This window comes from Lithobates pipiens, unplaced genomic scaffold (assembly GCF_037356315.1).
Source record: "Lithobates pipiens isolate NorthernLeopardFrog02 unplaced genomic scaffold, aLitPip1_a1.2 Scaffold_3, whole genome shotgun sequence".
NCBI classification, from domain to species: Eukaryota; Metazoa; Chordata; class Amphibia; order Anura; family Ranidae; genus Lithobates; species Lithobates pipiens.
This window is the reverse complement of record NW_027507790.1, coordinates 41,502,263-41,646,441: the sequence shown is the minus strand read 5'-3', so window position 1 is coordinate 41,646,441 and position 144,179 is coordinate 41,502,263. Positions and strand designations below refer to the sequence as shown.

General features: G+C 44.6%; 3 protein-coding genes across 5 annotated transcripts; 1 reads left to right on the top strand and 2 right to left on the bottom strand.

The window, feature by feature from the left end:
• Positions 1-10,982: 10,982 nt before the first annotated feature.
• SNRPD3 (small nuclear ribonucleoprotein D3 polypeptide) lies at positions 10,983-25,903 on the bottom strand. Of its 2 annotated transcripts, none has more exons than XM_077461547.1 (4): positions 25,762-25,903; positions 23,675-23,822; positions 14,121-14,313; positions 10,983-11,177 (listed from the first exon to the last, which is right to left on the bottom strand). In XM_077461547.1, the coding sequence occupies exons 2-4, from the start codon at positions 23,798-23,800 to the stop codon at positions 11,116-11,118; spliced, it is 381 nt and encodes a 126-aa protein (XP_077317673.1). In that variant the 5' UTR covers positions 23,801-23,822; positions 25,762-25,903; the 3' UTR covers positions 10,983-11,115. The 2 variants fall into 2 exon arrangements, with proteins under 2 accessions (XP_077317673.1, XP_077317674.1); XM_077461548.1 differs by having other exon boundaries at positions 25,706-25,892.
• A 28,978-nt stretch (positions 25,904-54,881) lies between these two features.
• On the top strand, positions 54,882-80,175 carry GUCD1 (guanylyl cyclase domain containing 1). 2 transcript variants are annotated; one of them, XM_077461545.1, is made up of 6 exons: positions 54,882-55,123; positions 58,688-58,772; positions 62,379-62,544; positions 78,533-78,624; positions 78,721-78,962; positions 79,047-80,175. In XM_077461545.1, exons 1-6 carry the CDS (start codon positions 55,042-55,044, stop codon positions 79,136-79,138), a joined length of 759 nt encoding a protein of 252 aa, XP_077317671.1. In that variant the 5' UTR covers positions 54,882-55,041; the 3' UTR covers positions 79,139-80,175. The 2 variants fall into 2 exon arrangements, with proteins under 2 accessions (XP_077317671.1, XP_077317672.1); XM_077461546.1 differs by having other exon boundaries at positions 54,885-55,134.
• Positions 80,176-87,740: 7,565 nt separating this feature from the next.
• Positions 87,741-138,968, bottom strand: UPB1 (beta-ureidopropionase 1). Its single transcript, XM_077461544.1, has 10 exons — positions 138,803-138,968; positions 135,150-135,321; positions 121,830-121,917; positions 116,933-117,027; positions 114,313-114,474; positions 109,042-109,211; positions 97,861-97,942; positions 97,695-97,737; positions 97,294-97,448; positions 87,741-87,947 (listed from the first exon to the last, which is right to left on the bottom strand). Exons 1-10 carry the CDS (start codon positions 138,913-138,915, stop codon positions 87,864-87,866), a joined length of 1,164 nt encoding a protein of 387 aa, XP_077317670.1. The 5' UTR covers positions 138,916-138,968; the 3' UTR covers positions 87,741-87,863.
• Positions 138,969-144,179: the final 5,211 nt, after the last annotated feature.

The following is a 144,179-nucleotide window of genomic DNA, read 5'->3' as shown; positions in this document are numbered from 1 at the left end:
CGAAGGGGGGAGGGAGGGAAGATAGGGACAGGGGGGAGAAGATAGGGAGGTCAGGGGGCCCCCGAATCGACCTCCCAGGGAATGCCCAGCTGCTCAGCCCCATCAGAACAGGGAGAGATGTACTTACCAGTCCTGAAGAGCTGGGAGACCTTCCACTGTAGACTAGTGATGGACGAACTTCCTACGGGACATTTCGCGAACGCGGCCAAAAGTTTGCGGCGGACCCCATTGACTTTAATGGGAAGCGAACCTTAAAAACCTCCAGGTCATATTTTCAGCCACAAAATACTAGCTGTGCACACATAGTCCCACAACATGGACACTGACATAACAAAAGTGAATCTGGGATCGACAACGACAAGCATTCTTTTTTTTATCTGTGAAATTTTGACAATTCAGGAGCGCATGAAGGCCATGGAGGAGAGGCAAGGTCAGGGCAGGCTATGAAGAGGGTGCAGCAGATGATCAGTGCCACAGTCAGGGCAGCGCAGTCCTGTGCCAGTGTCCCAGTGTGCCAACCTGTGCTTGAGCCCCTACCTCTGCCCGGCCCTTACCACCACCTATGCAGGGCTCCACTGCGAGGTGCCAGTCCAGTGCTGATCCTCAGCCATGGTGCTGGCACTGCCTGCTGATTGGCTTCTCCGCTGCTATCTCCCTCACTGACACCAGCACTGAGATAGAACACTGATACCAGCACTGCGATAGAGACTGAGCACTGACACCAGCACCGAGATAGAGAGCACTGACACCAGCACCGTGATAGAGAGCACTGACACCAGGACCGAGGTAGAGAGCACTGATACCACACCAGCACAGTGATAGAGAGCACTGACACCAGCACCGAGATAGAGAGCACTGACACCATACCAGCACCGAGATAGAGAGAGAGAACTGACACCAGCACCAAAAGAGAGAGAGAGAGAGAGAGAGCACTGACACCAGCACCGAGATAGAGAGAGAGCACTGACACCAGCACTCAGATAGAGAGCACTGACAGCAGCACTGAGACCAGCAACTCGCTGCGGGACCCAAAAATATGACACTGCTCAACCTCTTCAAACGGGAGGGTACGGGCATATAGTACAGTGTGCTTTTTTTGTACAAGGAAGTGAGTCAAAGGTAGAAAAAAGGTCCGTGTTCTCGATTAAATAAATTGTTATGCATATACATGGTCTACTGGTCACATGTGTTGAATTCCTCCGAGATCCATGCCTCATTCATTTTTATAAATGTAAAGTAGTCAACACTGTCGTGAGCTAGGCGAGTGCGCTTATCAGTCACAATCCCCCCTACTGCGCTGACCGTCCTTTCGGACAGGACACTGGATGAGGGGCAAGCCTGCCCATCCAGTAGTCCAGGGGTTCATCACTTCTGAGAGTGTCCACATCGGCCGTTAATCCGATGTAGTCAGACACCTGTAGGCGTTCCTTGATGCTGGATCCAAATGAGATCTGTCGATGGGACAGCTGAAAGAATGACCTCATATCAGAAGTCACCAACACATCTTCAAACCGCCCTCTTCTTGCAGGCGCTGTTGGATTGGTACCCGCAACTCTTTCTCTGGGAGTGGGAATTCCTCCTCTGCCAGCTCACGCAAAAGCAGAATGCAGCATTTCTCAAAGCAAGGCCTGTAAAAGTGCTCCATTCTGTGAAGGTGGTAACATTTCTGCCATTTTGTGTTTGTACCGGGGGTCTAAGTACGTTGCCACCCAGTACTGGTCCTTGACCTTTATGCTTTTTATACGGGGGTCCCTGTTAAAACACTGGAGCATGAAGGCCCCCATTTGCACTAAACTGGAAGCGGTGTGGTGGCCTGGCTCCTGCTCATCATCCAGGATAATGTTGTCCTCCTCGTTCTCCTCTCCCCATCCACGCACAACAGGGATCCCAGAAAGGTTTAAAGCATGCTCTTCCTCTTCCGCCCCGGCACCATCCTCCTCTGACTCCTCTTCAGACTCCTGTTGTTGACTTGTCTCAGATAGAGTAGCCCCCCTGGGAATTCATCCAGCATTGCAACTTCATCTTCCTGCTCCTCCAAGGCTTTATCAATGACACAATGCAATGCACACTCCATAAAGAAGGCATAAGGTACGATGTCACTGATGGTGCCATGGCTGCGACTGACCAGTTTGGTGATCTCATCAAATGGCCGCAGAAGTCTGCATGCGTTGCGCATGAGCAGCCACTGGTGCAGTGAAAAAAAATCCAAGCTCCCCAGAACCTGTTCTGCCGCAGAGTTCGTACAGGTAGTCGTTAACTGCATGTTTTTGCTGGAGCAGCCTATCAAGAATATAGAAGGTTGAGTTCCATCGCGTCGGGCAATCGCAAATAAGACGTCTGACCGGCAGATTGTGTCGCCGCTGAATTTCAGCAAGGAGAGCCATGGCCGTGTAAGATCTTCTGAAATGGTCCGAGATTTTCCTTGCCTGCCGCAAGATGTCCTGAACCCCAGGGTATTTGACAATGAATTGCTGCACAACCAAGTTTAAGACGTGTGCCATGCATGGCACCTGTGTAATTTTGCCCTGTTTCAATGCTCTAAGCAGATTGGCACCGTTGTCACACACCACTTTACCAACTGTCAAATTAAGCGGTGTTAGCCACTGATCTGCCTGTAAACGCAAAGCTCAAAGGAGTGCAGGGCCAGTGTGGCTCTTGGCTTCCAGGCACAACAGACGCAGCACAGCATGGTAATGTCTCACCTGGCATGTCAAATAGGTTCTGGGGATCTTGTGCGGCGCAGCGGAAGAGACGCTAGCAGCGGAAAAGGAGGAGTCAGCCGAGGAGGAGATGGAGGAGGATGGAGTAGGAGGAGGAGAAGAAGAGGCAGGCCTGCATGCAATCCGTGGCAGTAAAACCAAAACTACATGGGTGCCACGGGTTACAAGCTTGACGGCCGTCAGAAGGTTCACCCAGTGGGCAGTAAAAGTTATATACCTTCCCTGCCCGTGTTTGCTAGACCACGTGTCTGTGGTCAGATGTATCTTGGCAGCAACAATGTGTGCCAGAGATGCATTCACTTGCCGCTGAACATGGCCATATAGCTCTGGGATGCCCTTCTGTGAAAAATACTTCCTTCCTGGGACCTTCCATTGTGGTGTTCCAATGGCCACAAATTTTCGAAAGGCCTCCGAGTCCACCAGTTTATATGGCAGTAGTTGGCGGGCTATCAGTTCTGACAAGCCAGCCGTCAATCGTTGGGCAAGAGGATTATCCGGCGTCATCATTTTTTTACGCTCAAACATTTGGCCCACGGAAGCCTGCCTTTTTTCCAGAAAAACGTGAGGACCGCATGATGGAAGGTGGGGTGGAGGACAATTGTGAGGAGAGAGGAGAAGTAGAAGACGAGGCTGGACGGTGAGAGCCTGGAGTGTGGCTTTGTGGGTTCCGTTGCTCCCACTGGGCTCGGTGATGGCAGCTCATGGGCCTTCTTAAGGCGGCCATCCCTAGGTGAGTGTTGGGCTTACTGCGACTTATGTGTTGACTGCAAAGATTGCAGATGGCAACACTATTGTCAGCAGTGGACACGTTAAAAAAAAAAAAAAAAAAAGCCCACACTGCGGAGCCATGTGCCGGCGTCCTGGGAGCGCCAGATGTGACCGTACATGGTTGATGCCTCGCTCCTGATACATTAGCAGTCTGCTTTGTCCCTCCTGTGCAATCTAAATTCCGCCTGCTTCTCCTCCCTATCTGCTGGTCCATATCTCCCTCTGAACTCCCCTCCTCTTCCTCTCTTGTGGGCACCCACGTGACATCACTAGACACGTCACCATCAACGTCACCTTCCCCACCGCTATAATTAGAGATCTCGGAGTAGGCAGCAACAGAGGGGACCTCTGGAACCTCCTTGGGCTGATCTGGGTACTGTCGTCAGACTGCTGAGTGGTGGTTGTTGCTACCTCCTCTTCCTGATCCAATGCCAAGAATGGCTGCGCATCGGAAATGTCTTGTGATGGATCAGAAAATAATTCCTGTGACTCAAGCGGAGGGTATATGGTGGTGTTGGTGGTAGTGTCTTTGGGGGTGCCCACAGCAGAGAGTGAAGAGGGTGCAGATCGAGAGGATGAGGAGGGTGCAGAAGAGTAAGGCTGAGTGAGCCACTCAACCAAGTCTGGTGCGTCCTTTGACGTAATCGCACACACCTTCTGCAATTTGCTACTTTGGCTCAAGCCTGTTGCTCCTGCCCTACCCCTACCACCCCTGCGGAAGGGCCTGCCTCTTCCTCTGCCTGTCATTTTTTAAATAACCCTGTGACAAAAGTCTCCAGAGAAGTCAAGTATGTATGTGGAAGAAGGTATATAACACCCCGCATCAATCTGTCGTTTTTGGGGGCCACTGGTCTATCACACCAGTTAGAATACTTTTTTTTTAAATGCATTTGTCACTCTTTGTAGCATCGCTGCAGAACCGCTTAGCAGTCACAATGCTGCACAGTGGAAATGCACTATACTATGCTTTCTATATGTGCAAGTATTTTAAACGTGTATTACACCCCTATATACTGCACACCAAATAGTACACCTATACCAGTCCTTAAAAGGACCTTTGTGGACCTAATAGTAGCTAGTGAATTGCAGACTGTCCCTGCTCCAAACACCAAACTGTCTCTCAGTCCCTACACTGATAAAAGACAGCTGCAGAATCGGGCAGCAATCAGCTCAGCAGTCAAGTCAAGTATAATATACTTTCTATATTTGAAAGAAAGTATATTATACATGTACAACCCTATATACTGTACACCTATACCAGTCCTCAAAAGAACCTTTGTGGACCTAGTAGCTAGTGAGTTGCAGACTGTCCCTGCTCCAAACACCAAACTATCCCTCCCTACACTGATAAAAGACAGCTGCAGAATCTGTCAGCAAGCACTCAGCAGTGCACCATAATATACTTGAAAGAAAGTATATTCTAAGTGTATTACAACCCTATATACTGTACACCTATACCAGTCCTTAAAAGGACCTTTGTGGACCTAATAGTAATAGCTAGTGATTAAACTGACTGTCCCTGCTCCACACAGCGTCCTGTCCCTACACTGACAAAAGACAGCTGCAGAATCGGTCAGCTCAGCAGTACACTCAGCAGCACAGCAGTGCAACAGAATATACTTTGTATCTTTGAAAGAAAGTATATTTTAAGTGTATTACAACCCTATATACTGTACACCTAAAGCAGTCCTTAAAAGGACTTTTGTGGACCTAATAGTAATAGCTAGTGATAGACTGACTGTCCCTGCTCCACACAGGGTCCTGTCCCTACACTGACAAAAGACAGAATGTAAAATGGTCGCCAGATCAGGTCTATTTATAAGGTAGGGGGTATGTACAATTGTCCATGTGCTGAAATATCTCAATTGGCTGTCCTGTACCCCATGATGGATGTGTCATCATGGGTCAAAGTTCTTTCACAATGTAAACGCATATGTCCGCCACGCGAACAGCGTCAGAAGTCCGCCGGTTTGGCAAATCACGAACGAGCAAAGTTCGCCGCGAACCAACCGCCGGGCAAACCGCAAGGCCATCCCTACTGTAGACCTACTCCTGATCAGTACAGGAGGCAAGGCTACTGGCCTCGGCATACTGTGACGCAGACATCAGTAGCCTGGTCATATGTACGCCCTGGAGCATAAAGCTCACGACCACCTCTGGAGCTGAGGTATGTCGTGGCATGCCGAGCCGTAGCTGCGACCTGCACACGCTCGATGGCCAGACTGGGGAGCCTACAAGGATAAGTGAACCAGCGTGTCACCCAGCCGGCTGTTGATAGAAGATCACAGGATCATTCATCTTGCGCAAAAAGCGAAGCATCTGCATAAGAAACACGGACCTATGGGCCCGCAGGGTTCCTAGGTCTTTCTCCTTCACTGGGCAAAATAAAACTGAGGTCTGCTAGCAGGCAGGAGGGTTGATACCTAAGGGACCGCCCCATGGGTGGAACTGAAAGTGTTGTATTACAACTTTGCCTAGTATTTCTCCTAGAGGTAAGGTATACAACCCAATGGCTAAGAGAGGAGCTGTGTCGGTCAGTGAATTACAGAGAAAAAAAAAAACACTGACAAGGCCAGCTTAATTTCAGATCCCATATGCAGGAAATTAGGCATCCTGCCTATGACATACTTCCTGGGGTGCCAACCCCTGGAGCCACACCAAGAAACATATGCCTTCCAGACTCTATAGTAAAATGATTCTGGAAGCCGGATTCCTGGCATTAATCAAAGTAGACCCCAACGAAGGAGATCACCCACAATCTTTTATAAAGTGGGATTCAACAGTCAAACCTGTTAAATTTTTTGTCCATGAGATAGGATGAAATACCGGACCTTGTGCACAGGACTCCTACTGCCACCTTTATGATCTCGGTAAATCGAGATCTTCTGGGGCCACCAGAATCACCTCCTTCCGTTTCTGCTTAATCCCGCTAAGAAGGCGCGGAAGTAGAACTGGAGGAAATGCATAGATCAGTGAAAACTGATCCCATGGGAAGACTAATGCATCTGTTCCACCTGCTAGTGAATCCCTTGTTCCAGACAAAGTTGTCGACTTTGTTGTTGAATCTGGACACGAATAGGTCCATGTCTGGAAAACCCAATTTCTGACATATCGCTAGGAAGATGTCGGGGTGAGGAGATCATTCTGCCGGAAATAATTGTTGGCGACTCAAGTAGCCCACCTGCCAATTCTCTATTCCTGAAATGAAAAATTGCCGATAGACAAGGAATGTTGTGTTCTGCCCAAGCTAGAACATTATTCACTTCTTTTTGGGCTGCACAACCTCTCGTGCCCCCCTGGTGATTGACGTAAGCCACCGCCGTGGCCTTGTCAGACTGAATCCTGACAGGACAGTACCATAGTCTGACCGTCCCAAGCGTACTGCCCGAATCTTCCAAATCGTCCTCTAACCTGGACCATCTCCTCTGGACAGAATCTTCTTCCAGGGCTGCTCCCAGCCTAGAAGGCTGGCATCTGTTGTTAACACCTTCCAGGATACAGGTAGAAAAGATTTTCCCTTTTGCTGGATAATAACCACCAATTTAGGCTCTGACTTACGTCAGGAGCCAAGTGTATTGGAAACAAGGCCTGAATCTTTTTATTTCGGACCGACAGGATGGTGTTTTGAAGCAGTTTGAGTAAAAAACTGCACGTAAGGGACAGCCTCAAAGGAGGCCATCATTTCCCCTAACAATCTCATGCACAGCCAAATGGGAGGATTTTCTTTGTTTTGATAAGTTGAATTAGTCCTACAATGGAACCGATTCTTGTCTGGGGAAACAATACCTTCTTCTGTATGATATCTATAACCAGCCCCAAGTACTGTAATCTCCTTGATGGTCTTAAGGAGGATCTTCCTAGGTTGAGTATCCAACCCAGAGATTTCAGGTAGTCACAGCTGTGATCAGACTCTGGTTTAGACCCAAGACTGAATGATCTATTAAAAGTAGATCTTCTAAATAGGCTAGTTATGGCTTGAACCCTTAATCTGGCTAAAGGAGGTGCCAGAATCTTTCAGAACACCCGTGGTGCTGTGGCTAAACCGAATGGCAGGGCCACAACTGAAATTATAATTTTATGTTTCAAAACACAGAAATTTCTGGTGAGTGGGAAAATTTGGCACATGGGAGATATGCATTTTTGATATTGATTAAAGCCAAAAAAACTCCCCTCCTTGCAAGATGGACACAACCAATCGGATTATGAAAGGATCGGATGTTTAAGTGCCGATTCAGATCTGAAAGATCTAGAATGGGTCTTACCTCTCCGTTTGGTTCTGGAACCGTAAAAGGTTTGAGCCACACCCTGTGTCCTATTCCACTAATGCCACGTACACACAATCAGACTATCCGGTGGACAAACCACGGTAAAGTCCGCCGGACTGTCCAAACGAGTGGACCTGCCCACAAACTGGACTTTTCCGCCGTACTTTTGAGATGAACAGACTTGCCCACACACGGAGGAAAGTCGGTTCATTTTGAGCGCGGCTCCAGGTAGCCGGGACTAGCGAAGGAAGTCAATGTCGGCGCCGAGATTGACACCTCGCTAGCCCCGTCACTTGGTATGGACTTAAAGGGGAAGCCCTATGCCAAAAAACCGGCGTGGGGGTCCCCCCCAGGTCCATATCAGACCCTTATCCGAGCACACAACCCGGCCAGTCAGGAAAGGGGGTGGGAGCGAGCACGCCCCCCAGCCATACCAGGCCGCATGCCTTTAACATGAGGGGGTGCTTTGGGGAAAGGAGGGCCGCACAGCCACCCCACCCCCAAAGCACCTTGTCCCCATGTTGATGAGGACAAGGGCCTCTTCCTGACAACCCTTGCCATTGGTTGTAGGGGTCTGCGGGCGGGGGGCTTATCTGAATCCAGGAGCCCCTTTAATAAGGGGGCCCGGATACCAGCACCCCACCCTATGTGAATGAGTATGGGGTACAATGTACCCCTACCCATTCACCTGTGAAAAAAAAAAATGTAAATAAAACACACAAGGGTTAAAAATAGTTTATTGCACAGTTCCGGGGGTCTTCTCGCCGGATTCCTCCGCTATCTTCTGCTAGCTCTTTTACTAGCGGAGGAGCACGGCTTTCTTCTTCTTCTGACTTCGGGGGTCTTGCCCCCCTCTTCGGTTCTTCTTACCGGGCCTCCGCGTCTTCTTCCAGCTTTTACAAGCGGTGGCCCGGTCTTCTATCACCGCCTTCTCTTCTTGAGATGTTGCCTCGTCGCTGGCCGCAATGACAGGGCCCCGGCCTGTGGCGACTTATATAGGGACATCGCCGGGTGATGCCCCCGCCCATTATATCACAGGCCCAGCACCCACCCGACGATGTCCCTATATAAGTCACCGCACGCCGAGTTCCTGTCATTGCGACCAGAGACTAGGCAACATCCCAAGAAGAGAAGAACAGAAGGTGGCGGCGATAGAAGACCGGGCCACCGCTTGTCCCGGATTCCGATAAGGGCCCCACCCATAGACCCCGACAACCAACGGCCAGGGTTGTCGGGAAGAGGCCCTTGTCCTCATGAACATGGGGACAAGGTGCTTTGGGGTGGGGGCCCCCCTTCCCCAAAGCACCCACCATGTTGAGGGCACGCTACCTGGTACAGCTCGGGCGGGGTTGGGTCGTCCCCGGCCCCTTTCCTGACCGGCCGGGTTAGGTGCTCGGATAAGGGTGTGATGTGGACCTGGGGGGGGGGGGGACCCCCACGCCGTTTGTTTTTTTCGACGTAGGGCTTCCCCTTTAAGTCCATACCAGGTGACAGGGCAAGCGATGTGTCAATCTCACCACCAGAGACGGCGACATTGACTTCCTTCGCTAGTCCCGGTTACCTGGAGGCACGCTCAAAATGAACAGACTTTTCTCTGTGCGGGAAAAGTCCATTCATTTCAAAAGTACGGCGGACTAGCGCACACACGGCCGTATTGTCTGCCGGACCGCGAGTCTGGCGGACAAATTTTGATGCAAAACTATTCTAAGTCCACCGGACTTTTGGGTTAAAAGAAAGTCCACCGGAGACCACACGAGTCCGCCAGTCTTTTCCGCCGGATTGTTTGATCGTGTGTACGCGGCATTAGGGAACCATCTTTATCTTGCGCAAAAAGCAAAGCTTCAGCAGGAATAAAAAAATAAATAAAAACACCCCACACGGACCGTTGGGCCTGCAGGGTTCCTAGGTCCTTCACTAGGCAGGGAAAAAAAAGGACACCTGAAGCTGCAATGCAGGCTGTGGGGTTGTAACCTAAGGGACTGCCCACTGGGCGGAAGTAGAAAGTTCTAGTTTTATTATTACATGTTATGCCTAGTCCTCTCCTGAAGGTGGCGTAACACAATGGTCTAAGAGAGGAGCTGTGTCAGTCAGTGAACGTAAGAGAAAACCAATTTTGGGGGCACAGGAAGAGAAACAGACCCCCCTTCTTACCGGAGGATCTGTTGTGGCCGGAGAAGAGGAGAAAATGACAGGCTTCTGTGCCGTTTCCAGCGTCAGGTTGGGGAGTGCTCAATACAGCCCCCCAGTGGCGACACATAGGCATGACAACATTATACATAGAAGGAGAAATTCCTGAGAAAATCTCCCTTACCTTTTCCTTGCAGCAGGGTTTTATCAGAAATAAAGACCCAATCTTCACGGTGGGCTCTAAGACCTTTTAGGAAACCTTCAGGAACCTCAGATTACCCACAATCCTGGACCTGCAATAGCACCCTGCCAGTAAAAAAAAAAAAAAATGTATGGCCTTACTACCAAAAAGTACTGGATCCCAGCTCTCTAAAGAGAAACTTTTGCAAACAAAACCTTGTTTCTTCAGACACGAGGCCCGGGTACCATTCATTTAGCCCATAAAAAGACATCAGAACGATCCAGTCAGCATGGCTAGCCCCAGCAAGGATTGCTTCCAGTGGAGCTCAGCACAGCTTTACTCATGACCAACAGCTTAGAAACTGGCGAAAAAACTGAGGACTCACAGTAGTGGGAGGGGTTATATAGGGAGTACACTTGTCTTAGGTGATGGACATTGGCACACCCCATCAGTGGCCCTATAACCCACATAGTAACTACTATGGCTCTGTGTCCCCTGATGTAAGAAAATAAAATAATTTTATTTGGGTACAGTGTTGTATGACCGTGCATTTGTCAAAGTGCATCAGCGCTGAAAATTGGCCTGGACAGGAGGGGGGTTAAAGTGCCCAATAAGCAAGTGGTTAAGTGGCAGCACAAACAGGATTTGTTCATTAGCGCAGTGCACACACATTTACACCGCATGCTTTTTTTTTTTGGGTTTATGCAAAAGGAACTGAAGTCAGGCAAACTGCATTTTCAAGAGCCTGAGAGCAATTATCAGCTTGAGAATATGCCAGTGCTTCAGATTGGGATAGTAAAGACTGTTTCATATAGAATTATCAATTCCTTGAAGAGTGCCTTTTATCAAGCATAGCTGTCACTTTGTGCTCACCTTGTAAAGCTTTGCCTCAAAAAATAAATAAATAAAGGGAACAGTTGGTCACAATTAGAAACAGGTTTATTAAACAAATTAAAAATAAAAAACCAAAAGCGGACATTTGAGCAGTTACATAACCTGGAACAAAATAAAAAAAAAAAAAAAAAAAAAAAAGATTTATACAAAAACAAAACAGTTATCGCCGTTTTTGAAAGATATTTCCTCGTCCCATTCCACGTCCCCTTCCTCTTGCAGCCACTGAAAAATGTAAAACACCAACAATCAATGTATGAAAATGGCAACATCTAATTAAAGTGACCCTGATGTTGAAAAGTTAACAGGAAAATATGAAGGTGTATGCATAATGGGATCTATGATATATGCATAGTGTGCTCAGGGACACAAAAGAAAGTGCGTAAGCATTGATATTAAACAGTTATATTTTTGACTCTGCCGTAGAGATTCTTTGATGTAAAATTGCAAGCAACCCATCAATTTATAACCAGCGATTGATGCAAAAACACAATATGCTCCAGTAGTTGGGCCTGCCAGCTAGCAGAGTTTAGTTTAAAAATTTGCTTCTAAACCAAAGGCACCAATTCCATTTTTACTTCGGATTTTCCCCAGAATCCTCTTATGTTACTGCCTTTTCTGCCTGACACAAAAGTGTGCAAATACCTAGTGATCTTTTGCAAAAAAAAAAAACCCACAATCACACACAAAACCTATAGCCTACCCAACAGTTACATTACAGTGCCTTGCGAAAGTATTCGGCCCCCTTGAACTTTTCAACCTTTTGCCACATTTCAGGCTTCAAAACAAAGATATAAAATTTTTATTTTTTTGTGAAGAATCACCAACAAGTGGGACACAATTGTGAAGTGGAACGAAATCTATTGGATATTTTAAACTTTTTTTAGCAAATAAAAAACAGAAAAGAGGTGCGTGCAAAATTATTCAGCCCCTTTACTTTCAGTGCAGCAAACTCACTACAGAAGTTCAGCGAGGATCTCTGAATGATCCAATGTTGTCCTAAATGACTGATGGTGATAAATAGAATCCACCTGTGTGTAATCAAGTCTCTGTATAAATGCACCTGCTCTGTGATAGTCTCAGGGTTCTGTTGAAAGCGCAGAGAGCATCATGAAGACCAAGGAACACACCAGGCAGGTCCGTAATACTGTTGTGGAGAAGTTTAAAGCCGAATTTGGATATAAAAAGATTTCCCAAGCTTTAAACATTCCAAGGAGCACTGTGCAAGCGATCATTTTGAAATGGGAGTATCAGACCACTGCAAATCTACCAAGATCTGGCCGTCCCTCTAAACTTTCAGCTCAGACAAGGAGAAGACTGATCAGAGATGCAGCCAAGAGGCCCATGATCACTCTGGATGAACTGCAGAGAACTACAGCTGAGGTGGGAGAGTCTGTCCATAGGACAACAATCAGTCGTACACTGCACAAATCTGGAAGAGTGGCAAGAAGAAAGCCATTTCTCAAAGATATCCATAAAAAGTCTCGTCTAAAGTTTGCCACAAGCCACCTGGGAGACACACCAAACATGTGGAAGAAGGTGCTCTGGTCAGATGAAACCAAAATTGAACTTTTTGCCCACAATGCAAAACTATATGTTTGGTGTAAAAGCAACACAGCTCATCACCCTCAACACACCATCCCCACTGTCAAACATGGTGGTGGCAGCATCATGGTTTGGGCCTGCTTTTCTTCAGCAGGGACAGGGAAGATGGTTAAAATTGAGGGGAAGATGGATGCAGCCAAATACAGGACCATTCTGGATGAAAACCTGTTGGAGTCTGCAAAAGACCTGAAACTGGGACGGAGATTTATCTTCCAACAAGACAATGATCCCAAACATACAGCAAAATCTACAAAGGAATGGTTCACAAATAAACGTATCCAGGTGTTAGAATGGCCAAGTCAAAGTCCAGACCTGAAACCAATCGAGAATCTGTGGAGAGAGCTGAAAACTGCTGTTCACAAACGCTCTCCATCCAACCTCACTGAGCTCGAGCTGTTTTGCAAGGAAGAATGGGCAAGAATTTCAGTCTCTCAATGTGCAAAACTGATAGAGACATACCCCAAGCGACTTGCAGCTGTAATCGCAGCAAAAGGTGGCGCTACAAAGTATTAACGCAAGGGGGCCGAATAATTTTGCACGCCCCACTTTTCATTTTTTTTATTAGTTAAAAAAAAAGTTTCAAAAATCCAATATATTTCGTTCCACTTCACAATCGTGTCCCACTTGTTGGTGATTCTTCACAAAAAATAAAAAATGTATATCTTTATGTTTGAAGCCTGAAATGTGGCAAAAGGTTGAAAAGTTCAAGGGGGCCGAATACTTTCGCAAGGCACTGTATTTACACCAGGGGTGCTCAAACCAGGTAAGAATATGCCCATGCTCTGAGATGGTGGGTCAGCAAGCCCAGATGGCAGTCAGCAGGTTGCCGACCCGGAGTCGGCCGCAGAGGAAGTAGGTGGCTTCATTAGCTGATGCTTCCTCTGCAGCGCCAGCTCATGTCCAAGGCAGAATAATACAAAGTGCACTTTGCCTGGGACCTTTCAAGCAGCTTGAAGAGCAATGCCAGCAGAAGCGGAAAGGACAGTGCTTTAACCACTTAGAGACCGCCCACCTTAGATATACTGTGTGGCAGGATGGCTGCGCTGGATCACATACCTAGTACGTGATACTCGCGCTGGGTTAGAGTGTGCGCCCAGGCTGTACTGCAATTTGTTGCAGCACCAACCAATCAGCGGATAGCAGCCGCCGGCACCTGCAGATCGGCTCCAGACATTACTAAAGAAAGGCCTGTGTAGGTAAACACAGGGCTCTCGACAGCAGCAACATGCTGTTTTTTTCTTCCTGCAACGCAGTAACACGTTGGCCACACTTAACCCTTTGATCACCCTAGATGTTAACCTCTTCCCTGCCAGCATCATTAGTACAGTGACCATGTATTTTATTTTTAGCGCTGATCACTTTTTTTTTTTACCAAAAATACATAGCAGATGCTCTCCTCTGACACTATGCCCACGTCAATGTGGGCTTGGCCTTCTCCCCATTTCTGAGGGGGCAAAGTACCTGACGATCTTTCTACAGGAAACGGTCCATTGCTAGGATGCAGATAGCCCTGCTCTTGCTCATTCCATACACATTTTTAATAACGCTGGAGGCTATGCTTACCTTGAGCTTTGAGAATTGCAGCTTTCCCCCTTCCAGCACCTGAACCCTGATTTTTATTCTTCATGCTCTTTAACATGGGGGCATTTTTTAACATGTCTGGAAGTATCAGGAAACGGATTTTACTTCCTCTAATGTAGACCTGTTCAAGCTGTGCAACTCTGCCGTCCCTGTAGGTTACAGTGATGTTTGACATCTGAAACAAAGCATTTGGTAAGTTATGGTTAATGTGATTGAGACAACACAATACTTAAAACAACATCAAAACAATATCCTTATTCTCCAAAGAATACTCCATATACATCCACTAATAGCACTGCAATATTTTTCATTACATTTTTTTTTACTGTCTGCCTCCTTGTAAACATCCTCAATGAGCGCTCAACCCTCTCCTGTTCCCTCTCACTTCTGTTTGTTTGGAACAAGCAGTGCATGCAAGTTGCAGTCACGTGTATTGCTCTATGCACACTACAAATCCCATACTGCCAAACATGTGCCCCGTGGGCTGTATTGTATAGAAAGCAGTGTCAGTGGGATGCCAGAGAGCGTTCTTGCGCCAATACTGAATAAGCGTTACCGTAACACAACCAAAAGTAATTGGACAATTGAATCAAAAGCTGTTTTATGGCCAGGTGTGGGCTACTATTTTTTTTTATTTATTCAATTAAAGCAAGTAAAAAGGCCTGGAGTAGAGTCTAATGCCCCGTACACATGGTTGGATTTTCTGAGGGAAAATGTTCGATGGGAGCTCGTCAGAAATTCCAACCGTGTGTAGGCACCAACTGACATTTTCCATAGGAATTTCCAACACAAAATTTGAGCTCTGGCTCTCAAATTTGCCAACAAAATCCATTCTACTATTGAACTTAAAGTTTTTCTCAGCTTGTTGTAAGTGTTGCATGTCACCACATTCTTGACATTTGGAATTTCCGACAAGATGTGTGTGACCATGTGTATGCAAGATAAGTTTGAACCAACATCCGTCTGAAAAAAATAAATAAAAATCCATGGATTTTGTTGGAATGTAAGGCTTCAAAAACTAAACAAATCCACCATAGAGATAGCAGTAACATTTAGGAGTGGCCAAATCAACAGTTTGGTACATTCTAAAAGGAAAGAACGCACCGGTGAGCTCAGCAACATAAAAAGGCCTGGACGTTCACGGAAGACAACAGTGGTGGATGATCACAGGATCATTTCTATGGTAAAGAAAAACCCATTCACAACATCCAGACAAGCAAAGACACTCTCCAGGAGGTGGGGGTATTATTGTCAAAGTCTACAATCAAGAGAAGACTTCACGAGAGCAAATACAGAGGGTTCAACAGGACGAGGAGGCTTGGAACATGATCCAAAGCACACGTCATCTGTAAAACATGGTGAAGGCAGTGCAATGCCATGGGCATACATGGCTTCCAGTGGCACTGGGTCACTGGTGTTTATTGATGATGTAACAGAAGCAGCCAGATAAATTCTGCAGTGTTTAGAGATATACTGTCAGCCCAGATTCAGGCAAATGCAAAGTTAATTGGATGGCTCTTCACAGTACAGATGGACAATGATCCAAAACACACTGCAAAAGCAACCCAGGAGCTTTTGAAGGAAAAGTGGCATATTCTGCAATGGCCAAGTCAATCACCTGATCACAACCCAATTTCACTTGCTGAAAGCAAAACTAAAAAGGCAGAAAGACCCACAAAACAACTGAAGACAGCTGCAGTTAGAGCCTGGCAAAGCATCAGAAAGGAGGAAACCCAGTTTTCGGTAACGTCCATGGGTTTCAGACTTTGGGTAGGCAGTCATTGCCAGTAAAGGATTCTCAGCAAAATATTAAACTTCAAATTTGGATTCTTTTGCTTTAATTTTATTCTGGTGGCATAGAGAGCCAAAAAGTATGAAAACTGTGCCTGTGTCCAAATATATATGGACCTAACTGGACTTTAAATAGAAATTTGAGAAGAGCTGAAGATCGGTGAGAATAAAAACTGTGTTCAAATTTACAATAAATAAATGCGATGCAATTCCTGTCCAAAACGCATGCGATTTCCCCCACCGTGTGTGAGTGTAGAAGGGGAAAAGTGCCATCTAGTAGGCAGTTTTGGAGATGTATAGGCAGTCCCCCACGTTGACATCTCTTCCAGCCCTGTGAAAACCTCCAGAAGCCGTAATTTTCCATCATCGGCGGGACTCCTATGCAGATTTTGCATTTGACCAGATATATGTATTAATGGGAGTTCTAACATTTTTTAATAAACTGCCCACTAGATGGCGCTTTTCCCTTTCTATACACACACACACACACACACACACACACGAGCAGTAAGGAAAATCGCATTCTATTTGGACAGGAATCGCGCCACAATCCTACATTTTTTGCAGTGGGATTTGCACCCATTTATTTTGCATTGACGCAAAGCACACTGCAAAGTATTAGTACTCGGTATCGGTGAGTATTTGACTAAAAGTACTCTTATTTTTTTTTTATCAAGTAAGAGGAAAAAAATAAATAAAAAAATAAAAAAGGAGGGCAACGGTGCAACCCCAATAGTAATAATTTTCTGATATAGGCAGCACAAGCGACAAGAGCTAAGGAAACCCTACTGCAGCCCATGCCCTGGACAGCAGGTGTTTAGAGACCATTTTGGGGGGGGGGGGGTTGTAATTGTACTGGAGCATTTACAGTAATGCCATAAATGCATTAAGGTAAAAAACGCAGAGCCTTTGGTGCTACTTTAAATCCCACAGATGTTCAAACAGAAATCCATTCTGTGTACAGCTCCTCCTCATAATTGGTCCTTTTGTTTGGTTTAGGAGGCAAAATAACTTGATTTGGAAAAGGAGCATCACATGAATATCATATGCAAGCTCGGTTCAGGCACTGGAAGCCAAGAAATATACAATATATTAAAACGAAAGTCAAAAATCTACTCCAAATGCTTTATATTTGCACTAAACACAATGGCATTGCGCCACCTAGTGGTTAACATTCAGTTTGTACTCTCTAAACCAGGGATCCTCAAACTATGGCCCTCCAGCTGTTGCGGAACTACACATCCCATGAGGCATTGTAAAACTCAAAGCAAAATTACCATTTCCTCCATATAAATCAGCTTATTGTGGACTCCACACATCTAAAACAATATTGTAATTAAACACACAACAAAAACTATTTTATACAAGGGTAACAACTGCATACAAGTCCATAATAATCATAAAGAACAGATTTCATTTTTAAAATGGCTTTTTTTTTTACCAACAAACATGGCTGCACTAAGCCAACTCTGTAGCACAATTCATTTTTTCCCCGTTTTTATCAAATTTTACATATATTTTTCACAGCTCACTGAGACTACACTCAGATACTGATAGAGGTTTTACAATCTCATTAGTCCATAGGATCGTATATTTATACACACGTTTAGAGTGTTGCATGGCTCACTGAGGCAGCGAGACCGAGCATAGCTTTAATTTTATATCCCACAATTGCTTAATTTCACCTTGGACACCAAAATCATCCCTCCAATTGTCTCCAGCAATATGGCTGTCGGTAGTTCTTCATTTACTACATGGTCTTTGGGCTGTATAGCCCTTGATCATATGAAGCCACTCTGGGTACCAAAAATATGGCCGCTGGAGATGATTAATTCCTCTCAAAGCCAGCGGTCTCCAATAAAATGGTCTCCAGCCATTTGGTAGCCGCCCCCTTAACATTAAAGGGGAAAATGGCTGTGGCAGGCCACAACCAAATGGTGGTCGCAATACACAATTTCATTTTGGGCTATAAATACACATACGACACCATCAGACCATCACCTCGAGAAAGTCACAGCGCACCGGGGGCAGAGCCTATGACATCATGTATCACCAGGAAGCAACTGGTGTTTTCAGAGCCAAGTACTTGCGGATAGCCCAGTGACTTAAAGAGGAAGTAAACCCCGATGAGTTTACTTCCTCCTGCAAAGGCAAAGCATAATGGACTACTATGCATCACAGACCATGGCACGGAGCTCTGAAGGGACAGCATGGGTATACCGCCCCTTCAGAGCGCATGTGCTGCCGACATCACCAGCTGCATGAAGTGTGAATATCTCCTAAACTGTGAAGGTTTAGAAGATATTCATAGTACCTACAGGTAAGTATTACAGGATCAACTGTAGGTACAAGCCTGCAGAGGGGGTTTACATCCTCTTTAAAGATTAGCTTTTTATACAGTATGTCAGGTTTTTCCTATCCATGTGCAACACGTGTATGACGTATAACGCATAAGGGGAATAAGAGTCCCAGGATCAACAGGGAAGCTACCAACAACTCGAGTCACTCATAAGGGGAAGGTGCACATAGAGCCTTGCAGGGTCTCCCTGGGGAGGTCAGCGCATGGTTTGACTGGTGGAAGGCACTTGATATTTACGTGTGAAGAACACAATACTCACGGAAGTGTGATATTTGGTTCATGACTACTATGACGGAGTGCTCTAGCATGCACACTAATTGAATAATTTGATGCATTATATACATATAAAGGGGGGGGGGGGTTAATTATACTGGTGTAGCTGTGCATAGGAACTAGTCAGCTCCCAGGTCGAGGCTGGGTTCACACTGGAACGACATGACTGTTGTACGACTGGATCAGACTTTGATCACGACAATACCAGGCACTTTGAGTTTGGTATGAATCTTAAGGGGAAAATCTACATCAAATTTAAAAAAAAAAAAAAAAAAAACTAAAAAAAATGTATAGAGTTCCCTCTCCAAGAACCTTCGGTATGGATTTTAAGTGTTACCACCACGCCACCCCCCCCCCCCCCCCAAAAAAAGTGTCAAAAATAAAGAGTACACAGTCTTTTGACAAAGTAATTTATTAAACCAGCTTTGGCATCATTCTCCTTCCGATTTCTTCTACCTCCGGTGAGGTCTTTTTTTCTGCCGGTCCTTTTCGCCCTCTGTTCTTCCCTCAATGCTTGCTCCCGCTGTAATGCTAGGGCCGCGGCGTGCCATTACTTTTATAGCCATGTCTCGAGTTGTGATGTCACAAGGGAGTGGGGCCTCAGGATGTCGTCACCAGATGGCCGCGCCCCATTGCTATATAAGTGATGGCACAAAGCAACCCTAGCATTACAGTGGGAGTGAGCGTCAGAAGATTGGAGGAAGAACAGAGGGAGAATGCAAAGGCTAGAAGACATCAGCGAAAGGAGAACAGGAGGATGAAGAAATCGGAAGAAGAGACGCCGGAGTTGCTTTAACCACTTGTTTACTGGCCACTTAAACCCTCCTCCTGTCCAGACCAATTTTCAGCGCTGATGCAATTTGAATGACAATTGCACGATCGTACAACACTGTACCCAAATGAAATTTTTATCTTTTTTCACACAGGTGGCATTTAATCACAGCTGGGATTTTTATTTTTTGCTAAAACAAAAAAAATAAGAAAAAAATCATAGTTTGTTATAAAATTTTGCAAACAGGTAAGTTTTCTCCTTCATTGATATGCACTGATAGGCACAGATAAGGCGACACTGGTGGGCACCACTGATAGGCAGCACTGGTGTCTACTGCTAGGTGGCAAAGGTGGGCACTGAGCAGCTGTCGGCAGCTCTCCGTGATCAGGACTGCTGTCTCTCTCAAAGTCGCCAATCTTCTTTTTTCCCCTCTCCCCACGCTGTTAACGTGAGGATAAAAAATAAAAAATAGCCGATTGCTGGCTCCGTTTACATCACGTGATCAGCTGTCATTGGCTGACAGCTGATCACGTGGTAAGGGGTCTGGATTAAACCCTTAATCCGATCCAGCAAGTCTCAAACTCGCCAATCACAAAGCGCTCCCCACGCGCGCCCTGCAGAAGGTGCACAGGCCACGGGAGAATGTCAATAGATGTACTCCCGGCAAAGCAGGTCCACGCTGTAGCCATCATTTGGCTATAGCACGGATCCGAACCAGTTAATAAAATTACTTTGTAAAAAAACTGCGTACCGTTTTTATTTTTGACACTTTTTGGGGTGAATGGGTAGGAATACAATGTACCCCATACTCATTAACATAGGGTGAGGGGCCGGGACCTGTGGACCTCCAGATTCCAACCACCTCCCAGAAGAAGAGAAGAGACCCTTGTCCCCATCAACATGGGGACAAGGTGCTTTGAGGTGGGGGGGAGGGGCCCCAGGGGTACTTTAGCCCATTGAATATCATTAAAGTCAAATCCTTGTCCCAACCATCTGACATGGTGATTAGAGCAGCAAAAAGGAATTCATCTCAAACTGGTATTGTTTTGATTGGTCAAAGGACATGTCAGACTATCTTAAAATCAGAGCAAAATCTCATCTTGTTCCTTCAAGTTGGATGGAAGAAAGACCGATGTGGCAGGGCAGTAAGATGACAGTGTCGTACTAGTGCGAACCCGGGTTATTGTCAATGCTTAACCACTTAAGGGCCGCCGCATGGCAATGTACGTCGGCACAATGGCACAGACAGGCACAAGCACGTACATGTACGTGCTTGCCTTCCAGCGGGTGGGGGGTCCGATCGGACCCCCTCCCGCTGGATGCGGCGGTCCGTTTCACTTCAGGAGCGATCCGGGATGAGGGGATGGCCGTTGGTTTCTGGCAATCCCCTCTCAATCGCTCCTGGCGAATGAGAAGCTTCCCCCGCTGTGTATTGTAAACACAGGCAGGGAGGAAGTGATGTCATTCTCCTTGCAGTCCGGTCAAAAAGACCACCCCGAGGAGAACACAGAAAGTAAGTGCACCAAACACTACACTGACATGTAGGTACACATAGGCACACAAATCCCCCCCCCCCCCCCTCCCAGTCACAGTGTCACTGATTGCAGTGATCATTTATTTACTGATCACTGCATTTAGTGTCAGTTGTGACAGTAAAAACTGTCAGGGCAGTTAGTGTTAGGTCCAGGGTAGCCCCCTACACCCCCCCCCATAAAGGTTTAACCCCGATTGCCCCTAGAGTTAACCCTTTCACCCCCTTTTGCCAGTATCACTAAGCAATCGTTTTTCTGATCTCTGCATTAGTGTCACTGGTGCCGCTAGGTAGCTAGTTATTTTTTTTAAGGTTCACCGCCAGGTTTTTATAGCGCTAGGTACCCCCATATACTACCCAATAATGGTTTTAACCCCGATTGCCCCTAGTTAACCCTTTCACCAGCGATCACCGTATAAGTGCCACTGGTGACGCTGGTTAGCCAGTTAGTTATTTAGGTTCCCCGTCAGGATTTTTATATAGCGCCAGGGACCCCCGTATACTACCTAATAAAGATTTTAACCCCCCGATTGCCCCTAGTTAACCCTTTCACCAGTGATCACCGTATAAGTGTTTACGGGTGACTCTGGTTAGTTAGCTTTTTATAGCATCAGGGCACCCACCATTTATTACCCAATAAAGGTTTAACCCCCTGATCAACCGGTGGGTGTTATCAACTAGGTTTTAGGGTCAGGGTCTGCATCGCCCCAGGCAGCGCTAGGTTAGTGCCAGTACCGCTAACACCCACAAGCAAAGCATAAACCTCCCGTAGTGGTATAGAATATGAACAGATCAATATCTGATCAGATCTATACTAGCGTCCCCAGCAGTTTAGGGTTCCAAAAAAACGCATTGTTAGCGGGATCAGCCCGGATACCTGCTGGCACCTGCGTTTTGCCCCTCCGCCCAGCCCACCCAAGTGCAGTATCGATCGATCACTGTCACTTACAAAACACTAAACACATAACTGCAGCATTCGCAGAGTCAGGCCTGATCCCTGTGATCGCTAACAGTTTTTTTTGGTAGCGTTTTATATTTAAATCCTGAAGGCAGTGCTTGGTTTTCAGGGTCCCGTACGTGGTTAGGCACCCAAAAAGTCCCCCACATGTGGTATTCCCGTACTCGGGAGAAGCAGCAGAATTTATTTTGGGGTGTAATTTCACTTATGCCCATAGCATGTGTGAGCAATATATCATTTAGTGACAACTTTGTGCAAAAAAAAAAAAAAAAAAAAGTAATATTCCTGCAACTTGTGGCAAAATATAAAAATATTTCATGGACTCAACATGCCTCTCAGTAAATAGCTTGGGGTGTCTACTTTCCAAAATGGGGTCATTGGGGGGGGGGGGGGGGGGTTGTGCTATTTTGGCATTTTATGGCCTTCGAAACTGATAGGTAGTGAGGGGTGAAATCAAAAATTTGCACCCTTAGAAATCCTGAAGGCAGTGATTGGTTTTCGGGGTCTCGTACGCGGCGAGACTCCCAAACAGTCCCACATATGTGGTATCCCCGTACTCGGGAGAAGCAGCAGAATATATTTTGGGGTGCAATTCCACATATAACTATGGCATGTGTGAGCAATATATCATTTAGTGACAACTTTTTGTAAACTTTTTTTGTGTCATTATTCAATCACTTGGGACAAAAAAAAAAATTCAATGGGTTCATCAACATGCCCCTCAGCAATTTCCTTGGGGTGTCTACTTTCCAAAATGGGGTCATTTGGGGGGGGGGGGGGGTTTGTACTGCCCTGCCATTTTAGCACCTCAAGAAATGAGATAGGCAGTCATAAATTAAAAGCTGTGTAAATTCCAGAAAATGTACTCTAGTTTGTAGACGCTATAACTTTTGCGCAAACCAATAAATATATACGCTTATTGACTTTTTCAGTCTTTTTCCATTTATATCGCAAAAAATAAAAAATCGCAGAGGCAATCAAATACCACCAAAAGAAAGCTCTATTTGTGGGAAGAAAAGGACGCAAATTTCGTTTGGGTACAACATTGCATGACCGCGCAATTACCAGTTAAAGCAGTGCGAAATTGTAAAAAGACCTCTGGTCCTTAGGCTGACAATTGGTCCGGGGCTGAAGTGGTTAATCGAACAAGCTAAAGTTAAAAGCGGATTGGTTACCATGCATAGCTACAGCAGGGGGTAGGGAACAGCATAAACTTATCACATGGCTGCTGTTGCTGCAAAACATCTCACCTCAGTTTTTATTGGTACACCCAATATTGTGTAATTTGCATAGCAAGAGGCATGTTCCCCACCCTCCCTGTAACAAAGCCTGGACCTGCTGATAGGTAAGGACTTGTATTGTTGGATGGGAAAACACCTAAACAATGCTGCAAAAAGTGAAGAAACTGCAGGAGGTTCCCAAAAAGAAGTTCTTCAATAAATATGAAGAAGGGCAAAGTGCACATGGATCTAACCCATGAAAACAAAATAATTTACCGTAGATGGCTGCCAGCAGACAAGTGCAAGATGAATACTGAAGGACTGCAGTAGTTTACTATATGCTCCACATAGTGGGATATTTATGCAGCAAATTACCAAGAAATACAGATGCAAATCAGATTACCCGTCAGCAGTTTGAGTGTTCATGACCACTGAGCCTAATTCTGGGCAGCAAACTGATTTACCACTGGGTAAGGAGAAATGTTAATTCATGACGCTTGAGTTTAGCATTGCTTGGTCATGCAACATATTTGATAAACGACCCCCCCCCCCCCCCCCCCCCGCATTATGGATAACAACCAATAGAAGCTATATAACTGAGATTCTCCTCCTACACATGATATAGTATTCACCTGGCAGTTCATGTTATCCTCCGCCTCAATGAGCTTCCCCCTGTACACCTCGCCTGTATTCGTTTCACAGGTCACAATATGCCCTTCTGCTTCATGGAGAACCTTGATGGGAACACCGATAGACATCTTGGCTATAGAGGCTTAAAATCTAAGACACAAAGAAAAGTTAATGAGATACTTAAACCATTTTCTAATGCCCCCAACCCTACAATATGAAACCAACCATCTCATAACTACACCCAAGTATTGCCATGTGCAGTACACAAAAGCTCTCCTAAAGGCTATAGGATTTTTGTACTATCAGGCTACAAAAACAGCAGCAAAACAATATAGTGTAGCACCAGTAGCTAAGATCGTTATTCTCCACATGGAGACTTAGTCCCCTTTCACACTGATTCAGTATAAAATTGCTGCAAATTCTGTGGGGATTCTGCACCACATCCAAATAGCACCTCATTCATGGGAACCACTATGGATGTGTATGAAAAAAAAAAAAAAAAAAAAAAAAAAAAAAAAAAAAAACGGTTTACAAAACAGTGCAGCAAAAAATAAATGCACGTTTTTGGTGCAGATTCGTTTTTTCCTGCACGCTTTTTGGTGCAGATTCAGTACGATTTGAGCCACACATAATAACGGCTCATATCTCACTGCTGAAGAATCGCATGTGCTTTGAACAGGAATGCAGTGCAGTTTATTAAAACTTGCATGAGTTTCCTGTAGTATGAATTGCCACTTCTAAACAGGAAATATGCCCATGCCTTAAACTATCCATAGGTGGTGTGATTTTATTGCAACAACGGTTAGCAAGAAAGAATATTGCTCGATTCCCCCATCACCACAACAGTCAGCATTAATGAGGGAATCCCTTCCTGCAACGCTATTATGTTCTCCTGGCAGGGGGAGCTGTCCATGCTGGGAGAGCACAGTAATTATTGATGGCAAATATATTATAATTAATCGATGGAAATCTCATGAAAGATCCAACAGGCAGGTTGAACCCAAGTTGATCGATCAGCTTGGGTCCAATCAGCCAGCCCATACATAGTTTGAACCTAGGCCGGTCCCTGGCCAGCTTAACAAAAATTCTACACAACAGGAACAGTCAAATCTGAGAGCAAACATGTTTCTTTGCATTATGCCAGTAACTCATTTGCTAGAAATAAATGGAGCAGATACAGGAAAGGAGCCCAAGGCAGTAAACATGTCCCTATTTACCATCAAACCAGACAATATTCATAGACCTCCCCTGCTGCCCTATCCCAATGGTAGGCAACCCAGGGCCCTCCAGCTGTTGTACAACTACATTTCCCATGAGGCATTGCAAGGCTGGAAGTTACAATTACTCCCAGTGGCATGATGGGACTTGTAGTTCTGAAACAGCAGCAGGGCCCCAGGTTACCTAGCCTGTATGAAGAAAGAATCAGCCAGGGTGGATTTTCTCAGCTGATCACTATAGCATTCCCTGTCACAGGTTTCCCTCTGGAAAGGCACAAACATTCAATGGCTGGACTGTGGATGTACATCCATCTGTAGACACATGCCGATCACCACCCACACACTATACAATATAATTATACGATCAACTTTGGAATTACCAACAACTATGTAATGTTTGGTTGCGATAGAAATCTATAGGATTGTATGGGTTTGTCCTCACAGGCTTGATTTACACTGGTGTAATTCAGGAGCACACGTTACCTTGCGTTGCAGTAGGGCTGCCTATTTGAATGGGCTACTTACTGCAATTAAACAACAAAGTGTGTAACCTAGCCAAAACGTTTTTGGCAAACTTAAATCAGATTGTATAATTAGACTGTGGGCACCCTTGGGCAGAGCAACAAAAGACCTGCACCCACCGGTCCCATGATTTCAGCCCAATCCTAGAAGTACGTGGAACCCACCAAAACACAGGCCGGCCTGCTTCCTATTACCCCAACCCATTCATAGCGGGATGTTCCGCTACCCCTTTGTGTCTTCAGACATTTGGGAGCTCCAGCAGCTCTGAACCCCCCCAGGAGCGAACATACACACCCTACTTGCGGGGTCCCCGGTACCCAACACCGGCTACCAACCGTCCCAATACTCACTTCCTCGCGTGGCTTCTGTTCTACGATCTAATGGCGTCCCGCCTGCCCCACAATGCACCGCGAACAGGAAACAGAATGCCGCCAACCACTCTGATTTCCTTGTTTGTCCTAATAGGCGCCGATAGAAACAATAGCAGAAATTGAAGGTTCCGCCCCATCAATAGTTCCGCCTTTGTTAGAGGAAAGGGGGTGGGGGGAATTGTTACCTGCCAAGGTGGAGCTATTGGACAATGTACAGAGCGTTTCATGTTCTCAGATATTATATTATCAGAGGGAGAATAATAATATTTGTTTCTGCTGTAATTGAAGACCAGACATTTTCTGCCACTTTTTGTTTCCATGTGAATTATTTTTTTGCTAGAGAATAATTGAAACCCCCAAACATTATATATTATTTATATTATTATTATTATATTATTTATATTATTATATTAAAGTGGAGTTGCCCCCCAAAAAATAAAACCACTTAAAAATCTTAAAAAAAATCAAAAAAAAATAATTGGCAAAAAAAAAAAATTTTTACTCACCTCTAAATACCGGTTGCTAGGGGGTCCCTCGTAGTCTGCCTTCTTCATTGCCCGGGCTGGTGACATCACTTCCCCTCGCGCCGCACATTCACCTGGGACCTGTCACGTGTCCCAGGTGACTGTACGGCGTATCACGGCGCCCTGCGCCGCTCGCGCATGCGCAGTGGGTGCCCGGCTGTGAAGCCACAGCCGGGTGCCCACAGTATGCATGACGGCGCCGCGAGCGGAGCGGGGAGCGAGGGGGGGGCTTCGTTCCCCCGCATCGCTGGAACCCGGGACAGGTAAGTGTCCGATTATTAAAAGCCAGCAGCTGCAGTATTTGTAGCTGCTGACTTTTAATTTTTTTTTTTTAGGGGGTACCCCACTTTAAAGAGGAAGTAAACCCTGATGGGTTTACTTCCTCTTTTTTTCCCTGCAAAGGTAAAGCATAATGGACTACTATGCATCGCATAGTAGCTCATTATGTGTCACTTACCTGACACAGGAGCCAGCGAAGTCGCCGCTGTCCCCTGTAGTCCGCCGCATCCATGTTGCTTGTGGCGTCTCGCAGCTCCGACGAATCACAGCGGCGCAACCGCGATGACGTCACTCCCGCGCATGCGCACGGGAGTTGCGTCTCGCAGCTCCGCCGCTGCCATACGGCGAAGCCGCGATGACATCACTAACGCGCATGCGCACGGGAGTCGACAAATTTGGCAAATACATTCTTGGATTTGCCGCATTTAGTGCGCCTGCGCGCCGCTGTCTACGGCGCATGCGCCGTAGACAGCGGTGCCCATTTTCGGGCAAATATCTCCTAAACCATATAGGTTTAGGAGATATTGCTTGGACCTACAGGTAAGCCTTAATCTAGGCTTACCTATAGGTCCAAGTTGTTTGGAAGGGTTTACTTCCTCTTTAAAGCAGAGGCCCTAGAGAATTAATAGTGGGTTTTGCAATTTTATTATGTCACACAGTATTTGCTCAAACACAATTCTTGGGAAAATAAAACACTTTTTAAAATTTTAATGCAAGAAACAATACATAACACATTTTTTTGTAAAATATAAAAGATGATGTCACACTAAATAAATAGGTAAATAGATACCAAATATGTCACGCTTTAAAATTTTGCACGCCCATGCATTGGTGACAAACAACGTAAATTTTACTATTTATAGGCGATGTTTTAAAAGCAAGGATACCAATCCTGGGACTTCTATAGGGGATATATGTTGAACACCATGCTGTGCAAAAATGCAATAATACAGCATTGTGTTCAACATATATCCCCTATAGCAGTCTCAGGATTGGTATCCTTGCTTTTTCCGTTGTAGATTGTGTAATAGGAAGTTGACCAGAGCGCGCCATTATATATAATTAATTTTTTTGGTGACAGAACACTGACATGGTTGCAGCCTAGTCATTTGGGTGTTTCCTATCCATGTATGGTAATCCTACATATTTATTAATATCAGCGCAAAGGTTTTCCTTTATTAAGATGTTTTAAAAGCCTTTACAGGTTACCACTTTCGATTTACAGAGGGGGTCTATTGCTAGAATTACTGCCCATGATCTGACCTCTGCCAGGTTAGCCCCTGCCCTATCAAAATTAAAAAAAAAATCTTATGCAGTTTGTTAGATCTTTGTTCGATCAGGTTAGATCAACCGTTGTTTGCGTTAGATCACACACAGAAGAAGCAATATTAACAGTTATTTGCAGGGGGGGGGGGGGCTAACCCGTCATCAGCCAGCCCTTATCAAATTTTCTGGGCAAAAATCATTCAAGCTGATAGACATTCATTAGATCTGGTAAGATCAAGTGGTTTTAAAGTTAGATCTCGCATAATTAGAGACTTATTAAGTGATGAGGGGGGGTTAGCCCCCCTTATCAAATTTTCTGGCCAAAAATCATTCAGGCTAATAGTTATTCGTTAGATATGGTAAGATCAAGTGGTTTTAACATTAGATCTCACATCATTTCAGAGATATTCCACATCAAAATAGAGATATTAGGTGGTACATATGGATGAGTTAGTCCCCCCACATGCAATTTTCTGGCCAAAAGCCATTCAGGCTTATAGATATTCGTTAGATCCGGTAAGATCAAGTGGTTTTAACGTTAGATCTCACATAATTTCAGAGATATTCCACATCAAAATAGAGATATCAGGTGGTACGCAAGGACGGTTGGCCCCCCTTTATCTACAGTAGCTGGCTTAAAACCAATGACATGAAAAGACAGCAGCAAAAGTCTGAACCCTTGCAGAGGGCCCCCCCCCCCCCCCCCCCGTTGTTGCCTCCAAGCAACCCAGTGTCCCGTTTCCTTTGACACATGCTGCAATGCACACCAGACTCCCAGAACTTAGCGCAGACTTAAGCCCGATCAGAATCTCCGCAGAGAGGAGCGCGGATACAAATCACCAAACAGGCCAGGGTCACCACTTCCTCCATGCTCCCTGACAATCTGGTGGGACCTTCTCCTGTTGTTTCCATCCAAGTAAAGGGAGTCTTCACCAAGGCCCTTCTGGATACTGGAGCTTAAAGTGGTTGTATACTCAAATTTTTAACTTTTACCTACAGGAAAGCCTATAATAAGGCTTACCTGTAGGTAAAAAAAATATCTCCTAAACCTGTACGGTTTAGGAGATATTCCCCTCGGTATGCGCCGCTGACTGCAGCGGCGCATGCGCACAAGGGGATTCTCGGCCTGAAAATCCGGCAGTGGCCGGCCGGAATGAAATCTCCCGCGCGCATGCGCAGGAGTGACGATATCGCGGCTCCGGCCACTCACAGCGCCAGAGCCGCGATACCCGGAAGAAACGCGGTATCGCGGCTCTAACGCTGTGAGTGGCCGGAGCCGCGATACCCGGAAGAAACGCCGAGGGAGCATGTCAGCTCCCTCGGCGTGGATCGGGCCAGATGTCGGGGCCTCGTTCTAAGGTAAGTATTTCATAATGAGCTAGTATGCGGTGCATACTAGCTCATTATGCCTTTTGCTTTGCAGGTTTAAAAAAAAAAAAAAATTACGGGTTTACTACCGCTTTAAGTGACCCTTCTCTACAGAGATTTCCATGACAGGCACCTCAAGCACCTGCCTTTGCAGAAGTTGGAAGAGCTGCAGATATGAGGCATTGTGACTCAGAACTTCCCCTATGATGGCTATCTACCGGTTAAGTTGACCTTTGTTCCCTCCATGGCTGGGAAAGCCAAGACTTTTGACAGTCAGGCAGTGGTCTGTCCTCACCCACCAGGGGCCAGTAAGAGTTCCCTCATCATAGGGACCAATACTGATCTTGTCATAAGGCTGTTGACACCTCTTGTTCTGGGGCCGGCACTTCAACTACAAGTGTGCACCCCAAGCTGAAACAAGCCTACCAGCACCTGGTACAAAAACACAAGGCTCCAGCTGAAGGAGTGGGAAAGATCTGGCACTTGGACCAGTGTGAGAGGTGTTAGCCCTTGTACACACTTGTACCTTTGTACACACGGAGAATCTCGGATAATCTGTCGGAATGAGTCTTATCGGACCGTGTCGTCAGATAATCCGACTGTGTGTGGTATGCATCGGACTGACTCCGTCCGAATCTCCGTCCGACCCAATTTTCCAACATGTTGGAAATATTTCCCGACCAACTAGGCCGGACGGACCTAATCCGATCATGTGTAGAGCATTTTCATCGGACCAAGTGCCACGCATGCTCAGATCAAATTCCTACATCAAAGCTATTGGCTACTAGCATGAATGTAGTCCCATCGTAACAAAATTACGTCATCACGTTCTGAAAGATCGGATTTTTCGCCAACTTGGCCCGACCGTGTGTATGCAACAGTTTCGGACACAATCCGTCAGACTAAATCCGACGGGCAAAATCCGACGGAATTGGTTGGCAAAATCTCCGACCGTGTATACGTGGGCTCACAGCCTGGTTAAGTGGCCTATTTACGAGCATCTGTCAAGCTAAATTGGAAGCAACCAGGCCTCTTCATTGTCCTTGAATCGGACGGACAAAGAGAAGACATGGGAGTGGAGATAATTCCTGAAGTGGTTTCAACCAAAAGGTTGCAAAGAAGTCACGGGAAGATCTTGGTTAGTGTCCACAACATAAAAGCCTCGCCATCGAAGATGCTGGTTCAGATGTTTCTGGGACAAGTGAATCTGGCCACCCCAGTCTGATTTGGTGGGGAGGAGCAAAGGTTGGGATCTCTGTGGAGGAGTTCTATCCGAATAATACTCCCCTTTTGCTTGAATAAAAATAAAGGGCCAAGATTCAGCTCCTGAGATGGCAGGCTGCATTCTCCAAGAGTGAATTTGATGTGGGGTGTGCAAAAAGTGCCGAATTTTAGATCCATCTCTTCGAGTGCATAAGCCGTTCAGGGAAAGATTTTGATGGATTCCTTTAGGAGACTTGGAGGATCTGTGCGAACAACTGGCAGAGTTGAAGAGGGCAGGTATCATCCGAGAGTCCCAGACTCTATACACTTCCCCAATAGTGGTGGTATGGAAGAAGAATGGGTCACTGAGGCTGGGTATTGACTACCGGATGCTGAATCGAAGGACCATTCCCGACCAATATACCACTCCATGGATAGAAGATGCCTTGCAGAGCCTGTCAGGAGTGAAGTGGTTCAGCATGCTGGATTTGAAGAATGGGTATTACCAAATCCCCATGCACCCTGAGGATCGGGAGAAGACAATTTTCATTCCCCTGGAGGGGATCTTTGGATTTGACTGTATGCATCAAGGCCTGTCTGGTGCCCCAGCCACCTTCCAAAGGCTAATGGAGAAGACCATGGTGACATGAAACTGATCGAGGTGTTGGTGTACTTAGACGACATCATCCTTTTCCTGAAGAGGGGGTTGAAGCTGTCTCTGGAAAAGTGAAGTTTTGAGTGAAGTTTTATCAACCTTCAGTCAACTACCTTGGTCACATTGTTTCTGCTGACGAAATTACTACTGACCTCCAGAAGCTGGAAGCTGTCACCTCCTGGCCGAGGCCTACCAATGTGACTGAGCTTAGGTCATTTCTGGGATTCTGCTCTTATTACAGAAGATTTGTCAAGGGATTCGGTAAGATTCTGACCCTGATCTGGCGAAGCCTTACAGACCAGCTGGAGGGCCCAGAAAACCCAGAGAGTCCATTCAGGAACAATGGACTCCGAAGTGTGAAGACGTTTTAGGCAGCTGAAGTGAAGCCTAACAACCACTCCAGTCGTGGCCTATGCAGATCCAACCAAGCCATACGAGCTACACTTTGATGCCAGTCGAGATGGGTTAGGTGGGGTGCTATATAAAGAGCATGACAGCCATCTACGGCCTGTTGCCTACTTATGTCGGAAATTGGCCCCCGCCAAGACCTACCCCATGCACAAACTTGAGTTCCTGGCCTTGAAGTGGGCGGTGGTGGATAAGCTGAGGGATTACCTGTCTGGAGCGGAGTTCGTGATCAAGACCGACAACAATCCTCTCAGAGACCAACAAGCATCGATGGTGGCCAAGATCTTCGCTGAGAAATTCTTTGTAACTATGGTCTGCCCCAATGCATCCACTCTGATCAAGGGAGAGATTTCGAGAGTAGTCTCATCAAGAGACTTCTAGACCTCTTGGGCATCAGGAAGTCTAAAACCACCCCTTATCATCCTCAAGGAGATCATCAAACAAAGAGATTCAACTGAACCCTCCTGGATATGCTCGGAACTCTAAATTCAGAACAAAAGCAGCACTGGAGCAGGCATATAGTGGCTATTGTGCATGCTTATAACAGCACTGCCAAAGATGCCACAGGTTACTTTCCATATAGTTTGATGTTCGGACCGTAGGCCCAGCTGCCAGTAGACTCGGCCTTCGGCACATCCCTTGACCATACCTCAGCAACTTCCCGCAGAGGGTATGTGGATCACCTGCAGAGACGTCTGAAAACCGTCTATGATAAGGCTTTAAGCTGCCTCATATGCCCGAGGACAGAGAAAAAAAATAAACTTTGACCTCAGGGTACGTACAAGACCTACAGCCAGATGACAAGGTACTGCTGAGAAACCTGGGTGTCCCTTGAAAGCTGGAAGTCGCAGCCCTATGTGGTTTGCAAGCATCTGCCAGGACACCCAGTATATCAAATCAAACTTGGCATCGCAATCATCTGTTGCTTCTGTCAGAAGCATTTCATGTGCCACCACAGCCAGGTTTAAGGGCCACACCCACGGCCTCTCAAAGATCCCAGCCAGTGACTAGATCTCACTCTGTACCCCTTGCTGAAGATGAAAACAGCGAGGATGAAGAGAAAGATTGTCTGCGGTCTTCTCAAATGCCAGGGCCTGCCACCCCCCCCCTCTTTTTCTTCTCCTCCCAAGGAGACTGAGGTGATTCTCAGGCCAGAGGCACCTGAGTTTGTACCTCAAAGTCCACCTTTTTGAAGAATTGGAAGACCCTCAATCTTCCCTGCTGACAACAGACCCCTAAGACTTTTCATCCTTCACAGGAAGCTGAAGCTGATATGCAAGAAGAAGAGACCAGTGTGCCTGTAACCCCAGAACCTAAAGAACAGCGAGACCGAAGGGTTATTCACCAGCCCAAAAGACAGACATATGATACTTTGGGTGAAAGCTCTGAGGAGGTCGTTGTCATTGCAAAAAGGACTCTTGAAGTAACTGGCCCTTTCACTGCAGATTCGGTGGTGTACAATCCCAACTCATTATCAGGGCTGGGGTCAGCCCTTCCTTCTCTGAGCTGGCCGCTCAGCTGTCGGCTAATTGCCCGCTCCTATCTCTCCACAGTTACTCAGCTGTTGATGATATCCTGCTCGTCAGTCCTGCCTACTTAAGCTGTCCAGTCCAGAGGATCTCTGCCTTGGCCTTGGTCAACATCACAGAAACAATCTCCTGTGGATCCTGTTCAAGACATGCTCTGCTGACATCCCTTTTGGCTCCAGATTCTGCTTGCTGTTCCACTACATTGATCCTTAACTTCTGGCTTGGCTGACTATCCGTTATGGTTACTGAACTTTGGCTGTGTTTTGACTATGTTTGTTCTTTTTACTTTTATTATTAAACAAGTGTGATTTAACTGTCTCGGCCTGATTTATTGGTTTCTGACACTCACCCCCTGGCACATCTAGCTGGGCCATTCCAGTTAAAGTGGCGTGTAGGCAGGACAACCTCCCCTCCTATGCTAATTGGTGGGATGTTCCTCTGCCAGGGTTTTATGCAGATGTAAATTGCATGGTTTCCTGTGCACACTAACCTGTTTTTTTTTTTTTTTTCCGTGTGTATATCAAAAGCATGTAACAGGTCATAGACTCTTTACCTCCTTATCACCCTTGGTCCTGCACCTCCCGCCATTCCTGCCAGCGACCACTGGACTGAATAGACACTGACACAGGCACTCATTGAGGGAGAGCACGCCTATCAGTCCTTGTGGGGGATTTCTCCCCCTCCCCTTCCTGTGTCCCTATTGTCAGGGAGAGGGAGCCAATCAAGCAGCAGCAGAGGACCACGGGACTTGAAGTCTCATCACAATACAGCCCCATTGATTTCTACAGGGGGTGGAACTACCAAGCCCAGCCTGCTTTGCAAGAAGGGGGGCTAGCTAAAGACATGGTTGGTCTGAGGAGAGATCACCATGAGGCAGAGAGGTGAATGTCGGTGTGAGGAGAGACTACAGGCACCCGCTGAAGAACCATCCAAAGATGGTTCCAGAGACCATCCAGAGACGGTTAAAGATTGATGTACCTTCTGTACCACCTAATATCTCTAATTTGATGTGGAATATCTCTGAAATTATGTGAGATCTAAAGTTAAAACCACTTAATCTTATGGGATCTAAGGAATATCCATTAGCCTGAATGATTTTTGGCCAGAAAATTTGATAAGGGGGCCTAACACATCCATATGTACCACCTAATATCTCTATTTTGATGTGGAATATCTCTGAAATTATGTGAGATCTAAAGTTAAAACCATTTGATCTAACTGGATCTAATGAATATCTATAAGCCTGAATGTTTTTTGGCCAGAAAATTGCATGTGGGGGGGCTAACCCGTCCATATGTACCATCTAGTATCTCTATTTTGATGTGGAATATCTCTGAAATGATGTGAGATCTAACGTTAAAACAACTTGATCTTACCGTGTCTAACGACTATGTATTAGCCTGAATGATTTTTGGCCAGAAAATTGCATATGGACCACCTAATATCTCTATTTTGATGTGGAATATATCTGAAATGATGTGAGATCTAACGTTAAAACCACTTGATCTTACTGGATCTAATGAATATCTATTAACCTGAATGATTTTTGGCCAGAAAATTTGATAAGGGGAGGCTAACCCATCCATATGTACCACCTAATATCTCTATTTTTATGTGGAATATCTCTGAAATGATGTGAGATGAGATCCAACGTTAAAACCACTTGATCTTACCGGATCTAATGAATATCTATTAGCCTGAATGATTTTTGGCCAGAAAATGTGATAAGGGGGGGCCAGCCCCCCCCTCATTAATCACTTAATAAGTCTCTAATTATGTAGGATCTAACGTTAAAACCACTTGATCTTACCAGATCTAATGAATATCTATCAGCCTGAATGATTTTTGCTCAGAAAATTTGATAAGGGCTGGCTGATGACAGGTTAGCCCCCCCCCCCTGCAAATAACTGTTAATATTGCTTCTTCTGTGTGTGATCTAACGCAAACAACAGTTGATCTAACCTGATATAACAAAGATGTAACAAACTGCATAAATGCATAAGATTTTTTCAAAAATTTTGATATGGGGGGGCTAACCTGGCAGAGGTGATGATCTGATGTTCACAGCCATACCTCACATGTGTGGGACAATCGCTATTTGTGTGCGTGTGGGAACGACACATGTGTTCGCCTTTGCGTGTTTGCACAGGGGAATGGGGGCACTTTTCTTCTTTTTTATTTTATGAATTTATTATTATTATTATTATTATTAATAATAATTTATTTTTATTTTTTTGCTTTAATTTTTTTTTAATCACATTTATTGCTGTCACAAGGAATGTAAACAGTTTTGCACCGATACTGATACTAGAATCTGTATCGGTGCTGATACCGTGCATTTGCAGGAGTGTCCTGTGTCCTTCTCCGTGTCGTCCTCTGTGGTCCTCTGGTCCTCCTCCAGTCCCCCTCCGTGCGCCTCCGGTCCCCCTCCATGTCCTCTGTGCTCCTCCAGTCCCCCTCCATGTCTTCTGTGCTCCTCCAGTCCCCATCCATGTCTTCTGTGCTCCTCCAGTCCCCATCCATGTCTTTTGTGCTCCTCCAGTCCCCATCCATGTCTTTTGTGCTCCTCCAGTTCCCCTCTGTGATCCTCCAGTCCCCCTCCATGTCCTCTGTGCTCCTCCAGTCCCCCTCCATGTCTTCTGTGCTCCTCCAGTCCCCCTCCATGTCTTCTGTGCTCCTCCAGTCCCCATCCATGTCTTCTGTGCTCCTCCAGTCCCCATCCATGTCTTTTGTGCTCCTCCAGTTCCCCTCTGTGATCCTCCAGTCCCCCTCCGTGTCCTCTGTGCTCCTAAAGTCCCCCTCTGTGTCCTTCCGTGCTTCTCCAGTCCCCCTCCGTGTTCTCTGTACTCCCTCAATCCCCCTCTGTGTCCTCCGTGCTTCTCCAGTCCCCCTCCGTGTCCTCCGTGCTTCTCCAGTCCCCCTCCATGTCTTCTGTGCTCCTCCAGTACCCCTCCGTGTCCTCTGTGCTCCTCCAGTCTCCCTCCATGTCCTCCGTGCTTCTCCAGTCTCCCTCCATGTCCTCTGTGCTCCTCCAGTCCCCCTCCGTGTCCTCTGTGCTTCTTCAGTCCTCCTCCATGTCCTCTGTGTTCCTCCAGTCCCCCTTCATGTCCTCTATGCTTCCCCAGTCCCCCTCTGTGTTCTCTGTGCTCCTCCAGTCCCCCTCCATGTCTTTTGTGCTCCTCCAGTCCACCTCTGTGTCCTCTGTGCTCCTCCAGTCCACCTCTGTGTCCTCTGTGCTCCTCCAGTCCCCCTCCGTGTCTTCTGTGCTCCTCCAGTCCCCCTCCGTGTCCTCCATTCTCCTCTAGTCCCACTCCGTGTCCTCTGTGTTCCACCAGCCCCCCTCCATGTCCTCTGTGCTCCTCCATCTCCTCCATGCTCCTCTGGTCCCCCAATGTTTTTCGAATACTAAAGTTTTGATTTTTTTTAAATGAGCCGGTGAAATCCTGGTAAACCAGAAGTGACATCTTTGCTTCCAGGTCACCATAGTAATGACCCAATCAAAGCCCTCCCGCTGCTTGTAAATAACAACCGAGTGGCCAGTTAGCAAACTGATGTAACCTGAATCTGTGTTCTAGGCACATGATTAGAGCCTGAGGTTCTAATTGGCTTCAAAAAAGGGTGGGTTCGGGCACAGAGCACTGCACCCGAGCCCACCCAGTTGTGTGACAATAGCAAATTAATATTCACTATTGTCTTCCTGATTCTCCTACCAGCCATCACCCAATTGGCCGAGAGGAGAAGCCATCCTATTCCTAGGAGGAGGAGAGAGGAGATGCATGGAGGAAGCCACGGTGATGCTGAGGAGGAGACGCAGGGAAAGCCGCTGCCTGTGACCTAGATGGGGTAAGTGACCAACTGACGGACCGACCGGGGGGGGCACATTGTTTGCTGCCCCCCTCCAAAAAATATTCCACCAAATACATAGCTCCCAACTGTCCCTGATTTCGAGGGACTGTCTCTGATTTGGAACAATGTCTCTCTGTCCCTCATAGCTCCTCATTTGTCCCTCTTCCTGGTCTGATCTATATAGTTGTATATAAAATGCACTATTTATCTTTCAAAAAGTGTTTCCCAGAGCTAAACCTTTCATCCGATTTCTAAATGGTTACATTTGTAAATTCCACAAGCCAATGTAATGGGAATAGTAGTGGTAAAAAAGCACTTGTGGGTTTAACCAATCAATTTCTTTTGTACAATTCTCCTTTAAGGGGGCGTGCAAATATTGTGCCATGTGCAGCAGGACTCATCTGTAGGGAATATTCCCTGTCCTATATAGGTCTGCTGTGGTTAGTATTATTAATAGCACTCTATGACCGGGCTGTGCATAGATGTATGAGAAACCAACAAAATGTGAATGTATCATTCTGGGTTCTGTACAGTACCCTGCACACAGGATTGTGTTTTGCTTGTGTAGCACTGACCCCCGAAGGAGCGGCTGAATTGATTGGGCTTCCTGGTACCTCCTTTACCTTGTATGCGTCTAGGGGTTTCCCGAGGCAGGTTGCCCCAAGAACTGTAGACTGACAACAGATCCACTTGAAGGGATTTTTATTCGCAAGAAGTAGTTAACAACACAGTCTCTCAACATAGGATCAGAGGGTTTGGGTGAAAAGTCCAGGTACTCTTAGCCATTGTACACACGGTCGGAGATTCCGACAACCAAATCCGTCGGAGTAATTCCGACGAATTAATTCCAGAAGAGGTCCTGAAGTGATGTTGCATACACACGGTCGAACTAAGTTGTCGGAAAATCCGATTCTACATAACGTGATGACGTTATTTCGTTACGACGGGACTACGTTCAGGCTAGTAGCCAATAGCTTTGGTCTAGGAATTTGATCTGAGCATGCGTGGCACTTTGTCTGTCAGAGTAGGCTACACATGAACGGAGTATGTCCGATCGGAGCATTTTGTTGGAAAATTTTACCGGCAAGTTGGAAAAATTGGTCCGTCGGATATTATCCGACGGAAACAGTCCGAAGCAGACCACACACAGTCTGAATATCCGACAAAACGGTCCGATAGGAAACATCCCGACGGAATCTCCGACCGTGTGTACAAGGGCTTAAAGTTAAATTCAGTAGGAAACAGTCTCTCACTTTGAATAAATCCAGAGAATAGCCATTCACAACTGGATCCTCACCCTAATTGGATAGTCCTTCTCTCACCAGGCCTAGCTGCCAACAGGGTGTTTGAGTCAGGAATAAGTCTCTGCCACAGACTTTGCTATAAAACACGTGAGGGAAACTTGAAAGCTTGTAGAACACTCGTGTGGTACCAGTATCTTGCAGCCGGTCTGGTGATACCGCACGAGACTGGATTCACTTAGGTCCTTCAGCTTTTCCAGGCTCTTGTTGAGAAGCCAACCCTTGCGTGGCCTTCTCCCCTGGATAACCTCACAGTTGCTGGGCCTCTCCACTAACCGAGATGGCTCCGGACCACCTCCGAATCCTTCCCTCAGTTTCCTTGCCTATGGGCTAGTCAGCCCCGAGACATAAAGTCGGGTGGATCCGCGCCCCAGGCCATGGAAGTTCTGGGGGCTGGTCAGGAGGACCAGAACCATGCAGTCAGAACATGCTTCTGGACCGGAACCCCCGAAACACGTGACACCCTCCCAGAAAGCACAGCAAGAGGGACACTCCCACTGGGCTGGTTCCGAAAGAGAGCAACCTTAATGCAACCAACTAGACTGCGTATGCCTGCCAAAAGTGAGAGTGCCCCCATGGCCAGGCAGAACACCCTGCAGTCCAGTCAGACTGATGCTGAGGTCCAAATTTAGAACAATTAGACCCAAACCAAACTGCGGTTTTGAGGGTAACATTAAATTGCAAAACATAAAGCGTGTGCTCTTCAGGAGCCAGCGCTACACTTGTGTAGTGCTACCCTCTAAAGGGCACTGGATTTCGGGTCCTCCTTCACCCACATAGCCAGGCAACATGCATTTTCAGCAAGAATTCCACAGTCAATAATCCAGTCCACAAGCTTGGTTTTGATCATTTATTAGGGGAATAAATAACTTGGCTGGGATTAGGGTGAAATAGGATGCCTAGAACTGTATTTACAGAACCCTTTCTGGGTTTGAGGGGTGGTTAGTTAGAGGTTACTCACTTAGTCCCTTTAAATCCTGCAGCATGGTAGCTCCTTCTACCCAGGCCACTTGCTTGGCAGGGTGTCTCGTTGATGAGACTGAAGGGGTGGAGGGTCCCTCTCTCTCTCTCCACAGCACATCCCCCTCTCCACTGTATACCTCTACTGCCTGGAGGCAGGGGTCCCCTTCCAGGCCTCTTGATCCAGGAATCTCTTTCCACATGGTGAGACTCCACAATATTTAGGGGCCATCTCTCCACATTCTGGACCATCCTTGCCCAGGGATTGTCAGAGACCTTGAATATACAGGCTCTGGAACCTTCCAGAAACCAGGGGGGGGGGGGGGGCCCAACTGAACTGATTTTATGGACTAAAGTGAAGTCCAACTGAATTTGTCTGACAATCCCATCTATTAACACAAGAGGGTGCCTTAACTTGCATCAATATAGGCATTTCATGTTTTTGCAGCAAGATCAATTTGTAGGGAAAGTGTCCGTATTCCGCATACATCTGAATCCTGCTGCAGTTTCTGTTATTAACAACACTGGGAGCTTTACCATGAAATGGACATTCAAGCTTTGCAAGAAATCACTTTTCTGTGCACACTGTTGCTTTTCTCATATCTTCAGCATATACTTACTTATTCATTACTTGCTAATGATGAACGCAGTCAAGCTGTAACCCTGCATCACTAATATAGTGTTATGTGTTTGAACAGACTGCCTTAAGAGCCCTTTCACACTGATGCGCTTTTCAAGCTCTTTGGCGCTAAAAAAAGCACCTTAACCACTTGCCGACCAGCCACCGTCATTATACTGCGACAGGTCAGCACGATCCCACAAACCATCGTAGCTGTACGTCGGCTCCCTTAAGCAGGATAGCACGTGTGCACATGCCCCTGTGCCTGCTGCAATTCGGGGGTGCCAATGCACGTGGCCGCGATGACCGCCAGCCACATGCGATCGTGGGCACGAGAGCTAGAACAGGGTCACACAAACACACAAATCCCTGTTCTGTGAGGAGAGGAGAGGCAGAACGTGAGTTCCTACTAGCTAGGAACAATGATCTGTCATCTCCTCTAGTCAGTCCCATCCCCCTACAGTTAGAGCACACACTAGGAAACACAGTTAACCCCTTGATCACCCCATAGTATTAACCCCTTCCCTGCCAGTTACATTTACACAGTAATCAGTGCATTTTTATAGCACTGATCATTGTATAATTTTCAATGGTCCCAAAAATGTGTCAAAAGTGTCCGATCTGTCCACCATAATGTCGCAGTCACAATAAAAATCACAGATCACCGCCATTACTAGTAAAAAAAAAATAATATTAATAAAAATGGCATAAATCTTTCCGCTATTTTGTAGATGCTATAACTTTTGCGCAAACCAATCATATTGTGATTTTTATTACCAAAAATATGTAAAAGAATATATATCGACCTAAACTTAGGAAAAAATTAGCTTTTTAAAAAAAAAAATTGGGGATATTTATTATAGCAAAAAGTATAAAATATTGTTTTTTCAAAATTGTCGCTCTTTTTTTGTTTAAAGCGCAAAAAAAAAAAAAATGCAGAGATGATCAAATACCACCAAAAGAAAGCTCTATTTGTGGGGAAAAAAAGATGTAAATTTTGTTTGGGTACAGCGTTGCACCACAGCGCAATTGTCAGCTAAAGCGATGCAATGCCGTATTGCAAAAAATGGCCTGGTCAATGAGCAGCCAAATCTTCCGGGGCTGAAGTGGTTTAAAGCTCACAAAAACCTATTTCCATTAAAATCAATGAATATTTTTTACACTGGGGTGCGCTGGCGGAAAGGTGAACAAACTCCTGCAAGCAGAGCATGTTTGGAGTGCTACAAAAAAGCACCTCAGAAGCCCCCCACTCCATTAAAATGTATGGGAAGCACCTCAAAAGTGCCTAAAAATTTTTCTAAAAGCAGTTTTTGAGTCACGTGACCTTAAAAAAAGCGCACCACTAACGCCTCAAAAGCGCCTAAAAAGCACCGCAAAAGCACCTCAAAAGTGCTGCAAAAACGCTCAGCGTTTTATGGGCAGTTTTCATCAGTGTGAAAGAGCTCCAAAAATTTCACCTCTATTCCTGTTCAGGAAAACAGGAAAAAAATAAAAGGTTAAAGGATAATTTTACCTTAAAATTGCATTTTTTTTTGTAAAACATTGCACCCATGATCAGCAGATTTCGGTGTAATCTCAGGCTCCTGCAGACTGTCAGTGTAGCTGTCCGCTTGTACCTCATATGGGCAAGCAGTTACCGAATGACAGGAAACTTTAATAAACTACCTAGAGCGCTCATTAACACCTTAGTAGTTAATTGAGGACTACAAGCCATCTCCAGCAATGGATGATGGTAGTTGTAGTTCTCCAGTCAGACCTGCTTGTCCATTTTTTCAAGCTGACCTGATCAAAAGTTCTATGTGGGGCTATGGATTTGTGTCAGTTTACACCCGCCTACCCCTGAGGCCATCCAGGTCTGGAAAAAAACCCCATACAAGACAGATCAGAGGTAACTTCATGTAACTGGACACAAATCTGTTTACATCCGGCTGCCCATAGAGCCATCATGGGTCCACCCCTGTACCCTCTGTAAATGTGAACACAAACTGAATGGACACAGATGTAAAAAATCTCCTCATGGATTCCTTGCTGAACAGAGTAAAGTGTCACCGTGTGAAAGGGCCTTTAGGTCGGATTCTTTCACATGAGTGTGATTAGTTCAGTCATGTTGAGAAAAAATTGATGAACACAGATTCAGAAATGAAAAAAAAAACCATTGGAATCCATGCGTCCAGTGCCCTGCATGTAGATTAGGGGCCAGGAGCATGGATTAGGGGGGTGGCTCCCCTGTGCCCTGTATGAACGGACTGTCACTGCTCAGTCCTGTAAACATAGCTAAGTGCAAATGCACACAGATATACAGTATCACTGGAATAAAGCCATGTCTTAGCATAAATGTGACCTACTCAACAATATGCTCAATATGATGAAGCTGAATGGAAAAGAGAAATACAATAATGCACGCCTGTTAAAAGAATACTTTAGGACAGCGTACATAGCTCAAATGAAAAAAATGATAACATCTTTATTTTCCTCTCAATAGTGTTATGTGCATACACCTGTCTACCTATTATACACTACCTTCTCCAAACAACACATGAAATGGTAGCCTGTGTCTATGTGCTTGATTTTTATATGGTGCAGTGCTGCATATGTACAAAGGTGAACAAGTTGTGTCCTGGGTCAGAAAATATAATGGGTGATTGTGGGATATCTACAAGTCTAACAACAGATTCATATGTGCTTCCACAATGTACACATACTACAGTACCATCAGCAATTCAGCCAATCTGCAAACAATCCTGATTGTTAGGTTTAGTCCTATTTGTTTTTTTTGTCTCCATTGCTACCTACTGGACATTGCTGTATATGCCATCTACAACTGATGGTGCCCATTAAAATTTTGCTATGGTCCCTAATTATTCACTTGGTTGCAGAAAAACGAATGCCAAATGCAAATGCATCTTGCTGGTAGCCATGCTGATGCTCTCGTTTGTTGTGGTTGCCAAGGCAACATCCACAATACCCATGATCATATGGGGATCACAATTCCATGGATACTAGTCCACCTTGGATGGTGCTTTGGGTTGGGTTGTGGTCGTGAATCACACTGCCACAGTTCCCGGAAATGATGCCCTCGGTGGGCTCCTAGTTCTCAGTACCACACCTTCAATACACAGCAGATTTGTAAGTAATATAGGGGGCTTTTCCATCCCATTTACTGCAATTTTTTACTTCAACAGATGCCAGTTTTTATATGGGAATTTATGTATTGTATTTCATATTTATACTTCTTGCTTACTCCTGAAGAGTGGAACGAAAACCACAAAACGCTTCAAGCCAACTAGATGCCGTGTCTAAACCCAATATGTGTTTACAAGAATCATGTAAATTTTCATTCTAATTATCATGTGTACTTAGAACCTACATACAATTGTCATCTTATGATATTTTATCTAATTATTTTGATGTGGATTAGAGAGCGTGCAGGCTAAATTTACAACCATTTGCAACTGTACTGTGGTATCATTTAATATGTGCATAAATATATATGAATTTTAATGGCATATTAACTATTACCATGATCTACTGTTTTTTACCTTGTTATTGTCAGGGCTGGGCTCAGCCCCTCCATTCTCAGAGCTCAGGCTGCTCAGCTGTCAGTTAATTACCAGCACTGATCATTCCTCAGTGACTGACCTGGTGATCATATCCTGCTTGTTAACAAACCCTGCTCGCTATTTAACCACTTGCTTACTGGGCACTTAAACACCCTTGCTGACCAGACCAATTTTCAGCTTTTGGTGCTCTCACACTGTGAATGACAATTACTCAGTCATGCAACACTGTACCCAAATGAATTTTGTGTCCTTTTTTTCCCACAAATAGAGCTTTCTTTTGGTGGTATTTGATCACCTCTGAGGTTTTTATTTTTTGCGCTATAAATGAAAAAAGACCAAAAATGTTGAAAAAAAAACGCATATTTCTTTGTTTCTGTGATAAAATTTTGCAAATTATAATTTTTATTTCATAAATTTTGGCCACAATTTATACTGCTACATATCTTTGGTAAAAATAACCCAAATTAGTGGATATTATTTGGTCTTTGTGAAAGTTAGAGAGTCTACAAGCTGTGGTGCGAATCGCACAAAATTGATCACACCTGATGTACTGGTGGCCTATCTCATTTCTTGCGACCCGAACAAGTCAGGAAAGTACAAATACCCCCCAAATGACCCCTTTTTTGAAAGTAGACATTCCAAGGTATTTAGTAAGATGCATGGTGAGGTTTTTGATGTTGTCATCTTTTTCCCAGAATTCTTTGCAAAATGAAGATTTTTATTTTTTTTTTCTCACAAAATTTTCAATGTAATAGGTTATTTTTCTCACATGGCATGTGTATACCACAAATGACACCCCAAAATACGTTCTGCTACTCCTTCTGAGTATTACGATACCAAATGTGTGAGACTTTTACACAGAGGCCCAATATTGAAATAGCACCATCAGGCGTTCTAGGAGCATAAATTACACATTTCATTTCTCAACCACCTATTACATTTTTGAAGGCCCTGGAGCACCAGGACAATGGAAATGCCCACAAAGTGACCCCATTTTGGAAAGCTAACACCCCAACGTATAATCTATGAGGCATAATGAGTCGTTTGAATGGTTCATTTTTTTTCCAGAAGTTTTGGGAAAATGTGGAAAAAAAATGAAAACGCATTTTTTTTACGCAAAGTTGTCCATTTATAAGATATTTCCAACACATAGCATGTACATAGCAAAAATGACACCCCAAAATACGTTCTACTACTCCTCCTGAGTATAACGATACCAAATGTGTGAGACTTTTACACAGCCTGGCCACATACAGAGGCCCAATATTGAAATAGCACCATCAGGCGTTCTAGGAGCATAAATTACACATCTTATTTCTCAACCACCTATTACAGTTTTGAAGGCCCCGGAGCACCAGGACAATGGAAATGCCCACAAAGTGACCCCACGTGGCACTGACAACACGTGGCACTGACAACACGTGGCACTGACAGATGACACTGGAGGCAGATGGCACTGGAGGCAGATGGGGCTGGCAGATGAGGCTGACAGATGGGGCTGACAGATGTCGCTGGCAGATGGCACTGGGGCTGGCACTGGCAGATGGTGCTGGCTATTTGCTCTGGCTAATTGCTCTGGCAAATGGGGCTGGCAGATGGCACTGGCGCTGGCAGGTGGCGCTGGCAGGTGGCACTGGCGGCACTGGGACTGACGGCACTGGGGCTGACGGATGGCACTGGCGCTGGCAGGTGGCACTGGCAGGTGGCACTAGCAGGTGGCAGGTGGCGCTGGCAGGTGGCACTGGCACGTGGCACTGGCGGGACTGGGGCTGACGGCACTGGGGCTGACGGCACTGGGGCTGGCAGGTGGCACTGGCGCTGGCAGGTGGCACTGGCGCTGGCAGGTGGCAGGTGGCACTGGCAGGTGGCACTGGCGGCACTGGTGGTGGCAGGTGGCACTGGCAGGTGGCACTGGGGCTGACGGATGGCACTGGCAGGTGGCACTGGCGCTGGCAGGTGGCACTGGCACTGACGGCACTGGGGCTGACGGCACTGGGGCTGACAGCACTGGGGCTGACAGATGGCACTGGGGCTGGCAGGTGGCACTGGGGCTGGCAGGTGGCACTGGCGCTGGCAGGTGGCACTGGTGGCACTGGGGCTGACGGCACTGGCGGCACTGGGGGCACTGGGGCCGACGGATGGCACTGGGGCCGACGGATGGCACTGGGGCTGACGGATGGCACTGGCGCTGGCAGGTGGCACTGGCGCTGGCAGGTGGCACTGGCGGCACTGGGGCTGACGGCACTGGGGCTGACGGCAGGCACTGGCGCTGGCAGGTGGCACTGGCGGCACTGGCACTGGGCTGACAGATGGCACTGGGCTGACAGATGGCACTGGCACTGGGGCTGACAGATGGCACTGGGGCTGACAGATGGCACTGGGGCTGACAGTGTAACAATTTATCACTTACAGATCGCTCTCCCTCCTCACACGCTGTCTCTGTGTGAGGAGGGAGAGACACGGCAATGGGAGATGATCTCATATGTTTACATATGAGATCATCTCCCATTGGCAGCTGCGATCGCGCTGTGAACGGCCGCTTTGATTGGCCGTTCACGGCGGCGCACATTGCGGAAGTAAACACGAGGCCGTCCAGGGACGGCCAGGCGAAGGAACCCGCCTGCTCTAAGGCCGTCATTCGGCCATAGGGCGGGCGGGAAGTGGTTAAGATGTGTGGATTAGATCTCCTGTGCCTTCACCTTGGTCAACATATCTAGAATGTGAGACTCTCTGCTGTGTTCCTGTTGAAGATTTGCCTGGCTGATGTCCCTTCTGGTTCCTGATCCTGTCTGCTGCTCTGACTATGCTGATCTCTGGCTCCCTGATTTCCTGGCTTGTTCTGACTACCCGATTTGGTTACCGAACCCTGGCTATGTTTTAACTACATTTACTATTGGTGTGATTTTTACAGAATTTTCTTTCTCCGTCTGATTCATAGTTCTTGGCAGTAGGCGAAGGCCATGAATTCAGAAGATGCAGGCAATCCATTTGCTGGTAATATTTTTGCCAGGTTGAGCAGGATCACCGCATGGATCAGTTTGTCATAGCGGTACGAACACTTCTTATTCGCACTGCTCACCTGGACCCTCCCACTGTGGCTGCTCCGGTAACAACCTATGTCGCAAGCCGTCTTTGCTGCAGGCACCGCCTCGCGTATTACCTCTATATAGAGGTATGTCTGGTTCCACTCTGCTTCCCCAGCAATTCGGGTGCGATCCAGTTCAATGCAGAGGACTTCTCAACTAGATTGAGATATACTTTGAGATGCTGCCCTAGGCATTTCTCACGGACAGAAGCAAAGTAGTCTTTGTGATATCTTTGCTTTCTGAGAGAGCATTGGCCTGTGCTCTCTATGGGAGATGCAAAAACCTGTTGTCTTGAGTTACCCTGAGTTTGTGGCCTCCTTTAAAAGGGTATTTGATGTTCCCACATGCTCCGCTTCGGGTGCCAAGTGCCTCATGTCCATCAAACAGAGTACGTGAACTGTTGCCGACTACGCCATTGAGTTCTGTACTCTGGCAGCAGAGGTTACTTGGAACAATGAGGCCCTTGTGGCTGCTTTTTTTCATGGTCTCTCGGATTCCATCAAGGATGAGATAGCAGCTCGAGATACGCATGCCTCCCGCATGCCTCGCATCGCATGCCTCCCGCCGGCAGTTCACACTGCCCTATGCGGACTGCTGGGAGTGTCAGTGAAACCTTAATGACACCCCCAGATCAGTTTGCATATGGCAGTACGATCTGCAAACTCGGACAGAAATCGGATCGCATGGTGTGAACACCCATGCGATCCGATTCTGCTGCGGACCAAAAAAAGGGTCCTGTGCGAGTTTGCGGCGGGTGCGATGCGAATTCAGCCATACTATCTGTATGGCTGAACTCGCATCGCACAGAGATCGGATGTGATTTGCACTGCGGTGCGAATCACATCCGGTTCTCGTAGCCGCTCCAGTGTGAACCCAGCCTTAAGGAGCACTTGTGGAAGCCTCCTGTACGTTTGTCTCTGAGCTTTGTAACCCCACCCTTGCCTCCCTTCTACCTCCCATACCTCCTTGTACGGAGTCTGCCAGTGAGGTAAAACCCATGCAATTGGGCTGCACACGTCTCTCTGCGGATGAGAGGGCCTTTAGGAGGAGGGAGAGATTGTGCCTCTATTGTGGCCAGGCAGGTCACTTTTTGAATTCTTGTCCTACCTGTCCGGGGAAACGCTTGCACCTGAGGTCCTGTATGGGACAGACCTTATGTGGCGTTGTTACGTCCCCAGTTATCCAGAAGGATAAGCCCCTGGTTCCATTTAGCCTTTCTTGGTCTGAGTCATGCATCGAGATACAGGCTCTAATCGACTCTGGGGCTGCAGGCCTGTTCATAGATGGTGCCTTTGTGTCTAAGCACTCGATTCTGCTGCAGCTGCGTGACACTCCACTTGCTATTGAGGCTATTAATCGGAGAGATCTGCAGCCTGCCCATGTGACTCATGAGACTGCTCCGTTTACCACGGTCGTAGGGGCTCTTCACCATGAGACAATCCAATTCCAAGTAATTTCCTCTACTCATTTGCCAGTGGTTATTCGTTATCCTTGGTTACGGAGGCACAACCTATCTTTTGATTGGCTTTGTGCTGAGGTTCTTTTCTGGTCACCTCAATGCAGTAAGACATGTTTTCAGAAAGTGGCTAAAGCCTTGTGCACCTCTTCACTCTCCTCCTCAAGCTGACAGTTTTCCTCCATACTGATCATATCATTGCACAATTGACCTTCAACCTGGTGCCATACCCCCTCGTGGCTGTACTTTTTGTCTGTCTCAGAGGACAAAGCCACAAAGGAGTATGTTGCAGAAGCACTTTTTCGAGGATTCATCTGCAAATCCTCATCTCCTGCTGGTGCTGGTTTCTTCTTTGTGAAGAAGAGTGGTGAACTGAGACCTTGTATTGATTATAGGGGTCTCAATCGTTTCACGATTAAAAGAATGCTTATCCGATTCCGTTGATTACGGAGTTATTTACATAGTTACATAGTTACATAGTTAGTCAGGTTGAAAAAAGACACAAGTCCATCCAGTTCAACCAAAAAAAAAATAATATATATATATATATATATATAATAAATATCATACCAGCCCATATACCCAATTCTATACCCACAGTTGATCCAGAGGAAGGCAAAAAACCCCAGCAGAGCATGATCCAATTTGCTAAAGCAGGGGAAAAAATTCCTTCCTGATCCCCCGAGAGGCAATCGGATTTTCCCCGGATCAACTTTACCTATAAATTTTAGTAACCAGTTATATTACGTACACTTAGGAAATAATCCAGGCCTTTCTTAAAGCAATCCACTGAGCTGGCCATAACCACCTCTGCAGGGAGTCTATTCCACATTTTCACAGCTCTTACTGTGAAGAAACCTTTCCGTATTTGGAGATGAAATCTCTTCTCCTCTAGACGTAAAGAGTGCCCCCTTGTCCTCTTTGTTGACTGTAAAGTGAATAACTCGACACCAAGTTCCCTATATGGACCCCTTATATATTTGACCATGTTGATCAAATCCCCCCTTAATCTCCTCTTATCAAGAGTGAATAAATTCAGTTCCTCTAATCTTTCCTCATAGCTGAGTTCCTCCATGCCTCTTATCAGTTTGGTTGCCCTTCTCTGCACTTTCTCCAGTTCCCCGATATCCTTTTTGAGAACTGGTGCCCAAAACTGAACAGCATATTCCAATTGAGGTCTTACTAATGATTTGAACAGGGGCAAAATGATATCTCTCTCTCTGGAGTACATACCTCTCTTAATACAGGAAAGGACTTTGCTCGCTTTGGAAACCGCAGCTTGGCATTGCATGATATTATTGAGCTTATGATCTACCAAAACCCCCCGATCCTTCTCCACTATGGATTCCCCCAGTTGTACTCCCCCTAGCATGTATGATGCATGCATATTCTTAGCCCCCAAGTGCATAACTTTACATTTCTCAAAATTAAACCTCATCTGCCACATAGTCGCCCAATTAGACAGAGCATTGAGGTCGGCTTGTAAATTGGAGACATCTTGTAAGGACGTTATTGCACTGCATAGCTTGGTGTCATCTGCAAAGACGGAAATGTTACTTTTGATACCAGCAAGCAAGGGTCCCAGCACTGAACCTTGGGGTACACCACTGATAACCTTAGACCATTCAGAGTAAGAATCATTAACCACTACTCTCTGAATTCTGTCTTTTAGACAGTTTTCTATCCATCTACAAACTGATGTTTCCAAACCTGTAGACTTTACCTTACACATGAGCTGTGTGTGCGGAACTGTATCGAACGCTTTTGCAAAATCCAAATATATCACGTCCACCGCCACCCCTCTGTCCAAGGTTTTACTTACCACCTCATAAAAAGAAATCAGGTTTGTCTGACAACTCCTGTCTTTCATAAATCCATGCTGTCTGTTGCTCAAAATATTTTTTTCCTGCAAGAACTCGTCTATGTGGTCTTTTATTAATCCCTCCAGTATCTTCCCAACTATAGAAGTTAAACTAACGGGTCTATAATTACTTGGTAAAGACTTTGTTCCCTTTTTAAATATAGGCACCACATTGGCCCTACGCCAATCCAGTAGTACTATTCCTGTCATTAATGAGTCCCTAAAAATTAGATACAATGGCTTTGAAATTACAGAGCTCAATTCTTTTAGGATCCATGGGTGGATGCCATCAGGTCCAGGTGCTTTATCCACCTTTATTCTGTCCAAATATTTCTGGACCATATCACTTATGAGCCATTGTGGATTTGGGGCTGCGTCAGTACCACCCCCATTATGGACATGAGCTCCACCATGCTCCTTTGTATACACAGAGCTGAAGAAAGTATTTAATAAGTTAGCCTTCTCTTTGTCCCCAGTCACCCACTCCAGATTATTTTGCAAAGGGCCTACATGCTCAGACTTAACCTTTTTACAATTAATATATTTGAAGAATTTTTTGGGGTTTGTCCTACTGTCTTTTGCAATCTGTCTTTCATTTTGAATTTTTGCATCGTTGATTTCCTTTTTACATATTCTGTTATATTCCTTGTAACATTTAAATGACACTAGCGTTCCTTCATTTTTATATTTTTTGAAAGCTCTTTTTTTATAGTTTATATCTTTTCTAACTTTGGCCGTGAGCCACATCGGCTTTATTTTTAACCTTTTGAACTTATTACCGATGGGAATATACTTTGCCGTGAGATCACAAACAAGCTTTTTGAAGAATTCCCTTTTCTGTTCTGTGCCCATTGGTGCCAATATTCTCTCCAAGTCTAAGTCCTGGAGAGCAGCCCTCATCCTTTGAAAATTTGCTCTCTTGAAATTAAGTGTTATTTATCTTTCCCGTATGTGATTTTTGCTTACAGCTCACATCAAATGAAATCATGTTTTGACTGCCTCAAGGGAGCAACAGTTTTCACAAAGCTTGATTTTAGAGGGACATACAATCTCGTAAGGTTCAAGGAGGGAAACTAATGGAAAACTGCGTTTAATACCAGAACAGGTCATTACTAGTACCTCATAATGCTGTTTGCATTTGCAATGCTCTAGCAGTTTTTCAGGAATTTATCAACGATGTCCCACAAGATTTGTTGCAGCTATTTATCTCTGCGATATCCTCATATTTTCCAATTCCCTAGAGAGCCACCACACTGATGTCTATCATGTGCTTCCGAGGCTGAGAGAAAATGTATTGTAAATTGGAGAAGACTGATAAAGGACGGTAACCCACAGAATTGGTCTCCAGATTCCATTAATGCCTTTGAGAATCTCAAGGCTGCCTTTGTTTCTGCTCCTATCTTGGCACATCCTGATCCTACATTACTCTTTATCCTTGAGGTTGATGCACCTGAGACTGGAGTTGGCGCCCTTCTGTCTCAACGTCCTCTGAGAGCGATATGCATCCTTGTTGCTACTTTTCAAAGAAATTGTTACCTGCAGAGTGCAATTACGAGATTTGGGACAGAGAGTCGATTCAGCTCGCATTGTGCGCTATACAAGTATTTCATTCATTCATTCAGAGTTGTTAGCGATCATTTTAGCCCTTAAAGAATGGAGCTCTTATTCTTATTCTGACTGATCATAAGAATCTCACATTCTTGCCTGATGCTAAATGCCTCCTCCCAGAAGGGCGCAATGGGCTCTTTTATTGTCAATCTTCAATTATATAATCTCATTCTTACCTGGTACAAAGAATGTAAGGGCTGATGCATTGTTGTGACAGTTTTCCTCCGCTTCCAAGATAGAGTCGGTTCCTGTTCCTGTGAAACCCCCCCCCCGATCACATTCGGGCAACGGTTCGTACCAATCTCACTTCACCTTGGGTGACAGAATACTTGCCGCTCAAATTCATTCTCCTCCTGAGAAACCTTGTGACTGCTGTTTTTTCCTGATGTAGCAGCCTTCGTAGCTGCCTGTTCCATGTGTGCTATGAGTAAGACAATACGACACCTTCCAGTGGGCCTCCTACAACCCATACCCAATGGAAAAGGGCCTTGGACCCACCTGTCTATAGATTTTTTGTGGCGTTACCCAACTCCCAGGGCCACACAGTTATCCTTATGGTGGTTGACCGGTTCTCGAAAATGTCACATTGCATTCCACTTAAGAAGTTGCCTACATCCAAAGAACTGGCATCCATTTTTGCTTGGGAGAACTTTCGATTACATGGGCTACCCAAGGTTATCATCTCAGACAGGGATAGCCAGTTTGTATCCAGGTTTTGGCAAGCCTTTTGTGCACAGTTGGGAATTCAGCTTTCCTTCTCTTTTGTGTATCACTCGCAGTCTAATGGGGTCACAGAACGAGCTAACCAGTCCTTGGAGCAGTTTCTACGTTGCTATATTTCTAACCATCATAACAACTGGTCAGACCTCTTACCTTGGGCGGAGTTTGCTCACAATAGTGCCGTTAATTCTGCTTCCTGATTGTCCTAGTTTATGGCGAATTATGTTTTCCAACCATTCATGTCGCCTAACTCATTTGTTCCTCAGAGCATTCCTGCGTTAGAGGAGCATCTCCGTGGTCTTCGTTCCACTTGGGTACAGGACCAAGAGTCCTTGCAATGTGCCAATGATAGGTACAGTCTACATGCTGACTGCAGACGCCTACCTGCGCCTTCCTACCAAGTTGGGAAGAGGGTCTGGCTGTCATCTCGCAACCGCCGACTCTGTGTTCCCTCACTGAAATTGGCAGCTCAGTTTATTGGACTTTTCCATATTCTCTGCAGGATTAACCCAGTGGCTTACGCTTTAGACCTACCTTCTAATATGCGTATCTCTAATGTATTCAATGTCTTCTTATTAAAACCTTTGGTGTGCAACCACCTCACCACCTAGGTGCCACGTCCTCACCCAGTAAGGGTTGAGAACCATGAGGAGTATGAAGTACAAGCCATCATTGGCTCCCGTAAGTTCCGTGAGCACATACAGTACCTGGTTCATTGGAAAGGGTACAGTCAGAGGGAGCGCTCTTGAGACTCATCCTCAGATGTACATGCCCCTGTCCTCCTCCATGCTTTCCATAGATGTTTTCCCCTCAAACCTGGTGGCCCTCTGAGGGGGAGGGGTCGTTGGGATACTGTCAGGGCTGGGCTCAGCCCTCCCTTCTCAGAGCTCAGGCTGCTCAGCTGTTGGTTAATTGGCAGCAATGATCACTCCTCAGTGACCCACCTGGTGATCATATGCTGCTCATTAACAAGCCTACCTACCTACTGGAACAGCGCTCCCTCTGCTGAATTTTGTGAGTTCTAAACTGCCCACTAGATGGTGCTTCTACATGCATACAAATGGAAATCAGATGCGATTCTTTGCAGTGCGATTTGCACCAATTTTTTGTGTTGACGAAAATCGCACCGCAAAGTATCAGTACTCATACTCGCTGATAAATAAAAATGGTATTGGTGCAACCCTATTGGATATGTATTTACTCAGTACAACCTAGTTTTTTATATTTTACCAAAAAAATACAAAAAGCGAGTCCTCACAAGCTCACGCACCAAAGAAAACGCATAAGTAAGTCTCCCACAAATGTAAACGGTGCTCAAATCACACATGAGGTATCGCCACGATCGTTCGAGTGAGAGCAATAATTCCAGCGAAAGACCTCCTTTGTAACTGTAAAAAGGTAACCTTTAAAAATGTTTAAAGCGTCACCTATGGAGATTTTTAAGTAACGTAGTTTGTCGCCATTCCACGAGTGCATGCAATTTTAAAGCATGACATCTATTTACTCGGTGTAACATCATCTTTCACAAAATACATACAAAATTGTGCTAACTTTACTGTTTTCCTATTTTTTAATTAAAAAAAGTGTATTTTTTACCTAAAAAAATCGCATCTGAAAGACCGCTGCGCAAATACTGTGTGACATAAAATATTGCAATGACCGCCGTGCTTTTCTCTAGGGTCTTTGCTATAAAAAAAAAAATATATATATATATATGTATATATATATATATATATATACAATGTTTGGGGGTTCTAAGTAATTTTCTAGCAAAAAATACGGATTTTAACTTGTAAGCAACAAGTGCCAGAAATAGGCCTGGTCCAGATGTGATTATATTGGTGTTCCGCTTAAGGCTAGGTTCACACTGCAGCGATGCGGGAACGCTGCGAATCCGCTGCAGGTTCCCGCATCGCATGCCTCCCGGCGGCAGTTCACACTGCCCTATGCGAACTGCTGGGAGTGTCAGTGAAACGTTAATGACACCCCCAGATCAGTTCGCATATCCCAGTGCGATCTGCAAACTCGGACAGGAATCGGATCGCATGGTGTGAACGCCCATGCGATCCGATTCTGCTGCGGGCCAAAAAAAGGGTCCTGTGCGAGTTTGGGCCGGATGCGATGCGAATTCAGTCATACTATCTGTATGGCTGAACTCGCATCGCACAGAGATCGCACGTGATTTGCACTGCAGTGCGAATCACATCCGATTCTCGTCACCGCAGCAGTGTGAACCCAGCCTAAAAAAATAAATAAAAAATTAAAAGTCAGCAGCTACAAATACTGCAGCTGCTGACTTTTAATAATCGGACACTTACCTGTCCCAGGGTCCAGCGATCGAAGCCCCGCTTGTCTCCCCCTCCGCTCAGCGGCACCGGCATTTCAACTGTGGGTGCCCGGGTGTGGCTTCACACTTGTCACCCACTGCGCATGCGCGAGCCTCACCGTGCGCCATGACTGGCCATTCAATCTTGCCTAGAGGGAGAGGTGATCTCCCTTCCTGCGCCGAGGGACGTGACGTCAGGAGCCTAGGCGCTGAAGGAGGTAAAAAGGTAAGTCAAAAAAAAAAAGTCCACATTTTTTATTTTTTTTATTTTGTTCATGCACATTAATGACATTTTTTGGGGTGGAACTCCACTTTAATCTACATGCCTACGTTTTCTTTTTGGACGTGTGTTCCAAACATGGCTCTGGCAGTGAACAGGTTAAATGGGCAGCTGCATGGAGCACACTTCCGTACAATACATCAATTCCCCGCCTACCTGAGCCTAGCTCCGCCCAAGAATCGGAAACAACACGCTCTCCTCGGCGTGAAACCGCCCCAGAACTTTAAACTTCCCCGCCCGCCTCAAGCCTAGCCACGCCCCATTTTATGGCGTAGCGACACACACCAGGACTGGGGATTCCGGAGTGGGTGCGTAGCTCCGCCCCGGATACGCCTGAAGGGGACCGGGTGGACGGAGTTCGGTATGAGGAAAGCCCGGATGTTCCGGGAGGCGAGGACACGGCCATGAAGAGCCCAGGGAATGGAGGAAATGATGGTGGGCAGGCCGCCCCGCGCTCTGCGGCTACAGCGGACAGCACAGACAACCGTCAGTAATGTGTACACTGTCTTCTTCCATCGCTTCCACTGACAGGGCATTGCATTGTGTCTTCTCATTGCAATCACCCATGGCAACTGTGTGCTCATGTCCTGTACATTGCCCCTATCTCTACACTACCTTTGTGCCCAGCAACGCTTTATATCTGACCCCTACAGCACCATTCTATATACATGGAGGGGAGCTTATCAGACTCTGTGTATGCCAACCAATCCCCTTCTAGCTTTTATCCTTAAACTCAGCTGAAGATGGCAGCTGATTGGTTGTCATGCACAGCAGCTCCAGATTTTGTAAATTCCTCTGATGATGTACATTTTTATAATTACATTTGAGAAGCAGTCTAGGGCCGCGTTGTGGTTTTTGCCTTGCAACTTTGCTGTGCTGTGCTTCCCTTCTATTCTCCATGAATAAACATGCTTTTTACATAGAAAATAAAACTGATACATAGAATGATGCACATTCAGGCGTATTTTCATTACGGATCTGAGCGCAGCTGCGTTGTTCTCAATAGAGCCATTCACACAGGTGTGTAAACATGCGCTGCATTCAGATCCGTAACACAGGATCCGAAATCTGCGTCTAAGAACATATTCTTTATACGCTTACATGCCTGTAGATGCATTTGTAAGCGTGTAAATTTAAGGCCCCTTTCACACAGGCGCCCCTGTGGAACGGATTCCGCTTGCTCAGTAGGGGATCGCTCTGCTGATTGCCGCCGAGCAGGCGGATGACAGGTCCGTCTCCGCTAACATGGACAGAGTCCCGATCTCTGGGGAAATTAGATGGATTCCGCTTGCTCAGTAGGGGATCGTTCCGCTGACCCCCCACTGAGCAGGCGGATGACAGGTCCATGTCCGCTAACACGTACAGAGTTCTGATCCCTATGGGGAAATTAGATGGAAACAAACCGCCTGTCCGTTTCCATCCGAGCTGATTTGCCAGACGGATAGAAAATAGGACCAATATCTGTCTGGATTTTGCAGATCGGATAGCGGTGGATGTCGGTGGACATGTGTCTGCCGATCCATAGAGGAGACTGCAAGGTCCAATCGGGTCCACCTGGAAAACTGACAGGCGAACCTGATTGGGCAGCCCATGTGAAAGGGCCCTAATGCCTCGTACACGCGATCTGAAAATCGGATAATCGATCATCCAACTTTTTTCGCTTGCTAGCCGCAAGTAGAAATTGAATAGGTTACTACGCCTCCCCTGCAACCCCAGTGTGAAAGCCTCAGTGCTTTCACACTGGGGTGGTGCGCTTGAAGGATGTTAGGAAAAGTCCTGGAAGCAGCATCTTTTGGAGTGTATTAGGAGTGGTGAATACATCGATCCGCCCCTGCCCATTGAAATTAATGGGCACCGCTGCCAAAGCGATTTGGCAGCGGCACTTTTAGGACGCATTTAACCCTTTCTTTGGTCGTTAGTGGGGGTTTAAAATCACCCCACTAGCGGCCAAAAAGCAATGGTAAAGCACCACTAAAACCAGCAGCGCTTTCCCACTGACGTGGAGTGGTGCCAGTGTGAAAGGGGTCTAAGAGCTGGGGAGAAGAAGCAACAGCACACTGAGCTTTCCAGTGAATGGCTATGCGGGTGGGGGGGGGGGGGTGTCATGACAAGTCTCTTCATTGGAGAAGAGTACACTGAGTTACTAATACAGCTAGAGAATGGACCACGATGTGCTCTCCTGCTTAGTGTGGTCAGCTTTGAATAGAAAAGCTGAGTGAGTGGCAGGAACGCCAAGGATTTCACACAAAGGAAGTAATACAAAGAGAACAGGATACTTTCTCATACAAGTACATGGTACAGCAGGCACATATCAGGAATATGAAGTGTTGGGTTACAAACACTTTAACCATTTTCAGACCGGACCAATTTGCTGGTCAAAGACCAGACCAGTTTTTGCGATTCGGCACTGCGTCGCTTTAACTGACAATTGCGCAGTCGTGCGACGTGGCTCCCAAACAAAATTGACGTCCTTTTTTTCCCACAAATAGAGATTTCTTTTGGTGGTATTTGATCACCCCTGCGGTTTTTATTTTTTGCGCTATAAACAAAAATAGAGCGACAATTTTGAAAAAAAACGCATTATTTTTTACTTTTTGTTATAATAAATATCCCCCAAAAATATATAAAAAAACATTTTTTCCCTCAGTTTAGGCCGATACGTAATTATATTTTTGGTAAAAAAAATCGCAATAAGCGATTGATTGGTTTGCGCAAAAGTTATAGCGTTTACAAAATAGGGATAGTTTTATAGCATTTTTATTAATAATTTTTTTTTTTTTACTAGTAATGGCGGCGATCAGCGATTTTTTATTGTGACTGCGACATTGTGGGGGACCCATCGGACATTTTTGACACATTTTTGGGACCATTGTCATTTATACAGTAATCACTGCTATATAAATGCAGTGATTCCTGTGTAAATGACACTGGCAGTGAAGGGGTTAACCAGTGGGTGGCAGTGTAGGGGTTAAGTGTTCCTAGGGGTGTGTTACTAACTGTGGGGGGGTTGGGCTTTCATTTAGTGAACACTGATCTCTGCTCCAATCACATGGAGCAGAGATCAGCGTCACTAGTTGCTAGGCGATCGCGGGTATGCCCGCGGCGATCGAGTCCGCGGGTCCCGCGACCGGACTCACGGGGGTCCCGACCGGCGGCGCGCTCCCGATGGCAGGGCGGCAAATTTAAAGGAACGTACATGTACACCCATTTGCCTGCCTGTGCCATTCTGTCGACGTACATCGTCGTGCGCTGGTCGGCAAGTGGTTAAGGCTGAGTTCACACTGTTGTGTGGAGCGGCTCACAGCAGGGGTCTGGTGCGTCCATGTTCTCCGTTTCAGGGGCGAATTAGGCCCCAATTTTTGCCTGAAATGGAACCAAAGACGCACAGGACGCCCGTGCAATGAGCCTTGCAAACGTCCCAGAGATGTGCGAACCAGCTCCATTGAGAGCCGGTCACAGGCTCCTGTCATGCGAAGAAACCCACATACAATTCGCATTAGTGTGAATCTGGCCTAAGTCTTAACAAAGGGCAAAAATAAAATATAATTACGTATGCATCTTTACATGTTTATACTCCTAAATACACAAGTATTTTACTAATGATTATGCAGGAACTTTTCTCCTAGAAAACACATGGCTAATACCATCAGTAAAAAATTTTTACAACCGTGTGAGAGAATTTTTAAGATGAAGATATGAGACTTGCACTGTAAGGTCTCATTCACACAGCTATAAACAATTTATTGATCATTAAAGCAACAAACAAAAGTTCCTGCATAACAATCAGTAGATAGATCAGTTTTTTTTTAATGTATAAAATGTGTCCTGCGTTTTTTCCAATGATATGCATGTCCTCAGATGCAGATTGTTGTGTTCTGAATATAAACACAACACATTTTTATGCAGCTGTGTATGCCCTCCTTGAAAACAATGCAGCTTTCACATTTCTAAAAAAAGAAATGTTGTAAATGCATTTTTTACAGCCTAGTGAATGCGTCCTAAGATGAGTCACTGTACGGAAAAAAAAAATCATGTTCTGTTTTGTTCTAGGTGACTATGTTCAGCTGAAGGTTCCTCTCATCCAGCAGTCTTATCACTGGGATTGTGGCTTGGCATGTGCGCGTATGGTGCTACAGTAAGTTATTCTGGTTGTAGGACTTTTATTAGGGATTTCAGGATTTACATTTACAAAATCCAGGTACAGCATCTTTAAAAATATCTAATTTTATAGGGTTATAGACAAGGAAGTTGTCACCAGGTCAGACATCAGTCTTTCTCCCATTTGACCCAGTGGTGGAGGTCTTACGTTTTTACACCTGGTATGAAGACATTATGATTTGAGTTTCTGTTTGAGTGAGGGGACTATTGTATATTTGCCCCTACTTTGGTCAGCTGCTTAACCAGTTCCCGACCAACGCGCGCCGATGTCTGTCGGCAGAATGGCGCGGGCAGGCATATTGGCGTACAGGTACGTCCATTTTTAAATGGCGCCCTGCCATCACGTGCGCGGCAGCTCACTCGCGTGCCGGTCGGGACCCCCGTGATTCCGGCCGCGGGTCCCATGGACTCGATCGCTGCGGGGATACCCGCGATCGTCTGACGGGGCGGCTGAACGGGGAGATGCCGTTGTAAACAGCATCTGCCCGTTCTGCCTAGCAACAAGTGACGCTGATCTCTGCTCCATGTGATTGGAGCAGAGATCAGTGTTCACTAACACAAAGCCCAGCCCCCCACAGTTAGTAACACGCCCCTAGGAACACTTAACCCCTACACTGCCACCCCCCTGTTTAACCCCTTCACTGCCAGTGTCATTTACACAGGAATCAATGCATTTGTATAGCATTGATTGCTGTATAAATGACAATTGTCCCAAAAATGTCCGATGTGTCCGCCATAATGTCACAGTCACAATAAAAATCGCTGATCGCCACCATTACTAGTAAAAAAAAAATTATTGATAAAAATGCCATAAAACTATCCCCTATTTTGTAAACGCTATAACTTTTGTGCAAACCAATCAATAATCGCTTATTGCGTGTTTTTTTTTTTTTTTCCAAAAATATGTAGAATACTTATCGGCCTAAACTGAGGGAAAAAAATGTTTTTTATATATTTTTGGGGGATATTTATTATAACAAAAAGTAAAAAAATTATGCGTTTTTTTTTTTTTCAAAATTGTTGATCTATTTTTGTTTATAGCGCAAAAAATAAAAAACGCAGGGGTGATCAAATACCACCAAAAGAAAGCTCTATTTGTGGGGAAAAAAGGATGTCAATTTTGTTTGGGAGCCACGTCGCATGGCCACGCAATTGTCAGTTAAAGCGACGCAGTGCCGAATTGCAAAAAGTGGTCTGGTCTTAAAGTGGAAGTAAACCCATCGATTTAAACAGTTTAAAAAAAAAAAGGCATGCCGGTGTTCTGGCAGATAGTGTCCTGCCATCATATAGTGTCCGCCCCGTACTGCGCATGCGCAGTACGGGGCAGAAGAAGCTTCGGAAAATCTCTGATGATGAACGGCGCCTGCGCCGTGAGTGGAGGTGGTAGCCCCACCATCCAAGCGGACATAGGTTTGGGGAAATTAAAGGGCCCCTCGCGGGCGAGCTTCGCTCGCCACGCTTCAGGCTCGGCCTCGCTGCGCTCGGCTCTTTTATATTCCTACTCTATGTCCACTTGGATGGTGGGGATAGAACCTGGACTCACGGCGCAGGCGCCGTTCATCCCCGGCTATTTTCGGAATCTGTGTGTGCTGTCTACTGCGCATGCACAGTACACAGCGGACACTATCCGATTGGGGACCATATATGATAGGACAACGGGAATGCTAACTGCTGGCTGTTTGGCTGTGCTCTCAGCCAAACTATTAAACCATCCAATAGCTGGTGTCATAACGAATTACATGTGCAGCACCATAGCAGTTGAAGATTAAATAGAGGCAAAGATGGCAGCTTCCTTGGCTGAAAATGATAGGGGAGTTTACTTCCACTTTAAGCCAGCAAAATGGTCCGGTCTGAAAGTGGTTAAAGCACTTTGGGAACATGTTTGAACTACCATGCTGCTGTGCTGTGGTAATTAATTGATCATTCCTGTAGGTGTATATGCTTGCCTTTACGAAATGTATGGGCACACACATACACAGAAAGATCAGCAGGAGGCCTGCATGGCATCAGCGATCTATTGCTCACTGGTGCTATGCTTCCCTAAATAAATAAATACACACTTTTTTTTACCGTGCATTTTTTCTTCACTAGGTGCCGCAGCAAAGTAGATTAATCACTCATGTTCGTCATACACACTTCGATTTTTTTTTTTTTTTTTTCTGATCTGAGCGATGTGCAATTCTATTAAATAGATCAAATCCGTAAACAATCAAATAGGCATACCTTCCATTCCAATCAAGTTAGACTCGATTCAGTCAAACGGAGTGGAAAATTGATTGTGCTGCTTAGATTGTAGCACGCGGATGCTTTATTGATGATTTGATTTCCATCAAATTTATGAACTTGAATGTTAAAAATGGAGATGTAATTGATAACTTATGATATTCCACTTTTCCGTGTACGGCATCAATCGAGTGGGTTGAAGACTAATCAAAGTGTGTATAGCCACCATACTTTTCATTAGTATGTATTAATGTGTTTACCTGCAATTACAGGTGAGCTTGGGCTTTTACCAAAATCGTATGTGTCCGAACTTCTGCTTTATTTTGAAGTCCAATCAGCTGTGGGCTAGGTCATTTCCCTACCCCGCAGCACATGTAAACAAAGGGTCAGGATGCTGGTGGTGTCAGTTGCCTGTCATGGACACATACCCATATCTAGTCAATTACATACATGATCAGTGCATCATTAGAATCAAGACCATTGCAAAGTAATTTTTTTTTTTTTTTTTTTTTTTTTTTTTTAAATTTATTTATGCAAACAACATTAAAACAATACAAACAATTTATTCAGACAATTGCATAAAGCCATCACTACATAATGGAAAAAGGAAAAGAGAGATGGGGGGGTTAAAGTAAAATGTAAAGGTAAATTTTTTAATATTAAATGACATGTAGCAGATCTATAGATTTTTACTTTAACATGTTAATGCATGCCAAGAGAAATCTACAGTTGTGTTAAAGAGGAAGTAAACCCTTACAAACCACTTTGACCTACAGGTAAGCCTAGATTAAGGCTTACCTGTAGGTCCAAGAAATATCTCCTAAACCTATATGGTTTAGGAGATATTTGCCCGAAAACGGGCACCGCTGTCTACGGCTCATGCGCCGTAGACAGCGGCGCGCAGGCGCACTAAACGCGGCAGTTCCAAGAATGGAGCTGCCGCATTTGTCGACTCCCGTGCGCATGCGCGGGAGTGACGTCATCGCGGCTTTGCCGAATGACAGCGGCGGAGCTGCGAGACGCCACTCCCGTGCGCATGCGCGGGAGTGACGTCATCGCGGCTTCGCCGCTGTCATTCGGCGGAGCTGCGAGACGCCACAAGCAAGATGGATGCGGCGGACTACAGGGGACAGCGGCGACTTCGCTGGCTCCTGTGTCAGGTAAGTGACACATAATGGGCTACTATGCGATGCATAGTAGTCCATTATGCTTTACCTTTGCAGGGAAAAAAAGAGGAAGTAAACTCATCAGGGTTTACTTCCTCTTTAATGAAGCTCCAGTTGGAAACATTTTATTTGTTTGTATTTTCAATCATGTTCAGCTATTTGTTTACTCTTTTCTCTTCTGCTTTCACTTGTAGATATCTTGATCTGCTTCATGAGGATGAGTTCCAGAATGCAATGAAAGCGCTTCAACTCACAAAAAGTATTTGGACAATTGACCTGGCATATCTTATGCACCACTTTGGGGTACAACACCAGTTCTGCACACAGACACTGGGTGTAGACAAAGGATATAAGAATCAAGTAAGTTCCTTTATCAGAAGTAAAGGGTACAATGTACAGTATTTGTGCTACTTACCTACTTAGACAAAGAGCTGATAGTCAGTCAATCACTATACAACATTTACAGTACACAGTGTTTTGTTTTTCATTTTAAGCACAGTGCTGGAGGCTTTTAGCGTAGAATTGTTAGCAGTGAAAAGTTACACAATCAGAGACCACTGGACTGTGATTTATGGCTTAATGACTGTAATTATGCCATAAATGGTTGGTGAGCCAATTCATGTTTGCAGTTGCTGAAACTGCTGTTGGCAATAATAAATTGGTTTCCTGAAGTGTACTATATCTTATCTGAATACAGCTTTACAGAAAATACACATTATAGTTGGCAGTTCTGACTATTTTAAAACGCATACTAAATTAGAATTTCCTTTTTTTTTTTTTTTTTATTGTAATAACTTGATCCCATCAATGAGTGTCTAACTTTTTTATATATTAAGCAGGCTTTTACTGCTTATAGATGCAGAAAAAGGCTGCCAGTCATCAGTGTTACAAGATAAGGTAAACTGCAATACAAGTCCCCATATGCCATGAATAAAATGTGATGAATGTGTGTGTTTTTGTTTTTTGTACTTAAAGTTAATTCTAATCTTTTTGCTACCAATGTGTACCACACATGACAATATTGAAAGAGTTAAACAAGCCTACAGGAATAGCATCCCTGACTTTTTAGTTTTAAAATGTACCTCTGGGCTTTCTTTTACAAGTAATACGAGCAACAGTAAAACCACTTGATCACTTTTAAAGGCAACAGAAGTAGAAGTCCCACAAAACTCCTATCACTCTTGTTTCCTGGGCTCTGCTGCTCCTTTTGGGAGTCTGGGGCCACAAATTAATGCTTCAGGATGCCAAGGGGTGTGTGAGAAGGGAGAGATTACAGACCTGATCTCTCCTATTGACAAAGCCGGAAGCGCTCTGGTCAGAGCACTTCCAAGTTTGCAGGTGCCAGATGACGATGTAGGAGCTGTCCTAGTTCTACTAATAAACCCTTAAACCCCTTTCTCACTGAGCCGTGTTAGCGCTGTTTTAAGCAGTGCTTTTTGGGCACTAGCAGGATGTTAAAAGCGCCCATGTTGAGATGAAGTGCTTTTCACAAGCTTTGGAAGCTCTGCCCATTCATTTCAATGGTCAGGGCGTTTTGGGAGCATATACAGAGCTCCCAAACCACCCTTAAAGATGCTGTTTGCAGGACTTTTCCTTACGTCCTGCAAGCGCATCGCCCCAGTATGAAAGCACTCGGGCTTTCACATATGGGAGGCAATTTTCAGGTGCTATTTCTAGTGCTAAAATACCTGAAAACTGCCTCATTGTGAAAGGGGTCTAAATGTTTCTATGAATCTAACCTATCACCACACAATACTATCACAATGGAAGCTTTTTGGTCCCCTTGTGATAGTAATAAATGTATAAAAAAAAGAATAAAACAATTGTCTAAAAAGCCCTCCAAAAATTGTAGAGGTGCCCATTCATGCCCTTGCGCATATATGTAAAAGTTTGCATACCTAGGAGACATTTGCGTACATAATCCTTATTAGTGTAACCCATATTGGGTATTGATGCACACTAATGATGAATCATTTTAGTGAGTTATTTATGGGTAACACTAAACTGTCTTTTAATCCTTTCCTTTCGCTGCCAGGCCCTGTGCTCCATTTTGTGCACTCAGGTGGCCAGACCATTTTTGCAATTTTTCCTTTTTGCTTTTTTGTTTTTCACTTATAGCTTTAGGAATTTGTGAAAGACCCCCCCCCCCCCCCCCCCAAAAAGTCATATATTTTCTGAAAGCACAACATAAGTAAAATAAAAAGAAGGTGCTAGTGATTTTTTTTTTTTTTAACCCCTGCGGTATTTGCGCAAATGTTTATCAAACCAATATATTTTCAAAAAATGCACTAAAACCATTATTGGCAGATAAACACAACACATTTTCCAAAATTCCTACTAAATATAAAAGCTTAATCTGTTTGGAGTAAATAAATAACAAAATGTAATTTTTTACCTTGCATCTTTTTGCAAAATGGTGTAAATCGAACGTACACAAAAATGTAAATATCCAAATTTCTCAAATCTAAACGTTTTTTTCATTTTTCCTCTACAGCTTTCAGAATTAGTGAAACCCCCAAAACCATATATTTTCGGAAAGCATATGACCTCTAGAATAAAAAGAAGGTGCTACTGATTTTAGACCCTGTGGTATTTGTGCAAATGTTTATCAAAACATACACTAAAACCATTTATTAGCAGATAAAAATACAGCTAATTTTACAAAAATCCTGCTCAATCCCTACTAAATATAAAAGCTTAACCTGTATGTTGTTAATAATAACAAATATTTGCAAATTTTAAATTGCACCTTTTTGACAAACTTGAAAATCGAACTTACCCCAAAATTTCTCTAAAAATCTGGAGGTTTTCATTTTTCACTTGCAGCTTTTAGAATTGGAAAAGACCCCTCAAACTAGACATTTTCTAAAAGCACATGACCTGTAGAATAAAAAAAAAAGTGCTACTGATTTTTTTTGTTTTTTTTTGGGCCCCGCAATAATTACACAAATGTTCATCATATCGCTATTTTCACAAAAAAAACACATCAAAAATCATTAATATTGCATATAAACACAACAAAATTCCTGCTAAATTTGTACTAAAGCATCGACATGTGGCATACTATAGTGTACGCCCATGGGGGTCCATGTTTACCTGCACAGGTAAGGTGTTCCATACGTTCCCGTACAGACAGTCCCATTTATGTCAATTGGATACAACGGCTGCATAGGCATAGCTGCTGTTTCCAATCTGACATCCGTGTGGGTACATGACCCTGAATGCAGAGAGTGTGAGCTCAGGGACATGCATCTGGACCTACATGGATGTAAAATTGGGAGCAACGGCTCTGTTCATTCAGTAGCCACATCCCAAATGACATCAATGGGACTGCCTGCACAGAGATGCATGGAACACCGGTGTATCCCTGTAAAGATACGCTGTGTATGCCCTGTGTGAACAAGGCCTTAGGTCCCTTTCACACAAGCACACTGATCAGGTTTGCTTGTCCATTTTTCTCTATGGAGAGGCTAATGTAAATGGACATGTCTGTTTACACCCGCCCACATATGATCCACTCCGCTAAAAACAGACGGATGGGGATTCCATTCCCCATCAATTTAGCAGATCGGATCGGATGGTATCCGATAGAACTGCACAGGCCGTCCGTTTCCATCCGACCTTCCCATAGAAAATAGCGAGCTTTGTTCGCTCTGCATCAGCGGAGCGGACATGGACCTGTCATCCGCCTGCTCAGTGGGGATCAGCAGACAGATCCCCCGTTTGAGCAGGCGGATCTGCTTGAGAGAGTCCATTTCATGTGAAAGGGGTCTTACCAGGAGCGGCCTGTCATTAGGGGAGCTGGGGCGCCAGACTCGTACAACTGTATGAGGTTTTTTAATTAATTTTTATTTTTTTTCCCCAAGCCACATGATTAGAGCCCGAGGCTCTAATTGGCTTGAAAAAGGTTGTGCTCGGGGCGCATTGCACCCCGAACCCACCTACCTGTGACAATAGCAAATTAATATTCGCTGTCATCTTACGGCTTCTCCTCCTGGGCAATCGTGATGGCCAGGATGAGAAGCTGAGGTATCCATGGAGGGGTGTGTGTGTGGGGGGGGGGCGGCTAGGAAGCCGTCACCGTGGAGGGGTGAGTGCCGGCGTACCTGGGGGGGTCTTACTATGTTTGTGGGGTTTTTGTTTTTTGTTTTCTGATTACGTTTATTTATTTTATGGGGGGGGGTCTATGGTGAGATGTCAGAGGTCGAAACGGACCTCCATATCTTTCTTCCTTTTTTTTTTTTTTTTTTTTTTTTTTTGAGACAGAGTCCCTTTTCTCTGTATCACTTTACTTGAATGCATGAGAATCTGTAAAAAGATTCCATTCGTTCAGAAAGTGACAGTCTGATTATATTGTAACTGTGAGTGATTATATTGTAACCGTAAGTGTTACAATGTATTAGCTGAGAGTGGGCATGTAGCAGCGATCAGTAGTGATCGCTGCATGCGCCCTCTCTTCTACAGGGGGGAGTTTAGAAAACACATGTTTACTAAGCCCATACTTCACCCCCGTCGCGCTCCCTAGCCTGACAGATCATAGGAGATCTGTGCAGGGAGAAGCTGCAGGCAGAGTGAGGGGAATGAGAGATGTCGCTCGGAGCAGCCATGGATCTGGGGTGCCGGGGCATTTAGGAGGTGATCTGACTGGCGTGGGGGGACGACACAGCTGGACCCCCCAAGCCCCATGCAGAGCCTGAAGCTGGCAGGAGTGGAAGAGGGATGCTAATGATGGTGGCTGCGAGGAGCTGCTGGGGGGGGGGGTTAGTAATCAGTGCTAGGGGGTGAAGGGGAGAGGAGAAGGGGCAGTTTTAGATGGTAGGGGGCAGTGGGGGTGGAGAGGCAGGGTGCAGGCAATGGGTGGGGAACGGTTACATTAGGGGTTAATAACTCTGGTTGTAATCCGCTGACAGAGTTATGCCACGTACACACGGTCGGAATTTCAGCCAGCAAAAGACAGATGAGCTTTTCGTTGGAAAATGCGACCATGTGTATGCTCCTTCGGAATTTTGCTGGGGCCGAATTTCCGCCAGCTAAAGATTGAGAGCAGGTTCTCAATTTTTCAGACGGAATACGTTTCCATCGGAAATTCAGTTCGTTTGTATGCAATTCCGACATGCAAAAACTCACGCATGCTCAGATTCAACTACGAGAAGGACGCTATTGGCTACTGGCTATTGAACTTCCGTTCTTGATGGTCGGAATTTGGTGTGATGTGTTGCTTTGGTTGATGTGTATGCAAGACAGCTTGAGCGAAATCCCGTCAGAATTCCGTCGGGAAAACCATCAGAGCTTTTTCCGACCAAAATTCCGATCTTGTGAACGGGCATTATAGAGCTGAACAGTTCTGATATAATCTTATGGTCATTAAGGTCCGGACGCCGTACGTCTATACGGACTTGGCAGTGAAAGGGTTGAGGAGTCACCAGTGGACAATATTGGGTGTTTGTTGCGGTTTTGCGAGTGCATTCAACTTTTAGAAAAAACATACTCCTCATAGTGCAGTATGATTGACGAAAGTTTTTAATGAGCAATATAAACAAATAAAAACAGTGCACTCACAAACGTGGGGGGGGGGTGCGGAGATATGGCAGTAGTAGAGACCACGTTCATGTGGGAATCACACGAGTCCCCTCCTTGGCCATTGTCCAGGGATAGGATGGGCTGCTCAAAAAAATAGAAATGCCAGCAAGGATAAAAGGAGCCGCCTAAGGGTCTGGTTCTATAGCCGAAAACCAGCTGCTACCACCACTATGCTCCCCTGCGACAAGGAATGCGTTCCAAAGCGATCTGCTTCTTTGTCACTCTTCTGCTTTACTGTTTTGTTTTTTTTTTCCCCTTTCTCTGGATCAACTTTGGGTATGAGATTGTGTATATAGGTTTGTAAAAAAAAAAAAAATAAAAAAAAAAAAAAAATTCCCCCCCCCCTTTTTTTTCAACCAGCCTAACTAGGTAACTATGATGGCCAAATGTAAACCAAAGAATGCCGGCAATGAAAAGAAAATAGCGTGGGGTTCTCCAGCATGCCCTCGGGCAACGACGTCACAAGGAGCAGTGCAACCTGGAGGCATGAATGAGTAAGGGTACTATATACACTATACTCATTCATATAGGATGGGGGCCGGAATCTGGGGTCTTGTTAAAGGGGGGCTTCCAGATTCTGATAAGCCCAAACTGGCCTGCAGACCCCCCATAACCACTGGACCAAAGCACCCCCCATGTTGAGGGCATGTGGCCTGGTTCACCCGTCTCTCCCCCCCCCCCCCCCCCCATTTCCCCATTTTCTTGATCTGCATGCTCAGATAAGGCATGTTTTTTTTTTTTTTGTTTTCATTGCCGGAAAGTCACATCTATATCGTTCAGGTGCGACTTTTGTAGGTTTACATTGAGGTCTATGGCCCTCAAGTAGTGCAGGAACTTCTTTAACCACTTAAGGACCGCCGTATTGCCATTGTACGTCATCACAATGGCACAGGCAGGCACAAGCGCGTAGATGTACGTGCCTGCCTTCCAGCGGGTGGGGGGTCCGATCGGACCCCCCTCCCGCTGGATACGGTGGTCCGTTTCCCTCCAGGAGCGATCCGTGATGAGGGGATGGCCGTTGGTTTCTGGCCACCCCCTCTGGATCGCTCCTGACCAATGACGTACTTCCTCCCACTGTGTATTGTTTACACAGGAAGGAAGAAGTGATGTCATTTTCCTCGGGGCGGTCTTTTTGACCGAACTACGAGGAGAAGACACAAAGTAAGTGCACCAAAACACTACACTGACACACAGGTACACAAACCCCGCCCAGTCAGTGTCACTGATTGCATTGATCATTTCTTTACTGATCAATGCATTCAGTGTCAGTTGTAACAGTTAAAACTGTCAGGGCAGTTAGTGTTAGGTCCAGGGTAGCCCCCTATCACCCCCCAATAAAGATTTAACCCCCTGATTGCCCCTAGAGTTAACCCTTTCACCCCCTTTTGCCAGTGTCACTAAGCGATCATTTTTCTGATCGCTGCATCAGTGTTGCTACTGTCGCTAGGTAGCTAGTTATTTTTTTAGGTTCACCGCCAGGTTTTTATATCGCTAGGTACCCCGATATACTACCCAATAATGGTTTTAACCCCCTGATTGCTCCTAGTTAACCCTTTCACCCCCTTTTGCCAGTGTCACTAAGCGATCATTTTTCTGATCGCTGCATTAGTGTCGCTAGGTAGCTAGTTATTTTTTTAGGTTCACCGCCAGGTTTTTATAGCGCTAGGTACCCCGATATAATACCCAATAATGGTTTTAACCCCCTGATTGCCCCTAGTTAACCCTTTCACCCCCTTTTGCCAGTGTCACTAAGCGATCGTTTTTTCTGATCGCTGCATTAGTGTCACTAGTGTCGTTAGGTAGCTAGTTATTTTTTTAGGTTCACCGCCAGGTTTTTATAGCGTTAGGTACCCCCATATACTACCCAATAATGGTTTTAACCCCCTGATTGCCCCTAGTTAACCCTTTCACCAGCGATCACAGTATAAGTGTCACTGGTGACGCTGGTTAGCCAGTTAGTTATTTAGGTTCCCCGTCAGGTTTTTATATAGTGCCAGGGACCCCCATATACTACCTAATAAAAATTTGAACCCCCTGATTGCCCCTAGTTAACCCTTTCACCACTGATCACCGTATAAGTGTTACGGGTGACTTTGGTTAGTTTGCTTTTTATAGCATCGGGGCACCCACCATTTATTACCCAATAAAGGTTTAACCCCCTGATCACCCGGCGGGTGATATCAATTAGGTTTTAGGGTCAGGGTCTGCGTCGCCCCAGGCAGCGCTAGGTTAGTGCCAGTACCGCTAACACCCACACGCAAAGCATAAACCTCCTGTAGTGGTATAGAATCTGAACAGATCAATATCTGATGTGATCAGATCTATACTAGCGGTTAAGAAATGGTGTTGCGCTCCGACTACATAAATCTAATTAAATTAACATGTACTCAAATGACAACCAAAACAGTAATAGACTAAAGTGTGGGACTGTATGTTTAAATAAACTCAGACAATGTGCATAAATATTAAAGTGCAATACACCAGGTCACATTGTGCGCTTGACAAAAAACTTGATATGAGAAATCCTCTATAGATGACAGTGAGATAATATTAAGTATATATCCGAATATATGGATGATATGACAAAAAAAAAAAAAAAAAAAAAACCTGAGTGTCGTTATAAAAGTGCAAAACAGATCAAAGAATACACAAAATACTAATAATCCATGTGTAGTGTGTCACGTGTCTGAACAAAATACTAATAGTCCATAAGCAGTGAAATGTGTGTTTGAGCAAAAATTCCAAAAACAAAAATAAGGTGAACTATAGTTATATAGAGCGCATATCCATTTAATGATAAAATGCGTCCATTTGGTGATCAACAAAGCAGTATCCTGCGTGCTCCAAAGGCAGGGGGTGGATTCCACCAGTGCTCCTATCCGTATAATATCCTCACACTAGGTGCAGTAATTACCTTACCTTACTGCTGTAAGGTAAACAGCATTTCCAAAGTGACGCTTGTTGTCCAATGTAGGTTCAGTAGGTGATGTAATCCTGGACTCTCATTCACCGTGGGCACGTTGTAACATGCAGAGAAAGCAAGGGGAACACTCCAATAGTGAAGTACGTATTCACAATTTATTGGGTATAAAACGAAGGTAAGGTACTCACATTTAAAACAATAATAAAAGCACAACTTAAACGAACGCGTGTCACGTTCGCGCTTCCGGACGTCACTTCCGGTGTCCTTACTGGCCAATTGTGTTCCTACGCGTATCGTCAAATGACTTCATCAGGGAGGGATGTCCCTGATGAAGTCATTTGACGATACGCGTAGGAACACAATTGGCCAGTAAGGACACCGGAAGTGACGTCCGGAAGCGCGAACGTGACACGCGTTCGTTTAAGTTGTGCTTTTATTATTGTTTTAAATGTGAGTACCTTACCTTCGTTTTATACCCAATAAATTGTGAATACGTACTTCACTATTGGAGTGTTCCCCTTGCTTTCTCTGCATGTTACAACGTGCCCACGGTGAATGAGAGTCCAGGATTACATCACCTACTGAACCTACATTGGACAACAAGCGTCACTTTGGAAATGCTGTTTACCTTACAGCAGTAAGGTAAGGTAATTACTGCACCTAGTGTGAGGATATTATACGGATAGGAGCACTGGTGGAATCCACCCCCTGCCTTTGGAGCACGCAGGATACTGCTTTGTTGATCACCAAATGGACGCATTTTATCATTAAATGGATATGCTCTCTATATAACTATAGTTCACCTTATTTTTGTTTTTGGAGTTTTTGCTCAAACACACATTTCACTGCTTATGGACTATTAGTATTTTGTTCAGACACGTGACACACTACACATGGATTATTAGTATTTTGTGTATTCTTTGATCTGTTTTGCACTTTTATAACGACACTCAGGTTTTTTTTTTTTTTTTTTTTTTTTTTTTGTCATATCATCCATATATTCGGATATATACTTAATATTATCTCACTGTCATCTATAGAGGATTTCTCATATCAAGTTTTTTGTCAAGCGCACAATGTGACCTGGTGTATTGCACTTTAATATTTATGCACATTGTCTGAGTTTATTTAAACATACAGTCCCACACTTTAGTCTATTACTGTTTTGGTTGTCATTTGAGTACATGTTAATTTAATTAGATTTATGTAGTCGGAGCGCAACACCATTTCTTAACCATTATTATTTAATCTGGGGAGGGTGTATACCCCTGCCAGTGTTTTGCTGCAACCCCACTAGTTTTAGGACACATTGGTAGGCGCGAGAATACTTTTACTCTCATTTCAGATCTATACTAGCGTCCCCAGCAGTTCAGGGTTCCAAAAAAACACATTGTTAGCGGGATCAGCCCAGATACCTGCTAGCACCTGCGTTTTGCCCCTCTGCCCAGCCCACCCAAGTGCAGTATCGATCGATCACTGTCACTTACAAAACACTAAACACATAACTGCAGCGATCGCAGAGTCAGGCCTGATCCCTGCGATCGCTAACAGTTTTTTTGGTAGCATTTTATATTTAAATCCGGAAGCCAGTGCTTGGTTTTTGGGGTCCCGTACGTGGCTAGGCTCCCAAAAAGTCCCCCACATGTGGTATCCCCGTACTCGGGAGAAGCAGCAGAATTTATTTTGGGGTGTAATTTGACTTATGCCCATAGCATGTGTGAGCAATATATCATTTAGTGACAACTTTGTGCAAAAAAAAAAAAAGTTTGTAATATTCCCGCAACTTGTGGCAAAATATAAAATATTCCATGGACTCAACATGCCTCTCAGTAAATAGCTTGGGGTGTCTACTTTCCAAAATGGGGTCATTTTGGGGGGTTTTGTGCTATTTTGGCATTTTATGGCCTTCTAAACTGTGATAGGTAGTGAGGAGTCAAATCAAAAATTTGCACCCTTAGAAATCCTGAAGGTGGTAATTGGTTTTCGGGGTGCCGTGCGCGACTAGACTCCCAAAAAGTCCCACACATGTGGTATCCCCATACTCGGGAGAAGTAGCGGAATATATTTTGGGGTGCAATTCCACATATTACCATGGCATGTGTGAGCAATATATCATTTAGTGACAACTTTTTGTAAAATTTTTTTTTTTTTTTTTGTCATTATTCAATCCCTTAGGACAAAAAAAAAAAATATTCAATGGTCTCAACATACCCATCAGCAATTTCCTTGGGGTGTCTACTTTCCAAAATGGGGTAATTTGGGGTGGGGGGGGGTTTGTACTGCCCTGCCATTTTAGCACCTCAAGAAATGAGATAGGCAGTCATAAATTAAAAGCTGTGTAAATTCCAGAAAATGTACTCTAGTTTGTAGACGCTATAACCTTTGCGCAAACCAAAAAATATACGCTTATTGACATTTTTTTTTACTAAAGACATGTGGCTGAATAAATTCTGCCCTCAATGTATGACTAAAATGTAGTTTATTCGATTTTTCTTATAACAAAAAGAAGAAAATGTATATATTTTTTTAAATTTTCGCTCTTTTTCCATTTATATCGCAAAAAATAAAAATCGCAGAGGCAATCAAATACCATCAAAAGAAAGCTCTATTTGTGGGAAGAAAAGGACGCAAATTTCGTTTGGGTGAAATATTGCATGACCGCGCAATTACCAGTTAAAGCAGCGCAGTGCGAAATTGGAAAAAGACCTCTGGTCCTTAAGGTGTTTATTGGTCCGGGGCTGAAGTGGTTAAAGTTGCTGCGTCTTTGTAGCACAGATATGAACGATACTCGTTGGGAAACGTGGGGTGCAACTTGTCAGGCGGCTATGGGGTCCAAAGTCGCTTGACAAGTTTCACAAGTGTGAATATGTCCTTAACCACTTGAGACCCGTGCTATAGCCGAATGACAGCTACAGCGCGGACCTCCTTTGTCGGGACTATGTCTATTGACTACGTCTATTGAGGGGCGCGCGTGGCGCGCTCTGTGATTGGCGAGTCTATGAGACTCGCCTGATCACCGATCCGAGCAAGGGGTCGATCCCGACCCCTTATCACGTGATCAGCTGTCAGCCAATGACAGCTGATCATGTGATACAACGGAGCCGGTAATCGGCTATTATTCCTCCTCGCGCTGTCAAAAGAGCCGATCCCCGGCGGCCGTGATCGGGACATCAGTCCCGATCACGGGCAGCCCTGCCAGTGCCCACCTGCCCCCTGCCAGTACCACCTTAATAAAAAATAAGTGCCCCTGTCAGTGCCACCCAGCAGTGTCCACAATCTGCCTCAACAAAGGTGCTGCAACCCAGTGCCACATATCCGTACCTATCAGAGCCACCTATCAGTGCCCATCAGTCCCATCTATCAGTGGTACCTATCAGTGCCCCTTAGTGCCACCCATCCGTGCCACCTTATCTGTGCCCATCAGTGCCCACCAATGCAGCTTATCAGTGCCCACCAGTGCAGCCTATCAGTGCCGCCTCATCAGCACACTTCAATGAAGGAGAAAAATGACCTGTTTGCAAAATTTTATAACAAACTATTAAACATGATTTTTTATTTTTTTTTGCATCTTTTTTTGTTTAGCAAAAAATAAAACTCCCAGCTGTAATTAAATACCACCAAAAGAAAGCTCTATTTGTGGGAAAAAAATGATAAAAATTTCATTTGGGTACAGTGTTGTATGCCCGCGCAATTGTCATTCAAAGTGCATCAGCGCTGAAAGCTGAAAATTGGTCTGGGCAGGAGGGGGGTTTAAGTGCCCAGTAAGCAAGTGGTTAATGACTGTTTTAGATAATCGCATACATCCTCTCCCAGTTCAGCACTCTCATGATCCAACAGCTACACGGCTTACTTGTAGCCCTGCCCATCATCTTCACAGCTGTGAGTCTAATTAGGCTCACGGCTCATTCACCTAACTTAACTTAACACGTCTTCCTGTGGGTGACCACATACTGTTTCACAGGCTCTCCTAGTGATTCTCTTCTGGCATTCAGTTTTTTTGCTTGAACTATTTAGTATCTGTTTACTCAACACAATCTCATCTGTTTCATTTAACTAAAGCATTGGGTATTTTATAGTGTTGTGTGTACTAAAATTAATTTGCGTTTTTGTTTTTTTCCTTTCTAATGCTGCTTACACACGACCGGACTTTCCGGCAGAATAGGTCAGACGGAATCATTCCGTCGGATAGTCCGATCGTTTTTCTTTAAAAAAAAAATTCAGACAGACCTAGAAATAGAATGTAAACAGAAATACTAATGCGCACAACCCTTATTAATATCCCTAATCTTGCGCTCAGGAAAAGAATTATCAATTAAAAAAAAGTACTAAATATAGGAAGCTGCCAACATATACAGTGATCTCTAAACTATCAGGAATAATTGTTTATAGTAATTATGTGGCGCTACCTACCTAAAAAATAAATAAAAAAAATAATAAAAAAATAATACCAAACTACATCAATATACAAATGTGCAAATAAACAATGTGCAATGACAAACCTTGCAATAAAAGTGCAATATTCATCAATAGTGCAAAAAAAGGAGAAAAAATCTCATATGTGCAATGAACCACTTGGTAAAACAGCTAGCTGTGCAATAATCATAGCTGTGAGCAACACTCAAAATAAATAAACATTCTTAATAAAAAATTCATGTGTCCCAATAAAGGTCTGAATAGATAATTGTGCAATCCAAAAAAAAATAAAAAATATGCATCGAAGTTCCAGTGATGAAAATTCAATCGCTCTCCATGCAGTGTGATTCAAGATGTACAAAAAACACCCAGAGCTGTGACAGTCCACCAGTATTCCACACTTCAGTGCACCCACTATTTGAGGGAGGAGCCAGGTGTTACGATCGTCACTTGTTTACATACCCACGATTTTAATCTACTCTGTAAGTGTGTTTATTACTTCTATTAAAGTGTTTTATTGAATACTACACTATCGGAGCCCCCTTTCCTCTTTTCTTATCCTATGTATGCTGATGACGGACCATTATGGCGAGCTGATTACGGGAGAAAATAAGGAGGATTAAGCTTGGCATCAGTATTTTTACAGCGCTGTATGGCCCTTAGTGGTCGGTTTCAGAGGTGAGAGACTGGGGAAAATAGTGGGTGCACTGAGCACTGAAGTGTGGAATACTGGTGGACTGTCACAGCTCTGGGTGTTTTTTGTACATCTTGAATCACACTGCATGGAGATCGATTGAATTTTCATCACTGGAACTAGAAATGGACCATGTTTCAAATCTGTCTGACAGACTTAACGGACGTCTGTATGCTGGTCCGACGGACCAAATACGACGCAAGGGCAGTCCCGTCATACGTCATCATGTTCAAAACGAATGGACTTTTGAACGAACTTTAGTCCATTCGTGTGTGTGTGCGCGCAAGTCCGTTCGTTCAGAACTCTGTCGGGAAGACCATCGGACCTTTTCTGATGGAAAGTCCGGACATGTGTATGCGGCATAAGAGTTTAGGCTTGATATGCAGTTGAACAAATATTGTGTGTAAATAAAATACGACTGCCATCTTTTTATTCTACAGGTTCAAAGGTCTCTGAAAATACAACATTTTTGAAGGGTTTTAATGTTAAAAATGCTCTGGAAAGGGTTAACGTGCACCTCTGACTAGACTATGAACATTAAAGTATTTACATATTCTTCTTAAGAAGGAAAATGGCTTTAAAACAGGGCTCTAGCTGCACACTCCTGAAGTAATGCACGCTTAAAGGGATTGTACAGTCTCTTGTTTGTTATTTTTATAGAAAAAAAAAAAAAAGTTATGCTTGCCTGCTCTGTGCAGTGGATTTGCACAGAGCAGCCCAGATCCTCCTGTTCTGGGGTCCCTCTTATGTGTTCCTGGTCACTCCCTCCTGTTGAGTGCCCCCACAGCAAGAAGCTGGCTATGGGGGAACCAAAGCTGAGCTGCTGCTCCGTGTTTCCATTCAAACACGGAGCTGCGGTTCTGCCCTATCCCCTCTCTCTCCTGGTTGGCTAACTGACTTTGACAGCAGCGGGAGCCAATGATGGCTGAGACACTCGTGGACTCTGGGCAGAGATGGGGCTCTGGTAAGTATGGGGGGGGGGGGGGGGCTGCTGCACACAAAAGGCTTTTTAGCTTAATGCATAGAATGCAGTAAGATAAAAAAAAAATTCTGACTTTACAACCACTTTAAGAATTCTCAATGATTGCAGCAAAGGCAAAATTGGATTTCTGTCGGTTTTGTATAGAATATCATCTTTGTTTATAGCAAGTTCTGCTCTCCATTGAAAATAAAAGATAAAGAAGTTGTGATTTCAGTGCTTCTGTTGTGAATTTAGGAGATTAATTATTCCCCAATGCGTATAGCTACAGAGATGGATGAAGGCGGCACAGTGGTGTAGTGGTTAGCACTCTCACCTAGCAGTAAGAAGGGTCGCTGGTTCAAATCCCAACCACGACACTACCTGCCTGGAGTTTGCATGTTCTCCCTGTGCCTGCGTGGGTTTCCTCCGGGTACTCCGGTTTCCTCCCACAAGCCAAAGACATGCAGGTAGGTTAATTGGCTTCTGTCCAAAATTGGTCCTAGTATATGAATGGGGACCTTGGATTGTGCTCCTTGAGGGTAGGGACCAATGTGAGTGTGTAATGTACAGGGATAGGGACAATTGTCTTTATTCAACCTTACTAACTATGAAACTATGAATGAGGTTTTAAAAGTATTTTTTTAGTTTGTTCAGTAGATGTAATTAATGGTAAAGCTGTAAAGAAAAATGTTTAACTAAATGCCAGATATTTATGTGAAATAATTCTGCGCACCAGTTTATAAAAAGCTTCAAGAAAAAAGTGGCAAAAATCGGCCAAAGTGAAGTGAAAATGTGACGCACTATTGCTCAATTAATATAAATTACGGTAATGCATTCAATATATACAGTCCAAAACAAAATAAAAAGTAAATGTATGAGTCCACGATTCTGTCCATATGAATATAAAATCTGGTGAAAACCACTTAAGCAAGTGCTGAAGAAATGTGAAAGCCTTAACCTCCACCGTATCCCCTTGGGGCACGCTCTTTATTCATTTGGACTGAATTTGAGTCACGCGTGTACACTTTTTAAAATTTTTGTTGTGAATTGGATACATTGTTGTGATTTTATATTGATTAAGCAGTAGCGCAGCACACACTTGCCTATACTGAAGCCGCTCCGGTTCTGTGTGTAGGAGAAAGCTGACAACAGTTGGGAAAATACCTGGGAAGTGACGTCATACATAGACATAGTGGGGCTTCCATTGTCTGCTCCCTCTCCTACCCACTGAAGCCACTGCTGTCAGCTCAGCCTGGGACCACACCAGAGTGGCTTCAGAACAGGTAAGTATAGTGATCTTTTCTTTACAGGGTTAGATAGATTGGGCTTTAGAATGGGGATGGGAGTAGGTTTAGCGTTAAGCCTCGTACACACGCTTAGATTTTCGGACGATAGAATACAAAGTCGGAAGTGATGTAATGTGTTGACAAGTTTTGTATGTATTCTTTCGTTTTCCGAGCAGGTGTAGTCTTGCTTTTATGATTTCTTTTTTGTACGATAGCCGTACTAATGAAACGAAAATCGAACGTTGAGTTCACATCTGACAAAAAATGTATAGTCTGCACATCCAGCTTTTGTCTGACGAAAAAGCCAAATCGGCTGTAGAAGGCACCGTACTAATGATCCAAAAATTGTCAGACCGCTCATCGTACAAATTTTTTCATCCGATTATTTGTATTGTGTGTACAGGCCTTAAGTTAGGTTTTGCCGTTTACTTTCACTTTAACCTTTCATTGCTTAATTTTTATGTCTTATAACCGATATCAAATCTGTTCAGTCATTCTACAGAAAGCACTTTGATGCAGAGGAGAACAGAGTAAACCAGCTATTTGCACAAGCCAAGACTCGAGGTGTCAGTGTGGAAAAAAGGTACATCTATTCTTTTTTTTTTTTTTTTTTTTTTGTCAATGATCATAAAAAATTTAGATATACTGTTTGTGCTTACATATTTCCTCCGTTTTACAGGAGTGTTACAATACAGGAGCTGCAAAGCCATCTTTCCCAGGGACATGTGGCCATAGTACTAGTCAATGCTGTTCTGCTGTTGTGCGATCTGTGTCCTAGCCGTGTTAAGTACTGCTGTTTTCTCCCAATCGGACAGAAATGTTTCTGCAGAAGTAGTGATTACCAAGGCCACTTTATAATACTTTGTGGTTACAAAAAAAGCTCCGGCAGTCTTTTCTACAACAATCCAGGATATGCTGACCGTGAGTAATTTAATTTTGTATTGTAACCTATTTTCGTATAAGTAATAAGAAACCTCATTTGATAGTATTTATATCTGCCTGCAGGATTGTGTCGGACAAGCATCACTAACTTTGAAGAAGCTCGATGTAGCTATGGCACAGATGAGGACATCCTATTAATCTTTGTGGGCAGCTGACACTAGGATGGAATATGCAACACTGCAGATAACTTCCATATATGCAGAACTAATTCTGCAGTATAGAGACATTTTTACATCTACACGCTTAGATTTTCGGATGATAGAATGAATAGCGTGAAATAAAAAAAAAAACCTCATGGATAACGGCTGGATCCAAAATGCTCTCCAGGGTAGAATTCCACCAGTAGATGGAATTGTGTATGTATATAAAATAATTTACTGAGCACAATAACAGGGGTAATTACCTTTAGTGCTATTGCAGTAGTCAAGTGCAGGCTCTGTAAATTTAAAGAATAAGTGCACTTTTTACACACCTTGGCACCTTAAATCTATCCATTCAATTCAAGTAAGTTTACAGATAAGGGTACCTTTTTATTTTTGCCTGCTGTTCACTGAAGGCAGTATTGGAATCCTAAATGGTTTTGCCAGTTTTATTTTTGTTTAGCTGATAAAGCACCCTGTATGTCTTTGACAGAGTACTGCTGCATAAACGGTGTGTGCTTCTATAACATCACTCTGTCAGCATGCTGCCAGTTCTCCATCTTCTGTATGAATGAATCGGCAAGCACATCCAAATGCTTTTTGGGGGATACCCTGCTACAAATAATGGAATTGTGTGTACTGTCTACTTTCCTCAGAATTTCCTTCTGGAGTTTCTAGGGGCACATCATTTTAGAATTTCAAGCTACTGGGTATAGGTCAGGCTGGTATGAGGTGCAACATAGTTTTTAGTTTTAGATTTTTAGGATTGAGGTGTACTTATTCTTTAGTTATGAATGACTTTCGTAGTATGCTGTGCCTATTGTCTGGTTAAAACTATAAGCTGAGACAGTCGAGGGCCTCTGTTCTCTCTGCTTCTTCCATCCACAGGCTTGGGTTTATTACAGGATATCAACTTGATTTTATAAACCCACAGGGTGTGTACATATTTAGCACTAATCTATAAATTGCAGGCTAATTGCCATATAAAAGGTGAAGGACTTATGCAATCGACAACAGGCAACCATATTAATAAAGTGAAATTTTATACATTATATATAGATGGACACTGTCCTTGTTTTATTATGTCATATCAGTCTACTTTTTTTTTTAAATATTGTGTTTCAGCGATATCAAGGACTGCAGAGAATATCCAGTGTATGTTGCCCAGACAGTTGTTTGGTACAAACAATACTGATTAACGTGTACCTGTCAGGTCTACATAGTTTATAAAGTAAATGTATTGTATAAAAGTTGGCATGAAAAAGCTCACAACCCTGCCCATACCCTAGGGAGCCCCCCAGTCCTAGCCACCCAATGTAGGATATTCATTTCTCTGACATGGATCTTCTTACCTGCCACAAACCAATAACAGGGCTGTTATTTGCATCTGTCTCATTGGATAATTTGACAGCAGAGACAGGTCAAAGCCTTCAGTAAAATGTGCTCAGAGGGCTCCTCTGGAATGCGGGAGAGATTTTAAATGTTTTCAAGCACCTTTTTCCTATGTTCACACCTATTTATTTTTTGTGCGTTTTGCAGAAATGCACTACAGTCCCTTTAAACCACTTCTTCAGCCCCAGAAGATTTTATCCCTTTCCTGACCAGAGCACTTTTATTTTTTCAATTTGGCACTGCGTCGTCGCTTTAACTGTCACTTGTGCGGTCATGCAATGCTGCACCCAAACTAAATTTGCATCCTTTTTTTCCCCCACAAATAATAGAGCTTTCTTTTGGTGGTAATTTTGGGGAAAATCTTTTTACTTTTTGCTATAATAAATATCCCCAAAAAAGTATTTAAGAAAACAAATTTCTTTGTTAGTATAGGCCAGTATATAATCATCTACATATTTTTGGTAAAAAAACGCAATAAGAGTATATTGGTTTGCGCAAAAGTTATATAGTCTAAAAGGGAAGGAGATATCACCGCTCCAGGTAGGTCAAACAAAAGGTAGAAAATATCTCCTCTAGTTTAGAAGCCCAGGTGCTGGCAATGCATATAGCAATCCAAAGTCGAAAGAAGTTCTGGACAGCTGCACTCCAAAGAAGTTTTTGCCTTTTTTATTCAAAAATACATGCCACAGCAGAACGCACAAAAGACCTTGTGCATTTCACACTACAAACAGTGCTTAATCAGAGCTAGCCTTATATCATCTACAAACTATGGGAAGATCTCATGGCGTTTTTTTTTTTTTTTTTTTTTTTACACTAGTAATGGCGGTGATCAGTGATTTTTAGTGGTATTGCGATGGACAGATCAGACACCTTTGACACATTTTTGGGACCATTGACATTTATACAGCGATCAGTGCTATAAAAATGCACTGATTACTGTGTAAATGTCACTGGTAGGGAAGGGGTTAACACTAGGGGGCAATCAAGGGGTTAAATATGTTCCCTCAGGGGGAGGAGACATATCCTTGTTCCTACTTAGTAGGAACAAGCAATATGTCTCCTCTCCCCTGACAGAGCAGGGATTTGCGTGTTTATACACGTAATTCCCCATACTGGCTCTCGTGCCCGCCAGCCACATGCAGTGAGTGCCCTCCGGCGGCTCCTAAAGATGAACCTGTAGTGCAGTGCCATTGTACCGCAGTAAATATGCGTGAGCCAGTCAGGAACCAGTTAACATGGTTTCCTATGGTACACTTTCACTTTCTATCTATGCATTTCTCAGCCCGTTGGTTTTTGGGCTTTTTTTTTCCGCAGAAGATTGCATTTTGCATGTAATAGACTTCAATGGAGCTGCACCAAAAATGCTAATGTAGCGTTTTTTGATGCAGTTTGCTTTTGTTTTTTTCACTTTAACACACGGTGTATAGCTGGTTGCTAAGGATCAGGCCCGGGAAGCTGGCCACCATGTCCTTAACAACCAATGAGTAATCAGCTGTTAGCGGGGTTCCCTGCTGACAGCTAAATATAAAAATCGGGGGGGGGGGGGGGGGGGGGGACAGTGTGGAGTCAGGTCTGGTATGGATTTAGAGAGGAACCCTATGCCAAATAAAATTAAAAAAAGTGTATTGGGGTCCCTTTCCCCAAAATTCATACCAGGCCCTTATCCGAGCATGAAGCCTGGCAGGTCAGCAGAGGGAGGGGAAGAGTGCCCACCCCAAAGCACCTTGTCCTCCATGTTGATGGGAGCAAAGGCCTCTTCCCCACAACTATAGGCTGTGGTGGTGAAAGTCTGGGGGGGGGGGTCTTATCGGAATCTGGAAGCCCTCTTTAACAAGAGGGCCCCCAGATCCCCCCCTTGTGTGATAGTACAATAGTTTTTAACAAGTCCTTTTATTAAAAAATAACTTTGTCCCTCGATCCATCATTAATCAAGCCACCGCCGGACCCAAAAAAATAAAAAAAGATCAGTTTGCGATGAATGCTCCTGCGCTCTATCTGCCCTGCCGTGTGATGTTTCTTAACCACTTCAATACCAGGCACTTCCTGCCCAGGACAATTTTCAGTGCTGTCGCACTTTAAATGACAATTGCGCAGTCATGCAACACTGTACCCAAACTAAATTTTTAAAATTTTCTTCCCACAAATAGAGATTTCTTTGGGTGGTATTTTTGAGGGGGGAAAAAAAAAATGTCTGTTTCTGTCATAAGATTTTGTTTTTCCCTTCACTGACGGGCACTGAGGCAGCAAGGTGGCACTGATGTGTTACTGCTGGGCACTGTGAGCACTTATTAGCATGTGATTGCCACATATGAGGGGGCTGTGCTGATTATCAGCACAGGCCCCCCCCGACAAGGAGAGCCGCCGATCGGCTCTCCCTGTCAGCGGGAACCAAGGACTGCCATTTTAACGGCACTTCCTGGTTCACGCAATGATCAGCTGTGATTGGTCATAGCTAATCATGTAGTAAGAAGCCTCTGACAGAGGCTCCTTACGATCGGAGATGCGGCGCATCAGATTGACCTGCCGCAATGCGCGCCCCCACATGTTTTCTTGCTGGACATCATATGACGCCCAGTCTGGATAACAGAGCCACTTCCTGAATGTCAATATGCTATTGACCAGGTGGGAAGTGGTTAAATAAGGGGCAGGGCATCCCTAGCTGTCATGATTCAGTTGGAAGAAGTACACATTAGAAGTTCTGACTTTACTGTTCAATGGCCTAATTTATTACTGCCAGATAGCTAGCATTTTCAGGGGGTCAGTAATTGCAGCCTACATATTTAACAGCAGTATAATACTTTTTGTGTATGAAACTATAACACAAACCTTTTCTTTTGCCAATGGTTACAAACCTCCAAATATGAACTACTCAGGTTATAAAACTCTATTTCTGTCTGCATGGCACTGTACCAGCAAGCGATTCTGCTCCAGTCCCAAAATGTTCTGGTTCACACACATGGGGTTTTTAAAGATTGGCATGACAGGCTAGATATTCTGTGTTCCTATTGAGGCACTTCACACAGAAGCGATCCATTGCCATTACGAAAAGGGTCCTGTGCGAGTTTGTAGTGTTGCGTTCCAGACTCACAAGTTATGGAGTAGATTGGCATGCGGAGATAAGTGTTCACATAGGAATCCTATGTGACAGGAGTTTCTGCATTTGAAGTCAATGGGATGCAGTTTTGCATTGAAGTCAATGAGAGGCAGTTGTACAGAGAGCTAAAATCGCACCTGTTCTGAAATCGCATCGAAACCAGAATGACATTGCAGTCTTTGTACACATAGGTGTGAACTCAGTCGCAGGAGGACCTGCCGCTTTGGGTTTGTCAAGCCCTAATCTAATGCATACCTGTTCATGGAAATTGTTGACTTTTCCAACATATATGAAGTGTACTTAATACTTTTTTTTTTTCACATGACTGTAAATTTGCCACTCAAGTTTTTTCAAAGTTTAATTCTCATCATACATGCTGTTCAGCTGGTGGGTATAGCTGCTGCATCCATTGTCTCCTTTTGAAATGCTTCTTCATAGATAAAAATCATGGAGTCAACTTGCAAAAACATTTAGAGAAAATCCCTTAACAAGTCATTGTTCTGCTGTAGTTTTTGCAAATCAAGCCCTAGATTTGAGCTCAAAAAAGGTGTATGAGCATTTATCCAACATTAGTGTAAAACTTTTTCTAAGTGAGGTGGAAGCTCCCCAAAACACTCCAACTTCCATAAATGGAGACAGTAGGCTCATGTCCTCCTCAGAGGCTTACCTTTATGCCAGAATATATAAAATAGAACAATTTCCTCTATGGCATTTTGTCAAGGAGTTTCTGCCTTGTACTCAAAATGTGTTTGAAAATATATTCATATTTTTATTTAAAAATTTTAAATTGAGAATATAACTTTAACTCCTTCAGCTCTGAATGACAGCTACAGCGTGGGAGGATGTTTATTGACATCCTCCCCTTTTTCAGCCTCGCCACGGCCCCCTGAAGGGGGTGTGCGGCCCACGCTGTGATCACCCAAGTCAATGAGGCTCGGATGATCACAGATCCGAGTAAGGGGCTGATCCCGGCCCTTTACCACGTGATAGCTGTCAGCCAATGACAGCTGATCACGTGATGTAAACAGAGGATCGGTAATAGGTTTTTTTCCTTCTCACGCTGACAGCGTGAGGAGAAAAAAAGCCGATCACCAGCTTCAGTTTGCAGGGACATCGGTTCCGAAGAGGCACAACATATGTGCCCACCAGTAAGGCCTGACAGTGCCCACATTATTTAAGTGCCAGCAATCGTTGTCACCTATCAATGCCCACCAGTGGTGCCAATCAGTGCCACCTAGCAGTGCTGCCCATCAGTGTCACCTACCAGTGCCCATAAATGCCAACTCATCAGAGTACATCAATGAGGGAGAAAAAAATACCAGTTTGCAAAATTTATTAACAAAATATAAAACGGTTTTGTATTTTTTTTCTTTTTAAAAACGGTCTTTAACAAAAACAAAAAAAAAAAACAACCCAAGAGGCGATCAAATACCAACAAACGAAAGCTCTGTGTGGAAAAAAAAAATTATAAAAGTTTTTAATTTGGGTACAGTGTTGTACGACCGCACAATTTGTAATTCAAAGAGTGACAGCACTAAAAGATGAAAATTGGCCTGGGCAGGAAGGGGGTTGAGGTGCCCAGTAAGCAAGTGGTTAAAGATCAAAATTGGATGCATATATATTTTAAAGGTGAAATATCAGAAAGAAATGCATATATACAAACAAAATAACCACTTGACTCTGTCCAGTGAGCAGAAATAAGACAGAGGGTGCCTACATACATGTGTTTCTTTCTGATATTTCGGCTTTAAAATATATAAATGAATATATATATATATATATATATATTCATCTAATTTTGATTTTTAAAGTTACATTCTCAATTTTAACTTTTCTAATAAAAATACGAATATATTTTCAAATGCATTTTGATTGTCAAGGAGTTTCTGCCTTCTAAAGTCCCACAGCGGAAATTGTTCTATTTTATATCTGTTAGGGATGTGGGCAGCAACTTCTTTTCCATAGATCTATGGCAAAACCATAATATTTTATGCCAGAATATAGCAACAAGTCTCACTTTGGCACTCTGACTTTACACACACCATGGTTTGCATTGACTGTATCTCTATTGCAGAAATGTCTTTTACATTCATTTCTCGATACGCTGCTCTGAATACACATCCAGTTCACTAAAAATGGTAGTTTTATGTCCATGCCACCTCCGGCAGGATTCCTCACTGTGCTGTGTTCACACCACCAGTGGGCACCTCCCCCACACTGGTGTGCTTTGGTTCCAAAAATCTTTTAAATAATATTGTTTTTATTTTTTACATTTTGCGTATAAAAGAGGGGGTATCAAGAAATAAAAGCTCTTCCAATCTTAATTTTCTCTTGGTTCTTTGAATAATTAGAAATTATGGCAAGCATGAACTTAAAGTGGATGTAAACCCGATTCATGACATTTTAAACTAGGCACATATATCTGTAGTGTTTACTTATCTCTCTCCAAAGAGCTAAGTTTTTATGTCTTTCTGCTGTTTCGTTGTTCTGTTATTAGCGTGTTAACTTCTTACAAGTTCTCTGAGATGGGAGATAAAAGCCTGAGATTTGTGTCGGCGAGGGTTGCTATAAATAGATTAGTAGAGAGCTTGTCTTGTCACAGCACAGCTCTGATAGTATCTTCTGCCTATGTGGAGGGGGGTTGTGTGCACCTTTCCTCCAATCAGTTGTCTCCCAGTGTAAGCCCAGACACCACTCCTACTGTAGAATGATGAAGTAAAAATTCTAACACGATGCAATAATGCTAAAGAATATAGCAAGCTGAAGACAGCAGATATACATGTAAAACTTATGTAGGTAGATTTGTTTCATCTGCGTGTATCATCTGAGGCTGTTCACTTCACTGGGTATAGGATGGGGTTTACATCCACTTTTAAGGGAGATGGGAAGGTGTAAAAAAATAAAAGTACAACTACCAAAGCAACCCATTTAATAGAATAGGTCCAATCTGAAATCTTGTGCAATGCTGGTGCTTGCAGCACAGTGATGTGGAATTACAGGGTTAACCAAAAAAAAGAGAGATGCCCGCCGCACAAATTTTAAAAAGGGATTCACCATAGATGACTTTTCAAGAGAGGTGGACAGCGCTGCTTCCCAACTTTCAGGACTTGTTCACACTAGCGTTAATCTCTGAAGAGTGTTCTGCATTCAGGTCGCTCTTCAGAAAACTTAACAGGCAGCAAGGTGGCGTTATACCGCCTGCTTCATCCCCACTCTAGCATAGCAGAGCAACAGGGGGTAGAATTCCTGCCACAGCATGTGTACACCCCCTGGGCTGCTGCCACTGAAGCTAAAGGAGAAACTTTGGGTGGGGTGGTAAAAATCAGGATCATCTGCAGTTTTAAATGCCCCTTATGCCGCGTACACACGATCGAACTGTATGACGTACTTAGTCCGTCATACAATCCGACGGACAATCCGGCGTACTTTCCACTGAACGGACTTGACCACACACGGATACACAAACAGTCCGACGAAAGCTTGCGCGATGGCGTACAGCACGTACGACGGGACTAGAAATAGGAAGTCCAAGACACCGCAAAGCACCCTTTGGGCTCCTTCTGCTGACTTTGCGTTAGTGGAAGTTTGGTTAGAGACGATCCGCGCTTTTATTTTTATTTATTCTCGAATTGGAATATTAATCATAGGATGAGGATGAATAAAGACATTTGTGATAACTCTGTGTGAATATAAGCAGCAAAGCAACTTCACTTTTCTTGCATTATGAAGAAGAAAAGAATGTGCTATATTAAAAAAACACAAAAGTAGCAGCATGACGAATATGCTAGCTTCAATACAAACACTAGTTTTACAAGACAGAGCACTTCCGCCCTGTAAATCCTTTCTGGGCATGCGCCATTCTTAGTCCGTCGGACTAGCATACTGACGACCGTATTGTCCGCTGAAACCAAAGTACGACGGAAAGATTTTTGTGCAAACCGAAATTCTTAGTACTCCGGACTGCACGCTGAAAAAGTCCGCTGAAGCCCACACACGAGCGGATTGTCCGTTGAAATGTGTTTCAACGGACTAAGTACGTCATACAGTTCGACCGTGTGTACGCGGCATTAATCACTAATGTGAACAAAACCCCTACTCTCTTTCAGCTTTGTAATGATCACATAACTGGATTTTTTTTTTAATGTTTTTATTTAGGTATGAAAATCGTTTACAGTTTTAGAGAACTACTTGCACAGCATGTTGTCGCGTGTTTGCTTTGTGTTTCAGTAACATCCTCCCGTAAATTTAGTATCTTCATTCTCTCACAATGTTGGCTTGAAAATCTGGTCTAACAGCCCGTGCCAGCTCCTCAGCATACATTTCATAGCGTCCAGTCATCTGTGGGTACAAATACAAAACACACTATATTTAAAAAAATAAATAAAAATACTTGGCCTGGTACCTGAAACAGATTAAAAAGAAAAAATCTATGGTTTGCAAAATCACAAATAATCAAACCCCAACAGTAGTGGGCAACTCAAATGCTTGATCAGTCTCCATTTTCAAAAATCAAAACTCCAACTTCACAGAAATCGGGATGCATACAATCAACTGCAATTGTAGCATTAGGCCTCCTTTACATGGCTGACATGGGCTGATCTGCCAATTCTGGGAGAAGATTCTTTTGTACCCAGAATCACAGGTGTTTGGGTTTTAGCCAAGGCCACTCTGCCCATGTCATTAAATGACAGCAGCTGTGACAGTCCATTGGTAAAACACACATGGAGTGGTTACCTGCAGTTAGGGATGATCGCCACTGCATCCAGTGTTAGACATCCATCCCTAACTGCAAATCTATGTGAAAAGCAATGGCTCTTCTCAGCCTGTCACTGCCTTGTATAGGCTGCCACTTTTTGGATACACTTGTCATCCCAGCCACAAGAATCTGCATCGTGTGTATAAGGTCTTATAAAACACAGAATGACCTAAACCTAACCTGTCGCTAAGTAAAATGTACCTATCTATCTCTTTCTTAGTTTCATCTCTCAAGTTCAAGCTTTATTTTTTTGCTATCCTCAATCTTCTTTTAGGGTGGCTATGCTGGTTTTCCATCACCCTTTGTGTATGTGAAGGTAGCCACCATTTCCTGTTCACCTGAGGTGGACTACACATCTACCTACAGATACATTTAGCGCTATGGGAATTGTAGTACACATGGAGTGGATCATGTGACCAGAAATAACAGCACCGCTCGCTCCACACTAGTTGCCGTGAGCTGCATCAGTGGAGAGTAGGGAGTGTGCGCAGGACACTAAAAAAAGCTCAAAAACAAGGGACTTGTAAAACATGGTACAGTTGTTCTCATAAGTTTACATACCCGGGCAAAATGTAAGATTTCTTGGCCATTTTTCAGAGAATATGAATGATAACACAAACTAAAAAAGATTATATACCCCAGTTCTTAATGCCAAGCATTGCCCTCTTTAACATCAATGACAGCTTAAAGTCTTATGTATGAAAGAGAAGAAGTTCCCCGTGGGGTTTTTAGGCAGCAGTGAGGATGCAAACGATTCATAAAAATATTTTTGAAAAAAGTCTTATGTATGAGGCTCTTTATCTTCTCAGCTGGTAAAGCTGCCCATTCCTCTTGGCAAAAAGCCTCCAGTTCCTATAAATTCTTGGGCTGCCTTGCATGAACTGCACATTTGAGATCTCCCCAGAATGGCTCAATGATATTGAGGTCAGGAGACTGAGATGGCCACTCCAGGAACTTCACTTTATTCTGCTGTAGCCAATGACAGGTCGACTTGGCCTTGTGTTTTGAATCATTATCATGTTGGAATGTCCAAGTATGTCCCATGCAAAGCTTCCTGGCTGATGAATGCAAATGTTCCTCCAGTATTTTTTGATAACATTCATTTTACCATCAATTTTGATCAAATTTCCTGTTCCTTTGTAGCTCACACATCCCCAAAACATCAGTGCTCCACCTTCGTGTGTCACAGTAGGAATGGTATTCCTTTCATCATAGGCCTTGTTGACCAAATGTAGTGTTTTATGGTTGTGGCCAAAAAGCTTGATTTTAGTCTTGGCACTACAAACGTCTTTGTGCCAGAAGGTTTGAGGCTCGTCTCTGTGCTGTCTGGCATATTGTAAGTGGGACATTTTGTGGCATTTGCGTAGTAATGGCTTTCTGGCAACTCAACCATGCAGTCCATCTTTCTTCAAGTTCTTATTGTTATTGTGCATCTTGAAACAGCCACACCAAATGTTTTCAGAGGGTCCTGTTTTTCTTTGTATCCTGACCAATTTTCCTGGCAGTTATGGCCGAAATTTTAGTTGGTCTACCTGACCGTGGTTTGGTTTCAACTGAACCCTTCATTTTCCACTTCTTTTTTTTAAATCAAATACGTTTTTATTGCAAAACATATGTGGTACAAACCAAACACAGACAGAAAATACAGTCGTACAACAGTATTGGTTTTTACGTCTAAAGGAATACTGAAAATACAAAGTACAAGTTGACCCGGTTTGTAGACCGCTGAGACATAGGAAATGTCATTAAAACTGAAAAATAAGAAAAAGAAACCAAGAATATAAACAAAAGTGACATTCTCTCTGAGACCATATTGCAGTTAGGGACAGCTATATAAGTACAATGTTATGCACAACGTCCAGCATCCCTCTACCCAGTCCTGCTGGCCCCTCCTCTTACCCCTCATAAATACCGGGTGAGGGAGAGATATAGAATTAGCCCCATGAAGAGATCAAGATGGTCTATGTACCTCCATGCACATGCCCCAGGACCCACATTCAGCCCTGTAAAAGTTGGTAGGGGGCTAGCCCCGGAACCTCGAGCCATCCCTTCCACATAGCATTAAATTTGTGTGGTGCGTTTCTGTGTTGGTATGTTATTTTTTCCCTGATCAGCATCTGGTTCACTTGATCCGTCCATTGCCGCCTGGTGGGAACCCTGTGTGTTATCCACAATCGTGCTATTAATTTCCTGGCTACATATAATAGCCGAATAATGGCAGTGTGAGCCGAAGGCGTTAGCAATTCTTCGTCTAGGGCCCCCAACAGGCAGACCAACGGACACCGCGGGATACCAACAGAGAATACAGAAGAGATAGTGTCAAGGATCTCATCCCAATACCTTTTTAGTTTTGAGCACCTCCAGAACATATGCAGGAGATCCACATGGTCCCGCATACATTTTGGGCAAAGGGGGGATCCCCTAACACCCCAGCTGTGCAGTTTAACTGGCGTCCTATAAACCCTATGCAGTAGATATAGATGGGAGAGTTTATGGGAGGCCGATACCGACACCAACGGAGCGGAGGACAAACAAAGGTTCCAGGTCTCCGCGTCTATAGGCCCCAGGTCCGCCTCCCACTTCTGCCGACATGGGAGATGTGCCGGGTCTTGCATTGCATCAAGAAGCATGTCATACCCCCTAGATATCATACCCTTTCGGTCAGTCTGCATGAATATCCCATGTACTACAGCATGATCCGTCAGGCAAAGCTGCATACTGCGGGCCTGTAGCGCATGTCGTAATTGTAAGTATTTTAAAAAGTACCTACGCGGTATGCCAAACTCAGCCTGTATTTCCATGAAGGACTTCAGCACCCGGCCACTATACAGCTGCGAGAGGTACCGGAGGCCACTCCTTCTCCAGTTACCAAATCCCTTGAGCTTAAAAAGCTCGCCATAGTTAGCATTCCGCCAAATAGGGGCGGGACCAAGGAAGCCACGTATTCGTAGCAGTCGTTTAACATGGGACCATAGGGTATTCAGTAATATAATAGTTGGGGAACTCCTGTCCATATGAGGGAAGCCTGCTTCCAACCTGGACAATGCTGTGTCAGGGGCGACAGTGTCATCAAGTATCCTACGTATCGGGTCCAGGGGATCATCCGACCCCCAACCACCCAAGTGTTGAAGCTGCGAAGCCAAGAAATACAATCTAGCATGTGGTAGTGCCAACCCCCCCCTCGTCCTTTTTATGTTGCAGGGTAAGTAAACTAAGCCTGGCCGTCTTCCTACACCATATTAATTCCCTAAACTGAGAGTCAATTTTATCGAACCAACGTTTCGGAATCCAGGTCGGCAAGTTATGACAAACGTAGAGCAACTGCGGAGCCCATACCATTTTGATGAGATTCACCCTACCCACTACCGAAAGCGGTAGTTTACACCAAGTTTTACATTTCTCCCTGAACTTAAGTAATAACGGTAGAAGGTTCAGATTGGCGTAGTTCGTCACCTCGGGGGATACCTGTACCCCCAGGTATTTAAAGGACGCAACCATCTGTATCATGTTTGCGCATGGGGGTAGAGGTGCCGTTAAAGGGGATAAGGGCAGTAATACAGACTTGTCCCAGTTTATCGTGAAACCGGATAATGTACCAAATAGGTTAATCAAGTGCATAGTTGCTGTTAGGGAACCCTGTGTGTCCCCCAGGTAAATAAGTGTGTCATCCGCGTACAGTGACACCACATCCGTCCCAGTGGGCCTGCAGAATCCAACAATGTCCGGAGCCGACCTCAGTCTTGCTGCCAGTGGCTCGAGCGCCATGGCAAAGAGCAGGGGCGACAAAGGGCACCCCTGTCTCGTGCCTCTATACAGCATGAATGGTTCGGAGAGTTCCGCATTAGCTCTAATTCTAGCCGTAGGCTTAGCATATAATAGTTGGACCCAGCTAATAAATGTACTGCCCAACCCCATCCTTTCCATCACTTTCCACAGATAAGGCCATTCAACACTATCGAAGGCCTTAGCTGCGTCCAGCGAGAGGACGGCCTGATTACCGGGGTTATCCACAGGGACCTGTAGTTTTAGAAATAAACGGCGAATATTTAGGGCAGTCGAACGTGTGGGAATAAATCCTGATTGATCCCTATGGATCAGTTTATGTATTACCAGGGACAATCTCGTTGCCAAGACCCGAGCTAATAGTTTAACGTCCGTCGTGAGCAAGGAGATGGGCCTGTATGCGTCCGGTGATGTCGCTACCTTACCCGGTTTTAGGAGTACAATTATAATTGCTTCGTTCATAGAAGCGGGCAGAACCCCTGTCTCTAGGGCGTTGTTAAACACTTTCAAGAGAGTGGGCAGTAGAACACCAGAGTAACGCTTGTATACCTCGGATGGGAGGCCATCCGCCCCCGGAGCTTTATTATTATGGGAATGTTCCAGTGCAGAGGCCAATTCATCCACTGTTATGGGGGCATTCAACAGCTCCCCATCCGACGCAGACAAGCATGGGATATCACAGCCGTCCAGAAAGCTCACAATCTCCCCGTCACCGGGTTGCACTTTGGATGAGTACAAGTCTGCATAAAAGGACCGAAATATCTGTAAGATCCCAGGGGCGTCCGAGTGGGTCACCCCCTGCGAATCGCACAGCAGTGAATCATAGGTGTAGAACCCTGAGCCTTTGCCAGCAGAGCCAGCATATGACCTGTCGATTCCCCTTCCTCAAAATGTGTTTGTTGTAGGAAAAATCGTTTATTTTCTGCCAGTTGCAGAGCTACCTGTCTGGACATAGACTACGCCCCCAACCAAGTTCTCTTTGTGTCCTCTGAGGGGTTGGCTATATAGGCCTGCTCTGACTCTCTGAGTGCCCTACCGACCTCCATTTCCCAAGCTTTAGTATTCTGTTTTATACCATTTATAGTAGTGATAAATTGCCCTCTAAGGAAGGCCTTAGCTGCATCCCAGACTACATCTATAGAGGCCGAGTCTAAATTGTCCTGCAGGAAGAGTTTAAGGGCACTCGCTATGGGGTCAGGTTGCGGAAAGAGTGTAAGCCAAAAGGGGTTAAGCTTCCAACTCCTGGGTGCGAGGTCAGTAGATAGGGACATCTCAATCCACAAAGAGGAGTGGTCGGATATGTGTCTATCCCCATACCCAGAGTCACTAATTAGGGGGAGAAGGGCGGAGTTCACCAGTCCCAAGTCTATTCTAGACAAGCTCCCAAACGCTGGAGAGCAACAGGAGTACAATCGGGTGTGGGGGTGGGCTCTCCGCCAGACATCCACCAACCCAAGTTCAGCTAATAGGGCAGCAAAGGGAGTATCACCGTTAGGGCGGGAGGGAACCAAAGGAGGCGTTGGAATCTTATCCCACATGCCATTGACATAGTTATTAAAATCGCCCATCGCCAGTAGGGGTATGCTAGGGAACTGTGCCATAAACCCAATACGGAGGGGGGATATATACGTTGGCAATAATGCAATGTACAGTAGCAATCTTACACAGCAAAAAGATGTACCTCCCCCCTGGGTCAATAACCTGTTGGGAGCAAGAGAATTGGGTATGTTGTCTAATTAGGATACTCACTCCCCTTGCATAAGCAGAGTATGTAGAGTGGAATTGCTGGGTATACAGTCTAGGCCCAAGGCTATGCATACCATCAGGAGCAAAATGTGTCTCCTGCAGACACACAATTCCAGCCTTCATATCTTTGAGGTGTTTTAACACCGCCAGCCGTTTTACCGGGCTGCCCAGCCCTCTGACATTCCAAGAGAGAAATCTAACCTTCGCCATCAGGAATACAAAACATAAGTGTAGATAGGAGTGACCTTATTAACATTCGTAAGCAACTAGGGTGGAAAGATGCATTTAACACATATATATCAACAACAAGCGACTGATAAGTCGCATCAACTGAGATGTCCCAAAAAGGGGGAGAAAAAAGTCCTTCATGAGCAGCAGTACCGAGAAAAAGTCGCCCAGACGGGTGCAGATATGCTGGGATATAGTCCGTGTCTATTGTGGTCCTGAGAGAGAAAAAATTAAGTAAAAGGAAAAAGAAAAGAGAAACCGTTAAACAGCAAAAAACTTTGGTATCTTCTGTACCGAAGCCCGCTGGGCTCCCAAACGGGAGAAGCAGCAGTCTAATAGCCCCCATCCGGAACTCTGGGGCGGGGAGAAGGCCATGGAAACACCCATAGAAGACTCTTCTAGATGGCAAACAGGGTTTCACATGTGCAGGCATCATGTAGCTCTGGTGGGTCTGTAATGGAGCCATAAACCTTTGCCTTCCGCCGGGCCTGAAGAAATGTAAGTCCAGTCATCTTGTCTGAAGCTGTCATTATCGTGGAGGAGACCTTTGAAGCTTGGCGGCTTTGAGTGCGTTGTGCTCCTGGTCAATCCACTGTGCCGCCGCCGCAGGGCGATCAAAAAAGTGCGTAGAGCCCAGAGCCGTAACCCTAAGCCGGGCCGGATATAGCATACCATATTGAACGTTAAGGTCCCGAAGGCGTCGCTTAACCTCAAGAAATGTTGCACGCTTTTTCTGAAGCTCTGCTGAAAAGTCCGGAAATAGCGAAATTCTGGAGTTCTCAATCTCCATTTTGTCTGACAGCCCCCGCGCTTTAGAGAGAATGGTGTCCCTGTCTCTATAGTTGAGGAGTTTAAACAAGAAGGGCCTGGGACGGTTGCCCGGAGGTAGGGGGCGAGACGGTACCCGGTGGGCGCGTTCCACAGCAAAAAGCGGTGATAAGGAGTCCTTACCAAAGGTGGCAATTAACCAGTTTTCAATAAAGTCAACCGGGTTTTTACCCTCAACACGTTCCGGAATCCCCAGAGCGCGAATATTATTGCGTCTCATGCGATTTTCCATCTCATCAAGTCGCATAGCGTGCTGTTCGGTAAGATGGCAATTATATTTCAGATCCCTTTGCATGGGGGCCAGATCATCTTCTACTGTGCTCAGCCTGCCTTCAAGGGCAGCTGTCCTCTCCCTTAGCTTTTGCATGTCATGGCGGACAAAAGTTATTTCAGCCTTAACCCCTTTGATGTCATCTGAGAGGGCTGCAATAGAGTGATTACAGGAGGTAACAGCAGCAAATATGTCCCTTAGCGTAGGTTCTCCCTCTGGTACTGGAGAGGGGATGTTCTGTGTCTCAGGCCTATCACTGTCTCTAGGTGTACTCACTGTGCGCCATGCTGCGGACAATCCATCATCATCCTCCAAGGGGACTGTGTCATCTGCCTCAGGAGAACTTCCAGGGGTAGCTTGAGGAGAAGGCTGGCCAGCCAGGGCATCTTTGTACGATTTACCACCATAGAGGAGCTTTTGTGCCGCTTCCTTGTACTGGTCTCTGGCTGCACGCCGAGTGCCGGCGCCATCTTGGCCTGGGGGGTCCGTCAGCCCCTTCCCTCCGGTATGGCGTCTGGACATCACAGCGGGGGTCCCGAGATATGTCGCGGTGGTCCGGGATGCTTCTCCTAGCGTGGCAGGAGGTAAGGACTCAAAAAATAGCTTTTCAGATCAGACTGTAAGAATGTAAGCACGGATGGCCGGCGGAGCTCAAGGCATGCACGTCCTCCTACATCAGCCGCTAAGCCACGCCCCCCATTTTCCACTTCTTGATTAGAGTTTAAACACTGCCGATTTGCATTCTCAATTCCTTGGATATCTTTTTTATATCCCTTTCCTGTTTTATACAGTTCAACTACCTTTTCCCACAGATCCCTTGACAATTCTTTTGCTTTCCCCATGGCTCAAAATCTAGAAACGGTGCAGCACTGGATGAAAGATGCAAGGGTCTGTCAGGAGTCCAGAAACTCTTTGACCTTTTATACACACATACACTAGTTACAAGAAAAGGTATGGATCTTTATTAGCCATTCAAACCCCTTTGTGTCAACTTGTGTACATGTTATCAGGCCAAAATCACCAGGGTATGTAAACTTTTGATCAGGGTAATTTGGGTAGTTTCTGTTGCCATTATGCTTTCAAAAGAGTAAACACAGTTGATTGGTAATAATTGACTTCAGCCAAACACTAACACAATTAGCAGCTCACCCTTCACTTCTGAGAACCCCAATCGATTAGGAATGGGGAGGGCATGATCGGCAGTTGCCACATCCTTGTACACACTTTATATACCATTATCAGTACATCCACTTATACAGAAAAAAACATCACTTTTTTGTAATGCATTGTAAAACAAGTAGGTTGTGCTTAATTTATATAAAACGAGTCCAAGAGTCACAAATGTGACAATAGTGAGTTTGAATTTTGTGTCACAAACTTCCTCCACCTTGTGCGACCACCACCAAAAAAAAAGGATGTGCCCTCAAAGAGTGTTGACCACCTGTTAAGGGGGGGGTCAACATAGGCTTGTATGTCTGGAAAACTCCACGTCTGTAAAGAGGTCCACTCCACAAAAACTTCAAGCCACCACCAGGGAAGACATCAGATTTCTTTTACTCCAACCGTGACATCAGATCATATACCCCAAATGAGAGACAAATGCCACAATAGTGCAAAACCTTTTTTTTACTAGGGTTTAATGAAGGTAATGCAATTACATGAAAAGACTGTTAAAACAGCATGTACTGAACACAGTGGTTTCAGAGGTAGATTCTCCAAACGCGATGACAGGAGATGACGCTATCGCTCAACCGTTTTTGTTGCTAATCTGACTTACGGAGCATAAGCGTCATTCCCCATAATCGCCATAAATACCCTCTCTGTGGGTCAAAGCCTAGTTTCCATCACCAGCTCTGTGCAGTTCTTCCTGTGTAATGCTTCCTGTATAACCAAGCCTCACTTTGGCCACAGAATGATGCTTCCTGTGTGATACATACTAGGGCCAATTAACCTACCAGCATGTTATTGGAGCTAATGCTTTGTAACCCTTTGGATCATTTTTACCTGGGATTACAATAAAAGTGAAGTTGTATCTGTATGAACAATTGTGTGTTAACAATGAGGACACCCACCTTGAAATTCCATTTGTCGCAGGTTTGGCGGCACAGATTAAGGTCCATCTCTGCAATCAAGAGTCCTTCACTAACCCTACTTAGGCCAGGAGTTCGACTCCCATCTGGAGCTGAAACATAACTAGATCCATAGAAATGCCCAAAGTCATGATGGGCTGCAAAAAAAGATAGAGACGTACATTCAGCATGTCTGCAATCGTGACAGACGCTGACAAGGATTAATATTTTAGGATTTCAAATAAAGTTTAGTAAAAAAAATATTTGTGGTTTAATAAGTGTGACATTTTGGGAATTTGAACTTGTCGATAGGCAGGATGTGCTGTTGCAGGATTTGTGGTTCATTTATAAATATTTCAATAAATCCTATCGCATGGCAAATATATACAAGTATATTTTGTCACCTTTCTTGCCATCTCCAGATGTGAATTCATTTTCAAAATGCTCCTAAAAATAAATAGCCAGGGAAAATTACTGAAGGTACAATACATGTGGTTACTTTGTTAAAGCAACTAAATCACAAAAGAAGAACCAAAATAACAAGACAAGTAGATGGAATTTCACACTTACAGTCCCCACACGGTTGATGGCACATGTGAAGCAGTGATTTGCAATGGCAGCATTCCTTGCCTCTATCGGCCACAATGACTCACTAAAGGAAATAAAGAAAAAACATTTTTTCCTAGTGAACATCATGCACAATGGTGTATTTGCATATTAGCAGCTGCAAAAATTTTAGATAGCAAAAACACAAAAAGACTGGACACATTCAAATGTCTCCGCTTGAACGATGCTTAACCGATGTTCAAACAAATTGTAAAATTTTTAAATAAAATGGTTCAGAAAAATAGAATTTTTGTACTCGCTGTAAAATCCTTTTCTCTGGAATTCACTGACTGACACAGCTCCTTATTTCTTGACTAGGCAGTCCTCTCCTGAAGGTGGCGTAACAACCCGATGTTCAAGAATTAAGGAGCAGCTACAGCCAGTGAATGTAAGAGAAACAATATTCTGCTGCTATCAGGAAAGGAAAATTACGGTATTTGATAGGAAGTTTTCAGTTTTCCTGACAGACTCCATGGCAGCATACGTGTGGGAAATAGCTCTCCATACACACCCGGGTGGGCAAAATTTTGAGCAAAGAAAGTTTAGCACCATCAACCGACAGTACTTGTGAACCAAAATTAACTGAAGATAGAAAAAGCAGCTGGTTCAACACAGTAATGTGACACAAAATGTATATAGATGAACCAGGAAGCCGCCCTGCAAATTACTTTGGGAGCTACAGGATGCAAAGCTGCCCTAGATGTAGTCCCACTCCTGGTCGAGTGAACAGATATTACCTCTAAAGGAGCCAAGCCCTTGGCTCTGTGAGCCTGTTGGATGGCCTAGGCAATCAGTGTTTGATGTGACGCAAGTAAAGACAGCACAAGCCATTACTGTACAGAACCCATGTTCATTGAATAATAACCAGCAGGAACAGGAAACACCACACAGGAAGTGAGTACAACACCATAGATTTGCATATAAAGAAACACAAAATCCATGCCACAATCGCACTAGATAAGGCACGTTTCTCTGTCCTTTCTGGCAAAAGAATGAACAGGCATTCTGAAGCTGTAGCTTGTAGATATGAATTTACCTTATCTGAGGTATTCCCAAAATTGAAGGAAGGCACTGCTGGAAGTCAAATCAGTATTCCCCGTTTACTAGAAATGTGCTTTAACCAACTAAGCCACATCATACCTTCTCCCACGCAAGTTAGAACACTAAAGGTTGGCAGAACAATTTCTTGTCTTCCACAAAGACTGATGCACTCTTGGGTATTGAGTCAAGCAAAGGTAACCGCACCACTCGACTAGAAAGAATGCAAGGAAGTTCTCCATGACCAGTGAACCAATCTCTAAGGCTTTTTATGCCAATGTGATGATCGTGAAAAAGGCAAACTTCACAGAGAGGCCTCTAACGGAGACAGCCCTAGAACACTCCGCTTCCCAAGGGGGAGTTGAGAACAAGAGGGAGACTCCATTGGAAAACCTCTGATTACACCTAGGGTTGAGCCTAGCTGCTTCCTTGAAGAATTGGACAGGAAAGATGCCTAGACACTTGTGAAGGCCGATAAAGCTGACCGAGCCAGAACTAAATCCAACTGGAGGAAGCCTAGAATATCTAAAACTGCTAGATCACCACATGATCTGTCAGCAGACATGTATGGAACAACTTTGACCAGATACTCCTGTCAACTTTGTCTGCGTTCATTCATCTAGTATTCAAGACAGCGGCGATGAATGTAAAAGCAGCCGAGGACCTACAATCTTGATAACCAGACCGTCAGACGCAACCGTGCTAGACACAGATGTAGAATTGTACTCAGTGACAGAAGGCCTAGCCGGAGGAGAAGGTGAACTGGGTTCCAGAAGCTGAACTGTGCTAGCAAGGGGAACCATGACCAATTGGCCGATAAGGTATCACTGCCACTAACACCACAACCTTTGTTTAGAGTCTTCATAGAAAAACCGAGGTTGACCAGGACTGGAAGAAATACATAGGTCCTACTGCATTTCCAATGATCCATCAGGGCATCTGTACCTAAAAACATCCACATATAGAGACCATTCGTTGTAGACATAATTGGCTCTGCTTCCTGTAATAGAGAACAGGCTGTGATTCCCCAGGCAGTCTTAACACAGGATACCACCATAGTGTTGACTAACCTAAGAGCACTGACGCCCCCTTGTTATATGGTGAAAGGCCTGAAGTCTGCTTCCTGGCTCCCACTTCTGGAGAAACCCCTTCCAGAAAGGCTGTCTTCTCCAGCTTCCAATTGATCCTCGGAACGATAGACACCATAGTGCCAGTCATTTTAGACACTGAAAGGCACGCTGGTGGGAAGAATACCAGGCAATGAATATTGAGATCCAAAATAATCGGGATCCAGAGCCAAGGCAATGATCCAAGATTATATTGAACTGAGCACTGAGGCCCACAAGAGACTGAGTAGGCTCCAGGTTTCTCCTTGCCAGATTCAGCAGCCAGACAAATTTGAAGAGCAAAGAAAAGACCTGAGCTCTGGGCTCTAGCAGCTTCCCTCTGTTTTGGGACAGTAGAACAAGGACATACACGCAACTAGACAGGCGTATGCTCCTTTATTTTGATAAAGACTATAACAACCAATAAGGCCCTGAAAACACACAGGGTGATGTTGAAAGCCCGAATAGCTGGAGTTAGAGATGGTCTTGACCTACAGTGAACAGAAGGAAGGCACTTGCGGAAGTCTTCTACAATGGGCACATGAAGGTAAGCATCTTAAGTCTATTGAAAACAAGCCAGTCACCTGGCTGGACCCCCTATGAATCAGGGACGATGTTTCCACCTTGAACTTCTCCTTTGCTGAAAATTGTCTCAGGTGTGCAAGGTCTAAAACCAGCCACTGCAAGCTGTTCCCATAAGAGGGGCGAACACCTGCCCTGAAATCTCTCGCATTCAGGAGGCTGGTACAGCAGCACTTTGCGACACCACTGACTTGCATAAATCATGAGTATATGCTTTCTTTACCTCAGCATGAGGCAAAATCCATGGAAATTAATCAGAGAAGATAGAGGACTTCTAAAGAACTATGCATGTCCCGAAAGGATCACTTTGACATCCTAATAGTCTGAAGCCCAACTCAGTAGCTTCTTGGATTCTGAGTTCAAGCTTTAGCATTCTTCTGAGGGGATATTAGGTCCCCTTACCAAGTCTTCCTAAAATCTGGACCCACGCACTGTCTGGACTTTGTTCTCTAGACTGTCCTCTTCTGGCCTAGCCAGTGCTGGTCCTGAGGTAGGACCTCAACTTGCCGACTGTGGCCTGGGTTACAGAGCTATCCAGCTTGCCAAAACATGAAGCTCCCTAAAAAGGGAATGCTACACTACACCTATTAAAAGAGGGACCAGCAAGCCCAGGCCCCAGCCATAGCACTCACTTTGCTGTAACTGACGAGAGCATAACCCATGCCACTGTGCAGCTGATGTCATTTGGAGCCTTATCATGGAAACCGACATCAGCTCTGAAACTGAACTACAGGGTTCTAAAACACTCCCGAATACTGCGTCCACATTCTTCATCCTTTTCGATATGGCCACAAGAGCCCAAGCTGACTTCCGGGATATTTACTGCATCTTCCAAGGAATAGCTTTCTTGCTTGCCTCATCAAGGCCTCATCTATTTAGAGACGCAGCCTTTAGATGCTTCACATCCATATTTCTGAATGGATAGAGCTTGGTCATCTTGCTCAGAAGGCAGGGATGTCTCGCGACTTTGCTCCGCTTATCCAAGATGTCCCCTAGTTCTGTTAAGAATGAGAATTTAGAAGACGGGGGGAGAGCGCGGGCAGGGAGACACGGCTAAACTACTAGAAGCGATCACACTTTGCAGGACATCCCTCACTGCCCAGATGGAGGAGGTCAAGATGGACATATCTTTGATTAGGCAGGATTTCCAGAAAATCCGCGAAAGGGTCACAGAGACAGAAACCCGCATCAGCATGGTGGAGGACATCCTGCCGCCACTACAAGCTAGATCTGAACACATGCAGGGGCAGATTAACCAGTTGCTCGTCAAGCAAGACGACATGGAAAATCGCCTGAGAAGGTGCAACCTCCGCTTCATCGGTCTCCCGGAGGGAGCGTAAGGTAAAGACCCGACAGCATTCCTGGAACAACTACTGATAACCACATACGGTCGGGAGTCCTTCTCCCCCATGATGGTGGTGGAGAGGGCTCATAGGATGCCGGCTAAACCTCCTCCACAGGGGGCTCCCCCCCGTACCTTTATTGCAAAACTTTTAAACTATAAAGATCGGGATGCTGCACTGAGGCTGGCAAGAGAGAAGGGTAACATCCCAGTAGGAAACATCAAAGTGGCAATATTTCCTGACTTCTCGGCCGAGATACAGAAACGCCGGCAGAGCTTCATGGAGGCCAAACGCAGACTGCGCGACTGTCATCTGAAGTACTCAATGCTTTTCCCGGCACGCCTGAGGGTGGAACATGATGGCCGCGTCTCATTCTTTGAGGATCCCGGAGAGGTCATCTCCTGGCTGGATCGCAGATCTGCACATGGCAGGAGAGACTGACTTCGCACCAGGTGAGCCATGCGGCGTGATGTTCTTGTCTTATGTCTTCACCACTACTTGATCTATCTTAGCTACCCTTGCTGGGTTACCACCTGGACCCAAACCACATAGACTATCAGTCCCCTGTGGATATTCCGGGCCAGGGAGGCAGTTGGAACTCTATACTTCCGCGGACCCTTACCATCACATCTGCTGTTATTTTGTTGTTTTTTTTTCCTCACTTTTTCATCCTGGATATTTGGAGTGGACTCACTGCATCTCATTGCCCCTCTCATGGGGGTCTTTTTCATACCCCTGCACTTATCTGCCACACGGAGCTGCGGAGGTGTGCTGGTCCTACAGGTCGCCTGCATAGTGCAGCGAATTTACGCCCCGCTATCCACTGGGAATCATGACTATGCAGATGAACGGAGGAACTGGGTCTTACTGATTTTTTTTTACACTAACCTACGGGGGCGCATAACTAGGCCCCATCCCTTTCCTTCTCGGTGGTGGCTGACTCGGAGCCACTACTTGACCCAGTGGCTGAAATTGTTCCTCATTTTCTCCTTACATGTGAAGTTACTGTTTGTCCCAGATGGTAGTTCAGAATTGTTCAGGGATCATGCCTACACAAGTTGGGGTGGGTGTAAGGCGGGGAGGGGGGAGGGGATTGTTAAGCTGTTATATTTACAATTTTCAAGTGTGCATACAAGCTATCAGAAACTGATTATGGGAACATGTATATATGCTGCAAGGGGGCCTTATACGGTGTTTAGAGTACCTCAGTTTTATTACAAACTATATTCTTCGCTAGACCTCAGGATGTATGTTTCACTGAGGCGAGGTGGTGTCCCCTGTACAGCGCCATGGCAACTATAAAATTTCTAACTTGGAATGTGAGGGGCCTGCGTGAGAAAATTAAGCGCTCGGCCGCCCTTACATTCCTCAAAAAGCAACGTGCAGACGTTGTGGCGCTGGTCGAGACACATGTCGAGGGCAGGCTCCAAATGGCCCTTCGCCGCCCTTGGGTTGGATGGGCATACCACTCCACCCACACGACTCACGCTCGGGGTGTCTCAGTATTGATCGCCAAATCTGTACATTTTGAACTCTGTGAGCTTGTAACTGACCCCAGCGGCCAGTATGTATTTCTCCATGCCAAGCTATACGGTGAATCGTTTCTCCTTATGGCTTTCTACATACCTCCTCCCTTTAGTGTAACAGTGATCCTGGAAGGCTTTACTTTTATGTCCCGTAACCCCACAGTACCGGCGATATGGTTAGGAGACTTTAACACTACACTATGTCCGGCCCTTGATAAACTCCAGACGACACAGGCGACAGGCGCTAGTGCCAACACAACTAAATTCTCTAAACTCATCTCCACCTTTCATCTTATAGACACATGGAGGCACAACTTCCCGCACACTCGTGCCTACTCCTGTTTCTCCTCTACCCACAACTCTATGTCCCGCATAGATTTTATACTTGTGTCCCACACCCTGGCACCGCGGATTCTCGAAACTGCATTCTGCCCCAGATTACTGTCGGACCACAGCCCATATTGGATCACCCTCAGTATCCCTTTTGATAAACCACCGAGACCATGGCGTCTAAACCCGTTCTGGCTCTCGCTGCTCCCGGGGGATGATGAACTCATCGCCCAATGGAAGCAGTACTTCTTGGAAAATGATCACACCGCATCTGTTGCCGCAATATGGGAATCATTTAAAATATACGCATGTACAACCCTGATCACACACATAAATAAAATCAAAACACACTCCGCTGGGGCGTTTGACAGGGCAGTGACGGAGCTAGTCTCCACTGAACGTGAATATGCTGCTAATCCCACCATAGCAACGGCGACTCAGCTTAAAATGCAGAGTAGAGTGGTTAATCAACTCCAGTATACGAAGGCTCGTCAAAAGCTTTTCTTTACTAAACAGAAACTCTTTGAGTATGGGGAAAAGGCAGGCAGGCTCCTCGCATACCTAGTGCATAGCGAAGACAGGCCCCCAGTTGTCATCACCCTTCATGGCCCAGGGGGTGGATGGATTACAGACCCCCGCAGTGTCACCTCCAAGTTCAGGGAATTTTTTGCAGATCTATACAAAACAACAGTGACAGACCCGACGGACATGCAGACCAATTTCCTTCACAGCATCACCCTCCCTCAGTTGACGAAGGATCAAGTAGAGTCACTTGAGGCACCCCTTACCACGGAAGAAATAGATACTGCGATCGCAAGTTTCGCCAGATCCAAATCCCCTGGATCTGACGGTCTCCCTGTTGAATTTTACTCCCAATTTAGAGACCTACTAACTCCTAAACTGCTTGCATTATTTAATCACCTATTTGAAAACTTCACCCTGCCCCCCTCTATGCGGGAGGCAACGATAGTCCTTATCCCCAAACCGGGGAAGGACCCGGGCTACCCCGAATCCTATCGTCCCATTTCCCTACTACAGGTGGATATAAAAATACTGGCCAAGGTACTGTCCCTTAGATTGAATCAAGTTATTCTGTCCCTCATACATGTGGATCAAGCAGGATTCATGCCAGGCCGTAACACTTCCTTTAATCTACGCAAACTTTACATTAACCTACAGGCTACACACGCAGAAGTTGGGTCACGGGTGGTGGTGACATTAGATACAGCAAAGGCGTTCGATTCAGTGGAGTGGGGCTATCTCTGGAGCTGCTTGGAGGGATATGGATTTGGACCACGGTTCATTAAATGGGTGCAACTGTTGTACCAGGCGCCCACGGCCAAGGTGGTGGCTAATGGCTGGCCATCTCCAATGTTCGACCTCAGTAGAGGCACGAGACAAGGCTGCCCTCTATCTCCACTATTATATGCCTTGGCCGCGGAACCCTTGGCCGTGTCCATCCAAGCTGACCCAGAGATCAGGGGATTGAGCCATGGCGCCCTAACTGAAAAGATCAGCATGTATGCTGATGACACACTGTTATACCTGGCAGACTCGGGCCCCTCTCTACATGCGGCTCTCCATACAATTGAACGGTTCGGGACTTTCTCCGGGCTAAAGATCAACTGGGGGAAATCCCAAATTCTTCCACTTGACAGCTTCCCACCGACCGAATTTCAGGGCAGTTTGCCATTACAACGAGTCAGCATTATCAAGTACCTAGGGATATACGTATCCAGATCACCAACGGATTATATACATTTAAATTTAAGCCCTCTAATTTCCCACGTTAAATCCAAACTACGGGCCTGGGCCCGTCTACCACTGGGGGTTTGGGGCCGGGTAAACCTCATAAAAATGGTTCTGCTACCCAAGATCCTCTATGTTCTCTGGCACTCCCCGACTTACTTACCCTTGAAGCATTTTAAATCCCTTGAGGCCCTTCTTAAACCCTTTGTATGGGGTAACAACAGACATAAATTAGCTTGGCAGGTGCTTAAAAACCCCACGGACCTGGGGGGCATGGCCCTTCCCGATTTTAATCTTTATTACATTGCGGCACAATTATCCCAACTGTACCATATAGACAAAACGGACAGAGGGCGGTTTCTCCAACTGCTATGCCCGGGGTGGGCTCGACGCACTGAAGATTCAATTTACCCGCTGGCGATGGGCCTTGGTGGGGCGGGCCTGGGGGACAACAGACAGACTTTGTTATACCATTACAGACGCATATGGGACTTGGCTTCTGTCAAGCTGGGGATACCACTCTATAATGATTACACTCCATTATGGCATAATAAAACTCTGTCAGAATTCTTACAACTTCCCGATGCAGACCTTTGGTCTACTCATGGTATTCTCTATATGCATTAATTGTTTGTTGACGGAACCCTTAAAACCTTTGCCACGCTCAGAGAAGAATTCTCACTCCCCAGCTACATGCTCTTCCGATTTTTACAGGTGAGACATGCGGCCCGGGCTCAGTTTTCAGAATCCATCCCGCAGTCAGCCACCAATGCACTAATGGCCATAATCAAGAGTACTGACCCCCGCAAATTAACTTCGTCCTTCTATGACATGCTCACTACCCCTGCTTCCACCAAACTGGCACATACTCTCAGGCCCCGGTGGGAGAGAGAGGTGGGCCCTTTGGAGGATGGGGAATGGGAGGAGGCTTTGGAATCCTGCAAGGCTGTCTCACCCAAACTTGCTGACAGACTGACCCAAATTTATATTATCCACCGGGCGTATCTCACCCCCCTTCGGGTTGCCAGATACAGAAGCACTCAATCTACCCTTTGTCAGATGTGTGGGAGTGAGGTGGGTACGTTCTTTCACTTAATCTGGTCATGCCCTAAAATACAAGGCCTGTGGGCGCAAGTTATAACATTCCTGCACGATCACATGGGCTCTCCGGTCACATTGGACCCGAAACAATGCCTACTCGGGGTACTTCCAGATACTATAGACAAATACGCTAAGACGTTCCTGCATGAGACCTTGTTTTCGGTGCGGAAGGTCATTGCCCGGAGGTGGATGCGGCCCGCACCCCCCGGGCTGGCGGAGTGGAAGGCGGAGGTCAATAATAATTTACCATATAAAAAGGTTGTGTATATCAACAGGGGATGCCCGGCCAAATATGACAAAATATGGGATCGTTGGTTACAAGACTCCGATACTTGTACGTAAGGCACTTTGAATCTATGTTGCCAGTTAGATGGTTTGCCCCTAACTGTGTGTTCTGGTTTGGGTCTGGCTGACCCACATGGTCGGGACCAGCTACCACTCTCTCCCTGGTTTTTGTTCCCTCTTACAAATGTTTGTTATTCATGACACCGGTTTTGAACCGGCTGTACTCTACTTACTGTACACCCTTCTGATACCAATGACACCTTGGCTGTATGTAATAATTTGTATGCACTTTTTCTTGTTTTAATAAACTTGGTTATGCAAAAAAAAAAGAATGAGAATTTAGAACGCTCTCTCTACAGCTATGTCTCCAAGTCTTGCGATTCAGATTGCGACCCTGATCCGACTCCAAGTGCAGCCCCAACTCAACTTTAGAGTCTCTGGATCAAAGTTGCACCAAAGGTCGCATCAGAGTAGAGCAGGAACCACCCTCAAAGTCGCTGCAACTCTAACTTGCATAGATTGAAACGGGTGCCATTGAACTTAATGGGCTGTGACCCCATGTGTCCAAAGTTGCATGACAAGTCTCACTAGTGGAAACGGAGCCAAAAAGGCACTTACAGAACTTCCTCTTGCCTTGCAGGAGACTCTACCTTGGTTGGAACAGTTCCAGTTCTTCTTGGTCATCCTAGTGGGAGAACACACCGCAATGGTCTGTGTGGCTTGTATCCCGCTCTTTAAGGGAATCTTGCACTACGTACCTCTCTAGGGATTACATTTGCAGGAAAACACCACCGCCTGGGCTTAGCATGGCTCACACAGAGACTTGCCCTCTGGGACCCGGCTCCTGCATCCCCAGCAGGCTCCCTCCTTGGAGCAGCTGACATAGCGGTGGGTGCGTAGAGGAGGATTCAGAGCTTCTGCTATGAAGGCTGGACCTTGACAGTGACCTATGACAAATACATCTGAAGAAAAATGTTGTGACCTAATGACGTCTTTATCATCTCGTGTATTGTCAACCTGACCTAGAAAGACTCACAAAAGCAAAATAGGATAGAAAGGAAATATTAAAAGAACTAAAAAAAACAAAAAAGTACCCAGGTCAGCAAATCATAGCAGAAACACCCAGGCAGCATACCAGGGAGTTAATGCAGAGCCTATGATGATTGCACATAGCACTTTGGAAAACTGTTGCAAGCTGCCTACAGAAAAATCCCTACAGCGACAGTACTGACCACCAATTGAATTTCTCCACTAAAATTATGCCACCACTGCCCGCAGTGCCCTGGGCAGGAGCAACCCAGGGATGCCCGGCCGGAAGAGAAAGCAGCGGCTTGGAACGCAGATGCGCTCCAGCTGCCATAGACTGGAAGACATTAGAGCCAGAGAAGAAACAGAAACACACAAACTGATGTAATGGAATATGTAATATAAAAAAAGTATACATCACCGCACACGGCAACTTCAATCCCGCTTCCACGATCAAACCGAACCAGGTAGGTTGATCACACCGGGCTTGGGGCAGATAGCCCAGCTATTAGCAGGTGGCCCTATCTGGTCATGGTGCCGCTTTCCTGCCAATGGCCAGGCTTTAGCTCTTCCAGCGCCTTCTTCGCTTGCCCACTCCATACCCTACTAACAGCCAAGGCTTATTGGAGTATCTTCTGTTTAGCTCACTCCATACTCTGCTAATAGCCAGGACTTATCGGCGTATCATGACTTGTATTCCCAGTGCTCGCTGCCGGCCGGTCTTTTTCAGAGAAAAAAACTTTAGGTAGACGTATAGCCAAACTGCTCCTTAGGAGGAGGGCAAAAAAGGAACATGGCTGCTGGCTTGGAGCAAAGATTTATGGGAGAAGGTTCCTATAAGTAGGGCGGGAGTGGAGGCGGGGGTTAACCCACACGTATGTTGCCATGGAGTCTGTCAGGATTTTTTTTTTTTTTTCAAAAATGTCAGTATTTTTTCATTTTTTTTTTAGCAAGAAAAAACAAAAACAAACCTAGTGGTGCTTAAAAACCACCAAAAGAAAGCTTTATCTGTCTAAAAAAAAAATTCTATTCTTGTTGTCCATCATCCAGTTTCGTTACCTTAGTTCCCCGATAGTGGCTGAAGGGTTGAAAATAATTTCTGCTCCATTAATGCTGTACATGAGCCAGTTTAATGGATGATGTCTTCCATAGCAGATATTCACAGCAATCCTCCCAAATGCAGTCTGGAATACTCGATGTCCTGTATTTCCCTCCATGTAATAGGTGGACTGAAACAAATAAAGTGATTGTAAAAACGATCACTTTTTAATACAATACATTTAGTTTAAAATAGAAATGAAAGGCAAACCATTTTTGTATAGATATAAAAAATAAAAAAAACACACCACACACACTATAAATATCCTTTTCCCCTTTCAGCTGCATAAGAGCTGGGGGTGGGGAGGACACAGACACTGAGCTTCCCATTGAATGGCTGTGCAGGGGGGGGGGGGGGGGGGGGGAGGGGGCTGTAAGGACAAGTCCGATCATTGGAGGAGAGCAGGCAGAGTTCCCAGCACAGCTAGAGAAGTGACCAGTGTGCCTTCCGGCTTAGTGTGGTCAGTTTTTAAATAGAAAAGCAGAGCGACTGGCAGGAACACCAGGGATTTCACAGAAAGGAAGCAATACAAAGAGAATACTTTATCATACAAGTACATGGTACAGCAGGCACGTATCAGGAATATGAAGTGTTGGGGTAACAAACGCTTTAAGAGACTTGGTTCTCTACGATAACATAGGGGGTATTTATAGCAAATGGCTGGGAGTCCAAAGAGCTTCACTTCTACCGTGGAAAATAGGAGACGTCCTACCACAACATTTAAAAATCTTTTTTTGGATTCCATGGGGACCAAAGCGGATATAGCACTTGAGACGTCCATCACTGTAGCCACCACCTTCTCTCTCAGTAAAAATGATTTTGTGCAGTGTTCCAGTTTTCCCTGCCAGGACTAATTATGGCAGAACAGTTTGTATCATGGTACTTCCCAAAAGCGCTTCCAGGCAACCGAGGATGTGGAGTAGAAAGTTTTACAAACTATACTGCTACAGTCAGAACTGGCAGGGCTAGTAAACATTTGATGTCCTCAGTTGCCCAAAACTGTATGTATACTAGCAGCAGGCAGAGAGGGCTGGTGCAAGGATTTTTGGAACCCCAATTGAAACTTAATTTTGCCGCCACCCCCTTTGCCCGAGCATCAGTGTGACAGAAGCCGGCGCTAGAGGAAGCATGCGGCTGCAGTAGAGAGCACTGATCATAGAGGTGTGCAGGGGATGTTTGCTTCCGTTCCATCATGACGTGCTGCGCCTCTATAATGACGATACAAAGTGGCTGCCTGAGTAACAGACAGAGGAGGCATCCCTGTATCCCCCTAGATCTGCACACTTTATCCCAGCAGCGCCCACTAGAGGTTATAACATTTATTACAAAAGGTAATTATGATACAGCACCGAAAACGTACATAGCACAGAAACAGAGTAGGGAAATCAGCGATCGGGCGCCCCTAGGCAGCAGAGCGCACTAGGCGGCCGCCTAGTTTGCCTAGTGGTAGCACCGGCCCTGCAGGCAGATCACACAGCGCTACCAGTGCTGACTGCAGCAAAAATCTTTTGAGGTGCATTCAGGCAACAGAGGATTCCAAGGAATGATGCTGGATATATACACTAGAAGAGAAAGAGGTGCAAGGGAAGCAGCCAAGATAATGGTGGGGCAAAGATGTTAGATCAAGTATTGACTGAGTAGAAAGTGAAGAGTCTAGAAGAGAAAGCTGTGCAGAAAGAAGGAAAAAAAAAAAAAAAGAAGGAGGACAAAGAAGAAAATCAGCAGACTGACAGTAGAAATAGTCATGTGAACAGCATAGGTCCTGGGATGAGAGTAAAAGGCAAGTATTGGGGAGACAAACTAAACAGTGAATAAGGAAGTGTGACAATGTGAGCAGCAGAAAAAAATAAGGAAAGTGAGAGTCTATATAGAGCAGAAAGATGGACAAGCAAGTGGCTGGGAGACTCACAGTGCTGTTTACTGGGGTTGAGGGTTAAAGGGATTGTAAAGTTAAAAATGTTATTTTTAAAAAATAACAAACATGTTATACTTACCTCCACTGTGCAGCTCGTTTGGCACAGAGTGGCCCCGAACCTGCTCTTCTGGGGTCCCTCGGCGGCTGTCTCTGCTTCCTCCTGCAGGTGCTTCTCACGTTCACGCGAGCTCCCTCGCATGGTGAGAAGCATCTGCGGGCACTCTCCCGTGATACAGCCGGCGGCTATAGCCGCTCGCTGTATCACATGGCTCCGCCCCCAGCGCTCCGTGTCAGTGGATGTGATTGACAACAGCGTGAGCCAATGGCTGCACTACTTTCTATCCATCCACTCCAGCCAATCAGCGGCCAGGCTGAGTGGTGAAGAGGAAGTCGAGGACGACCGCGGGACTTTCGAGGGGTGAGGTAAGTAAAACGGGGGGACTGGGGGCGCAGGCACTGTCAGATTTTTTTCCACCTTAATGCATAGAATGCATTAAGGTGAAAAAACATTTACCTTTACAACCCCTTTAAGCTGTCTGACCAGCTGCTCAGCAAATACACATGTACTTGGTTTAAGGATGCCCCACAGATGTTCAATAGGGTTTAGGTCTGAAGACATGCTTGACCAGTCCATCACCTTTACCCTCAGCTTCTTTAGCAAGGCAGTGGTCATCTTAGAGGCGTGTTTGGGGTCGTTATGTTGAAATACTGCCCTGCGGCCCAGTCTATGAAGTGAGGGGATCATGCTCTGCTTCAGTATGTCACAGTACATGTTGGCATTCATGGTTCCCTCAATGAACTGTAGCTCCCCAGTGCTGGCAGCACTCATGCAGCACCAGACAATGACACTCCCACCACCATGCTTGACTGTAGGCAAGACAACACTTGTCTTTGTACTCCTCACCTGGTTGCCGCCATATATGCTTGTCACCATCTGAACCAAATAAGTTTATATATTTGTCTTATCAGACCACAGGACATGGTTCCAGTAATCCATGTCCTAAGTCTGCTTGTCTTCAGCAAACTGTTTGTGGGCTATCCTGTGCATCTTTAGAAGAGGCTTCCTTCTGGGACGACAGCCATGCAGACCAATTTGATGCAACGTGCGGTGTATGGTCTGAGCACTGACAGGCTGACCCCCCCACCCCTTTAACCTCTGCAGCAATGCTGGCAGCACTCATATGTCTATTTCCCAATGACAACCTCTGGCTAGGACACTGAGCACGTGCACGCAACCTCTTTGGTCGACCATGGAGAGACCTGTTCTGAGTGGTTAAACCACTTTATGGTCTTGGCCACAGTGCTGCAGCTCAGTTTCAGGGTCTTGACAATCTTCTTATAGCCTAGGCCAGTGATGGCGAACCTTGGCACCCCAGATGTTTTGGAACTACATTTCCCATGATAATCAGGCACTCTGCAGTGTAGTTGAGCATCATGGGAAATGTAGTTCCAAAACATCTGGGGTGCCAAGGTTCACCATCACTGGCCTAGGCCATCATTATGTAGAGCAACAATTCTTTTTTTTCAGATCCTTAGCGTTCTTTGCCATGAGATGTTGAACTTCCAGTGACCAGTATGAGATGGAGAGCAATAACACCAAATTGAACACACCTGCTCCCCATTCACACCTGAGACCTTGTAACACCAACGAGTCACATGACACAGGGGGAGGGAAAATGGCTAATTGGTCCCAATTTGGACATTTTCCACTAGGGGTGTACTAACTTTTGTCACCAGCAGTTTAGACATTAATGACATTAATGAGTTATTTTTAGGGGGTAGCAAATCTACACTATTATACAAGCTGTACACTCACTACTTTACATTGTAGCAAAGTGTAATTTCTTCAGTGTTGTCACATGAAAAGATATACCGTATTTATCGGCATATAACATGCACTTTTTTCCCCCCTTAAAATCAGGGGAAAATCATGGGTGCGTGTTATACGCCGAACCGCTGCCTCCGAGGGGCAGGAGGGAAGGAGCGCTGCCGAAATAGACAGAGCTGAGTGTACTGTGTACTCGGCTCGGCTCGCAGTCACGCCTAGTCCCGCCTCCTAGCTTTTACGTCCCACTATTGGCCTGGTGTTGTGTCCATCATAGGAGCCGTGCCAAGGGGCAGGACTGCGAGAGGAGCCAAGTACACAGGACATCTGGGCTCTGTTTATCTTTGCGGCCCTAAACATTTTAAATGGATCAAGCTGCAATTTTGGGCAAGACTGCAGATGATCACTGTTGGGCAAGGCTGCAGATGGACACTGTTGGGCAAGGCTGCAGATGGACACTGACCATTCTGCAATGATGGGCAAGGCTGCAGATGGACACTAATAAGGCTGCATTGATGGGCATTTAAAATTTAAGTTTTTGTCCTTAAACTTCCCTCCTAAACTTGGGGTGCGTGTTATATGCTGATAAATACGGTAATGAAATATTTACAAAAATGTGAGGGGTGTACTCACTTTTGTGAGATACGGTTTATGGCAACAGAAAAAAAGCTCACTGCATACCCCCAGCACATTCACTGAGCTGTCACCGAACATTCTCGGTCACAGCTTCTGATTGGGAGCCAGCGGGACAGGCTCCCGATCAAGCAACTGCTGTGAAGGTCAATCACAGTGGCCACATGACAGAGAAGTGATGCTGCCTCCCAGGCCACCAGGAGACCGCTGAAGTTGTCTAAATCAGCAATCCCAGACTAAAAATTTGATTTAAAGGATAAGTTCACATTTTAGAAAAAAAAATAATAATAATAAATGCACATTTTTTTGCAGGTAAAAAAAAAAATTGTGCATTTTTTTGGAGCCTGTAAAGTATTGCACCAGCAATCAGGATATCGCTGGTGCCATGCAGATCTTCTGCAGATCTTTCTGTGTATCCGTTTGCCTGTACGGGCAACCAGATACAATCTGACAGGAAGAATTAATAAACTACCACCACGCTCACCCATACACAGCAAATCAATCCCTTTTAGTTACTTACACAAGAATACCTCCGCTCTCCCTACAGGTGAGGGACTCGCCAGCAAGTACAAGGGAAGCACATACTGGGGGCCATCCCCACCTATATTAGCAACCCCTTTATTCCTGCGAGTCCTTTATTATGGAACTGTGCTAAGACATATTCAACAACTAAAATCAGGTTTTAGAACCATATTTTCAATTTACGTTTGATCAATAGCACTATCTAGGCTATCTTATGATTGTTTTAATGTATGCATGTGGTTCCACTTTAGGGAAATGTTCAGCCAGTAGGCACATTTCCAAACAAGATTAAGAACGCATGGAGAAATCCTTTGCCAGTATATTTGGTGATCTCACCTCGTTGAAGTCTCCCACTCTTGGGATGTGATTTTTACGGGTCTTCCCCAGAACGGCACCTGTGTTTGATATGACCACAGCGGTGTTCCATAGCGTATCTCCATGGCTCTCATCCCTCTCCAGAATTGGAGAAACAATTACCATGTTGTGCTTCTTTGCAAGCTGAAAACATTAACGGACAATGAGGGCATTACACAAGAATCAATAACTAGTAAATCAAGCGGCACTGCACTACTTGTTAACATTTCTCAAAGTTGGACATTCACAGAATATTTTGGTAAATGAACACATATGCTATATTTAATAGCGAAGAACATCTTGCATATAAAAGTCACATATAAAAGAATCTAGCCCTCAAGCTTTGGCTATACTTCTCCTTTAATCCATTACAGAACATATTGAGAATTTTCCTCCAGCTTGCACGAATGCTTGTGACATTCTTCTATTTGTATCAACATCCCATACATTACACTTTTTCATAGACTACTGGAATCTTATCACAATAAAAATCTGTTCTTAAGCTGACTATAGATGGAGCAATTTTCTTTCCTTCAAGCACGGGTCAGTGTTGATGGGAATCCATCCCGCTGAGCCATTGTGTTCTCTTGGTGGGGAAAAAATAAAATAAGTCAGACAAGCTGGTTGTACCTAAGTTGATCAATCAATTAACTTGGGTAAATTCAACCTGCCCATACATGGTTCGAATCTCGGCTGGTCCCTGTTGATCTGGCCAAGATTCAAACAATCTATGGCTGGCTTTTGTTTATGTACCTTGGGGTTATAAGGCTACATGCCCACAGACTTTTTAAAAAATGAGCTGCAAAGCTAGTACTGACGCCAGGAAAAAAGGGGCGTTAAAAAATTGATTTTTTTGGGCGTTTTGCATTGGCGTCAAAGCCAGTTTAGCCACGCTAGCTTTCATACGCGTTTCTTTGCCTCTATTCAAAAAAAAGAAAAAAAAAAAACCAATGGTTCCCTAGGGAAGCTCATTGATTTGAATAGAAGTCACACCAGAAGTCGGATCGAGATGATGCAACTTGTGTGCTGAGAATCTCGAAGGGGAACCCCCGACAAAATTTTGCGTGAGGTTCCCACCAAGATCCATAGCAGACCCTTATCTGGAATTACGCAGCCCAGCAGGTCAAGAAAGGGGGGGGCCCAGATCACGGCCCCCCCCCACCCTAGGTGAATGAGTATGGGGTACATCGTACCCCTACCAATTCACCTAAATAAAATAAAAAAGTGTCAAAAATAAACACACACTACATAGGTTTTTAAAGTATTTTATTAAAGCAGCTCCGGTTCTTCTCCTCTCTCTCTCTCTGCCATCTTCTGCTCTTTTGCGGGGTCTTCTCCCTCTGTTCTTCTTCCGATGTCGATTCAACGCGATCTCCTGATGTAATGCTGGGTCTGCCGTTTGCAAGGACTTATATTGGTGTGGGGCGGGGACACCTGATGATGCAAGTCAAAGGACACGCCCCTTGTGACGTCATCACTCGGGGGATGGCCTCTAACTTATGTAATTGGGTGTCCCCACCCCTATGCCAATATAAGTCATTGCACATGGCGGACCCAGCATTACACCGGGGGATCACATCGAGTCATCATTGGAAGAAGAACAGAGGGAGAAGACCCAGCAAAAGAGCAGAAGATAGCGGAGAGAGGGGAGAAGACCCGGAGCTGCTTTAATAAAATACTTTAAAAACCTGTGTAGTGTGTTTATTTTTGACACTTTTATTTAGGTGAAGGGGTAGGATGTACCCCATACTCATTCACGGGGGCCGTGATCTGGGGGACCCCTTGTTAAAGGGGGCTTCCAGATCACGATAAGTCCCTGCTTGCAGACCCCGACAACCACCGGGGAAGGTTTGTCGGGAAGAGGCCCTTGTCCTCATCAACATGGGGACAAGGTGCTATGGGGTGGGGGGCGCAGGGGCCCCCCTCTGCCCCAAAGCACCCACCCCCCATGTTGAGGGCACGTGGCCTGGTATGGTCCAAGAGGAGGGGGGGCGCTCGCCACCCCCCTTTCCTGACCTGCCGGGCTGCATGCTCAGATAAGGGTCTGCTATGGATCTTGGGGGGAACCTCATGCAAAATTTTGTTGGGGTTCCCCTTCAAGATTCTCAGCACACAAGTCGCACCGCAAGTCGCATCATCTTGATCCAACTTCTGGTGCGACTTCTATTAAAATCAATGGGCTTCCATAGGGAACCAATGATTTTGAATAGAGGCAGAGAAACGCTGGACGGTGCATAACGCTGTGTATACAGCGTTAAATCGCGTTTAACACCCTTTACCGGCATCTGACATTTTTACAGATCTAGCTCTGGAGCCTCAGAATGCCCTGGTCCTGGGGGTTTTTTTGGAGCTTAAAAACGCCTATGCCACTTACAGATCAAAAACGCCATGGTGGGCATGAGGCCATTGGCTAACATGGAGAGGCGTTTTTAAGCTGCAAAAAAAAAAAGTGGCTGCAAAAAAAAGTCCGTGGGCATGAGGCCTTAGTCTGATGTCAGCTTTGGCCTCATATGCTTATGAGTGGCACCAAACAAATGTTCAGGCAGTCATTGAACAAACACCTCTAAAAGGGTTTATCAGAGGTATTGTGCTCTATTGTTACCTCCTGGCAGAATTTGGTAGTTGCGCCATTCTCAGCCGATTCAGCAAACTCTGTCCATGGCAACCTCTCTCTGGTGCAGAAAGCAAATGGCATTGCTGTAAGAAAAAAAAAAAAAAAAAGACATACGCCCGGTTAAGATAAGTAGGTATGAGGAATAAGGAATGTTACATTCAAAACTGTGTTTTAAAGTGTAATTAAATGGTATGTATAGCCCAAACTTTTTTTTTTTAAGTTTTGGATGAAGCAGGGAGGAATTAAAACCCTCTGTCTGGTTTTTGTTAGTCTGTATCTTCGCTGAGTATATATGACCTCTGTTTTTCCTTGTAATCACTGGGACAGAAAATCCAAAACTTTACAGTTGTCACCAGAGTACAAGGTAAGGAAAAATCTTCTATTGGGGACATCTTTCCAGTGACAACTAAGTTTGTTCACACAGGCAAGCAGGGAAGCAGTAAAAGCAGGTGGTTTTAATGCCCACGAACCACTCACCTAGAAGTGCAGAAGCTCAGAACTGTACACATGCCACATCTGCAATGCTTTGCTTCACAGCTGTAAAAACTAAACAGCATGACACATTTAGCGGGTGGTACCGCCTCCAAACGCAACCCATTTTAAGCATAATGCACGCAGTAGTGCAGCATTTACAAGATTAAAACAGGCAGAGAGGAGAAGACATTCACCTTCTTAATGCCCGTTAACTACCTCTGAAAAGAAGAAGGTTGGCAACAGCTTGCACACATATGAACTAGCCCTAGGAGTAGAATTCCCTTCATATTGTACAGATTTCCACTTTCTGTTGCATGCCTAGGCCAGGAAGTGAAGGAAAATCTTCAGAGACAAGAACAGGACAAAAAAATTAAAAAAAATAAAGGAATAATTAATCTAGGTTTTCCACCTCAATCCTTTAAACCCTAAAGCATATTAATTACACAGGTTCTGTGGCTGATTTGGGGGGGGGGGGGGGGGTAATTAAATTCACTTGGTGTTTTACCCGCATTAAAGAGGAAGTAAACCCTGATGAGTTTACTTCCTCTTTCATTCCCTGCAAAGGCAAAGCATAATGGACTACTATGCATCGCATAGTAGCCCATTATGTGTCACTTACCTGACACAGGAGCCAGCGAAGTCACCGCTGTCCCCTGTAGTCTGGCGCATCCATCTTCTCGGTGGGTCTCGCAGCTCCGCCGCTGTCATTCGCCGAAAAAACTGGTCCACACTCACTGATATGTTGCTAGAGGTTACTGCACATCCTTATCACTCACTGGTTGCTAGAGGTTACTGTACATCATTACTGCTCACTGATTGCCTGCAACACACAGTGTCCTCCTCTGCAAGCTGCTCTGTTCCTGCCGCTGCTTTATTAATCCCACCCCCACTGCTGACATAAAATGGTTGAGGGAGAAGAATCCACCCAAGCATGCTCCGTTTGCCTTTGATCTCCATGCTGCTGACCGGAGAAGGTAGGGTGAGCAGAGAACACAGAGAGCCACTCTGCCTCACTCCCCGTCACAGCTGCTCCTGTCCTGCACGACTTGCACCCTCCAGCACATATAGCCCACGGGGGGGAGGGAATCGGCGGCACCTGCTACACCTGGAAAAGTATTTGGAGCACCTGCTTTGGGCCCCACAACAATGAATGAGCTGCCCCTTTTTCCTGTGTTAAAAAGGCGGCCCTGCCACTGCTCCTACGGTGCCCTGCATGAGTAAACGTTGTTATTCTAGGACAGTGATGGCGAACCTTGGCGCCCCAGATGTTTCGCAACCAAATTTACCATTATGCTCATGCAATCTGCAGTGTAGTTGAGCATCATGGGAAATGTGGTTCCAAAACATCTGGGGTGCTAAGGTTTGCCATCACTGCCCTAGGAGCTGACGCTCCAAGGAAGGCAGATCAGCAGGTAAAAATGAACCCTTGTAACGGTTTTTGTTACAGCCCCTGGCTACACAAAAGCAGAATCCTCTGCCTGTCCTTGAACCCGAGTTGTTTTCACAGGGTGGTCATCTTGTTACAGTATAACAGCATGTTACACATTTACTTCACTAACGCTTGGCTACCTCTAACCTGGATAATTCAAATTCTCCTGTCAAGGGGTGGCTTTCCTATTGCCAGTAAGAGATAGAGAAGGAAATGCATGTGAAACGCACACATAAAAACTGAGTCCAGTAACCTTGACCACAGCTTGCCTTTATGTACTTCTGTGCACGGGGGTCAAATACAGCTGTGTGCCAACATCATTAATTGCTTAGAACGGATCTAAAATCAAATGCCAACTTTAACATCCACAGTGACACTGAAATGCCACACAGATGTACAGCTCTCCGTAGCAGTTTCATATTTTCATGTACAAGTCAGTAAATAGGAATATAAATTTACATGCACAGTAAACCAAATTATTTAAAGAAGAAAAATGCTAACCCTGGGTATCACCTATTTCTTTGTAAATAGTGATTGGGTGGGACCTGCCCCACTTATTGGGAATGGAATTCCCTTATTTATAAAATTTGGCAGCTCTTGCCCCCCCCCCCCCTGATTTTATTAATATCTATATAAACGTGCATAGCAATCCACCCGATTGTGTCCAAGTTGTAATGAGGAATACTAATAATATGCTCTTGGATGATTCATTCTTTTTAGGTGGCTCATGATATGTCCGTCACAACCCCCCCGAGTAGTAGCCTGCAATATTTCTCAGACATGCAACACTGTACCCAAATTAATTTTTAAAAACATTTTTTTTGGCGATATTCAATATTAACTGGGGTTTTTCATTTTTTTTTACTATATAAAAAAGGGGGAAAAAAAAAAAAAGTAAACACACACCTCTTACTTTTTCTTATAAACACATCAAATAATGATGACAAGACAGTTCCGAACACTGCCATAATTACCCCTTTTTGGATAGTAGACACTCAAAGGTGATCTGAATTTTTGCCACAATTTTTTGGAAATGAAGAAACATGCCATTATTGTGGTGTTTAAAACATGGAGCTTGGTAATGGTGAATTAGATACAGTGTATTGTTCAGGTACAGATCAAACAGAGGGAAGAGGAGGTGAAGGGGTTAATGTACAGGTCACACCACAATGGGAGGATGGAGCTGAAGGGGTTAATGTGCAGGATAAGGGTTAATATACAGGTCATATAGAGCAGTGGTTCTCAACCTTGGTCCTCAAGTACCCAGGCCATGTTTTGGGAATTTCTCTTAGATAAAATAGCTGTCCAATGTACCAAGCCATTGACTCTGATTTAAAAGCACCTATAAAGGAAAACCTGAAAACATGGCCTGTTGGGGGTACTTGAGGGCCGAAGTTGAGAACCACTGACAGAGTGACCAGATGAAGTGGAGATGCACAGGAGAGGGCAAAGAAGGGGAAAAAAAATAATTATAAAAAAAAAAAAAAAAAAACCCCACAAACTTCACAATTCGTTAAAACTCTTGCCCATGAATCTGATGATGCCTATGATCCCTTCATTGATAAATTCTCACTTCCTCCATTTTTGGAATAAGGGGAGTGTTTACATCTGTGATGACTGTATTTGGTCATTACAGCTATCCAGGGCTTTTTTTCCTCAGAAAATAGGTACAGGAACTCAATCACGACCCCGCCCTAATCCCTTACACACCCCCTCCAAGCTGCATAAAAAAGTGGGTGTGGTCAAACTTTACTAACCGTAGGAGGGTCTTAACACGGTCATTAAATACCATGAGTGCATTATGTACAGAATGCAGAGTTCAGGGAGGGGGTTACACACAGACTGCAGAGTTCAGAGTGTACTATGTAAATAATGCAGATTTCAGGGTTGCGCTACACACAGAGTGCAGAATTTGGCCTTTTTCCACAGATGCTTACCTCTACATCCCCCATCCAAATCTCACATTTACCCCTCTTCAGCTCTGATCTCTGCATGTCACTTGTAAGCATAGAAGCTGGACTTTTGTGTTTTCAAGTAATAGTGGTCAGCAGGGAGCAGAGGGCCTGATCCAGAGGTGGCGGAACTGAGTTGCACCAAGTTCCAGCTGGAAAAAAAGCCCTGCAGCTCTCACAAGGTACAGAGCTGCTTGGATCAGATCTGTACATTGTGTCTGTAATCCAATGATGACTAATCACAGCCATTCACAGATGCACTGGCTGCCTGTGCATTTTCTAAAAGGCTTTTTATAACTGGAATTCCACAAATACAAGTCAACTACTCCATTTTAAAACATATGGAGGTAACTGGGTAGTTCAAAAATTCTGAAAGATGAGAATCTACATGAGCTACATTAGGTTGCTTCAAGTTATAACTGTATGTTAGTAGGTCTAGCTATACAAGAAAATCTTGGCTCCTACCTAAAAGTCTAGCTTATCCCCCCCTTCATGCTTCTGACATTCCTGATACTTCTTTAATGTGGGAGTGGGCTCAAAAGGGAAACTTGGGAAGCTAAGGCAGCCCATTCAATAGTCATTTTATTTCATTCAATCAGAAGGTTGAAGGGAAAGAAAATTACCTGAATCCCCTATCCAAACACTCAATGTGGATGGAGGAATTGCAACTGTGCTATTTTATCTGACAGTGCGGAGATTTTTCTGTCATCAGAATACACGGACCAGTGCTGCCAGCATCACTGATCCTTTCGGAAAAAATGGACAGGCTGGTTGTACAGAAGTGGATTGGTAGCTGTACAGCCAGCCTGCCCATACATTCAGCGAAAATCCAGTCCTAGCTGAATGTATGGCCAGCTTAATAGTGGAGGCAAGATTGTCTAATTCAAGAAATGTGGTAATTTGCATACCACTTCAAGCGGCGATGTGTCTCTGATTCTATGGATTCTTCATCATATACATCTTAAAAATTGCATACATTTGTGTCAGGTATACTTTAGCTGCTGGTTCTGTACATTATGGTTAGACTCACTCCATGCTTCCTGGAAACAGATAATGTTCACATCACACAAAGCCGCTACATCCACAATCTCTGCGATACGTCTGTGAAGGGCATTAACCTGTTAGAACAAATAAAACAGGAGTGAGGTAGATGGCTTCCACCCAATGTCTCTTTGGCAGCATTGCCATGCCTGGAATTCAGTCATGTATCCAACCTTGGCAATGCATTCCCAGCTTTCCATTCCCCACAAAATGTTTTAAGCTGTAAAATTTCAGATCACTTTGTGTATTACAAATGTATAGTTAGCAGGTATGGCATATTCACATATCTAGGCCTGGTGTGTACACAGAGCCCATCAGGCTATGACACGCATTACCAATGTTGCATACAGCACTGAAAGGCATCAATGCTTTCTCTTTCTAAATATATTTTCGTTGACACTGACATACAGTAACAGAATTCTGCTCTCAGTGCCGGTTCACACTGGGATGACTTGGCAGACTTGCGTCCCGTTCTGTACAATGGAACCGTTTTAATCGGGGCGACATAAGTCGCTCCGACTTAGAAAAAGGTTCCTGTACAACTTTGGGGGCGACTTGCATTGACTTCTATAGAGAAGTCGTTTTGCAAGTCGCCGCAGCTGTCGCGTCCAGGTCGCCTGAGGCAGTCGCGCTGCAAGTCATGCTGCCTCAGTGTGAACCGACACTCAGGGTATAGGTGCTAAAGCATTGCATACAACAAAAGACATTTTCGTTAACTTTGAGGATATATTGCTCCAAGGTTTATAGTGATGGCTTGTTTTAGAAATTTGACAGTATAACGCATATAGAGCATCTCACAATAGAGATTACACACCACACATTTTTGTAAAGATTTATTATATCTTTTCATGTGGCAACACTGAAGAAATGACACTTTGCTACAAATGTAAAGTAGTGAGTGTACACTACAGCTTGTATAATAGTGTAGATTTGCTGACACCTCACAACAACAACAACACACAGCCATTAATGTCTAAACCGCTGGCATCAAAAGTGAGTACACCACTAAATGACAATGTCCAAATTGGGCCCAATTAGCCATTTTCCCTCCCCGATGTTATGTGACTCATTAGTGTAACAAGGTCTCAGGTGTGAATGGGGAGCAGGTGTGTTAAATTTGGTGTCATCACTCTCACTCTCTCATACTGGTCACTGGAAGTTCAACATGGCACCTCGTGGCAAAGAATTCTGAGGATTTGAAGAAAAAAAAAAACTGTTGCTCTACATAAAGATGGCCTAGGCTATAAAGAAGATTGCCAAGACCCTGAAACTGAGCTGCAGCATGGTGGCCAAGACCATACAGCGGTTTAACAGGACAGGTTCTACTCAGAACAGGACTTGCAATGGTCGACCAAAGAAGTTGAGTGCACGTGCTCAGCATAATATCCAGAGGTTGTCTTTGGGAATTAGACATATGAGTGTTGCCAGCATTGCTGCAGAGGTGGAAGGGGTGGGGTGGGGGGGGGGGCAGTGTCATCCTGTCAGTGCTCAGACCATACGCCACACCCTGCATTAAATTGGTCTGCTTGGCTGTTGTCCCAGAAGAAAGCCTTATAAAGATACTATGACATACTGAAGCAGAGCATGATCCCCTCACTTCGGAGACTGGGCTGCAGGGCAGTATTCCAACAGTCCAAACACACCTCCAAGATGACCACTGCCTTGCTAAAGAAGCTGAGGGTAACGGTGATGGACTGGCCATGGAGTGGAAGAGGACTCCAGTGGCAACCTGTGAAGCTCTGCTGAACTCCATACCCAAGAGAACCACACAAAATATTGACACTCTGGGCCCAATTTGGACATTTTCACTTAGGGGTGTACTAACTTTTGTTTGCCAGCGGTTTAGACATTAATGGCTGTGTGTTGAGTTATTTTGAGGGGACAGCAAATTTACATTGTTATACAAGCTGTACACTCACTACTTTACATTGCAGCAAAGTTTCATTTCTTCAGTGTTGTCACATGAAAAGATACAATAAAACATTTACAAAATGTGAGGGGTGCACTCACTTTTGTGAGAGATATAGATATATATTGTATCCGGAAAGAATTGACAGCACTTAACTTTTTCCACATTTTGTTACGTTATAGCCTCATTCCAAAATGGATTAAAATTAATTATTTTCCTAAAAATTCTACAAACAATACTGTAACGGAGCATCCCACACTCCGCTGGAGTGCTTTTGTCATATACCACTTCCTCCCAGTCTGAATAGATAGATATTCCAACCGCTAACAACCCCAAACAAGACAATACTTGTTTGGTTGCTGAACATGGACGGTTTATTAGAACAAGAATACAGTCTTATATACAGTTGAAGACAGATGAGAAGGCCTGGCTTGCAGTTTCTACTCGAATTCATTCCAAAAGGCGTGCTATCGGGTTGAGGCCAGGACTCGGTGCAGGCCAGTCAAGTTCCAACACCCCAAACTTGCTCATCCATGTCCTTATGGACCTATGGCCTTCTCATTTAACATCAGTGCTTGACCTCACAAATGTGCTTCTGTAAGAATGGTCAATCATTCCTATAGACATGCTCCTAAACCTTGTGGACAGCCTTCCCAGAAGAGTTGAAGCTGTTATAGCTGCAAAGGGTGGGCCGACTAAATATTGAACACCACGGACTAAGACTGGCATCCCATTAAAGTTCATGTGCTTGTAAAGGTCTACATCCCAATACTTTTGGTAATATAGTGTATGTATCAATATATATTAATTTTATTACATACTGTTTAGTAAATACTCATTTGTGTTGCTACAGTCTGGTGTCTTCGCAATTGTGTTCTTTTGTGAATTATGTCCAAACCCAGAGTGTCAGGGGGCTTGCAAAGACAGGGCAACCTTTGGGGACAGTCATCTTCGAGCAGCACATACGGGGGTGGCGATACAGTTATATTGTTCCATCAAGCACTCTGTAGCAGGATCGGAAAAACAGCTGCTGGATTCAGCTCCTGGACTGGTTACTGGGCCCCCGTTACCCATGGGTGGTTGTTGCGCCCATTAATAGTTGTGAACCCAGATTCTATTAGACAGGTCTGTTCACAGACACGGTTTACACTGTTAATCCCTCCCCTTCCTTTTACAAGAGGGGAAGGGGAGGAAATTGTAATAATGAATGCAAAATTAATGAATAGATCAGCAGCAGGATTCATTCACGTTCACTGACCAAGCTTTTTTTTTTACCCCCCCCCCCCCCCCATTTCTAAACATCTGATCTCCAGCCTGTCTTTGTATGTGACTGGTGGATTAACCCTATCTCTGCGTATGATCTATGCAATAATGTATCCAGTCCACCATTACCAAGTGACTTTTAACCACACATACACCAGCAAATGTCTTCATGTCCAAAAAATTTGATTCAGGTAAAAAAAAAAAAAGTGTAATTTGGGGGGGTTTATACTGTGGTCTATTTGATATTTTATTAAAAAAAGAAAATCCCCCTGTAAGAGTGGGGTTATAAATGACCACCAACACCGCACAACAATTCAAAACATAAAAAATGCTTTATTGGCATTACAGGACAAAAACAGACTTGAACCAGAGGGACCCCTAGACTGACGGTATCCCTGTGGTTTATCTACAAATGTGTATATACATGATTACATAAAATAAGCCAACCAATGAGTGTTGAACATACTCTTAACTTATAAACCCACACCGACGCGTTTCTAGTTGCTGGTATCACAGAACTTTTATCAGGGTTGAAGAGCAATAATTAGATGGCAGGTTGATATTTCTGAAATAATTCATCAATAATTGATGCGGTAGGAACATTGCATGGGATGCCTGTTGCTAGTATGCGTAGCTCTGTTCCAAGCTAGTGTCTGGCCACGGCTGCTTCCCTTAGCTCCACCCTTCCTACTCTTGTCTGTAGGGGGAGAAAGGCTTTCTACAAATCTGTAGCTATCTCTGTTGTCATATAGTAACAAACCTTGCTTCAAATAGCTGGTAGCCTCATTGGGCTCAGAGTTTTCAAAGGGACCTTTCCCGCAGCGTGAACCCGACAAAGGGCTAAGAAATAAAGCTCATGGATTTGCTAACGGGTAGAGCAGTGTTCCCACATGCAGGGCGTTAGGGTGTAGCGTAGGAAGGGTGGACCTAAGGGAATCAGCCGTGGCCAGAAACTAGCTTGGAACAGAGCTACGCATACTAGCAACAGGCATCCCATGCAATTTTCTTACCGCATCAATTATTGATGAATTATTTCAGAAATATCAACCTGCCATCTGATACCAGCAACTAGAAACGCGTCGAGTGTGGGTTTATAAATTAAGAGTATGTTCAACACTCATCGGTTGGCTTATTTTATGTAATCATGTATATACACATTTGTAGATATACCACAGGGACACCGTCAGTCTAGGGGTCCTTCTGGTTCAAGTCTGTTTTTGTCCTGTAATTGTCAATAAAGCATTTTTTATGTTTTGAATTGTTGTGTGGTGTTGGTGGTCATTTATAATCCCACTCTTACAGGGGGATTTTCTTTTTTAATGTTCATTAGGGATGAGACCACCGCACAAAAGTCCTTTGATCCACTAAGAGCCCCTTTCTATCATATTTGATATTTTATAACAGAAAGCATTTTTTTATTTTCATATTTTAATGAGTAGTAAAGCTCAAGTTTACCCACAAAAAAAACAAAAAAAAAACAAACAAACACAGCATAAAGCACATTACTTACTTTCAGAGTGATGTGTCCTTTGCACTTCCGTTTTCTAGCCAATAGTAATCTTCCTGCTCCAATCCACAGACACACACACCCCTCAGATGCAGTAGGGTTAATAGACCTGAGGAACCGTCAAGGGCTCCCATCAAGAGTGCTCGACTATGCTCATCGTTTCCACCAAGCTGCTCCATTCAAAGAAGCTGTACTACAGCTTTTATGTATAAAATGTGATCTATGAATGGAGGGGGTGGACCTTTCAATCACCCCCTCCTCCATTCACAGATTACGTTTTATAAAAAACAGACAAAAAAAAAAACACCTGTAGTAAACGGCACCTATGAATAGAGGAGCTGGGTGGGAAAGGAAGTCAGAGCCTGCGACAATTCTGAGTAACCCTGGATGAACCGGAAGAAGGAGAAGCACATCATACAGAAGGTAAGTAATGTCCCTTGTGCTGATTTGTATTTTGCATTTATTTTATAGGTAAGCTTAGGCTTTAAAGTGGTTGTAAATCTGCAGGGCATCGAATATAAAAGGCACCATAGTAATGTACCCACATCTATAATTGAATCTATGTTTTTTTACATTTCCGTTCTTGTTCCCCGCACCTGTATGAGCCCTGTAAACATTGGATATGGGTGGGCGTGTCTCAATGCTGAAGCGGAGGCGTGACATCACAGGACTCCCCTCCACTTTTCTACACTCCTACCGGCTCAGCCTCATGCACAGACATAGGAAGGTGCACGCACAGCAGTCGTCCCCCACCCCATGTGTACACATGTTGCACGCAGAGCACACGTCCCTGTCAATGTGTTCATTACAAAGCTACCCGGCGCCTGTGTGTAGGAGGAGGTGATATGCTGCTGGAATCCTGGACACACTCCCCCTGCTCTCGTGCTCGTTCATGAGAGAAATACATCAGATATTAGTCGCAGCAGCGAGAGTGTGGCAACGCAAATTTTTCTCATGTATCAGCTTTTAACTCTGCAAGAAAGCGGAGAGAATTGCTCAGCGCTGGATTAACTGTTTGTGGCAAGACTGGGCACAGATGACTTGACATCCTTTACTGTACTAGGTAGAAGGCTTAATTCATTTTTTCAGGTTTACAACCACTTAAAGGCCTCCTGCACACAGCAGCTTGAAAATGCTCAGTAAAGCTTACCGTATATACTCGAGTATAGGTCGATCCGAATATAAGCCGAGGCCCCTAATTTACCACAAAAAAAAATGGGAAAACTTATTGACTCGTGTATAAGCCGAGGGTGAGACATGCCTGTCCATCCCTGTGTCCATTGCAGCCTACCTGTGTCCTGTGCATGCCTCCGTGTGCCAATCTGCAGCCTCTTTGTCCTTCTGCAGCCTGTGTCCTTCTGCAGCGATCTGCATGTAAAAACATACGGCGGCCATGCCAGGATCGCCGCACCTCTCCTCCTCGTCTGTGACAGACGGCGGCCATTCCACTGTTCAAAAGCCGCGCCTCCGTCTGTGATAGGCGGAACACTCAATTTCCCAGCAGTCAGTGTTCCGCCTATCACGGACATCCTCTCATCCTCGTCCGTAGTATGAGGATGAGCGGATGTCCGTGATAGGCGGACCACTGACTGCTGGGAAATTGAGTGTTCCGCCTATCACAGACAGGGAGGCGCGGCTTTTGAATAGTGGAATGGCCGCCGTCTGTCTGCACGACACGCTGATCGGGTAGGCAGACGGCGGTGACTCGAGTATAAGCCGAGAGGGGCACTTTCAGCCTAAAAAAAGGGGCTGAAAATCTCGGCTTATACTCGAGTATATACGGTATTTGTTTATGGAGCTAAAATACAGCCCATTAATTGTAATGTGCCTATGCACACAGGCATGTAAACAAGTGCCGTGTAAAATTCAGTACAAAATAAATAAAAAAAAATCAGCATTTCTGGTCAGTAATGCGTGCATTCGTGCGTACGTTTGCGTGCAAGTCCACGCAGATTTGTCCACCGACCTTGTAAATGCAAGAGTATGTTTCTGCGCATATGTTGCGAAAGCATATGCGCGAAAATAAATTTAAAAAAATAAATCATCTGAAAAAGTAAATGCTCAAACAGGAGTATTGTGTGCAAGAGGCCTAAATACTGACAAAAGAAAGCTCTATCTCTCTCAGAAAAGGATATAAAATTCATATACAATTCATTGGCTTACGTGTTGCATGAGCGAGTAACTGTCAAACTATGACAGCACTTGCAATTTGTTTATTGGACCTGGTGGATGCCTTAGCCCCCCAAGAAAGTGACCTTACTTTCCTTGCCATTGTATTATGCCAGAAAAATCATGGTTAATACCTACCTGGAAGGCCTTAATTAAGTAACCTTCTAGAAGGGTAAAGTTTTGTTATGTCAGTAGAGGTGTGTCAGACAAGTTTGATAAGGTTTGGGGAAGTTGAGTTAATGATATGCCCACGGTGTCTGATTGTGGATAGTGTACATTTTATGTGCCTTAGTACCCTCTGGCGGGTGTCTTTAGAGATGGAGAACCATACTCTTTTAAAATGATGCCGGCCATTATCCTGCATAAATCTATTGTAACTTCTGGGGACTGGTTATTGTCATCAAAAATACTTTGTTGCATATTCCATACTGATGTGATTTTTTTTTTGGAGATGGAGGTTTATAACATCATTTTTAGTATTGAACCAGTAGTTATCTACCGTTTTGTGTGTTGTACTTGTGGTTACGGTTATAACTGTTGTGTATATTATATACCTTGTTTAAAACAAATGGAGAATTCAAGGAAAAATAAATATGACAGCACTGAAAACTGGTCTGGTATTGAAGTATTATTAAAGGCTGGTTCAAAAATGCCATGAGGTATAACAGTATATAACCCTAGTGTATAGAACTCCAGGGATGGGTCCTGAATGAAAGGCGCATTTCCCCTTGGTACCAACTTTGAGCTCTTTACATCCACATACGGGGGATGTATGCCTGATCTGTTTCTGCATACATTTAAACTAAATGGTTTGCCATTGCAACAGTTTTTTGGTATCATGCACTTGAAAAAATTTGTGTACATATAAATGCAGCTGTGACTGCCATATATACAGAACTTGATCTTGGATATACTCCACTGGACAACAACGGAAGTAATGCATTCATGGGACACGTTCTATCATTACTGATTTCTTTATTGCAGGTAGCTGGATTGCTACTCCTTGCTTATCATATGGCTTGCACAAAATAACTAGTTATATACATTTTATATTGGTTTCATAGGATGGTTCATGATGTTAAATTATATGTGAACACTTACCTGTTAAAACAACCAATTCAATTTAGAAGCAGGAGGCAGAAAAACAGCAGGACACTGATCTTCCCAGCAAATGGCTGTGCAGGGGAATGCGTCAGGTACAGTGGTGTAGTGGTTAGCACTCTCACCTAGCAGTAAAAAGGGTTACTGGTTCGAATCCCAACCACAGCACTACCTGCCTGGAGTTTGCATGTTCTCCCTGTGCGGTTTTCCTCCAGTACTCCGGTTTCCTTCCACACTCCAAAGACACGCTGGTAGGTTAATTGGCTTCTATCCAAAATTGGGCATAGTATATGAATGTGAGCTCCTTGAGGGTAGGGATCGATACGATTGTGCGATGTAAGTGTGGAGCGCTGTGTAAATTGACAACGCTATACGGGTACCTTAAATAAATAGCGAGAAAATTGTGGTTGAACTATATGGACTGGTGTCTTTATTCAACCTTACTAACTATGTAACTATGTCAGCACAAATCTTGGCCATTTGAAGACAAACAGGCTGTGTTCTCAGCACAACTAAAAAAAAAATGGACCACCCTGGGATAGATGAGCTTCTATGCTAGAGTGGTCAGTTTGAAATAGGAAAGCAGGGGGACTGGCAGGCTCACCAGGTATTTCACACAAGGGAAGCAATACAAAGAGAACAACAGGATACTTTTAAACACAAGTCCATGGTACAATTGAGGAAAACAAGAAGTAAATGATCACTTAACAGAGTGGAGAACAGTCGTCGCTTGCTCTGTATATGTAACAAAATTGGTACATACGTGGAAACAAAAGAAGAAGAACTTGGCAATCGGATTAGGCTTTCAATATTATCTATTTTTAATGCATGTGGTTAAAAAGAGGTGGATGTATTGCAAAATAAACTGCATTTTGGAAACAATATTTTGTAAGATATGATCAATGGGACTTTTCGTACCATTCTTGGCTTGTTATTATACAAAGTTGGACTTGCTTACTATATTTCATTTTCTCATTTGCACTCAACTTGAACTAAAATATTCTTGCATTTGCTGATTTCCCCTTATTTAGGGTTACCATGGGGTTTGGGGTTTTATTAATCTACTTTATTTGATGCTACCAAGAAGTCCTACAGTTGTATTACTCTCCTTTATGTGGAGTTACCATTAGGTTGTGAAATGTTACAAGAAAAAATAAAAAAAGTGGGGGTGGGTTCTGGTTTGAAAAATAAACTCCATGTTCCAGTGAGCTGTTCTTCTACCTCTTCCTGTTTTATGTAATCTTGGCAGTATTGTGAACATTGGACTTTCCTCAGGCACCAACTCCCCTCCCTGCTAAAGGCCAACACATAATATAAGCACATCACTGACTCATATACCGACATACTGTATATAGACTGCTACGTTGGTTTTCAGTGTGGAGCCTTCCACACCAGAAATATAGAAATGTATATTAAGTCAGATACTAATGTCCCAGGCCTCAAAAATATCACCAATTGTACATTTTAACCCAAGACTTCACTTTTCCCTTACCAAAACCCCAAGGGTCCTTCCACACAGGCTGTCAGCTCCATTCGTCAGGGGATTGGTAAGCAGATCTCCTAAATCAGAGGTGACCGAAACAGATATCAGTTTTGTGACATTCGCACCTGACTAGTTTGTGTCTGACTAGCGGTCTCTCATGGATCCATGTTAGTTTTCATCTGGCTGCTCAGAGAGCCGACTCGGGTCAGGCTACCTCAGATCCATCAAGTTTAGGTTGGCAAGAACAGAAAAGGATGTAGGCCTTTTCTAGGCCTGGATCAACTTGGATCTAGGAGGATTTAAACAGATACAGTAGGGAAAATAATGATTTGATCCCCTGCAGATTTTGTAAGTTTGCTCAATGACAAAAAAATTAAGTGTCTATAATTTTACAATTAATAGGTGTATTTAAAAGGATAGAGATAGAATATAAACCAAAAATCCAGAAAAAATAAAAAACGCACAATACAAATGTTATAAATTGAGTTGCAGTTCAGTGTGTAAAATAAGTATTTGATCCCCTACCAAAAACAACAATTCTGGCTCGCACAGACTGGCTACACTGGCTCATGTTGTACACAGATTAGGCCTGTCAATTTAAGAAGGTGCTCCTAATGACAGCCCGTTATGTGTATAAAAGACACCTGTCCACAGAATCTTTCTTCCATTCAAACCTCACCATCATGGGCAAGACCAAAGAGCTGTCAAAGGACGTCAGGTACAAGATTGTAAACCTGCAAAAGGCTGGAATGGGCTACAAGACCATCAGCAAGAAGCTTGGTGAGAAGGAGATCTCAAGGCAGTTGGGACCACAGTCACCAAACAAACCATTGGTAACACCATACGCCACCAATGATTAAAATTCCTGCAGCACCTGCAAGGTCCCCTGCCTCAAGAAGGCACATGTACAGGCCGTCTGAAGTTTGCCAATGAACATCTAAATTATTCAATGAAGGTTTGGGAGAAAGTGTTGTGGTCAGATGAGACCAACATTAAGCTGTTTGGTATTACCTCGACTCACCTGTGTTTGGGAGGAAGAAAAATGTTGACTATGACCTTAAAAAACACCATCCCTACAGTCAAGCACAGAGGTGGAAACATTATGCTTTGGGGCCATTTCTCTGCTAAAAGGTACAGGCCGACTTTGCCGCATTGAGGGGCCAATGGACAGGGCCATGTATTGTAATATCTTGGATAAGAACCTTCTTCTCTTAGCTAGAACACTGCAGATGGGTCTTCCAACATGCCAATGGCCCAAAACATACTGCCAAGGCAACAAAAGAGTAACTCAAGAAGAAGCACATTAAGGTCATGGCGTGGCATAGCCAGTCTCCAGACCTTAATCCTATAGAACATTTTATGGAGGGAGTTGAAGCTTCAAGTTGCCAAGAGACAGCCAAGAAACCTTAGGGATTTTAAGAAGATTTGTAAAGAAGAGTGGACCAAAATCCCTCCTGAGATGTGTACAAACCTGGTAACCAACTACAAGAAACGTCTTACATCTGTGCTTACCAACAAGGGTTTCTCCACTAAGTTACTAAGTCCATGTTTTACTCACTAAACTGCAACGCAATTTATAACATTTATATCATGTGTTTTTTTTTTTTTTTTGGTAGATATTCTGTCAATCATTTACCAATACACCTATGATAAAAATTATAAACCCTTTATTTCTTTGTAAATAATTATTTTCCCCACTGTCCATTTACATCCACCTGCCCATAGAGCTGCATGGAGCTTCCAGTCAGGTCCATCTGAGAAAAAAGAAATGATAGGCAGATCTGATCGGAAAGCCTGCATGAAAGAGGCCTAACATTTCAGCCAACACCTGAAATTAGCGCACTTACTTTTCAGCTTCAGTTCATCCCCACTTTTGCCAATCTTAAATGCTTCTCTGAACTACATGGTTCCATTTGACAGTGGCCTGCTCAGCCAGCTTCCCTACACATGTATGCTACAGACCACAGTAATTTCAGTAGATCACTGGAGCCCTGCAGTAAATGCTGGTATATTTATTTGGCAGAAAAGAAGGAAGTCGCACAGTGATAATGTGATCATTTGCAACCTATGTCAGCACTCGAGTTTCAGAGATGAAGGATTTTTATATAGGCTTGGAATGGTGACATTTCTCTACATGTCTGATGTATTTATATTTCTTGCTCCCTGGGTTTTCAAAGCACTTTTATCTGCTATTGAGGCATCCACCTTGGGTGTGCTCATTAGCATATCATACTGGGACTAATTGTGAATGGGAGCTAATGAACCCCCCCAGTGCGTCTTTGGATTGTGGTAGGAAATCAGCGTTACCAGAGAGATTCCAAGCCAGCACATGGGGGAAAATGCAAACTGCATGCAGATAGTGTGTCCTGACTGTGTCTTAAACATAGGACCCTAGAGCTGCAAGTCAGAAGGGAGAAAAAGGAGGGGGTTCCTGAAGGACACATGCAAAGGTAAGAGGGGTCCTAGAGGACACATGCAAAGAGAAGAATCCTGAAGGACACATGCAAAGCAAAGGAGGGTCCTGAAGGACACATGCAAAAAGGGAAGGGGGAGTCCTGAAAGATACAAGCAAAGAAAGGAGATCCTGGGGACACATGCAAAGGGAAGGGAGTCCTGAAGGTCACATGCGAGTGGAGAGGGGTCCTGATGGATACATGCGAAGGGAAGGATAAAAGCAAATGGGAGGACGGTCTGCAGAAAACATGCATTTAAAGTGCACATGTCCTTTAACCCATTAACATGCAAGCTACCAGTGAATGCAAACCTGTGCCCAGACAATAATTTCCTGCATGATAGTGTAGGCACTTATTGCTGGTGATAGGCATCCTATCTGTTCCAGAGAGGTGAAAAGAGAAAAAAAAAAAGTGAACTTTCCCAGATTTCCTGTAATGGCACAATGTTGTCTTTGGGACAGGAAGAGAGGGAAAACGTCTTAGGCCGCGTACACACGGGCGGATTGTCTGGCCAACTTAGTCCGCTGAAACGTGTTTCAGCGGACAATCCGCTCGTGTGTGGGCTTCAGCGGACTTTTTCAGCGGACAGTCTGGCGGACTAATGCAGGCCATACACGGTCGAATTTCGAACGAATTTTCTTTTCAAAATCAGAAAATTCGTTTTTTTTGTGATCCGATGATGCCACCATTGATTTTCGAAATTCGGCCGACCAAGCCTTCAATTTCACCTCATGTTGCTACAGAAAAGAATTTTCTTGGCTGGGAATCTTCTTTTATCTCCGTACATTTTCTTTTATCTCCGTACATTTTCTTACGTTTCTCGCACGATTCTCCCATCATTGATCAGAAAATCGTTCGTTTTTCTAAAAATTTCCAACATGTCCGATTCCTCAAATTTTATTTCCGCACGAAAATCGGCTGTTGCTGCAGCCCACTAATGGTGCGAAATTCATACGAAAATTCTTAGATACGATTTTCGAAAGAAAATTCTTTCGAAATTCGAACCGTGTATGGCCGGCATAAGTCTTTCGGAATTTCCGTAATACAGTCCGTCCAAACTTGGTTTCAGCGGACAGTCCGCTCGTGAGTAGGCAAGTTGGACGGACTAAGTATGGCGCATGCTCAGAAAGGATTTACACGGCCGAAGGTTGCATTGCAGTGTATTGGACGTCGAATTTCTAGTCCCGTCGTACGTGCCGTACACGTCATCGCGCAAGCTTTCGGCGGACTGTCTGCTCATCGTGTGTGGTCAAGTCCGTTCATTCAAAAGTAGGACGGATTGTCTGACGAACTTAGTTGGCCAGACAATCCGCCCGTGTGTACGCGGCCTTAGAGCCCAGAAGATATCAGCATCAATCCCTAGCAGTTCCATGCCAAGATTTTGGTACTGAAAGCTACTGATCTGATATATTTGATTAACGTACCTGTTCTGCCACTGGACTAGTAGTTGGCAACTGGATTTTATTCTGGATCAGTCCCACACGAACAGTTCGAGGCCTTCGTAGTTGTTCTAAGGCAGCTTCAAAGACATAGCCTTTCAATTCAAAATTCGCCTTTGATGCATCACTGACAGCAGAGGTGGGAAGATCTAATTTCCTAGGAGAGATCAATGGGACTGTCACTGCTTTTCAGTATTAAATCAAGCCCACAAATATTGTATAGATTTGCGACCTGCACATTATTATATGCTCACTAATAAAATCACTAAGCAGAAAGTCTACGTTATCAGCATTGGTGCAACAATAGCCATAGCAGACCACACAGCTACTGTGGGGCCTGGCAGTAGAAGGGGGTCCCAAGTTATCTTAGTCTAGGTTCACATCTATGTGGCTGTGCTTGATGCGTTTTTCAGACACATTTTTTAGTGAATTTTGTTTTTAAACCAGCGATTTTTATGCATTTTTGCATACAGTTTTCATGCATTTTGCGCTTTATTTTTTCTCTTTAAACGCACTGTTAAACACACTGTATATAGCTGGTTGCTAAGGAGGGGTCTGGGAATGAGTGATCAGCTGTCAGTGGAGGGACGCTGACAGCTCAGTCTCTTCGTCAATTTAAACAGAAAATCTGAATGTATGTGAAGACAAGACAAATTCTTCACTGTATCATGAAGGATGCAGAGGTTGCTGTAGACACTGTTTTTGTACCCCCTGTGACAGTTCCAATCAAGAAGAGCTGAGATCAGATACATAGGCGGTAAAATGTTGCACTAGTCACAAATACCCCTTTGCAGGCTGTGCATTGAGAACAATTTTCTTAGCGGTCTTAAGCTCCCCTGTTGAGGAGATTACCCCTCTCGATTTATCCTGTTTACCATTATCAATAAAAGTGAAAGTAAAAGAGAATCCCAAATATTGGGTTGTCCCCAGAAAAGTAATAGAGGGGAAATCTTCCAATGGGGACACTAGTTCTGGTGACCTGGGGGTCCCCCAAGGAATTCCCTTAATTTGCAGGGATTTCCCCTCACTCCCTGTTTGGCTATAGGAAAGGAAAGAAAGGGAAACCCCCCCCCCCCCCCCATGGCAAAAGAAAATCAAACAGGGGGTTATAACCCTCCTTTACTCTATCCAAAATGAAAAAAAGTTATGCCTATAGTTCTACTTTAGGATAAAAAAAAAGTCTCAGTAAGTGTATCATATCTCTCTATCGATATTATATACCTGGCTATATACTTAGCAGAGTCCTATATCGAACCAACACTGTGTCCATCTGCAGCCAGCACTGCTCTCAGGGGACCCAAGAAAAAAAGATGGGCCGCTCTGTGCAATGCCATTGCACAGAGCAGGTATGACATGATCGTTATTTTATAAAAAATGTAAGCCTTTACAATCACTTCAGAACAGACGATCTGGAGGCAATATATTGCCTCCCAGCCATATGTCAACTGCCCACTTTTGTGAGGGACTTCAAGGGCTTTGGCAAACGTAAACCAGCTTTTACAGTGTTTTCAGCTTTGTAACAGTCACAAAACTGAAGCCACTTTACAAAAGTGTATTGTTACATATTATTAGGAGGTATGGAAAATCTTTAATTTACAAAGCTGCCCCCCCCCCCCCCCCTTCCCAAACAGCTTCTATCCATAGCAGTGATCCCTAGTAATTAATTGGCTAACCTGCATCTCCTGATTTTGACCATGTTAAAAAAAAAGTTATGTTAAAGTGAACCTTCACCTAAGTTCACATAGGGCCGATTTGACATGTCAAATCACATGCCAAATCAGAGCCTATTGCCAACAATGGTACCGTCTGAATCGGTGCAGCAACCCAAAATGTAGTTCCTGCACTATTTTTGGCAACTCCAGAGGGCGAATTAAATAGACATCTGTGCATGAACCCGCACAGATGTCTGTCAAATGGCCCCTGAACTCGCAATGAAATGTGGGTTTGAAATTGTTTAGCTATACTTGCACGATTTCATACCCGCCTCCAACGTAGGCTTCAACCAATAAAAAAAAAAAAAATATTTGCACCTGGCAAGTTCCCTGCTCAAAGTAGATTTAATTATTATTATTATTATTATTTTTATGTAAGGCTGGGTTCACACTATCTTCGCATGCAGGTCAAAGCAAGGGTCCGGTGCGTTCCTGTGCACCATTTCAGCCCCAATTTTGGGCTAAATTCAGACCTGAAATGGACCAAAAGACGCACGGGGCTCCTGTGCAAATTTGCACCTGAGCCGCAGAGGAGATATGTGAACCGGCTCCATAGAGAGCCGCTCAAAATCTCCTGCTATTGCGAATTCGATGCGGAGAAACTGCATCCAATTTGAAACTGTGCGAACCCAGTGTTTGTTTTTGTTTTTTGCTCTCCTGGTGCCATCACGCACCACCTGATCCATGTGTGTGCAGATGTTCTACAGAGTTTCCCCATGGTGACCTAAGGCACATTTGTGCATTTATGAAGACACCACAGACATGGGAGGTCCCAGGTTTTCTGTGCATAGATGTGCTGCAGGTCTCTGCCTGGTCCTGAAGGCTGCGCACGTGCTGTATTTTACAGGGTGGCAGCACTGGAGTTGGGGGTGGGCCAGTATTACTGGGAACTAAAGTTCCCTTTTGGGTTCATCTCTGATTCCTACTGTATTGTACTGTCTACCCTCAACCCGGGTAGACTGTTGGCGCTATATAAAATCCTATATAATAATAATAATAATATTATACAAAGTAGTGCATGCCGTACTTTTTTCTTTGCCTTGATTTTCTTTGCAGTGCGTTGTGATTTGTGCAGTATGTGCACATTTGAACATGCTGCATTTGCGCTGAAAAGGAGTAGTGCATGTCGTACTTTTTTAGCACTGGCAGCTGGTATGCACTGCATGCATAGGGAACCATTTATTGTTTAGTTTGCCATGCATTGGGAATGCATTCAGAAATGTACTGGGGTGCATTTGTGAACGCATTCCCAATGCATGCCAACCAAAACAATAAATGGTTCCCTATGCATGCAGTGCATACCAGCGCTAAAAAAGTACGATATGCACTACTCCTTTTCAGCGCACATGCAAGATGTTCAAATGTGCACATAAGTGTAACGCACTGCAAAGAAAATCAAGGCAAAGAAAAAAAGTATGGCATGCACTATTTTTTTCCGCACAAATGCAACATGCGCACAAACACTGCAACGAAAAATAAGGCAAAAAAAAAAAACGCAGTTAAAATGCATGCCAGTGCATTACAAAAAGCGCAATTCAACGCAGCGCACATGTGTTGTGATGCGAACGAGCGAGCCCTTTAACAGTAATAAGGGAAGAGAGGTCACTGCGGTGGGGCCAGCAGTATTTTTCTATGGGGTCAAATGATCTGTTAATGTTTTGTGCTAATAAATTCCGCAGTAATAACTAAACTTGATCTCTATTTGCCTACAATGTATAAAATAATCTGATTAACTGCCAAGTATTCTGGGCAAATATCTCCCATATTCCCAAACCATACTGATGATAATACAGGAGGTGTTTTTATTCATAGAACACACACTACATTAGTGCTGATGACCTTAGAAATGTGATGTCAGCTGTCACTAGGAGATGACACCAGGCTGATCCCTATAGAGAGTCCTGTATGGGGATCATATGATCTCACCTGAGCTCCTTCCCGTACAGGATCCTCCATACCTCGCTCAGATCCTCAGCCGGGATATGTTTCCCTAGGAGCCCCTCCACACACACCAACTGGCCTGACATGGTGATGATCATGACAGCCACAGCTCAGAGAGCATGACATGTAGAGGAGGGGCGGGGAGACCAGCCCCCTCTACTGCCCAATCCCGGCACTGGATTGGTCTGTGCCCGGCCGGGGGCTGGCAGCTGTGCTCACTAGTGAAGAGATCAGAGCTGATAATAATAAACTTCTCTCCTGTTAGAGCTGAAGTCAGTGAGCTGAGAATGCAACGGCTGCAAACTAAAGCTGGCCATACCTGCAGATTTTCTGTGCTTAGATGGAAAAAGTGCAACAGATTTCTCCATGTTCGCTACACTGTATGGATGGAGGAATCTCCCACTTTTTCCATCTAACCATAGAAAATCTGCAGATAATCTATAGGTGTATGGCCAGCTTTAGAAGTCATTACATTTCCCCCGTCCAGGATGACCATTTACTATACAATCAGGTTTATGGTGGCCATCCACGCTTCGATAAATGATCCATTTCGATGGCTGATCGATCTCTTCAGATAGGGATAACTGACCTGTAGCTGACAACCCATTTGACTGATATGTCACACAAGCAAGAGAAGTATCCAACGCACCTCTGTCTCTCTAATCTCATATCTGACTGATCGAAATAAGATCGTGTTGTATCGCAGTGCTGCCGATTGTTGAAAAGCGAGCAATAATTTTCCACTGACTTGGCTTGATCGAATCCAATCTAAATAGAGTATGAATCGATCGGAAAGGAAGTTATGGCTATTTAGTTGTTTGTGTATTTAGTCGTTTTCAGAAGATTGCACATGGATCGCATAATAAAACTGAAGTGCGTGTGGCCGCCATAAAGTCAATTGTACAATCAGTTGTTTTGCACAGCTCCCAACTGTCCCTGATTGCGAGGGACTATCCCTGATTTGGACCAATGTCCCTCTGTCCCTCTTTCCCCCTCATTTGTCCCTCGTTTTGGTCTGATCTATATAGTTGTATATAAAATGCACTCTATAAGTCTTTCCCAGTGCTAAACCTTTCATCTGATTTCTAAATTGCGGCATTTATAAATTTTAAAAGCCAATATAAAGGAACAGTAGTGGTAAAAAAAAAAAAAGCTGTTGTGGATTTAATTAACCTTTTTTTTGGTTAATTCTCCTGTTAGTGGGTGTGGCAGGAGATGTGTCCTATGCCTACATACGTTTGCTGGTAGGTATCCCTCACTCCCAACTCAAAATGTTGGGAGGTATGGTTTTGTGAAAATGGGTAGGTATCAAATGGTCTAAGGCTATGTTTTCTGCAATTTATAATGTTGCCCCAGTGACGTAGTCTCTGACGACGAAACGCACGCCGGGCGGAGGATGTAATGGTGACGACAGCACACCTGCCGGGGTGCTGGTTGACAATCTGCACCGAATGCCTCACTTGCTGACCGTCTAACTGTAAATATATTGTACGTCATGATTTTGAGGTTACATACCAGGGTTATGGCTGCAGCTGAAACCCTGTATTTTTGCCACCTATCAGTGCCCACCAGTGCCGCCTATCAGTGCTCATAAGTGCAGCATCTTAGTGCCTCCTCATCAGTGCCCATAAGTGCCGCCTCATCAGTGCCCATGAGTGCCATGTCATAAATGCACATCAGTGAAGGAGAAAAATTATTTAGTTACAAAATTTACTGACAGAAACTTAAAAAAATGTCAGGGATTAAATACCACCGAAAGAAAGCTCTATTTGTATGAAGAAAATTATAAACATGGTACAGTGTTGCATGACCGCGCAATTGTCATTCAAAGTGTGACAGGGCTGAAAGCTGAAAAATGGCCTGGGCAGGAAGGGGGTGTACGTTCCCTGTAGCCAAGTGGTTAAATAACAAACATGTCATACTTACCTTCATTGTACAGTTCATTTTGCACAGAGTGGCCCTGATCCTCGACTTCTGGGGTCCCCTGGCAGCGCTGGGGGCTCCTTCCCGCATCAAGTGTCCACGTTGGAGAAGGCTCTCCTAAGGTGGATACCCGTGCAGGCGAGCTCCCGAGTCCTGCTTCTGTGTACAGTAACACAGAATGCTGGACTCGGCCCTGCCCCCGGCGTCTGTGTCATTGGATTTGATTGACAGCAGCGTGAGCCAATGGCTGCACTGCTATCAATCTATCTAATCAAGAGCCAAGACAAAAGGCAGAGAGGAAGAGCGTGTCTCCGCCGAGGGAACGAATGGACTCAGGTGAGTAAAACTGGGGGGTGGGGGGGGGGGGGGCGTGTCAGTGTCAGAAGTTTTTTCACCTTAATGTATAGAATGCATTAAGGTGAAAAAACAGCCCCAGTGTGACAGCAGTCGGACTTTCACACTGGGTTGGCTTGAGAGGCGCTTTACAGGCACTATTTTTAGCGCTAAAACGCCTGAAAAGCGCCCAAGTGTGAAAGGGGTCTTAAAAATGTCATATGGCAACTCACTGGCAACAGTAAGAATAAAGGCTCATCAGTGTGGGGGGATCCGGTACATCAGGTTGATGCCCCCGCCGAGGGTCTGCTCTGTGGCTGTGGAGGAGGACCCTGACGGCTCATCGGCAGGCACATCAACCTGATGTACGGGATCTCCCCACAGTGATGAACCTTTATTCTTACTGGTGCCAGTGAGGTGCCATTTGGTATTTTTTTTATTAACCGCTTGCAGACCAGCCGCCGCAGTTTTATTGTGGCAGGTTGGCTCCGCTGCACGAAATCACGTTATATTACGTGATCTCGCGAGTCTGTCTGCGGGGATACCCGGGATCGTCACACGGACAGGAAGAACAGGGAAATGCTAATGTAAAGAAGCATCTCCCTGCTCTACCTAGTGACACTGTCACTGATCACCGCTCCCTGTAATCGGGTCACAGCAAGCCCATCCCCCCTACAGTTAGAATCACTCCCTAGGACACACACCCCTGCAGCGCCCCCTCCTGGTTAACCCCTTCACTGCCAGTGTCATTTTTACAGTAATCAATGCAATTTTATAGCATTGATCGCTGTATTAATGCCAATGGTCCCAAAAATGTGTCAAAAGTGTCTGATGTGTCCGCCATAATGTCATGATAAAAATCGCTGATCCATTACTAGTAAAAAAACAAAATTATTAATAAAAATGCCATAAAACTATCCCCTATTTTGTAGACGCTATAATACATATCAGCCTAAACTGAGGGAAAAAAATATTTTTTTATATAATTTTTAGGGATATTTATTATAGCAAAAAGTAAAAAATATTGCTTTTTTTTTCAAAATTGTCGCCCTTTTTTTTGTTTATAGCGCAAAAATTTGAGCCACATCGGACGACCGCGCAATTGTCAGTTACAGCGACGCAGTGCCGAATCGCAAAAAGTGCTCTGGTCTTTGGCCAGCCAAATCCAGACAGCGAAAGTTCCATTTTTGGGTGGAACTCAGTTTTAAATCCTACAAGGCCGTTTAAAGTGGTTGTATACCCAAATTTGACATTTTTACCTACAGGTAAGCCTATAATAAGGCTTACCTGCAGGTAAAATGAATATCTCCTAAACCAACACGGTTTGCATGTCACTGACGTCAGCGGCGTATGTGCAGGCACATGCACTCTGAATGCCGGCTGAAGGTATGACAGACGCTGCCGGACCTTGATGGGAAGAGAACTCCCACGCGCATACGCATGCATCGTCAGAAGTGATGTAATGTGTTGAATAGTTTTGTATGTATTCTTTTGTTTCTGAGAATGAGTAGTCTTGCTCTTACGATATTTTTTCGTACAAAAACCGTACTGATAAAACGAAAATTGGTTTACATGCTTTTGTAACCGTTATCCCTAAACCGAGTAAAGATTCATCCCTTCCCGACAACTATCGTTCCATCGCCCTATTAAATTCAGATTATAACATTTTCAGCAAGATCTTAGCGAACAGACTCTCTCTGCTACTGCCAGCACTAATTCATAGAGACCAGGTGGGATTCGTTCCCACGAGACATGCGGGTGACAACACACATCGCACAATTGACCTTATAGACTTACTTACTAAAACCAAAAATCCTGCTTTGATACTTAGTTTAGATGCTTAAAAAAGCATTTGATCGCCTTAGTTGGCCATTTATGTTTGCAATACTAACTCGCTATGGATTCTCGGACCCCTTTATCCATGCTCTTCAGGCCCTATATTCAAAGCCCACATCACAAGTGCAACTCTCCTCCCACTTATCATGTCCATTTTCCCTTAGCAATGGTACGAGACAGGGATACCCTTTATCGCCGCTGCTCTTTATTCTTATTTTGGAACCCTTGGCTGCGGTTATATGGGAATGTCCAGATATTAAAGGCATACATCTTTGACAGATGGAATATAAACTATCCCTATTTGCAGACGACGTTCTTCTAACTCTCACCCACCCACACACCTCCAAACCACACCTACATAACATATTATCTACCTTTATTGGCCTCTCAGGTTTTAAAATGAATGATACTAAAATGGAAGCACTACCCATAAACATTCCCCCTTCTCTCTTATCCTCCCTCCAAAGCAAGTATAATTATCATTGGTGTTCTCAGTCACTTAAATGTTTGGGGGTTCAACTCACTGCCTCTTATGACACTCTATATCGGGCCAACTTCCCTCCCCTGTTTTCAGAAATTAACCGTTTGCTGACTCATTGGACCACCCTTCCCCTATCCCTGTTGGGGTGAATTAATGTTCTCAAAATGTCCATCCTCCCTAAATTATTATATTTGTTTGAAACGATAATATCCACCAATTTGTACTTATTTTTACCAAAGATATGTAGTAGTATAAATTTTGGCCAAAATTTATGAAGAAAAAATTACTAATCTGCTACATTTTATAACAGAAACAAAGAAAAATTCATTTTTTTACAGAATTTTCTGTATTTTTTCTTTTATAGCACAAAAAATAAAAAACCCAGCGGTGATTAAATACCACCAAAAGAAAGCTCCATTTGTGTGAAAAAAAGGACAAAAATGTAATATAGGTCCAGTGTTGCATGACTGAGTAATTGTCATTCAAAATGTGAGAGCACCAAAAGCTGAAAATTGGTCTGGTTATTAAGGGTGTTTAAGTGCCCAGTGGTCAAGTGGTTAAAGGAGCAGCCTCCACTTTATCTGGAATAATGTCTCCCACAGGATGGCAGGGATGGTGGTCCTGGCCCGGAAGAGTGGGGGGGGGGGGGTTGGGAGGCCCAGACTTCATCAAATACTATTATGCCTCACACTTGAGAGTTCTTGCCTCCTGGAAGGCCCCAAATAGGTGGGTGGAAATAGAAATGAGTGTCATGGCCCCGGTCCATCCTTGCTATATGCTCTGGTCTTC

What these genes read in the sequence shown, in the direction of transcription:
- SNRPD3 (XM_077461547.1), bottom strand. Translation starts at nt 23,800, where the DNA reads ATGTCTATCGGTGTTCCCATCAAGGTTCTCCATGAAGCAGAAGGGCAT. An exon ending in AGGATAACATGAACTGCCAG is followed by an intron (nt 14,314 to 23,674) that starts GTGAATACTATA and finishes GCTTTGTTTCAG; the next exon opens with ATGTCAAACATCACTGTAAC. An exon ending in TGCAATTCTCAAAGCTCAAG is followed by an intron (nt 11,178 to 14,120) that starts GTAAGCATAGCC and finishes TACATTTTTCAG; the next exon opens with TGGCTGCAAGAGGAAGGGGA.
- GUCD1 (XM_077461545.1), top strand. Translation starts at nt 55,042, where the DNA reads ATGAAGAGCCCAGGGAATGGAGGAAATGATGGTGGGCAGGCCGCCCCG. An exon ending in TGTGCGCGTATGGTGCTACA is followed by an intron (nt 58,773 to 62,378) that starts GTAAGTTATTCT and finishes TTTCACTTGTAG; the next exon opens with ATATCTTGATCTGCTTCATG. An exon ending in ACAAAGGATATAAGAATCAA is followed by an intron (nt 62,545 to 78,532) that starts GTAAGTTCCTTT and finishes AAATCTGTTCAG; the next exon opens with TCATTCTACAGAAAGCACTT.
- UPB1 (XM_077461544.1), bottom strand. Translation starts at nt 138,915, where the DNA reads ATGATCATCACCATGTCAGGCCAGTTGGTGTGTGTGGAGGGGCTCCTA. An exon ending in GCCACTATCGGGGAACTAAG is followed by an intron (nt 97,943 to 109,041) that starts GTAACGAAACTG and finishes TATTTCCTTTAG; the next exon opens with TGAGTCATTGTGGCCGATAG. An exon ending in GCGACAAATGGAATTTCAAG is followed by an intron (nt 87,948 to 97,293) that starts GTGGGTGTCCTC and finishes TTGTACCCACAG; the next exon opens with ATGACTGGACGCTATGAAAT.